We start from the raw sequence: 144,179 nt of genomic DNA, 5'->3' as shown, positions 1-144,179 counted from the left end.
TGCAGGTATGATCAAAAGTAAACTGCTCACAGCTTATAGAATATTTATTAATATTTGATCTATTATGATAGATTTATTATAATATGATCTATTAAAGTAGATTTATTATAATATAATCTATATTAATATTCTAATCTCCCATCCGGGAGGGTTTCTAAGAGAAAGTGCTTATCCATTTAGAAGAAGATAAGGGCAGTCGTTTGGCAGGAAATGGGAAGGTCAAACCATGCAAGGTATCTGTCCAATGCCACCCCCCACCCCCACCCCCACCCCACCCCCTGTGCCAGGGATGCTGGATGCTGTAGGACAGAGCTCCTAGGAGTGGTGTGGCTTGCGCGCTACGGAGGGCAGAGTCCCAGACCACCTCCCCTTGGGCCGCTGTTGTCCCCACAGGCACCTTCAGCCGAGGCAGTGCCTCCACCATCACCCCATTGTCTGAGTGTGTAAGGAGTGGCGGTAAGAAGGAAGACAGGTGAAAAATGGAGTCCTGGACCTTGCCTGAGAACACCAAAATCTACCCGGGGAGCTGAGATTTAGTCACTGCAAAAATAATGAGAGAGAGCTCACAGGCTATCTAGTTTGGTACAGACTGTATCGACGGTTCCAGACTCACCACGGTCAACTATTGATACCCTGACAACACTCTGTACCCACACAACCATGCTGTTTCTCACTTCCGGTGCAGTATTCAATCAGTTACACGAGATATTCAACGCTTTATTATAAATTAGGCTTCGTGTGAGATGGTTTTGCCCAACCGTAGGCTAATGTAGGTATGCTGAGCACTTATGGGGTGGACCAGGATGTTGGGTAGATTAAGTGTATTAAATTCATTTTCGATATTTTCAACTTACAGTGGGTTTATTGGGGCATAACCCCATCCGAAGTCGAGGACCGTCTGTATATGCAATGGCATGGACTGGGTTGATTATGATGAATCTTGGCAGAGGACCTGGAACCTAGTATGTGCTTAGAGCATAACTGAATGCTCTCCCAGAATGGTTTCCCAAAGTGAATGAGGGAAACGTGTGAACAGACATCTTATTTTTTGGTCCTGCTTAACATTGTTCAGAAATCCCAGCCACCGTGAGGTCCAAACCCACTTTCCACAAATTTTTTTTTTTTTCCTTCTTCTGTTTTTACCTCCTTCTCTACTCAGCACTCCCTGCCAATCTGTCTCCCCTTCCTGCCATCTTTCCCACCTCCTTCCTTCCTCCTTCTTTTCTGGTCATTTCTCTCCTCCTATCTTCCTGTTTTGTTTTCCTTCTTTTACCATAGCAATGAAATATGAAATGTTCAATTTGCAACAGGAGATCACCACTAAATAAAAAGACAACTCTCCCTGGCTTGAGAAACAACTTTAATAATCTCTAATGTCTAGTTGCTTTCAATCCTACTATTTTATATGGGCGTAATTTTACACAGTTGCTATCATAAAGTCTATCAAAGCCATGTTTGCTGAGGGCAGAAATTAAAGATGTGTGTGAGCTCTTCTCAGTTTTAATAGCCCACTGTTCACTAACCCAGAGTCAGAGCTGCAATAAACAGACATATTCATTGCAATTGGATGTCAGTGAGCTCTAAAAAGGGGGAAAAAAAAAGAAGCAAAAAAATCATCCACTTTCCAATAACAATGCTACAGGGTAGGAGTGCTCTCAGGAGTCCCTTATCCTCCCCACACAGAACCAACCTGCCAAATTCAGAGTCCCCATAGCTGGATTAAGACCCTCATTCTCTCCTCCCCTCCTCATCCAATAACACGCTAGAAAATGAGCCTGTTTATTTCAAGGTATGGGCTGCTTTATATTATCTATAAGCTATCATTTTGCATAAATGCCAGTTTGGGAATCTGGGATCAGCTGCTTGCAAAATCACTTAGCTCAACTTTGATATTCTTTAGAGAAAAGTTATCTGCTTAGCCAACCAGCCCTTTAAATGGATGCCAACCTATGGGGTTACAAGGTTAAGAAACAAACAAACAAAAATCAACTGCGAGTGAACCAGGAAGCACTTTCATTGTATCTTCAATGAAGAATCAGTGTAGGCCTGGGGATTTTCTCACTGAATCTTCATAATAACTCTGTGGTACAGGTAATATAATTATCCCATTTTACAGAAGAGGGAACTGAGGCTCAGTCTCATGTCAGAGTTACGCATGGTGTTAATGGTGAAATCAGATCCTGGATCCTGAGTCTTGCCTCGTCAGTTTAACTCTAGAGTTTGTATTTCAAACCCTCACATCATGCTGCTTCCTCAGACCTTGCTAGGGGGCCATGTCCTCTGGGAAACCTGACAACCAGGAGACATTAAAATTTCCTCTTGTCTCCTCCTTGAGCATCCCAAACAACCTTCAGTAGAGCCCTCATCCTGGCACTTACCTCTTGTCTCTCACCTGGACCGTGAGCTCTTCAAGTACAGAAAATATGCCATTTTAATGTTTGTAACCCAGACCCCTAGCTCAAGCTTCTTCCTCAGTAGATGTTGTAGGCTGAATGGATGGTCCATGAGACACATCCCTCGTGACCGTGAGGGCTCACACCACGAAGTGTGAGTTCTGACTGGCGCCCACTTGTATTCTCAACCAATATCCAAAACCCACTTTTTAAAGTCATTCCTTCTTTCCACCTCTTTGTCAGACCTTGGCACTCTTTTTCCTAATTGCAACCTCTATACAGGTACCATTTCCCCCTTCGGCCAACACATAAAATGTATGTATTTTCCACTTTGGTTTAAGGTGTTTCTCTTGGAGACCGTGAGCTCTTTTCATTGTTATTCATATTTGTTTGTTAGAGACTATACATTCTAAATTATTTATTTTTTTTAACGAAGGGATTTGGTAATAAATCTTGGCAGAGGACCTGGAACCTAGTAGGTGCTTAGTAAACGAACAAACATAATTATCCTGGAACATCATTTTTTTTGTTTTTTTTTTTAAGATTTATTTATTTATTTTAGAGAGAGAGAGAGCACACGAGCAGGGGGAGGGACAGAGGGAGAGAGAGAAAGAATCCTTGAGCAGACTCCCCACCGAGAGTGAAGCCCAACAGGGAGTTTGATCCCAGGACCCTGAGATCATGACCTGAGCCAAAAATCAAGAGTTGACGCTTAACCGACTGAGCCACCCAGACACCCCTGGAACATCTTTCAACCTAGCACCACACACAATCCGACATTCTGTCAGGATTTGTGCATTCATTCATTCATTCATTCAGTAAATAAATGGCTATTACATTCAAAGTCACATGTTACAGACTGAGAATACAAAGATGAAACAGACAGGAGCTTAGCCTTCAGAAAACATAGGTCTACAAGGAGAAAGAAGGAATGTTCCACCAAAAAGAAATAGAGAATGTGCTCTGACCATTTCCAGCTGAACAGATAGAGAAGACTTCATGGAGAAAAAGGACTTTGCACAAGGCCTTGAGGATGAGTAACATTTAGAAATTTGGCAAAGAAGGAGACAGAAGGGCATTCCAGATGGAGCAAAGAATTTGAGCAAGAGAAGAAAAGTGGGAAAGCCTGGGGCATGTACTTGGAACAGAGCAAAGTTCATTTGCTGGGGCATGGAGTGGAAGAAGAGGCAGGACGAGGAGCAGAGATGGAAACATTTGTGGATGCTGGATGAAAAAGCAATCCTAACAAGGACATGAAGCCCTTGGAAGAGATCCCCTACTTCAAAGAGCTCATCAGTGCCATCTCTGTACCAACCAGTGAAGGCCTCATGGGACCTTTGACCATGGTGTTGGCCACTGTCCACTGTGTAACAGAGTCACCTCCTAGCAGATACTTCTCCCTTTTAGCAGATTTTCACTTTTGGAATTATCACCCACAACATAATCACATTTATAAATGCTTTGGCCCTTCTAGAGCTTGGCACACGCAAGAATCTCAATAGTCGGCACATGATTAGGAGCTCCCATAGCGTGTTGGGAGGACACTGCCCCCAGGTCCTCCCTCCCACCCCACTCCTTCTCCACCACCCACCTCATTACAAGACAGATTCCAGTTTCAATTACCACTGAAATGGTCACTACCCAGGGTCTGTTGTGCAGGCCACAGGGCTGGCTGCTGCACATGTCACATTCTCTGTGAGCTTGAGTAGATGGTTTTGCCTCCCTACGCCTCAGGTCCCTCATCTGCAGGATGGTGGTGGAGGAGAGGGGAGGTTGCTATCACCTGCCTTGCCAGAATATTGGGAGGATGGACAAGGTAATATATATAAAACACTTAACAGTTTCTGGTCTATAAGGGTGCTCAATACATGGTAACTATATACTGTGGAAGTTTAAAAGGTATATGTATTTATTGTATGTATGTATTTACATATATGTATATCCATATACAGACATATAGAGATGCAATGATTTTTCACAGTATCTGAAGAGATTGGGAGGGCACTTTCCTAAAGCAATGAATCCCATAGGATAGTTGAAGCATTTGTTCAAGGTCAAGAATAAATCGATGGGGGAGTGCCTGGCGGGCTCAGTCGGTAGAACATGCAACTCTTGATCTTGGGATCATGAGTTTAAGCTCCACCTTTGGCATAGAGATTACTTTAAAAAATTTAATTAAAAAAAATTGACGGCTTGGGTTAGAACCCAAGGCTCCCTTTTCCTAGGACCAGATTCTTTCCAGCACAGCGTGAGGCCCAAGTACATTTCAAGAGCACCTGTGTATAAGTACAAATGAGAATCAGGAAATGAGCTGAAAGCATCTATGAGCAGAGAAGGGAGGGGAAGGAAACTGTCAACTCTCCTTCAGGTTGCTACTTCTTGATGAAGTATGTCCCCTTGTTACCAACCCTGACATAGAGGCCACTTCATAAGCTGTCCATCATATTCTTCTTTCCTCCTCTGGGCTTTCTTTAAATTCTTGGTACGTTTCCTTCAGAGAGGAAGCCACAATTGAGTTTGCTCTTTCCAGTAAAGGACTGACCCAGCCGAGGTCAGAGCCTTTGAGCCTTGCGGTCTTTGTGCCCCGGCACCCACACCTCCTGGGCTCTCCTCATGTATCCTCGGGGCGCCCCGAAGAGCATCGTGCATCCAGTTTTAACGGCCAACACCCTTAGGTCCAGTCACACAGGACTGGGAGGCAGGGCAAGCAACGAGGACAGAGGATGGGCCAGCAGGCGGCCAAGGAGGAAATGGGCGAACGGGCTGATGCCCTGGAGCAGCCAGGAAGACGCAGAGGCCCACGCCCAAGGTGTGTCTGAAAGGCAGCAAGAGCGGGGTGCCCATGATCCAGGCCAGCGACGCTGCTGACCAACACGGCTCCAGCTGGCTTTCTTCCTTCTTCAGATTCTAACGTTTTGATCAAGAAGAGTGTAAATGGAAAGGCGTGAGTTGGATGTCTCAGAGCACGGAGGCAAATAAACCCAGAAAACGAAGAGAGCCAGAAATTCTCGGCTAGGGCTAGCCGGCTAGCTTAGGTGATGGCGGTCAGAGCTCCGGGAGGGGGCGGCGGCCGCCGGCGGGAGGAGTGGTTTCTCTGCCCAGACAGCTGACCGACAGGTGTCCCTCCCCGCCGTGGGCTCCTGTCCCCCTCCCCCACAGCACTGGGGTGCAAGAAACTGTCAAGAAAAACCCCAAACTCCATATCCAGGAGCTAACAAGATTCAAGCTGAAGAAAATCAGCTCACCGGCTTAAGGGAGTTTTCCTTGAGCTTTTAATAATGGACCGTTTTTTGCTTTGCTTTGCTTTGCTAGACTTTTAACAAAGAATAAGATGTGAGAGAAAGGGACGGGCAAAGTTACCTTGAGACCCTGTATCCAATTTTGCTCCCTGATGCTGCAATGTGAACCCCAGATTCTCAAGAGTCCTTGAAAAACAAAACCAAACAAAACCAGGGAGTCAGACCACCCTTGTGTTTTCTCCTGCTGGTACCCACCAGAGAAGCAGGCAGCAAGGAGGCCCCTCAGCCCCACAAGTAACCCCGCCTCCGCCTCGGCCTCCAGGGGGAGAAAAAGCCAGAGACCCAAATTAAAGTGTTACCTTGCTGGCAAAAGGAGTGTGAAGAACTGCTTTGGCCTTTTCCAGCAACCCCAGTGAGCTCATGTGTTTTCCTTGGGAGGTGTTAAATATTACCAGCGAGAGGGCATTCTGTGGGTATTTAGGTCAAACGCTAGGATTTCTTTCACCCCTTTAGAATTTGAGCCCAAGTCCGGGCATGTTACATTGAGATCATAAAACTGGCACAGCGAACTTTCTGGAAACTTTACATAGTAATCACTAATATTGTTTAAAAAAAAAACAAAAACACAAACCCGTCTGATCTCAGAGAGAGCTGCATTAATCTCTTTTGTCCCCCTGAAATAATCCCTGTGTGAAACTTCCATGGAGCATCAGTAATATGCAGTGGCTTTTCTCTCCCCACTTCCTTACACCCCACTTGCTGTTCAATGGAGGCTGGATCCCTGACTGGTTGCGGATTAACTGACTGGCCAGGTCACTCCCCAGAGAATCATTATTATCTCAGAATTTTGTTTTAAGACAAAGGGAAAGTCATCACTTTTGAGCTTCCTTACCCAGGCAGGTCTCCACAGGCCATTTGGAAACCCTCAGCCTGGCACTAAAAGATGATTTTCAAAGAAGCCAAACTGGAAGAACCAGAGTAGGTGGGTGGTTGCCCCAGGGGGAGGCAGGGGGGTGGGGGGGGTTGCGCTGGGGGTAGGGGGAAATGGGGAAATGTTGGTCAAAGGGTGCAAATTCCCAGCTATAAGCTACAGAAGATCTGGAGATCTGCTGCAAGCATGGTGACTGTAATTAATAGCAGTGCATTATGTACTTGAAAGTTGCTTAGAGAGTAAATCTTAAATGTTGCCACCACAGGGCGCCTGGGTGGCTCAGATGGTTAAACGTCTGCCTTCGGCTCAGGTCATGATCTCAGGGTCCTGGGATAGAGTCCCACATCGGGCTCCCTGCTCCTTGGGAGCCTGCTTCTCCCTCTGCCTTTCTCTCTCGCTCTGTCTCTCACGAATAAATAAGTAAAATCTTTAAAAAAAAAAAAAAAATGTTGCCACCACAGATACACACACACATAGTAATTTCTGAGGGGACGGAGGTGTTAACTAAACTTACTGTGGCAATCATTTTGCAATATATACATGTATCTAATCATCACATTGTATACCTTAAACATAACATATTGTTATGTCAATAATATCTCAATAAAGCTAGAAAAAAGTGAACAAAGAAATAAAGACCAGAATTGAAACAAAGCCTAAGTAAATGATAATTCCTAGGGTTTCTTCCAAGAGGTGCTCAGTGTAGAGAAATCACTATTTTTTAAAGATTTTATTTATTTATCTGACACACAGAGAGAGCACAAGAAGGGGGAGCAGCAGAGGGAGAGGGAGAAGCAGGCTCCCCACTGAGCAGGATCGCAACTCGGGGGCTCGATCCCAGGACCCTGGGATCATGACCTGAGCCGATGACAGACGCTTAACCGACTGAGCCACCCAGGCCTCTGAGAAATCACTTTAAATTGTAGTTAAAATACACAAAGCAGAATGATTCAAGGGGAAACCCATGGTTTCTAGTAAAATATGTTACTAAGCACAGGGGCATTTTACCTGGGAAGTGGCTGAATGCTGAAGGGTGATAGACTGTGTGTGTCTGTGTATGTGTATGTTAGTAGCATGGTGGTGGTGTCAGGGGCCCAAGTGGGATATTCAATATTTTAAGCATCATTTAAAAAAAAAAAAGTCCCTGAGAATGAACCGGTCTGGCAAGAAATTATTAACAGTCTGCTTCATCTTGGAAAGATCAATGAAGTCAACCCTCTCTGTTTCTCCTTTGGTACCACCTGTCACTATACCCTAAGAAGCCGCAGCCCCTGAGAAGGCACTTGAAGGGTCACTCAGGCACCCATCTATTACCCCAACTCTGTGAGGCATTAGGGTTAAGGAAATTCAGTAATCTGGCTCAAGCACGTGTTATACGCAGATGTCGGTAACCTTCATATACACAAGTAACAAACAAGATAAAATGAAAGAAAAGACCTGTTTTATAACAATTTTTAAAAACATAGCAATACCTGTAAATAAACTTAAGAACTATGCAGGATGAATAAAACATTAAAATACTGAAACTAAACTGAATGGAAAACCTGACTAAATGTAGAGGTAGACACAGATAAAAGATACAAATAAAAGATACTAATATCTTTTATTTATTTATTTATTTTTGAGTTTCAGGGGTACAGTTTAGTGATTCATCAGTTGCATATAACACCCAGTGCTCATTCCACCAAGTGCCCTCCTTAATGCCCATCCCCCCACCCACCTCCCCTCCAGCAACCCTCAGTTTGTTTCCTAGAGTTAAGAGTGTCTTATGGTTTGCCTCCCTCTCTGTTTTCATCTTATTTTATTTTTCCTTCCCTTCCCCTATGATCCTCGATTTTGTTTCCTTTTTTTTTTTTCTTTTTAAGATTTTATTTATTTATTTGACAGAGAGAGACACAGCGAGAGCAGGAACACAAGCAGGGGGAGTGGGAGAGGGAGAAGCAGGCTTCCCGCTGAGCAGGGAGCCCGATGTGGGGCTCGATCCCAGGACCCTGGGATCATGACCTGAGCCGAAGGGAGACGCTTAATGACTGAGCCACCCAGGTGCCCCACTCGATTTTGTTTCTTAAATTCCACATATGAGTGAAATCATATGGTATTTGTCTTTCTCTGACTTATTTTGCTTACTCTAATACCCTCTAGTTCCATCCATGTCATTGTAAATAGCAAGATTTCATACTTTCTGATGGCTGAGTAGTATTCCATTGTGTATATATACCACATCTTCTTTATGCATTCATCTGTCAATGGACATCTGGGCTCTTTCCGTATTTTGGCTATTGTGGACATTACTGCTATAAACATTGGGGTTCAGGTGCCCCTTCAAATCACTATGTTTGTATCCTTTGGATAAATACCTAGTAGTGCAATTGCTGGATCACAGGTAACTTTATTTTTACCTTTCTGAGGAACCTCCATACTGTTTTCCAGAGTGGCTGCACCAGTTTGCATTCCCACCAACAGTGTAAGAGGGTTCTCCTTTCTCCACATCCTCGCCAACATCTGTCGTTACCTGACTTGTTAATTTTAGCCATTCTAACAGGTGTGAGGTGGTATCTCATTGTGGTTTTGATTTGTATTTCCCTGAAGAGGCTTACCATGTTCTTTGATAGCTAGACAAAAGAGCATTATTAAACAATCAGTTCCCCACCCTCCCATATCTGTAAATTTAATGCACTCTCAATGAAATACCAAGATTTTTTAAACAAACTGACTCTAGAGCTGATGTGGGGAAAGAAACATGCAGGAATATCCTGGAAATGTTTAAAAGAAATGTAATGAGGAAAGTAAAATACAAGCCTTAGCAGATATTTTGTACGTTCTGAAGCTACATTAACATAAATCATGCAGTACTCATACAATGAATAGACAGATCATGGACTACATGAGGAAATAAAAACCACAAATACATAAGGCAAATTAGTGTATAAAGCTGGGATCTCGGGGCACCTGGGTGGCTCAGTCGTTAAGCGTCTGCCTTCGGCTCAGGTCATGATCCCAGGGTCCTGGGATCGAGCCCCTGCATCGGGCTCCCTGCTCAGTGGGAAGCCTGCTTCTCCCTCTCCCACTCCCCCTGCTTGTGTTCCTGCTCTCGCTGTCTCTCTCTGTCAAATAAATGAAATCTTTAAAATAAATAAATAAATAAAGCTGGGATCTCTAATGAGTGGATTATTTAATGATTATTTGATAGATGGCTTAGGTACAATAAGGTAAATATTTGGGGAAGAAATGAAGCTGGAATCATACTTTACATCTAATATCAGAATAAATTCCCAATGAATCGAAGATTTGCATGTGAACCATAGGACCATAAAGGTACAGAAAGAAATCTAAGAGTTCTTTTGTAACCTCCATTGGGAAAGACCTTTCTAAATGTGACACAAAACTAGAAGCCATAGAATAAAATATTGACAAACCCAATAATATCAAAAAGTCCACATAGTGAAAATCATCATGAACAGAGTTTTAAAAAAAGGCAATCTAGGGGAAAACAATATTTGCAACTTATATGTTAGATTAATGAACCAATAGAAAAATTGGGCAGTTCACCCCAAAAGAAATACATGAACAAAATGTTTTCTCATTATTAATAAAAAAAAAATACAAGTGAAAATTACAATAAGATAATAAGCCCCTTTTCAAAGTTCAAAACTTTCATAACACACTGCAAGGGCTCCCATATATTGCTGGCAGGAGTAGAAACTGATACAACCTTTATGCAGAGTAATTCCTCAAAAACTTTAAAAATTATAAATTTATATGTCCTTTGACCAACCAATTTCACTTCTGGGAATTTATAGGTGTACAAAATGATATACGTACATAGTTATTTAATGCATCGTTGCCTGTTCTTTCAAACAATTGGAAACAACCTAGATATCTATTAATAAGAGAATGGTAAAATAAATGATCATAAATTTATCCAGCCAAATAATATATAGCCATAAACAATAATGAGGGAACTCTTTTTTAAAATTTTTTTTAAAAGATTTTATTTGAGAGAGAGCGAGAGTGAGAGAGAGAGCACGAGTTGGGTGAAAGGCAGAGGGAGAAGCAGATTCCCTCCTTAGCAGGGAACCTGATGCGGGGCTCGATCCTGGGACACTAGGATCATGACCTGAGCCGAAGGCAGATGCTTAACTAACTGAGCCACCCAGGCACTCTGAGGGAGCTCTTTATGCACTAAAATTGGATAATCTTCAGGATATATCATTAGATGAAAAAAGCAAGTATGGGACATTGTGTAGCACATTCTGCCACTTACTGAAAAAATGAGCAAAAAGAATATATAAACGTATTTGGCAATATACTTAGAAAATAACACTGGATGTTATGGAAGTTGTCTTTGGGGAGGAAAAATGGGTGTTTGGGATAGTGGTGGGAGGTAAAATCTTTACCATACACCTTTTTGAACTTTTTAAATTTGAACCAAGTGAATATATCATCTATTTTAAAAAACACCAAATACAAGTTTAAAAGAATTGACAGGATAGAAAGAGCAACATGATAGAAATTAACGGACGTGCCTAAAATGCATAAACATCAATGTACAAGAAGAACTCAGAGTGTGCTCTGAGCAGAGTGACTTTGGTTGTGTGATATGATGGAAAGAGCTTGGAATAGGGAGTTGTCAAAGCGTAATTTCCGAAAATACTAAAAAAACAGGATTCTCTTACAAAATAGAATGAACGCTTGTCAACGATTTTATCTAAATGGTTAACCCATGAGGGCATCAGGGAGATGGAAGCACTGATTTCAAGAGCAGCTGAGAAAGTGGTAGAACACTCAGGGACAGGCACACCAAAATAAGTTTTTTAAAATAAGAGACAAATCTAATTCATGTTCTCCTGGGGAATAAAAGCATCTTTTCTGAAGGACAGAAATCATTTGTATCTCTACAAATAGATACATGTTGGGGGCGCCTGGGTGGCTCAGTTGGTTGGGCGTCTGCCTTCGGCTCAGGTCATGATCCCAGGATCCTGGGATCGAGCCCAACGTCGGGCTCCCTGCTCAGCCGGAAGCCTGCTTCTCCCTCTCCCTCTGCTGCTCTCCCGGCTTGTGCTCTCTCTCTCTAACAAATAAATAAATAAAATCTTTAAAAAAAATAATAGATACACGTTGGACCCATACCTACCAGTTAACATGTAACTTCACAGAGTCTGAGCCCTGAATTCATTTAAATAACAAAATCAAACATCAGTTTCTTCTCCTAGAGACAGAACTAGGAGTTTATTCTCCTAGAGATGGACTAATTTGCTGGGCCCAGTGCAAATGAGAATTCAGGGCCCCTTGTTAAAAAATTATGAAGAATTTCAAGACAGCAACAGTTGAGCATTAAACTGAGTTAGTGGGCTCTCCTAAGTGCAGAGTTCTGGGTGACTGCACAGATTGCAACCCATGAAGCTAACCTTGCCAGGAGAACTAGATAAACCCCCGGAGAGCTTTCAAATAATGCCCCATGATGACACGAGAGGACATGCAGTCACCCTCTTGCTTTATTTTGGGTCATTTTTCATTACAGAGTGGAAAGAACCCCTTCATTGTTATGTGATCTTGGGCAAGTTACTTAATGTCTGTAAAGCTCCCTTACCTCGCTGGTAGATGAGGATTAAAAATAATCCTTGCCAGAGGGGCTGGGGGGAATGGTGAAATGGGTGAAAGGATCAAAAAGTACAAACTTCTGGGGATGTAATATACAGCCTGGTGACTGTAGCTAGTAATTCTGTGTTGTATATTTGAAAGTGCCAAGAGAGTAGATCTTCCAAATTCTCATCACAAGGAAAAGAATTTGTAACTATGTGTGACAATGAATGTTACCTAGACTTCTTGTGGTGATCAATTCCCAGTATATACATATATCGAATCATTATGTTGTACACTTGAAACTAATATATATGTCCATTACATCTCAATTTAAAAATTTCTAGTAGTCACATCAAATGAGATAAAAAAGTGAAATTACTAATACATTTTATTTAACCCAACATATTAAAATATAATTGTGATATGTAAGCAATATTAAAAATTATTAATAAAAAAGCCTTGCCCTATATACTTCTTAGGGTTGTAATGATTTCTAAATAAGACATGCATCTGACGGTTGGATACACTGTAAAGTCCTATACAAGACTATGCAAATATTTAATATCAGAGTGGAGTTTTGGCAGTTCAGTCTGGCAATTCCTTCTGATTCTCTTTCTCATTTTCTTTCTTTTTTTTTTTTTAATTTTGATTGATTGATTGATTAAAGTGTAGTCGGCTCACAAGGTTACCTTAGTTTCAAGTGTATGACACCGTGATTCAACAAGTCTGTATGTTATACTGTGCTCATAAGTGTAGCTTCCATCTGTCCCCATACAACGCGATCACAATACCATTGACTGTAGTCTCTATGCTGTACCTTTCGTCCCCATGATTTATTCATTCCGTAATGGATTCTCTTTTGAGAGTCAATTCTCTTAACTTAGAGAAAGCTTCCTGGATAAAATGACCTTGGATTGCATTATAAGGGGAGGAAGAGAATGGGATGTGGCTGTCGGGAAGTGGGAAGTTGTCCAGACATAAGTGACAGTTTGGACAAAGGCTTGGAGAAAGGAAAGGGTGAGACCATCCCAGGAGACCCCCAAACTGCTAGCTTCACGGCCTGACAGGAGATGAGACCTGACACCCGAAAAATCGTGGTAACTCACCTGGTCTGTGAAATATCAGGGCAGTGACTGTCAAAATTTCCCCAAAACACATCTGAAAGCAGAACAAAGAAAATAACTCTCCAAAAAGACCAGTACAGTTGGGACACTTCTTTCATTTATTTATGGGGGGGACACTTCTTTTAATGCTTGTGTTTATCTTCATAATTTCATGAAAATTTTACATGCTATTCTATCACATACCCAAGGTTATTTTAATATTAAAAACAATAATCCCCCCACCAAAAAAAAAAGTCTTGGGTAAAATTGAATTCCCTCAAGATGTCCCATATTTATTCTGTGGTTCCCATAACCCAGAGGCTTAAGTATCCCAGTCTAAAAGACACTATACTATTAGCCCCTTACTGTAATATTGTTCATGACATCTCGATGATCAAGGCTACTGCCCAGAAGCTTCCACACTTGACTGAGGCCCTTTCGGCACTTCAGGGACCAGAACTCCTTGGATGGGGTCCAAAAGAGGACATGCCTTCTGCATAAGTCTCACTCGGCGGCCACGGTTACATCCAGCCTTCTCTGCAGTCCTTTTTCTTTGCACATACTCCCACCACCCATGAGTCTCCAGCCTTACCCCTTCCTGATCCCCAGAGGGCTAACTGGGTTAAGGGGATTTATGACCACTTGAGTTTTCCCCAAATTCTTTTGCCCCATTTAGTTTTTCTGCTGCATAATTGGGTATGGAGGTGGAGCTATAGGGCAAGGGAGGGGTGCACTGTAGACTCAGAACAGAGCAGTTTCCATGAAAGGGAAGAATAGTCTCTAAAATCTTCCAGTTGCAGACCACCCAGGCTCACTAGCTCCTACCTACTGCACTGAGCCCCTTGAACCATGCACATATTTCTGTTCTCCAGAGCCTCAGCCTCCGGAGCAGAATTATCATTTGTTTATGATTAGGACCAGGCTGCTGAATGCAGAAAGTACACTCGAAAACTCAGATGGCAGCCCTTCCAACTGATCTAACAAGAGCTTCTTGTGTATTTCCTTTTGTTAGCATCTGTGTATGTTGCTCAGAGACTTGGTGATGATTTGAAGGAGCAAAGTTTATGACTGCCTCTGTGTCTAAAAGAGGAATTAGGGTAAACTGATGGTTCTTCCTTGATCGCTTCTTCCCATCCTCAGAGCTTGTTTTTAGTACCAGGGACTGCTGGGTTGCAAAATGGGAGATCAGAGGAGCATGTAAAATATCTTTCCCCATTTGCGTCAAAATGGTGGAGGTTGGGGAGGGAATGGCAGGTGGGGATGGCCTTTGGTGGTTGGTCCACAGCCAGGGCATCACTGTCACTCCTCTACAGAGGGCTCCCTGGCAGGACTTTCACCTTCACCTCCCCGCAGAACTCTTGCCAATCTGAGGATCAGACTCTCGATGTGGCTCTCTTCTCCCTACTCAGAAGGAGGAGGAAAGAAGAGGAGGAGGAGGAGGAGGAGACAGGAGCACTAGGTTCTCACCTACAGGACCAGCCCTGCAGCAAGCAACTGAGATCCATGCTAAGCAGAGATGAGAGTCATTATTTCCTGCTAGACTAACACTTGAGAACCGGAGTCTGGAGTGGAACTTAAGGACACAAATCTCCAGGCCCCATCCCAGAAGGAATGAATCAGCCTTGGGGTGGGGGAGATAGGAATATGTCACATCAAAATCCCCCCCTGTGACTCTCCTGTGTGAGCAGGGGAGGGGACCACTGAACCAGGCCAGCACTTAGTATCAAGTGGCTACACCTGCCGGTCTGAGAAGATTTCAGCTCTAAAAGTTTGGTTCAAGGGTGCCTGCGTGGCTCAGTTGGTTAAGCATCTGCCTTTGGGTCAGGTCATGATCCCAGGGTCCGGTCCCTGCTCAGCAGGGAGTCTGCTTCTCCCCTGCCCTTCCCTCTTCTTGTGCTCCCCCACCCCCGCACTATCTCTCAAATTAAAAAAATAAAAATAAAAGTTTGGTTCAACCTGTTGTTCCACAGTGGACCGCTCCCCCCTCCCCCCCGCACCAACACACACCATAGCCCTACTGTTTGTCCTGATAATGCCGGGAGATCGCAGTACCCTTGATCACCCTGTTTGCTCATTACTTTTTACTATCTGTTAGGAGTCTTGCCCCATGGGGCAGCTCAGGTCCCTCCTGGTGTAGATAACTAATAATCCACATTCAAGCTCATCCCACCAGCGGGTCCCTTCAGTTCCTCAAACTCAACATAAATGCATTTGCTGGGTCCTCCTCTCAAACAGCTCCCTCTCTTGGCTTCTATGTTTCCTTCCAGTCTTAGGATGGTAATTCTTCCTGTCATCCTGGCTTGAAATCAACATTACCATCAACTTCTATCTATCCCTTCCCATATGCCATGCTCCTCTAATCAATCACCACATCTCCTGACTCTCGATTCACAAGTTGCCACTCATCATCTCCTCCTTAGGCATACCGCCTCTGCCCCAGCTCAGCCCTCTCTACCTCTCCCCTGAAGTGCTGAATGCCTTGAAGGTGAACTTTGCATCCCCCGTTGGTCCCAAGGCACTCCACCCACCTCCTTCAACCATTTCCCATCCCACCACCTCCCTTTAAGGGGTTTACAAGTAAATCTGACCCATCTTTGTAAAGTCTATGTTACTCCCCATCAAAAACCTTTAACAGTTTCCTGTGCCTACTGAAAAAACCTGAGACACTTTTTCTATGACTTGGCCCAATGCCACCCTATTGGGCTACCTTCACCCACAAGTTTCTTAAGCTCCCAAACTGTTACCACTTGGCGGATCCCTCAAAATTGCTCCCATTCCTCCTCCCATTCCTCCTCCTCTACCCTTGCCATGTCTTTCCTACTCCTGTATTGAAGTGTTATCCATCCTTCAGGGCCCCAGCTCAAAAGTTACCTTCTTCATGAAGTCTTCCATGATCACTCTAGCCCGATGTGACTTCATGCTTCCCAAGACGAGTATACTTTTATGACATTTTTTTCATGCACTATTCTTACTGACATTATTTGGTTGCATGCCATAGCTCTCTTACTAGACCATTTGTTTCTTTAGGGTATGTTTCTTTGTTCTTCTTAATATCCCCTATTGTGTCTAATCTAATGCTTTGCACACGAAGCAGCTCAAAAACCAAGTGTTGGGGCGCCTGGGTGGCTCAGTCAGTTAAGTGTCTGCCTTCGACTCTGGTCATGTTCCCAGAGTCCTGGGATCGAGCCCCACATCGGGCTCCCTGCTCCTGGGGAGGCTGCTTCTTCCTCTCCTGCTCCCCCTGCTTGTGCTCTCTCTCTCTGTCAAATAAATAAATAAAATCTTAAAAAAAGGGGGCGCCTGGGTGGCTCAGATGGTTAAGCATCTGCCTTCGGCTCAGGTCATGATTCCAGGGTCCTGGGATCGAGCCCCACATCGGGCTCCTGGCTCAGCAGGGAGCCTGCTTCTCCTTCTCCCTCTGCCTCTCTCCCTGCTCATGCTCTCTCTCTGTATCTCTGTGTCTCAAATGAATAAATAAAATCTTTAAAAAAAAATCTTAAAAAAACCCCCAAAAACAAAACAAAACAAAACAAAAAAAACAACTAAGTGTTGACAGACTGAATAAAGGTAGAAATTAATAATGGATTGTGTTAGGCCGAGGAAGGCTGATCGTTGGTACACTCATTATTAAATATTCAGTATTAAATATTGGAATATTTCCATTCTGGTAGTGCATCTTCTGCACTATTTCATGCTGGTAAGTGTCAGCAGCTACTGCTCTAGACTCCTAGTAGCCCCCAGCTTCCCTGAATCCTCCTCTGAGAGCTCTGAATCCCCTGCATGATCCAGCACCTACAGAGGTAATGCTTAACACAGCAGAAGAGTCTCCAGAATGAGTTGATGCCTCCACAGTAATTTTGAAAACCACCCACAGGGAGGAGCAACATGATAATCAAATAGGTCTAACAACATTGACATTTGGACAGGATACTGCACTTGCCTGGGCACAGAAGGAACTAGAAACATAGAGATGATTTCTGCACATCTTAGAATAGGAATGTTCCAGTGCCTAGAAATCATATTAATGTTTGTGTGATGACTAGTGAAGCGGGGTGGGTATTTCCATTAGTATTAATAACAACCAGCATTTGACAAAACACTTTTACTAATCTAATTTTTACAAGAAGTCTTGGAAGCAACTGTTACTACCTCATTCACAAGTGGATAGATAGTAGCCGAGGACCAGATAAATAGCAGTGTGCCCAGGTTTCTACAGTGAGAACACAAGCTGTCTGAGTTCATAGATCTTCTGCACTATTTTGTACTGCTTCTGTATCAGGCAGCAATAATATGGTGCCCCTTGATAGAAAGAAAGAGAGGAAGAAAGAAAGAGGAGAGAAAGAAAGGAAGGGGGAAGGGAGAGAGGGGGGAGAGACGGAGGGAGAAAGGGAAAGAAAGAGAAAGAGAAAGAGGGAAAGAAGGGAGGGAGAGAAGGAGGAAGAAGGAAAGAAAAAAGAAAGAGAGAAAGAGGGGGAAAAACCCAACTAATAAGCAGTAAGCAGGAACATTTTGAGGCCTTCATAGACCTTTTAGAGGCCTCATACCACATTCTATTAAGCATATTAAAATATACCTAATCTTGGGGCTCCTGGGTGGCTCAGTTAGTTAAGAGTCCGACTCTTGATTTCGGCTCAGGCCATGATCTCAGGGTCGTGAGATCGAGCCCTGAGTCAGGCTCTGTGCTGAGCATGGAGCCTGCTTAAGATTCTCTCTCCCTCTTCCTCTGCCCCTCCCCTCCATCTGCTCGCTTTCTCTCTCCCTAAAAATAAAATAAAATATATCCAATCTTTAACTTTTTTAACTGTGAAAATCTTGTGATATTTTTTATAATTTTACTTTTCAAAATTTGGCCTAACAATGATTTCTTGGCAATTAGGAATTCTGCCAATGATGAAAAACTAGCCTGCGGATTGTTCTCGAATAGGTAAAAATCTTGTGATAAGTGTAACAATTAAAGAAAATGGCAAAATAACATCTTCGTAGACTTAGTGAGGTCTATTAACTTTATTTTCACATTTTTCTTTTCGTACTATGAAGCTGGTTACATGTTTTTAGATCTTCAGCATTGTTAGGTCTCCACCACCAGCCCTAGAGACAAACAGCCCTGGTTGAAAGTGTTGGAGGAGGGTCAGCCTGCAAACTTAACCGGGACCCTTGAAGTACCATGGAAATGCCATCGGCCACCTCCTCCCCAAGCCATCTACATATATCTTCATACAAGGTGCAGGCTGTTGCTTCCATGGTGGAGTTAATTTCAAATCCCAAGTGGACCTCTTCCGGAAACCCCTCCCCACTCTGGATTTGGCCAAGCCACTGGGAGATGAGCAGCAGATGGAGAGCTGAGTGACACCAGGTGGGAAGCAGTGCAGCCAGTGGGCTTGAGGCTGGCCAGCTCCCTGCCTCACCCACCCCGGGCCCAGAGAGAGAGGCACAGAGTGCTTACCAGTGAACACTGTTTATTTGGGCCAACCTGAGTGCATTCCTCGCCCAGGGTGCCATCAAAGAGGATGCTAAACAGTCCCCCTTTGCTTTTGGGGTTGCTATGACAACCAGGAATTTGCAAATCAAACCGAACCTGGAGAAGAATTCTGTCTTTGGCCCGAAGAGTTAGTGGTTCCAAATGGTTCTGCTTACAGTTCCTGGTGTCCCCTTTGACATCTGCCAGATGGAAGGATCTCTAAACTGGGATTTTGGAAATGTCCCAATGGAAAGGTTATTTCCAAGCTGGCTGAAGCTGCATTAGAAGGAATGTAGGTGAGATTGAATGAACTTTTTGGCAAGAAAAGCTGGAAAATATTACAGTAGGCCCCAGAGAGAACCTCATTGTTCTCTGGAAAAATCTCTTATATTTGTTTAGCGTTCTGTGGTTTACTAACTACATGCACATAAATTATGTCATTGGATCTTCACATCTGCCTGGTGAAGTAGTCAAAATGGATATTATATTTGACCAAAGACAAGGAAAGTGAGGCTCAGTAAGAACAAGATCTAACAGCTAACAAGCAGGAGAATTGAGATTTGAATCTGGGCTTTCTTATTTGAGATTTAGCAATTTGAATTGTACAATGATCTCCAAAAGATAGACTAGGTCACACCTGATCTGGACAGTTTTGGAATAGTTTTTTTTTTTTTTAAAGGAAGTGCTATTGTAGAGGACTACTTTTTCTTATTGCGGTAAAATACATGTAACATTAAATTTATCATCTTATGGACTCTGAAAAACAAACTGAGGGTTCTAGAGGGGAGGGGGTGGGAGGATGGGTTAGCCTGGTGATGGGTATTGAGGAGGGCACGTTCTGCATGGAGCACTGGATGTTGTGCACAAACGATAAATCATGGAACACTACATCTAAAACTAATGATATAATGTATGGGGATTAACATAACAATAAAAAAATTAAAAAAAATTTATCATATTAGCCATATTTAAGTCTACAGTTCAGTGGCATTAAGTATATTTGGAATGGGACCCCTGGGTGGCTCAGTTGGTTAAGCATCTGCCGCAGTTATGGGAGGGTCAGGTCATGATCTCAGGGTCCTGGGATCCAGCCCCACATCCGGCTCCTTGCTCAGCAGGGAGTCTGCTTCTCCCTCTACCTGCCGCTCCCCCTGCTTGTGCTACTCGCTTTCACACTCCCTCTCTCTGACAAATAAAATAAATAAATAAGGCCACACTATGTCCTTCATATAAGTGGAATCATACAGCATTTGTCCTTTTGTCACTGGCTTATGTCACTTAGCATAATGTCCTTAAGTTTCATTCATGTTGTAGCATGTGACAGAATTTCCTTCCTTTTAAAGGCCAACTAATATTCCACTGAGTGTGTACGCCACGTTTTGTTGATGGATTCATCTGCCGGTGAACACTTGGGTCACGTGGGTTGTTTCCACCTTTTGGCTACTGTGAATGATGCTGCTATGAACATGGGTGTGCAAATACCTTTTTGGGTCCCTGCCTTCAATTCTTTTGAGACTATATCCAGACGTGAAATCCCTGGGCCATATGGTAATTCTATGTTTAATTTATTTGAGGAATCATCATACTGTTTTCCACAGCAACTGCACTGTTTTATATCCCCACCTAGAGTCCACAGGGGTCTGGATCTCTCCACATTCCCATCATCACTTGTTATTTCCTGTTTTTTGTTTGTGTGTGTTTTATGTGAGTGTGTAGATGGATGATTTTTAAACACGCGGTTATCCAGGTCAGTTTTTTTCAGAGGGGTTAAAGAATGATCCTAGGGAAACCAGGTTAGCTTCTACTTGACACGCCAGCCCTAAGCCCAGCCAGGAATCTCACGAAAGCATTCAGTGGTCACCAGGGAAAGCACTCGAAATACTTGGGCACATCCATGACTTGCTCTTAGGGATAATGAACCAACTCAAAGCACAGAGCCTCCTCGTAGGAATTTCATGTACCTTCACTGTGCATGAAAATTCATTATATGATGTATTTATATTGGATAAAGCACCACCCTCCCATAACTGGAGGGTCTGTGTGAGTGCACACACAGGCGAGGGTGGGCATCTCCATGGATAAAGATGGAGGTGCAGAGTTCCAAGAAGGCTGATATGACCAAGGGGATCAGCAGGCTCATCTTCCAAACGACTCTAGAATCTTAAGACTTCACTTCATGTCTGTGAGCTTCCTTCTTTATTGTTTATCCACCCCAGCCTCTTCGGAGGCATGAGTTAGATTGTATCTTTAAAGGACTTTGAAGAAAGTGCTCTGTGAGTACAAGATGTAATATCTGATTATGTACAGAGTTATACTTTTTCCACCTGGCAAGAACTGTTGGATTCCCTATAATGTGGTTCAGAATAGTGGGGAAGATCGGGGCTGGTGAGTTTTGGACTGGGAACCATGTCTGATTCTTCCAACCTTGGATGTTCAAGTTATATCTACCGCAAATGCCATCTTCTCCATGAAGCAGTCCCTGATGACTACACAGGACAAAATAATAGTTTCCTCCTTTTAAATTTTACAGCATTTATTTTGGATAAAGCACCCCCCTCCCATAACTGGAGGGTCTGTGTGAGTGCACACACAGGCGAGGGTGGGCATCTCCATGGATAAAGATGGAGGTGCAGAGTTCCAAGAAGGCTGATATGACCAAGGGGATCAGCAGGCTCATTTTCCAAACGATTCTAGAATCTTAAGACCTCACTTCATGTCTGCAAGCTTCCTTCTAATATTTTACAGCACTTCACTTATGTCTGTCTCAGGCCAAAGGCTACATTTTATCCTAGGCTCCTAGTTATTTAAGACCACATTAGGGGTACCTGGCTGGCTCAGTTGGTAGAGCATGCCAACCCTGATCTCCGGATTATGTTTGAACCCCATGTTGGGTGTAGAGATTACTTAAAAGAAAAAAAAAGAACACATTATACATTCCCCCTTGAAACTGGATAGCCCTTAGAGGCAAAATCCATTTCTAGGTTGCACATAGTATAAAGCAAATGTTTACCAAAAACTCCCTCGCAATCTTCTCTTACGCCTGACATATTGGTCAGAGCTGTGTTACATGGGCTTTCCTGGAAGTGTTTTGACTTTTTAGCCTCTTTAGCTGAGGTGTGTTGAGAATGGGGCTGGGTGATCCAGTGAACCTGTCTTTGTGCTCCACACATCCTCGGGGAAGTCAAGGGGAGAAACCTCACCCTGAGTCCTGTGTCTGGGTTCTGCTTCCTCTGTGGGCCCCGCTGTATCGATCATGGGTTCACATTAAATACTCCTGGATCGATTGATGCTCTACCCCAACTGGGAAACAGGGGGCACAGAGAAGAATGACCAACTCAAATTAGGTCACTTCAATTCCTACCGTTGACACTCTTAATAATATTTACCTCACATTCATCAAGAACTTAAGAGTTTACAAAGCACCAGCGAGCGGTCCTATTTTCTTCAGACAAAAAACTAAGGCTCAGGTTAAATAATTTGCTGGAGGTAACTCAGGAAAGCCAAGTCGGCTACAATCCTGGTCTCCTGACGTCACTCCTCAGGCTCTGTCCACTACTCTCCACTGCCTCTCAGAGGGCTGTTTCCGGCCACAGCTGTCCTATTCCTCACCCCTGCTCCTCGAAACAGTATAGTCAGGAGAGATGCCAGACAAAGCAAGAGGCTGCGAGACAGTGACGTGTGTCATGGGCTTGTGGGTGTGTGGCCGTTGGGAAGGTGGGCGATGTTTCTCCTCGCCGCCTGTCCCCTCAGCCTGGCCACCACAGACATCAGTCTTGCCACTGAACAGCTGTTCACAGCTGCGAACAGCCCTCAGCATCTCATCCCACAAAAATATGAGTTCCCCACAGGACACGGGGGGCATATTCAGGTTTCGCATATCTCGTCCTCACTTTCACACTGTGGTTTTGACCTCGTCCATTTCTAGAAGAAAAAGAAAGAAAAAAAGTCCCAGCTCTTCCCTGAGCCCTATCACACCTGTTCCTGCCATCAGACACCATGGGTGTTTCTGTTCTCATTCCTGACCTTTTAGGAAGAGGCTGTACAGTAATCTTCCACACTGCCGGAAAGAGAACAGGGCTGGTCGCTAGGCAACTGGCCTCAAGCTTGGCTCTGCCTCTAACTTGAGTGTGACCCTGAGATAGCGCATCCCTGGGCTGGGGCTAAGTCGGCAAAATGGGGAATTTACCAAAAGGAACTCTACGGACCCATCCAGCTTGATAGTGGAGACAGCAGCGGCATGGAGGGGAGCTAATGCAGGCTTTCAGGCTGGAGCACGTCTTTGAGGCCTGAATGAACGAAAAGGGCATGAGAGCTCACGCGAGGTGGGGACAGGAAGTCACCATTCCCCAGCTGGAAAGATATGAATTATTTCTGTCTTCTGGTTCGGCAGTTTGCATTCTCTGCTACGTGCTTGCATGTCACAGAGGGAAACATGCTGCTGGGGTTCTCAGAAAAATCACCTACGTCTCTGATTGGCCGCAGAATGAAGCCAGACATGGGTCTGGTCACCCATGGGATCGTAGCAGGCCTGAATGAGACAACGGTCTAGGACTCAGACTAAGGCTCTTAATATCTTGCATGCCACCACCTAGCTGTGTAGCCCTAGATGAGCGGCTGTTCCTCTCTGAGCTTGTGTCCTTTTCATAAAATAAACCAGTTAGAGGGGATGCTCTAATACTGCTTTAGAGCCAACGTTCTGAAATTTAGTGCTTAATCTTATTCCTCTCTCATCTGTTTCTCTATGACGGTTTGCCTCGTGGGTAATTCTGAGTATTATTAACCAGAGAAAAACCTTCTGATTTTTTTAAAGGTTATTTTATTTTATTTTTTAAAAAATATTTTATGTATTTATTTGTCAGAGAGAGAGAGAGACCACAAGCAGGGGAAGCGGCAGGCAGAGGGAGAAGCAGGTAGAGGCAAAGAGAGAAGCAGGCTCTCCACCGAACAAGGAGCCCGATGCAGTACTCAAACTCAGGACCCTGGGATCATGACCTGAGCCAAAGGCAGACAGACGCTTAACCGACCGAGCCACCCAGGTGTCCCAAAACTTTCTAGTTTTCATCTCAACTCAGAGATGGGAAATGAGGTGAGGAAGGAAGAAAGCTACAAATACTTTTACTACCCCTTTTGTTGTGTGGTTCTAAGGAAATGCAAGACTTCACCCTTAAAGGAAAGAGATGCTATCTTCCCGATGCTGAGAGGTGAAAGGGGCACCAGTAGATCCAGTTACAACGTAGGCTGGAGTCGGGGCACTTACTGTTGCATTAATTAAGGGAGAACAGAGAAGGGAACTTTTTCTGGGCACTAATGGGCTCTGTGCTAGGTGCTTTCTCATACAGCCTCATGATCTTCTGAACAACCACAAGAGAAATCTTACAGATGAAATAAGATAGGCTGAGAGAGGTTAAGAAGCTTGCCCAAGCTGGGCACAGTAAGGAGAGTAGTGAGAATTCGAAATCAGCCTGTCTTCGGGCACCTGGCTAGCTTAGTCTGTAGTCTTGATCTCAGGGTTACAAGTTCGAGCCCCATGTTGGGTGTAGAGATTACTTAAAAATAAAATCTTAAAAAAAAAAAAAAATCAGCCTGTCTTCCTCCAAAGTCTGAACTGCCTCTCTGAGGGTGTGACTTCAGCAGGAATTGAAAGTAAGATGTCGGAAGGATCTGGGAAACCCCAGATCTAGCTGACCTCAGGGAAAAAGAGGGCACAGAGTACAAAGACTGTGACTCTAAATCCTTAGGCTCAGCAGCCACATTATCCTGTGTTTCATCTTGGCTCTTGATTCTCCCACTGGCCCCCTCAAAATCCCAAAGGGGTCAAGGTACAGGCCTGTGCATCCTGCCTCCTTAGCTGGCCATACAGATCAAAGTTGGGGACTGTCTGCTCATGGTGTGGGATGGAGCAGGGCCCAGCATTCAGCACCTCTGCCCCACTCCCGGGCCCTCTATGGGGAGAAGAGGGGCTTTCTCTACCTTTGTGAGAACTTATTCCTTAGCCTCCACCAGCTCATGGGGTTCCCCAGGCACAGCCTCAGGTCTGACCCCAAAAGCCAGCTGGGGCCTCGCACTGTCCAGCCATAAAAAGAACCAGCACACTGAATAGCCAGGTCAAGAAGTATCCTTGCGAGACAGGAAAGAACATAGAAAGATAACCTTGTTTTAGTAGAAAAAGGAAATGAGACAGAAGTTGGCTCCTTCTTACTTCAGGGAATGGAATCCTATGAACTCAACTTATTTTGTTGGAACAAACACTTACTGAGCTTGTGCTACACTGTGGAAGGAGCTTTCTTCGAAATCTCCTTTCTCCCTCAGAACAGTGTTAGGAAAAGAGGAAAGGAAGGCTCTATGAAGTCAGGTGACCTGCTCAAAGCCACTAAGAACCAAAACTTTTTGCCTCCTAGCCCAGAATACAGCAATTATACCACAGCTGCCTTCTCCTAAATGCTGTCCCGAGCCTGTATCTTCATCCGAGAGAACTGGGCACAGGTGGATACTGGAGCTCGAAGGGACGAAAAGATGCGTAGTTCCTGGTTCTCAGGCGTCCCGAGAGAAGAGGCAGCAGCACAGATCTCCCTCTTCCTCACTGTGCCCCCCTCCCCCTCTGTTAGGGGGCTTCCCCTGGGAGGTCTTCCTTGACATCTCCTACACTAGGCACAGGGTCCTGCTATCAGCTCCATGAACTTGCCCGTTCAGAGTACTTCTCACCGCACTGCGTGACTGGTTCTTTGTTATCCAGCTTCCTTAACTCACCATAAGCATCTGGAGGGCAAAGACAACTTTTGCTTGTGCTCAGCACATAGTAGGTATTTAATAAAGATTTACTGAATTAAATTTTTTGAAGTTCTTATTTCTTTATTTGAGAGAGAGAGAGAAGAAGTGAGCATGAGTTGGGGGAGAAGCAGAGGCAGAGGGAGAAACCAACTCCCCGCTGAGCAGGGAACCCAACACAGGGCTCCATCCCAGGACCCAGAGATCATGATTTGAGCGGAAGGCAGACACTTAACCGACTGAGCCACCCAGGTGCCTGAATTATTGATTGAAAGAAAAAATAGAAAAAATAGATGGATGGGTGGATGGAGAGATGGATGGATGGATGGATGAGTGGATGGGTAGATGCATAAATGATGGTCTACCATCCCCTTAAAGTTACCATGTCTCAAATGTATCTTTCCCTTCCTGACAAGTTAACTTACTTGACTTCCCTAGTTTGTTAGTAGTACCATCAAAAGATAGTGAGGGGGGCGCCTGGGTGGCTCAGACGGTTCAGCGTCTGCCTTGCGCTCAGGTCATGATCTCAGGGTCCTGGGATCAAGCCCCTGCGTCGGGCTCCCTGCTCAGCTTCTCCCTCTTCCTCTGCAGCTCCCCCTGCTTGTGCTCTCATCTCTCTCAAATAAATAATAAATAAAAATCTTTAAAAAGCAAAAGGTAGTGAGGTATAAGGGCTTTCAATTTTCTGACTTTACATCCTGCCTCAGTCACTTACTAGCCATGGAACAATAAGCAATTGATTTACTCTCCCTAAACCTTAGTTTCCTCATTGTTATATGGTATTGTGAGGCTTATTGATGATGTTTCTAAGCCCTGGAATATACTAGGAGGTCAATGAACAAATGTTATTAATCTTAGCATATATAACAATATATGAAATCACTTATAATTATCTTTGGTGCCTCTTTTGTTTTCCACCTCCTCTCCTACCCACAATGACCCACAATGACCGTCGGCTATGACCTGTGTAATCTTTCTTCCAAATATCTCCCATGTTTGTTTCACCACCCTCCTGTCTTCTCCCCATGTGATGCAACAGGTTCTAACCAATTTCTCTGCTTCACGTTTTTTGTTTAATGTTTCCTGCACCCTGTGGTGGCTCTAAAATTCCTGTACAAAAGAGGTGTAGGGTGGCGCTCTTGGATCCCCATAGAGTGGGGGCGGGGAGGGATAAGGCACTTGTCTTGAAGCTGCATGTGCATACCACTTTAGAAAACATTGAGGGGCACCTGGGTGGCTCAGTTGGTTAAGCATCTGCCTTAGGCTCAGATCATGATCCCAGGGTCCTGGGATGGAGCCCTGCTTCTGGCTCCCTGCTCAGCGGGGAGTCTGCTTCTCCTGCTCCCTCTTCTACCCTGCCTCCCCGCTTGCTTGTGCTCTCTCTCTCAAATAAATAAATAAAATCTAAAAAAAAAAAAAGGAAGAGGAAAATATTGAGAAAATGTTAACTGTCATCCTTAAAGCATGGGGGGAGGGAGTCTAATGGATATGAAAGGGGTGCTAAAACCTTCCATCCTTGGCCAAACATTGGGGTCACCTCTGGGCAAAAACTGCCAATTTATGTTTCCTAAAATATGGTTCTCATCAAAGTCCCCCTTGCTAAAATTTTTTCAAGGAATCTGTAGAAGCTGCAGAATAGTTTCCAGAATCTTCTGCCTCACATTCAGGACTCCACCATTTTTGCCTCAGGCTAACTGTTCTGGGGCATTTTTCCTCAACACCAATTTTTCATTTCATGTACTTCATCTCAGTCGATGCCCCCTGAATACACCAAACTGTTTCTATTTCTACGTCATTGTCCAGAAATGCCCACCAATGGTCCTCCCCAGGTCCTCTCACCTAATGAGATTCTTCTATTCACCCCCCAAGGTTTGACTCAAGCCTTGTTCTCCCAAGGAAACTTCACAACCATCCAGCCTACAGCGCTCCCTCCTTCCTGAGAATTCGCAGTGTTTCTTACTGTCAGGATAATTTACTCGGGCACTTAACTACATAACTTTCTTGTATTGTTGTTGCAACATTTCACATGTTGATGTTTTCTCTCCCACTGGATGGAGAGGTCCATTTAGGGTAAGGACTGCCACATACCTCTTTGGAGTCCCATGGCACCCAGCCCGGTCACTGTGGGACATAGTGTAGGTAGGCAATGGGCTGCTGAGTTATGAGCCATCCCGAGGCACTCTCCTCTTTGGGCCCACAGATGCAGGATAATAGAAAAGAGGCTTCAGAGAGAGGGACAGTCATCTTCGGGGATGCAAAGACTCTTTCCAAGGAACATATGCCAAATATCTACTGTTTCTAAGACTCTGGACCTGGGAAAACCAAGTGTTTATGACCTAATCTAAGCCTAGTCAACCCACTTCCTATGCTGATGACTAACGACTTGGAATGAAGCCTTGTTACCTTCAGCTTGAGCAATGTAGGTTTAAACACACGCCTGCTTACACCCACATGCATCTGTCCTCCTTTGCATACCAGCCCTCAAGCAATAAATGGTGTCTCCCGGTTCAGAAGAAAGTCCACAGTGCTGAGGGGATTAAAGATGGGGCTTTAAAACTTTTGCAAAAATATCTCCTTTAAAAAGAAAGAAAAAGGAGGGGTCTGGGTGAAGAGTATCAAAGAAGTCTTTGTACTATTCTTGCAACTTTTCTGTAAGTCTGAATTATGCAAAATACTTAATAAAATTTTAAAGCAGAAATAACAAAAAGTCACCTTCCCTATATATTTTCCCTCCCACCTTCCTCAGCCTTTAAGAAGAATAAACATTTTCTCAACACATTCACATATGAATTATAGTTGTGAATATTTTGATTTCCCCTATTAGACAAGAAGTGTGAAATGGAAAATGAAAATACTCAGAGCTTTAAAATCTTTTATAATATAAAAAATAATATTTTATAATATTAAATTAGAATATTAATAGTACAAGAGAGGTGTTTTTATCTTATTTTATTTATTTACTTGAGAGAGTGAGGGCACGAGAGAGAAAGCACTAGCTGAGTGAGGGAGAGGGAGAAGTAGACTCCCCGCTGAGCAGGGAGCCAGACCAGGGGCTCCATCCCAGGACCCCGGGATCATGACCTGAGCTGAGGGCAGACGCTTAACCGACTGAGCCTGAAGAGGGGGGGTTTACTATTTTGTGACCTGCAGCAAGATATTAATCTCTTAAGTTATGGTTTCCTCATCTTTAAAATGGAACTAAAAATGCCTTAGCATTGTTATAAGAATTAAATGCACAGATAAACGTTAATTAATATAATTCCTAATCTATAGTTGGTGCCCTGACATTAGTTCCAAATATTAAAAAAAAATGTCAATAACCAAGCCTCTATTCACTTTGTGTCCTCACCACCTAAAAAAAGCACCTGGCTCAGAGTAGATGCATAATAAATAGTTACTGAAGAAGGGGGGATGCAATGAATAAATGTTGGAATTCTAAAGCAACCTACAGCTGATCCCAAAGCCCCTTCAACAGCCCCTGCTTTTGCTATCCCTTCTGAGTGACCTTGTGAGAGTCCCATACCTCTGTTTTCCTCATCTATGAAATGGGTTGGTTTTCATTAAAACCAGAAAGACTAGAGAGGGCGATACAGCTGCTGGGATCGAAGACCCCTAGAAAGAGGACTGGAAAAAAGGGGGCAAATGTATGATCAGGCAGCCGGCCAGGCCTACAGGGGTTCTTCTCTCCTACAGCAACCCCACTCCTCACAGCACTGGCCCCAGCTCCCAATTACAGACACGGGTGAGGCCTAAGGTGAACCGTTCCCCATGGCTGAAGGAAAAGCCACAGCGCTAGGGATATCCAGAGTCTGGGAACCAGTGAGTGCAGGTCCAGGATTTCTCAGAGGCCAGGACACGTGTGCACTGCATGAGCCCCAGGCAGTGGAGACCTGAGCGTCGCTACTACTGCCCTTTCCTTCTCTAGTCCCCGCCTGCCCCGGCTTCAGGGTTCTCAAGGGCAGACCCCAGAGTCCCACCCCGGAGCGCTCGGACGCCCCCCTCCCCTTGGCCTTAGGCCCCTGGAGGGCCTAGAGGCCAGGTCCCTGGAGCCCCAGAGCGCGGGCCGAGGGAATTCCATGCCTTCTGCCTTGTTCTGAAAGGGAGTGATGCATATTTTGGCCAGCACCACGTGCAGTGCAGTTTGCTCCAGTGCTTCCTAGCGGACCGCTTCCACTGAGTTCCGGGCCCCCACTCCCCGGGGGTGAAGGCTAGCTTAGCTCTGCCCGGATCTGGATCTGAGGATGGGCTGCTCTACTGACGGCAGAAGGAGAAAGAGCGAGCGCGAAAGGCCAAGGGCAGGCCAGGCAAACGGTGGCTGGGACGCCAGAACAGGCAGCGGAACCAGGAGAGCAACAAGCAGCCGGCTGCTAGGCTGTCTTAGCTGTCCCCTCCACGCCTAATCGTCCTCCTGGTCAGCCTGCGGTTTCCTCTGACAGAACCAGACAGGGAGCGCAGAGGAGAGGGGAGAAGGCGCGAGGGAAGGAAGGAGAGGAGGGAGGAGGTGAGAGAGGGGAGGCCAGAAGAATGTAAATGGGAGAGAAATGGGGAGAGAGAGGAGATGGGGGCGAGAGGGAGGGCAGATCCGTGAGAGAAGTGGAAGCAGAGGGGGTGAGCGGGGGTTGGGGGGGGCGAGGAAAGGAGATGCAGGAGAGAAGTGGAGAGAGGGACAAAGTGGGAACCGAGACGGAGAAGCCCGGCAAGGCCTCTCTCGGCCCTCCGCTCGTGGCCGCGGGGTCGCCGCTCCTCCGCTCCAGCCGGTGCGGCCCGGCCCCCTGCCCTCCCGGCCCGCCGGCCCCGGCGGCGGGCCCAGCGCTGCGAGGGCGGGCGCGGGCGGGGGCGCCGGGGGGTGGGGGCGAGGGAGGGGCTGCCGGTGGGAGGCGACCATGTGGTTCCAGCTCACTCTTTCCCCCCCACCCTCTTTCTTCACTTCTTTTTCTTTCCAAACAGGGAAAAGTGTTCCGCGAAGCGGTACCGTCTTTCCGCCTGGCTCTTCCCTCCGCGACCCTGGTCCCCGCTCCCGTCCGGGCGCGAGCTGCCGGGCGAGCGCTGGAAGCCCCCTCTGCGCCGGGGGGCGCGGGGACCGGGCGCGGGGACGGGGCGCGGGGACGGAGCGCGGGGCGGGCGCCCGCGCCGGCACATGGCCGCAGCCGCCCCGCGCGCACCCCGAGGCGCCGCGCCCAGCTCGTCCAAGGTCCGTCGGCTGCGCCCGGCCGCCCCGGAGCCCAGCAGCGGCTGAGCGGGGAAGTGCCCGCGCCCGGTCATCGGGATGAGCCGCCTCCTCCTCCTCCTCTGGCTAGGTGAGTGCTCGCGAGCGCGGGAGACCCACCGGGCGGCCCCGGCGCACGCAGCCCCGCGGCCTCGCCGACCCGGGCTCCGAACGCTGGTCCCCGCAGCCCCTGGGGAGAGCCGGCGGCTCGGTGCCTGCTCGGCGCTCCGGAGGCGCACATCTGGCAGCCGAGGCCCGCCCAGTCGGCCATCGAAAATGCCTCACACATCTGGGCCCGGGAGCAGGCTGGGGGCTGGGGGGGTTTGCTGGTGGAGTTTGGCCGTGAACCGTCTGAGGTGGAGGGGTTTGCGATGGGGGGTGGCTGGTGTTTAGTTTCGGGAGTATCGGGGAGGGGGGGAACGGGAGAATTGGGGGAGGCAGGAAGGTTTCTTCAGGAATTTTTGTGCCAGGTTCCTGAGGGTGGGGGGAGCTTTTTTGTTTCAAACAGGCGCCTCGAGGGCTCAGATTAGAAACAGATGTGTCGGAGGGGAAGCGCGAGGGAATGGAGGAAGAGACGGAGGAGACAGAAAGGTGGAGAGGGAAAAGGCCAGAGCGCAGGCAGGACCGGGGACCGGGGGAAATGACCCAGGGAGGGCAAGAAGAGGGAGAAGCGGAAGGGGTTGGGAGCTCGAGAGAAAAGAGGAAAACGGGAATATGAAGCAGAAGCGCAAGACTGAGGGAGATTGAGCAGCGGAGTGTCAGGAAGACAGAAAAAAAAAAAAAAAAATGGAGTGGAAGAGAAGGACTGGGAGAAACAGGTTCTGGGGCGAAGAGAAGAGCTCTCGAGGTGTCCACCAGGGTGTCACCCAGGCGGGACTCCTGAAAGCCCAGAGGCCCTGGGGCACATTCTCACTTGGGCTGGAAGCAAGCAGGTTTGCAGGACAGGGCAGGACAGGAGCGTCAAGGATGTGGGCGGACGAGAGCCGGCAGGAAGACCAGCAGTGTCTGAGGCGCCAGGGGCCCGGGAAGGCAGGCAGGAGAGCCAAAGAAAAGCCATGATATGCACCAGGGCAGCGTGGGGGCTCCCTGGGGACAGGATGAAAAGTTAGCCAGGGTTCAGAAGACCAAAGAGCCAGTTGGGTGTAGTTAGAGTGAATACTGCCCAGAACACCAGACCTCCTGAGAACTAGTCCTGGTTTTGGACTGACCAGCTGGGTGATCTTGGACAACTCAGTCCCCGGGGCTTCGCTTTCCTTAGCTCCAACGCAAGCAAATTAGACGGTTCCTAAATCCCTTGTAGCTCTGACAGCCTGAAACACCAGGGGTGTGACAGGGCCTGATGTCTAGAAAACTCCCCCACACCAAAGTGAAGAAGCCCTAAAAAGCTACCCTGATGTGGATTTCTAGAGCTTTCTCTCGCTTTTGTTTTTAAACCTACAACCTGACTAGGCCACAAGCGTGTCTTTTCTAGGCCAGCCTCGGGTCGGTAATCACCCAGGTAGAGGAATAAAAAAGGTGCATTAGCCTGAAGTGTTGGCTCATACTGGCCAAGTATTGCAATCCTGCTCCTATGCACAGCTGGTGTAGCCGGATGGCACCTTTGTCACCCTTACTGGCCTCTGCCCCTAAGCTGTGGATCACCAGATGTTCACTAGACTCGAACTTCAGAGCCCCCTTACCAAAAACACCTGGAATTCTTTAAATACTTAACGCTGAGCACTTGATATGAACTGTCTTGTTAACGCATTTACCCTTCACGCCGATCCTATGGGCTACACACTGTTATTTTCCCCGTTTTACAGCTGAAGAAGTCAAGGTGTAAAGAGGTCAGATAACTTGCTCGAGGCCATAAGCTCATAATTAACAGAGATGGGATTTGAATGTAGGTTGTTTGTCTTGAGAGGCTGCTCCCTAACCCACCCTGTGTACAACCTCCTGTCACTAGAGAAGGACTTAAAATGTTCTTCGTAGTGAAATCCAGTTTAGCCCTCTTCCTGAAGGGTGACGTGTCAGGGTGAACTTGCCCTCAAGGGGGTTCACCGGGGAAGGAGGGGTGTGCGGGAGGGATAGAAAACTAAGCTGAGCGTGTTTGAACCCCGGCTCTCTACAAGCACCATTGGGGCACAGTTCATAGTGGAAAGTGAAAAGTGACTTTTGTCCCGCACGGTCAGTTGAAATCAAGTGGCTGACCTTGATAATAGTCATCCTCTTAGTTCTTGAGAAAGAGGAACTGAAAATAGGCATCAAAAGATGTCACTGATTCACGGTCCCTTCTTTACTGAGTGCCGATTATGTGTGACCATTCCTTTGGTGAGAAAACAATCTGTTCGGCTGATAGTCTCTTTATCGTAGAAGCTGGCTCTCATGATTTCTTTGTTGGTTCTGTCCTTATAAAATGAGTGCAAACGAAAGGGCGCGTGGAAGAGAAAACGTAGACTACAGACTTAACATTCTGCACAGCTGGATATCTGTCATTCACACCTACTGTTCAGCTTTTGCCACGTCTGTGTTCTTTGTCAGACATACTCAGACTCCTGACACCCCAGTTCAAGTAAAAAGTCACAGAGTTGATGAGCTGAAGGGTCCGGACGAGGGACAAGGCAGGAGACCCGAGGTGATGTTGGTGATCCAGAGACCAGCCACTGAAGGGACCCCTCTCTGCCTGACATTCCTTCATGGGTCAGAAGCCCCTAGGGAGGCACTCCTGTGGGCTGGATGAACCTTATTTGCTAAGTGGTTTTGAGCCATGGTATGCGTGGCACTCTAGCAAAGCCAGAAAGAAAACCCTCAGAGTTGCCTGAATCCTAAAATCTTCTACTGGTCCCTTAAAGGAACAGTTCCAGGGCTGCTGCTGATCACAGCTGGCGTGATTTCTGGCCTCTTCTAGAGAATGCACAGTACTGAAGGGGAATTGGGAGGGCTGAGAATTCATAATCTGAGCAGGGGTGGACCAGTTGACTTCATGCTTTCTGGACTTGCCAGTGAGTGAAATCAAATGCCGCACCTCTCTAATGTAAATGAACAAGTAATGCTCTGAGCTCCATGGAGGACAGAGAGGGGATACTTCATGGGCTCCCCCAGCCCCAGCCCCTCCTCTGGCCACTGCCTCCCCCTCCCTCATGCTTAGGTCCTCGTTATTCCACCTTAAATTCTCACTTGGACTCCTATAATGGTTGCCGTATTGGTCTCCTGCCTGAACGCTCTTCTCCACCCTACACATTACTACCAGAGTGACCTCGTGAGGCAGCTGGTATAATGCAAAGAATTTGGACTTAGGAATCTGGCAAACTTCCTGGGTTCTTGTTCTGACTTTCTTGTCCCTAAAACAGAGGTAAGGAGATCTTTAATTCAAAATTTCTATAATTCTATGACCTTAGTCCCTTCCTTCAAAAACCTTTGGAAATCACCATTGCTTATAACATCGAGTACAAACACTTCATTCTCAGGTTAAAGATGTTATACAGTGTCAATCACAACTCCTCTCCTCCCAGCGCAGACGACCCTGCAGGGAATCGGGATTCTTTCCTGTGCCCTAAACATGCTCCATGCTTCTTTCTGTTTCTATGCTTTTGTTTATGATAATCCCTCCACCAAAGACGCTCTCTTACTCTCTGCCCCTGAAGATCAAAATCGTGTTCACCTTCCAGATCTCACCCCAAATACCACTTCCTTCATATGCCCATCCACGATTTCCCCCAACCAAGTTAGAATCACAGTAGTCTTTCTGTTATGTGGTTTTGCGTGATGGTGATCCGAATGCTCATCTTGTGGCCCAGTGAGAGCCTAAGCTCCATGCAGACAGGGTGCTGTCTTATTCAACTGTGTACCACTTTCAGTACCTTTCGTAGACTCAAAGCTGTGGACCATTTGTTAAGATAATCAGATTTTTGAAACATGTGGAACACTTAAGTTCAAGAGAGGTGAAGGATGGGGGGGATTATTACTCTGTGGAATGACACAATTGTGAGGAGCCTAGTTTTTTGTTTTTTGTTTTTTTAAGATTTATTTATTTATTTGAGAGAGAGAGAGAGAGCACAAGCGGGAGGGAGAGAGACTCGAAAGCAGACTCTGTGCTGAGCATGGAGCCCAATGCAGGGCTTGATCTCATGACCCTGAGATATCAACCTGAGCTGAAACCAAGAATTGGACATTTAACTGACTGCGCCACCCAGGCGCTCCATGAGGAGCCCAGTTTCAACTCAACTTGCTTTTGGGCTTTCTTGTCCATTAATGCAAATAGGACCAGTACCATTTAAAAAAAATTATACACAGAACATTACATGGACAGGGATCAGATAATATATCTGTTACACAAACTTATTTTGTTTTGGCAAGTTCATTAATACCAGATTCAAAATAGACTTTTCATTGAAAGTTCTGCCAGGATGGGGAAGGAGCTTTGTTTCCCAGGAAATGAGTTTGAGGAAGGCTTGACTGCACAGTCCATTGGTCTGTAGTTCAATGACACGTCTCAGTAGGATTCCATGCCCTGCCTTCATCTTCCCACATTAATGGTGATGGTCATAATAATGATACATTCCCAGTAGGCTCATGTCTTGTCTCATCCTATTTTTGTCTTGTACTCAGCTCGGCAGTATACACATGAGTGTATTTCATGAATGTACCTAATGGTAATGAACTAGACAGGCATTTTTAAAAGATGGAGTCAAAGATTGTCAGAACTGGGGGAAAGCTAAGAGACCATCTAAAAATCAAAGGTTCTTAAAATTTGGAATCACAGACCCCAATGAGAATCTAATGAAAACCATGAAACCACTTCTTAGAAAAAGACACATATATGTTGAACTTTGTCTAGAACTTCTAGGGACCTCCTGATGCCCTTCCTACCCAAGTAAATCCTTGATCTAAACATACCCCCCCTTTTTTTCCTACCCCCATTTTTATGATGAAGAAGGAACCTAAGTTCAGAGGGACTTGGCTAAAGTTAAACAGCTAGCTTCGTAGAAGGGCCATGACTAGAACCCTTATTCCATAATCTGTCCTTTCACACATTCTTGAAATAGAAAAAGTCTCTTCTTCCTTTTCAGCCCATGTAGTTGAGCTCTAAGATCACAATTGCTCTTCAGATCCTTCAGTTAAATGAGCTAAATGTTGAATAATTGGCATTGGTTTTTATGTTGAGAAACTGTCTGAAAAATAGGGCAGATGTCGTAACATTTCAATTTAGCCATCTTAAGTGGAAATCCTGGAAACTTCTACAGTGCCTTGTAGAATGTCTGTTACATTCAGGAAAAGGGGATTATGCCCAAAGTCCCAAAGGGGTGTGTGTGCAAGGAACAGAATGGTAAACCAATAGCTCTAGCTCCTTCATAATTTTGCTAGGTTATTCTGGGAAAGTCATACCACTCTGAGCCTCAATCTCTTTCATTTCTTTTTCTGTAAAATGAGATTATTAGACTGAGGTTATCTCTCTGTTTCCTTACACCGCTAACATTTTCTGATTTTTTTTTAATTCTGAGAATTTGCTGGTTGGTTTAGATGGGGTTGTGCTTAGGAATACATGGGTGTTGCCGTGATTATCTCATTTTTTCCAGGCACCGTTCACTCATGGCAATTGGTTGCATATGATTATAAATCTAGAAGGGCCAGCTACCTAATGTGAAGAGAGCAGTAGTGAAACTATATTGTATGTAGCACTGTTCGCCAGGGGGCATCACTGAAGGTCAGGGTGGATGATCAGAGACCTATACCCCAGAAGTTTAGTAACTGAAATATTCACCTAAAGGACCTCATCCTAAGCAGAGTTAACTACATAACAGGCCCAAGCATGGACACCTGGGTAGACTTCTGTGTAGAGGGCCTAATGTGTGTGAAACTATTTGCAAGTGTTAAGCATTTCCCTCAGTTGTTAAAATTAAGGCATAATTCACATATAACAAAGTGTACCTATTAAGTGTGCCGTTTAATGGGTTCCTTGCATGGTTTTGAATTTGTGGTTGGGTTTTGAAATATGAATTGTGTATTATTAGGTTACTTGTCATACCTGAGAGGGGATTATATGGGTAAGATTATTATGACGGTCGAATTCATGTCTAACATTTGTGCAAGGTTTAACAATTTGCAAAGCATATTAACATACTTTACCTCATCCTTAAATCACCCTTTGAGGGTAAATGTCAATTATTATGCCATTTTTCAGATAAATAAACTGAGGCTTAGAGAAATCAAGTAAGTTTCTCAAGGTTACCCTGTTAGTAAACAGTTGAGCCAGGACACCATCCCAGCACTTAAGATTCCAAAGACCATTTGCTTTTCATTTCCCCGGAGGGACACAGTTCTGAAATCAAGGCTTCTGTGTTACCAAGAAGCAGAGGCTTTGTTTATAGGATGCCAAACGATAAATTCCACAGTGGAAAACTCAGTGAGAACATTTATCCCCCACCTACCCCTTCCCCTACCCCATTCAAATGGTTAATCTTATTTGTTTGGGTTGATGACTATTGTTTATGGTTTAGAATTCCTGCATATATCTTACAGGGATTACTAGCTCTTCTGATTAATCAGAAGACTCTTGTAGTACTCGAGGTTATTGTGGAGACCTTGCCCTGCTGTGGGGTCAGATTCATGAGCTATTCTTATTAGCACATAGTCCTGAGACTGTGGGTGATGAAGGTGTATGATTGGGTATGACTTGCCCTATATGTTGCTTTTCTAGTTAAATTCCTGTTTTCAGCAGTTTTCACTTCTTTGCCGCCCACCTCCCCCCCCCCCGAAAAAAATACGGAGTTTACAAAAAAAAAAAAAAATTTTTTTTAGTTATCTGAACTTCCTAGCTGTCTGGATTCTGGAAAAATAAAAGTTTATTTCCTTTGGCACCATATAGACCGAAGTGGGAAAGAATGCTGAAGTCAAACAACCTTTATTTTGTTAGTGACAGTCAGGGGGATCGCTGTGTGTCTAGCATCAGCCAGAGTCTGGTGGTGATAAGATTGAAGGCTGCTTCGTTTCAGTAGAAAGCAGGAGAGAAAGCCATTTCCTTCCTGCCCACGGGGCAGAGAAAAGGGGCAACAACCATCTTCAGAATGGTTCCCCAGTCAGTGCGGAATATGGGAGGTTTTTCTGAAGTGAAGCAGCAAGGGGGATCTGGAGAGTTCAGGTCGGGAAGGCGACAGGGGAGGAGAAAGGACAGGAGCCAGAGGAACAGGAAGGTATAGAAACAGCAGAGAACGAGAAGCTAAGCTAAGGCACTGATGTCTTGGTGTTTACGGAGCAGCTTCTCTGAGCCCGTGCTGCTTCGTGGGTGATGGCAGCCGCTCGCTGGCCTCCCTTACACGTGTACACAACTTCTACCTCATCCACAGACTCTCACGAAACGGTTGTAGAAGGGAGGTGCATTGTCTGGTTCAGGCCCCGTCCTAGGCTCCAAGATTCCCGTTAATGCGAAAGGCACAATTTCCACCATCTAAGAACTCAGCCCAGTGGGGGCGACATACGCCTGAACAGGGAATTACAGAGAGATGAAAGTGCTAGCTAGCATCGAGGAAAGTACCAGGATTTCTAGGAGTCCCAAGGAGGAAGGAACTTAATTATGAGCTATCTTGTGGAAATAGGGTATTTCTTCTCTGTAGGTCTTCAGGGACTGGGCCTGATGTTCCTCTGTCCCTCACAGCACTTGCACATCATGAGGCTGGTGCTAAACAAACAGCTGGTGGGTTGATGGATCACCCCCATCAGCATCAGAAAGGATATTTAAGCGGTGTGTGTCCTTGGCATTCAGCCAGGTGCTTCCTGGAGGGACTGAACCTCCCGTTGTCCTTGCCTTTTGAAAATTATGGGCTCATTCTTCATCACAGCCTGCCAGCTACATAGCTACCTCTACTTCTTCATCCCTCAGGGGATGTTAAAAAAAGAAAAAGAGAAATAAATATATAGATGAATTTGGATCTCTTAATTAAGAATGGCGGTCTGCTCACCCAGGGTTGTCATTGGTATTTGTCCACATGGAAAGCAAATGGGATCAAGCCAAAAAGGACTTTTCTGTTCCAAAAGAAATCCATTGTATCGAACAGAGACTCGGCCCCTGCCATAGTCTTCCTTTTCTTGGTGGGAGGGCGGGGAAATCAAATCTCGGAGGGGGAAATTGCTTTGTGACTTCATTGTTTAAATTTAGGCTTGGGTTTGTCGGGATGGCTCAGACTTGGAGCAATGAGCCTCTAACCCAGCCTCTGTCACTTCTCATTACTTCCAGTGACAGTTCCTATTATTTCCAATCACTCTTCCAGGGAAGAGTGGGGGAGGCAGAGAAGGCTTCCGTGTGGACCAGCAATGCAGCAACTTCTGTAAGAGCCAGGCCCCGGGGTCCTCAGACCCCCCACTTCGGGATCGCATGACCTTCACCTTCCCACCCCTACTTTTCCCCCCAGTCCCTACCTCTAATAACAACGTCATAGGTTTGTCATGACAATTAAATGAGGTAATGCATGTAAAGAACCTCGGCGCTCTGCTGGGTACAAAGTAAACAAATGGCTGTGGTCGTGACCGTGAGTGTCCTTGCTGGGAGAGGGTCAGCCCACGGGGATGGGGGCGACGTGGGCATATTCTGCCTGAAGTCAGCGGACGCCAGGTCAGCGAGGCCGGCCTTTAGAGCTTGGCCACGGCTGCTCTTCCACCCTGTAGACAAATCCCTAGATGTCCTTCGGGGAACGTTGCCCAGCTCCGGGACCCCAAGAGGTGCACAGACTCCATCTGTGCCCCAAATGACTGCCTGCATCTACTCTGGGAGAGGAACATTTTGTGTCACTTGGCCCTGGGCAAGAGGTGCCCTTCCTTACCCCACTGGGCAGAGTGTCTGCGGGCTGCGGGGACGGTATCTCGGCGTGCCCTCTTTGCCCAGGCCCTGCCCTCCCTGCTGCACGCTCCCGAATGCCTGTGCCCTCTCGGGCTGCCCCGGCTGGGCCAACACGGCATGCCTCATTTCTGCTCTCGGTGTCAAGTCATGTTTTATTGAGCATCTGCTATGTCCTCGGCATTGTGCTAGGGACTTCTGTACAAGTAATTTCTTATATCCTCACAACAGCCTGTGAGGCCCGAATTATCCCCATTTTACAGGTCAGAAAGGTGAGACTTAAGAGGTTAGGTGTTCTGGCATGCGTTCCGTCTGTCTCCTGCTTCTGCCCTGATCAGGGGAAGACGGGAGTGAAGAGACAGGCGAGTAGCGTCCGTGTTGCGATGCACAGATGGAAGGTCGCTTGGGGACCACCAAGGTGCGCCCGGTATTTGAGGATGTGGCCTTAGAAGGAGGTGTGAGTCCCTGCCTTCTCCCCTTTTCAGGCAGTCATTTGTCCCAACCAAAATTAGACTGCAGTGCACCCAACGCCCACAGGCAAGACGTGTTGAGTTATATTTCCTTTTTAAATTTGGGAGGACAGGAAAACCTCAAGGTGAGAAGGAAAATGTCTGTTTTTTCCACTGACCTGAACAGCAGAGACTGTGACATCCCTCTTCATTAAACAGGGCGAAGCCGAGTGTCCCAGATTTCTGCAGACCTAGAATTCCCACTCAGAATGATCCCTGGGCCAGGCAGGTAGAGTCTGGGTTACCAGCCGAGGCCTGCTCTCCATCTGCTTCCCTCTGGTGGAGTTCCATCCCCCGGGCTGCTCCAGCCAATAGCCAAGTGCAGCCGGCTCCCCCGCTTCCCCTCTCTGCCCCGCAAAGGAGGAGAGACGGAAACGGGGCCACCTCTCCACAGCCACCCTCTCTGCTCCACTGCCTCTCACTCCCCGTTCCCGGAGTCCTGCAGCTTGCCAGGCCCTGAGGAATCCAGCGACAGCCCCTCACATGCCCGCCACCTTAGCCTGACCTTCCCCTTGCTCTTTCTCTCTCTGGGCCCAATATGCCCTGCTCTCAGATCTGGCACTTAATGGCAGAGAGACACAGAGAGAGACACGCATGCAGAGAGAGAGAGGCAGTTATAGAGAGATGAGACAGAGGGAGAGACAGAGACACAGAGACAGAGACATGGAAAGACAGAGACAAAAAGAAGACAGGAACAGAAAGATGGACAGAGAGACAGATACACACACACACACACACACACACACACACACAGACAGAGAGAGAAAGAAGACAGATTGAGAAACACACACAGAGACAGAGCGAGACAGGGACAAACACCCAGAGAGAAAGATACAGAGGGAGAAGAAGACAACACAAGTGTGAACTCTGTAAAGCTCATCTTTGGTGTGCACCTCTTTTCCTTTCTGTCCCCCATCCCACGTCTCCAAATTCACACCCACACCCTCTGCAAAGAAGTCCTCCTGAAAGGTTCTGCTCTCCACGGACCCCAAGTGAATGGCGGCTGTGTCCCAGTCTGCCCTCAGGCCTCGCACCTTGCTCGTCAGCACCTCCATGCTGTTGGCCACACATTTCCCTTTGCCCGGCTGCCTCTTCACCCCTTCCCCCTGATTGGCGCCCACCTCCCCTTCAAGACCACAGGCTCCACCATGGTCTCATCCGCGAAGGCCCCCCTGACGGTCCCGGGCAGAAAGTGCGTCTCATCCGTCTGCACTCCCGTGGCACCTCGTTGCTCCCATTGGAGTAGGTACGCCACGTCGTACAGTAGTCTGGGTTCTCCATCGGTGCCGTGGGATTGCGAGCAGGGGACAGGATTATACTGTCTGCGATACCAAGCCCAGCGGCTGGCACTCAGTCGATACTTGGAAAATGGATGAATGAGCGAACAAACTTGGGAATGAAAAAGTTAATGAATGTAAAATGTAAGCTTATAAAAGTAAAGATGTGACCTCTTCCTAGAGTATCTTTAATGAAGATTCTTTATCATCAAAAAGACCCCAACGAGGAAAGGGTCATCTTAGGCATGGATCAGAAGATGGTGGATATATTTGCAGGTAGAGCGGCCTGTCCAGCCTGCCTCCCACCCCCTGGAGAGGGCGACCACACTTAGCTGCTCCCTGAAAGGACCTACACCCTCTCCTTGGAAGGGGATGGTCAGAGCTGTGCGGTGAGCAGGTCCATAGGTGGGAGGTGGCGAGACACCCCCAAAACCCTCTGCTGTACATCTGGTGGTGGGGAGCCTGTAGTCATTCAGGCCTTTTCCACTTTGGTGATTTATTTTCCATGTACTGTAATAATTTGGGGAATATGTGGCTTTTCCTTCCAGCATAATCTGAACTTTTAGCTTCATTAGCGGAGAAGGCCAACCCAGCCATGCTGGCCGACTCATTCCCTGGCCCTTTTTAGGCCCTCTGGGGGTGAATGGCTCTTTCCTGGGTACATAGAGTTAAAAGTCTTCTTTCCTTTCTCCTGTCGTGGCGGATTTACCCTGCACACCACTGACTACTGCAGTATCACTGAGGCAGGGCGCGCAGGAGAGACCCAAGTCAGTTAATGACGACAGAAAGCACTGGTGGGATTTAAAGATTTTCAATAAAATTATTTTATTTTATTTTATTTTCCCTCTTCGTTATTTTTATTTTATTTTATTTCCAGGCTTAGCGCTTATGCATATATTAGCTCTCCATGACAGCATCGTGAGGCAGATATGGTCAGCCTCTATTTTATAGAAAAGGATCGGAGGGGGGCGCCTGGGTGGCTCAGTTTATTAAGTGTCTGCCTTCGTTCGGCTCAGGTCACGATCTCAGGGTCCTGGGACCAAGTCCTGAGTCGGGCTCCTTGCTCAGCGGGGAGTCTGCTTCTCCCTCTGCCTGCCGCTCGCCCTGCTTGTGCTCTCTTTCTCTCTATGATAAATAAATAAAAATCTTAAAAAAAAAAGGATCAGAGGTTAAGAAAATTTCCCTAGTTAGTAGCAGAACCAGAACAAGAAGCCAGTTCTCCTGGCCCCCAAATCACTGCTCGTCCCACTCCTCCGCAGGACCAGGAGCTCCCTTACGAGTGGCAGCAGCATCCCACAGCACTCAGCAGGACTCTTCACTGCCCCCACCCCGTCCCCTGTGGTCCCATGGCCACCACAGCTCACCTAACATGCGTGCACTCGATGAAAAATTGTTGCCAGATAATAGCTACTCTCTATTCTGGGAAGGCTTGAGACTTAAGATGTACGGTGGCTAGCCATCCTGATTTGCCCAGGACTGAGGGGTTTCTCAGGCACAGAACATAGGACTTCCAGTGCTAAAACCATGACGGTCCCAAGAAGACCATTCTACTAGTCAACCAAGTTGCTACTCGGAGGGGTTTCTCAGCCACAGAACATAGGACTTTCAGTGCTAAAACCATGCTGGTCCCAAGAAGACCATTCTACTGGTCAACCATCTTGCTACTCAGAGTGTGGTCCTCAGACAAGCAGCAGTGTTCTCACAGGGAGCTGGTTGAGACAGGCAGGATCTCAGGCCCCTGAGGTTCTCAACCAGACCCTGGAGGACCTATACAAGATCCCCACAGAACATAAGAAACATCTAAGAAGCTATAGAGCAGGACCTAAGGCACCTTTGACAGGAGCTGGGGAAATGGAAGATTCGCACCTGAATTATCTGCCCTGGGAAAAGATGTGCATTGACACACGAGACGTAGGCTTATAGGCTGAGGAAGAAAGGAGTCCGGGGTCCCATGTGTGACCCAGTTGGGGTGAAAGGCTGGAGAGTGTCTTGAAGCTGTATGGGCATGACGGGATTCATGGCTAAGCTCTTCTGGCTGTGAAATGGTGATGTTCTTACAAAGGCTCTGAAGTTTCCGGGATTCGCCCTCCCTTGGACTGGGGAGAGGCTAGCGCCGTCAGGAGCAGGCAGCGCATTAACCAGAGTGCACGCGTGGGCAGCAGGCTATGCTCGTGGGGCCGGGGACTCAGACCCACGAAATAAAGGCACAGGGGCACGGCATATATGAGAGCCACGTGTGGCAAACAGCGGGCTCTCGGGACTGAGTCATTGGAGGAATAAGGAGACTGCAAAAGCGGTATTCACAACCTGTGTGTTTGTCTTTCTGTTGGGTGCCTGGCTCCTTGTCACCAGAGCTGAACCCAGCCTTGCAAACAAGAAGCGATCGAGTCTGTACTCCAGGAGAGGAGGCGGTTTGCCAGATCCTCTTCGGTCTCAACAGCTTCTCTAGACCTTGGCTTTTCTCAAAGTAAACCTGAGTCAAAGCCATGGTTCAAGTCCTTCGCGTGGTGGTGGTGGTGGTGGTGGTCGTGTGTTATTTTCTGTAATCCTTGTGCTCTCGAACTGGACTGTCAGATGTTAAAATCACAGGCACCGGGCAAGGGAGGAAAAGACATTTGTCTTTCTGGGCTGGCAGAGCGGCCTCAGACTAAAAAGAAGCATAACCCACACTTGTCAACTTTCTCTCTATTCCAAGTCACACGCCCAGTAGAGACTCCGAAATAAGCGCAGCCCCAGGGACGGAGTGACAGGCAGGCCTGGGGAGATGAATGTGTGCAGCCGTTCAGTTAGAGCTGTTTCAGACAAAGCTGATTTCTGCTGTGATGTGAATCCCACCCTGACACCAAGAAAGCAAACCATCACTTCTCTTATAATAGGGAGAGATGTCTCTGACCTGGGTTGGTTGGTTGTGTAACAATTTCTTCTGTGTGTGTGTTGTTTTCCCTGGGATCTCGAAGGGTTCGGTTGTGGGTGGATTTTAAAGAAGATACAGATTTCCAGTATGGAGCAACCCTTGTGTGCTTGCTTCCGTGGGTGGAGATGGACCAGTACATGACCCAAGACCCTGCTCATCAAGGTCTGATGGGGGAGGACCAGACTGACAAGAGGAGAAAGGAATGGTGAAAGATGTTAGGCAGAATGTAATGAAATGCCAAACTGTTAATGTTTGGTACAGACCGGAAGTGAAGAGGAGTTTTGGAAAAGGAGAGTCATTAAGGGGTGAGGTCTTACTTCAGCCAACAGTGGAACAAGGATGTGTACAATGTGGGGTGAATACATGTGACTTGAAGACATTGCCTCTGGGAGCCTCGGGGGGGCCTTGGGGAGGGGGCAGGAGGCCGGACAGGCAGAGCCTGGAGCAGAGGAGCGGGGGAAAGGACATGTGATGGGGGGGCAGAGACCCACATAAAATAGTTGTTCTGTCTGACTCTGGAAATAACACACATTCTTAGTTTACAGGCCAATTTGGGGGCCTGCCTCGGGTGGTTGAGAAGTGACCTTGAGCAGCCCACTCTCTGGGCCTTGGTTTTCACCCTGCAAAGGGGGGAGAGATTTCTGGGTCCTTCCAGCTCTGCAGACGGAGGGGTCTGCGGCATTCCTTTGTGGGAAGCTGCAGCCCCAAGCGATTCCTGTTGTTCTTACCTGCGCCCCTCAGCCCCCAGGCTCCCCACTGCTTCTCGGGCTGGGCCCTCGCTGCTTTCCCTTGCACTAGAATAGACCCCACACAGTCTGACCCTGCCCAGGCCTCTGTCCCCAAGATGCCAAACTCACTGCAGGCTCAAGGTCTTTACATTTGTTCTTCCCTCCTCCAGGGATGCTCTTTCCCCTGATTTTTGCAAGGCTGGCTCCTTGCCTTCTAGGTTTCAGGGCAAATACCGCCCCAAGTGAGGCTTTTCCTGAGCCCCACCCACCCTCCCTGGTCTAACCAGAGCTCTGCCTGCTCACTGTCACATTACCCGGTTATATTTGCTCTGTAACATTTATCACAGTCTGAAATATTCTTTTTACCTCCGTTCATGCACTTAGCTCTTGTTCATTTCTACAAGAGTCTGGGCTTTGCCTGTGTCATTGACTCCTGTTTCCTCCGTGCTCAGAACAGAGCTAGATGCTCAGTACAGGTGTGATGAACAAACACGTGTGCTCTTTCCTGTATGGCATGCCTAGCAACAGAGAAAGTTTATAGATGCTGTAAGTCATCTGTGAGCTCCTATTATGTGCAAAGATCATCGCATGTTATTGTATTTAATCCCCTTAGCCACTCTACCGAGTAGGAACTATGAGGATTCCATTTCACAGAGGAGAACATGGAACCCTACAGAGGTTAAGCTCTTGCTGAAGGTTGCGGAGCTAGCGAGCCATGAAGTTAGGGTTTGGCCCCGGGTAGTTTGACTATAAAGCTGGTGCCATAAATTGAGTACTATTCAAGTCTTCTAAGCCAGTGTTTCTCAGACTTTCAGGTGCTTATTACTCACTTGGGGATCTTGTTAAAATGCAACTCTGCTTCAGTAGATCTGGTGGTGGGGGGCGGGGAGTGGTGGGCTCAGATTCTGTTTCCCAGTTCCCAGCCAGCTCTGCTGGTCTGTGGAAAATACTGCTCACGAAGGAAGGGAGAGATGGAGGGAGAGAAACTGAGGCTTACAGAGGTTAGGCGGCTTTCCTTAGATCATATGGATAGTTAATAGCAGAGCTGGGACTCCAGCCCTGTGTCCCCACTGCTAGCCCCAGGCTCGTCCAGCAGCTCACCAGCCCCAGGGATCTGGAAGCCTGTGCACATCTTCAAAGACTGGTTTGCAGGACTACATCCTCCTGAATTAGAGATTGCGAAGAGCGTGCATGCTGCTGTCCGCTGCCCCAGCTGATCACGGCCAGCTTGGTTGCTGCCGGCCTTCCCATGATAGGCCATGACAGTTCTTGCTTTGAGAGACAAGAGTGGTTCCCCCAGAATCTCCAAACCTCCCCCTAACACACGCAGCCTCGAGGTGTGATCTCCAGCACACCCACTACCACTCACTCTGCCTCACGGGAAAAAATGTGCCCGTTGCTTGGATTTAGCATGTTTCCTCAGGCTGCTATAGGGTTTGCCATGATAGCCGCTTTTAGAAGGGACATCAGCTGATTACTGCAGCCTCCACCCACCCCCACCCTTCCCTGTTCCTTTCCTCCTGACGCACAAGATTAAATGAAAACCTGTTGAAAACTTTTGTATCTGTCTGTTCCAGCTTCCACCCAGCAGAAATCCCTTTCTGGAAGATGAGCATCTGTCCTTCATTGGAGAGAACAACAGGAAGCTCAGTACTTACAAATGCTTCCACTCTGAGCTAGCGCTTAGCACTGGGAAGGACTTCTCCTCTGTGATGGAGGCAGCCTTCCCGGAAACTGCCCCCAACCGAGGCTACAAAGATTAATAACGGCCACAGTGGCCTTGCAAGTAAAGGGCCCTCCACTTTATAAAGTGATATTTTAAAAGCATTCATCTGTGATGGGCATTGTGCTAGACATTTTCATATACGTGTCACCTCACACACTGCACTACTCACAACCACACCCTGAAGTACGTAGTGTCAATCCCTACTTGACAGATACAGAAAATGTGGGGACGCCTGGGTGGCTCAGTCGGTTAAGTGTCTGCCTTCGGCTCGGGTCACGATCCCAGGGTCCTGGGATTGAGTCCTGCATCAGGTTCCTTGCTCAGCGGGGAGCCTGCTTCTCTCTCTACCTGCCACTCCCCTTGCTTGTGCTTGCTCTCTTTCTGTCAAATAAGTAAGTAAAATCTTAAAAAAAAATCAGAAAAAAACCCCAAAACCAAATACAGAAACTGCAGCTCAGAGGAAGGGGTTTAAGTGACTGGTCCCAAGACACACAGCCAATAAGCTGCAGAGACAATATCCTTTCTACTGTATTATAGCCACACATCTTTCTCCTACCCGAAAGCCCTGTGAATAGCTGAAGGAGGTCTTTTCATGTATGTCTCCCCTCCTGCTCTGCTCTTTCTGAAACAAACCCTCCAGTTTCCTTGAACTGTTCCCCCTAGTTATTATAATAGTAGGGCTAAACATAATTAACCGAAGTCATGACATGTGTCAGGCACCCAATATGTAGACTGAATTAATCTCCATAAGAGCCCAAAGATCTCTCTATTTTATAGATGTACGAGATGCCGAAACCCGGAAAAGTAATTTGTTCAATGTCACTCAGTAAGTGACAGCAAGCTAGGATTTGAGCCTGGGTCTTCTAGGCTGTGAAAATGATGGAGAAGGCTGGGGTGAAGGGATGGAATGAGGACAGTGGGAATCCGAGTGGGAAATGATGCAAATTTGGCTGTTCTCCCATCCTAACTATCTGTATTGTGTTGGCACGCTTGGCCTCCCCTACAGACTAACTTAGCGCTAAACAGGGCCCTTCAGGGAAGCCTGATCTGGCAGGAGAGTGGGGTCTGGAGGTATTGAGGGCGTTGGTCTAGGGAGGTTTTGTTTTGAAGATTTTATTTATTTGAGAGAGAGCAAGGGGAGGGACAGAGGGAGAGGGAGAGAGAGAATCTCAAGCAGACTCCACGCTGAGCACAGAGCCTGCCTTGGGGTTGATCCCACGACCCTGAGATCATGATCTGAGCTGAAATCAAGAGTCAGACACTCAACCGACTGAGCCACCCAGGCGCCCCTCTGGGGAGGTTATTTGACATCAATCCTAAGTACTTAAAAAACCCCAGCCTCAATTATTGAGATACACCAAACATACAATAAACAGCTCATATTTAAAGTCTACAGTTTATTATGTTTTGGCATATGTATATGCCCATGAAACCATCACCATAATCAAGATATTTTAAATATATGTTGTAAATCCAAAAGGCTGGCAGCCCTAGTAATGAATTTTTGAGGTTCTGATCTTCAGGGGGGTGGGCAGTAGATGAAAGCCATTTGAGCGATCCTAGAGCAAGCCTCTGTCTTTGCATTCAGAGCCCTTCCCTGGAAATCGCTCCTTTGGGGTGTTTTGCTCCCTTTGATGCAGTGTGTATTGGGGGTGGGCGTTCAGGAGGCAAGGACAAGATGAAAACCCATCTTCAGTCCCTAGGAAGCCTTGGGGAAGGTGTTGACCCAGATGGTCCAGATGGGGTAGGACCCTTCAGCCTCTTAGACCTCCTGATTTATTTTGATCCAGAGCCCACATTTCCAGCCCTGTTTGGCTTCCCTAGATTCCCACGTACCTTCCATTTGGGTTCAAGCAAAAACTAGCCATCAAGTTCTTGGGGCTGAAGATAGAACCCAGTGGGACTGGTCTTCCAGCTCAGGCCTCAAATTTCAGCGTTCTCAATTCAGCAAGAATGAGATGTCCCACCAGAACCTCCAAGAGGAGACCCAGAAGACAGGAGCCATGGGGTCAGTGTCCACCTCCCATCTTCCCCGCCCTTGTCCTTGCCTCCTGAACCCCCATCCCCAGTACACAGTGCATCAAAAGAGCAAAGCCCCCCAAAGTAGTGAGGATTTCCAGGGAAGGGTTCTGAACGCAAACACTGAGGATGGCTGAAATGGCTTGAATACTATCTTTACCCTAAGATTGTCCTCATTCCCCCACAGTTGGAGTAATCTCTGTCTGCTCTAGACTGCCATGAACTTTCCATTTTGTCAGCAAGCACCTTCTACCCTTTGAAATATGATTGTTCACACACATCTTCTTTCACTGTAAGCTCTCTGAAAGCACGATCCTGGTTTGATCCTTCTTCGTATCCCCTGCTGTATCTCACCCATGGTACGCAACCATACTTGCTGAACAAATGAATGAATGACCCACCTGTCCTAAACTTCCAGGAACAGCTATGTTGCTCTGTAAAGGGAGGACTCAGAGCTGAACGTACGTTACACCAGATGTCACATGTGAAGTATTACACCCACAATGGTTGATTCTCACTCGTGTGATTTAAATAGAGCCAAGGAGATACATGCACTGTCTTCTTTACATACTCTGTTAATTCTAAGCGAAGGCGAGGCTTGAGAAAGCTGGCTAGGCTCATAGAGGGAAATCAATTGCTGTGACCAGGGAGGCTATCTCTCAAGCGAGACAAAGCTCCTGCCTCCAGTGGTTCCAGCAGGTGCAAAGGAGTCAGAAGAACAGGTAGTAGAAGGGGAGAGAATAGTTTGGAGGAATGGGGTGTAGGTCTCAGCAACTGGGGCCCCGTTTGCTCAATCTCGACCTTGGAAAGAACTCTACAGGGCTGGGGTGCTCATGGGCCACCAGTCTAATTCCTTGTCCAGAGATCTCCATTCCTTATAGACAGATATGGAAAGGTGGTTAAGTTTCCTTCAGGTCACTTGAAAAGGAATTCATTGACAGATTAGACAAAATTTGATTTGAAAGTATAGGCATGCCGGGTTCCTGGGTGGCTCATCATTAAGCGTCTGCCTTTGGCTCAAGTCATGATCCCAGGGTGCTGGGATCGAGCCCCGCATCAGGCTCCCTGCTTAGCGGGGAGCCTGCTTCTCCCTCTCCTGCTCTCCCTGCTTGTGCTCTCTCTGTCAAATAAATAAATAAAATCTTAAAAAAGAAAAGAAAGCATAAGCATGCCTAAATCAGTGTTTCTCAGACTTTTAGATTTCAGGGACCAAAATAAATTTGGAGAAGACATTGGGGCCCACTTTTCAAATACGGCTGACTACAGATATGAAACAAAAATATGAACTACCATCATGCTGTTAAAATTGTTCCTAAAAAGAAATGGCATTTCAACAACAACAAGAATAACAAAAAGACAAAATGACAGCCATACAAGAACAACTCTTTCTACAACAACTAACATGTCCTGAGTGCTAACTATATGCTGGGTGCCATTCTAACTATTTTATTATTACTTCGTTTTATACCATACATGTTGCATCATTTATATTTTTTCTTCCCTATGAAGCTCTGAAAATTTCATATGGACCCTTGGTGCTCATTTATACCCTAGATTTAGAAAAATCACCAGATGAAGGGCGCCTGGCTGGCTCACTCAGAGGAGCGTGCGACTCTTGATCTCGGGGTCGCGGGTACAAGCCCCACACTGGGTATAGAGATTACTTAAATAAATAAATTTTAAAAAAGGGGGGGGGAAGAAAAAAGAAAATCACCAGATGAGAAAACTTCTTGAGGCAACTCAACAGCGAAAGGAGTCAAAACTTCTGTGAATTTTGAAGTTTGCTCCTGCTGCAGAGGCCAGGACTTGATCCTTCAGAGTAGCTCTGGATGCAGGATCCAGACGAGAAACATCTTCCTCTGAAGTTTCTTTGATATGTGGGACCCGAGTTTTGGTTCCAGTTGCAGCTGAGACTCACAAGCTTGCAGCCTTTATCGACAAATGCAATGGCCCAAGTAAATCACAATCCAGCCAAAGCTAAAGTGCTTCCAACTACATTTGTGGGTCAGGAAAGATGGAGGAAATGCTACCACTTTTGCAAGATAGAGCCTCCACCACCCCCCACCCCTTTTCCTGCCTGAACTTTCAAAAGCTTAATATCCCACTATCATGTTTCACAATGAACACAAACCAGATGGCTTAGGCCAGGGGAAGGAATGCTGGGTTGAGTAACAGGGTATGAATTAAATAACCCTAAACAACCATTAAAAAAAACCCCAAAAAACCAACCCTAAGTGTTTTCCTAATTTCTAGATTAAAGGAAATCCATGGGGCCTGAAATAGAAAGAGAATAAAAACCACGTTAGGATGCTGCCTCTAGACAGAAGGGCCTTCTTCAGAAAATGAACGGGCCAGCAAGGTCATCCACTGCAAAATCTCCCCAGAGACCAAACACATCTCCAAAAGAAGGAAGCAAGTGGGAGACTCTGTTATTTATTTTTCCAAAGCTTAATATAAAATCAGTTGAAGGAGACCCCGTGTCAGGCCTAGATGAGAAATAGTACATTTCAGGAGATAGCGCTTTAGTATCCAGGTGGGAGAGGTGCCAGATTCAGGATAGAATGTGCTTTAAGTCCAGATGATCTTTGCTTGTGTTGCCCCTTCCTCTGAACCATCTCGTTTCCCTGAATAGGAAAGAAGGCCGTAGTTGGCACCTCCTATTACATGTGGAAAGAATTTTCAAACTCCTTCCTACTCCCAGAGAACTGGATTTGGAGGGCAATATGAGGAAGCGTATTGTAGTAAGAAAAGCAATGAAGTAGGTGTAAGAAGAGCTTACTCTGAAGGTAAGTCCTGGCCTCTCAGTCAGGTAGAGAGCTTAAGGTTCACAGAAGTTTAGACTCATAGAGCTGGAATTTAAAAAATTGATGGGTAGGTGGGGAGCCTTTGGAGAGCTCCATTTTTCTATTGCTTATGTCACTTACCACTGCAAAATGAGGACACAACTCCCATTTCACAAAGGAGGAAGGCAGGGCTCTTAGAGTCGGAGAAACTTGGCCAAAGTCACAACCCTGTATATATCTTGTTGCAAAGCCTGTGCTCTTTTCCCCTAACCACACCAATTCTCCAGATGAGATCATATACGTTAAAATGTTTGTAACGAGCCAGGCCCTGTGCAATCATTCCCTTGTGGTTATTAGGCACAGACTTCCATCTGGCGTGCACAGAGACTTGTCAGCTCACATCTGCATGTGTCCATGAATATATTCATATAAGACTGCTTTACAAACATAAGCAAGTTTGTGGTCTGACTAGCATAAGAATACTTCAGCAATAACAGGACAGAACCAGGGAGTCTCCCAGAAATCCAGGCTATGCCGTGGCTTCAGCCATAGGAAAAGCAGGCCTGGATCATGAACAGTTGCTTATGCTCTGACTCATGCCGGCACTGATCTTCCGAGCATTGGTGACATGTGGCTCACTTTGGAATAATCCTGGACCTGCCGTCCTATCCCAGAAATGAGTTCTTTCTAAGAGGTTAAGGCAAACCATATCTGCTCTCACTGATCATTACTCTGGGAAATCTGGGAAAAGAGAGTGTTGGCTTTGAGGAAATGCTAAAGAGGAGAGAGAGGCTCCTGGTCTGTGCCCAAGGGTGCAAGGGGTAACGTGTTCTGCCCCCTGGAAAGGTGTCATCAAAACGGTGAAGAGGAAGACTGTGGCCCCTTCAGTTGGTCCCTCCGAGAAGGCTCCTCCATCATTAGTGGGGATAAAATCAGCACAAACCATTTTAAAGAACAGTTTAGAGGGGCGCCTGGGTGGCTCAGTTGGTTAAGCATCAGATTCTTGATCTCGGCTCAGGTCATGGTCTCAGGATCGTGAGTGAGGTCGCCCCCATGTCAGGCTCTGCCCTGAGCCTGGAGCCTGCTTGAGATTCCCTCCCTCTCCCTCTGTCACCCCCTCCCTGCTCGCACTCACTCTCTCCCTCTCTCTCTGTCTAAAAAAAGAACAGTTTAGAAGTCTGCTTCAGGAATTAAAAACACTCACATCCTTGGCCCAATAATGCCATCATCGGGAACCTATGCTAAAGATAATCAGATAGAATGTATGTTTATGTACAAAAATGTTTACTGCAGGGGCGCCTGGGTGGCTCAGTCGGTGAAGCGTCTGCCTTTGGCTCATGTCATGATCCCACGTCAGGCTCCCAGCTCAGTGGGGAGACTGCTTCTCCTTCTCCCTCTGCTGCTCCCCCTGCTTGTGCGCTCTCTCTCTCTCTCTCTCTCTGTCAAATAAATAAATAAAATCTTTAAAAAATTTTTCTTAAAGAAATTTAAAAAAATGTTTACTGCAGTAAAAACACAGGCACACACCAAATGTCCCCAAATAGGATAATGGCTAAGTGAATTATGCATCATTAATCTATACAGTTGAATATAATGCTGTTAGCAAAACATAACAAAGATTTTCATGACTTGGATAATGCTTTTGCTATTGTGTTGAGTAATGAAAGTGATGAAAGCGCTACAGAACTATACATATAGAACAATCACTGCTTTGTGTGTGTGTAAATGCACAGAAAAAGGACTGGAAGGAAATTTTACTGGTGATAGTTCTTTTCTTCCATTATTTTTGTCCTTATTTGCCAGGTTTGTCATAATAAGTAGGTGTAAGTTTTATTTATTTATTATTTTTCTTAAACAAGATTGGCCATGTTATTTTTTTTAAGATTTTATTTATTTATTTGATAGAGAAAGAGAGAGAGAGAGAGCACAAGCAGGGGGAGTGGGAGAGGGAGAAGCAGGCTCCCCGCTGAGCAGGGAGCCTGATGTGGGACTCGATCCCAGGACCCTGGGATCATGACCTGAGCCGAAGGCAGACGCTTCACCGACTGAGCCACCCAGGCGCCCCAGTAGGTGTAAGTTTTATTTTCTAAACGTTACTTTAAAAATGGCTTAAATAAGTGTCACTCCTCCTTAACTGGCTTTCTCTCTTGCCTGAATAAGCCCAGCAGACTCCCAGCCGCCCTTCCTCCTCTCGTCCCACTCCCTTCCCAGCCCAGCCTGTACTGTCTCCAGGGTTCCCCTCTGGGACTCGAAGCTGACCAGGGTTAATGCCCTTGGCTTAACACGGGCTTCGGCGGCCTGTTGCCTCTAGACTGGAAGACAGGGTTCAAACTCCTTCGTGTGGTTTGCTGTTTCCCAGGAGGCAGACCCTTTCAGATCTTCTGGTCTACATGCCCAGTCTTCCCTCTGCTTAGAACACCCTTTGGCCTCCTTTTTCACCCGGGGAATGTCTTACTTGGCTTTGATGGCCAGGCTCAGAGGTGAGCTTGTTGCTGTTGGCTCTTCTCCCGAAGACTTGGTCCATAGCGCCATTTTGGCAAATATCACTTGTTGTAATAAATGTGTCTTCTGTCTCTTGCTCCCTCCCCCTGCCTCTCTCCCCACGTAAGACCATATGATTGTGAGAATGGAGTTTGTCTTGGGATGCTTGCTGCCTGGCACAGAGTAGGTGCCCAGGGATGAAGAGATAAAGGAACTGGTAGGTGAGCTGCGACAGAGGAGGCAGCGGGGGTTCTCATGCCAAGGAGGTAGTCTATAAGATGGCTGCGGACCGACCTTCCTTCCTACAAGCAGCAAGAAAAAGCAGGCTTCCTTGCAGCAAAACAGATTTCAGTTAGCCAAAAGGAGGAACTTGCACAGGTTGTTATTACTGGAATAGGTGAGTGACTGGGGGCGGGGGGGTTGGAGGGAGGTGATGCCTTCTGAATAGGGTAAAAACCTCCCTGTCTGAGAGGTGTTGGGCACCGCCCTTCTTGGAGCCTGGAAGGTAGACAGGTGACCACAGCCACACCTGGGTTTCAGTGCATTGTCCAAGGAAACAGGGTCGGAAGCTCTGCTTTCTCCCAGAGCCCACTGTGATTCTGCTATAGGCCTGGGCAGGTTTCCATGTCAGCTGGACTTCCAAACCCAGATCTGCAATTTGAACCTAAGGCCCTGCAGACAAAGAAGACTGTGTTAAGAGTAGGGCCAATTGCTCCCCACGCCCAGCAGGGCTCTTGGCTCCACAGCACTCATTAGCATCTGAAGTTCACATAAATATATATGAGGCCTGCGGGTTCCCCTGGGATTCCCGGAGGCCCCTCACAGCCAAAGCGGAATCTCTCCCTCTTTGCACCTCCTCCTGGACCTTCCGAGCCCAGCTGCCTCCAGGGAGCCCAGTGTGTGAGGCTATTCCCCAGCAGGGGCCCGACAGCTCATTTTCAGGGTGCAAAAATAGACACTTGGTCCTTTGGGGGACCAGCTCTGTTCTGCCCCTCCCCTCCTTATGTAGGGCCAAGGTCTCTGAAGACCAGGGATTTCCCCACAGCCCTCTCACATGCCCTGATCCTGGAGACTCGAGGGAGAGTGAACCCGATACATGAATGCAGCGTAGCCCTTGCAAAGCCCAGATTAGATGCTGCAAAACTCAGGACTGAGGGAGGTGAGGAGACTCAGGGCTTTTTGTTCCTAAAGGCCTCCTTATCTAATGGGATACACAAAATAGAGAAGAAAAAAAAGTAGAAACCTGAGACAGCACCAACCTCAGAGAAATATAAGTGAGAACATAAGTAGTAGCATATGAACCCTGTAAATTCCACAGAGGGGGCGGGACCAGAAGGCAGTGCTGCCGGATCTAATCTCAGAGGGCTTCTTGGAGGAGGTGAATTTTGACCGGGAAAGGGTGGAGTTAGGAAGGGTGCTGACTATTGGGCAGAGACAGCTGGCTGGCTGCCCTGTCCCTCTCCCAGAGGCACTGCAGCACAACTGAAACGTTAGGGAGGAAAACAGCCCCAGGGGTCCTCAGACTCCCAACAACAGCCCTGTCCTATGTAACTAGCCAGCTACCACAGTTGTTTCCAAGACTGGAGGGAAAGGACTTTCAGAGAAAAGCCACAAAACGAAGCCAGTTGAATCCCGATGTGCATGGGGAGAACCTGGTGTGGGTGGCTGTCCTTTGGTGTTTCTGGCTGAAGCTGGAATACCCTGGCCTCAGCTTTGGGGTGCGATGCCACAGCACATGGGGAAGCCCATGTATCACTTAGTGGACGTGAGGAGGGCAGAGGCTGAAGTGGAAAGAGGAACTGATGGTGGTAGATTTCCAAGTGCTGATAGCATGTTCAGCTCAGGTTCTTTGGGAGAAGTTTCTCCAGTCCCAATTCCTTTGCCCACCTTGGCAGGCTGGTGTCCTTAGTCAGTTGAAGAACAGGCATTCTGCTCTCTGAAGCATCCTTCACCCCACGTAATCCGTCTTACCTGGGGCCTGGTAAGAGAGCCCGAGCTCTTCAAGCCCAAGTTCCTTCTGAAGGAACGTCATCATCCTCCCCGATCTGCAACAGCTTTCTGTTAGACAGGGAAGGAGGCAGATTTCTCAGCCAGGGAGGTGCTCCCCCTCTCCCTGAGATTGGCAATTCCAAGTCACAGCAGATTATATTGGAAGGATCCTTAGAGATCATTGATGTCAACTCATACTACAAGCCCAGAAGGAGAAGGGGGTGGGGACTTATTCAGAGTTGGGACTGTAATCCTTGGTAAGAGCGATGCAGAATAATCTCTCCAACGAAACCATCCTGGCTGCACATATTCTTTCTGACTCCATAGCCATGAAACCTTGAGTAAGTCTTTGAACTCCTCTGAGCGCCTGTTTCCTCAGCTGCCAAAAGCCAAAAGAGAAAGAAAGAAAAGCAGACAGATACCTCTTCGTAGGATGTTCTCTAAGATCTAGAAGATTATTGATAATAATAGCTATCGCTTATTGAGTACTATGTGCCAAGGGCCATGCGAGACGCTATGTCCACATTATGTGGCATGCAGTCATGTTTGCTGTAATTATTACTACATGCAGACCCCAAGAGTTAACACTGCTCATGGACATGTCTCACTTTTGGCAGCAGACTTCTGAGATGATAAAACTCCTATGGCCCCCGGTTTCTAGAAATCAGGAAGACCTATACTCGGGGAAGCAATCCACGTTCAGGCTGAGCAGTGACTTGCTGACCTGCGCTCCCGCACCGAGGAAAGGTCACCAGCCTTCTCGTCCAAATGCAGCCTGCTCTCTCATGTTTAAACAAGGCCAAGGAGGCAGGCAGGCAGCCCGGGGTTGGGGAGGAAGAAACAAGGGCTGTTTGGGATTCCATGTAGACTCTGGGCTATTGAAGCTGTCAGGCTGATACACAAGCTCTGTCAGGCTTATAGCTCTTGGCATTCTGGCCGCTTCCCCCTGATGACCATTTATAGTCAATTCCCCTGAAGAGGGTGTAGCCCTGGGGTTGGACGAAAGTGATGAAGCTGGAGGAGAGGTACCTGGCCGAGGGGAGGCTGGCGGTAACTACTAGAAACCTCCCTACCTCCAGGGGAGGGGGGTGGGAGGATGGGTTAGCCTGGTGATGGGTATTGAGGAGGGCACGTTCTGCATGGAGCACTGGGTGTTATGCACAAACAATGAATCATGGAACACTATATCTAAAACTAATGATGTAATGTATGGGGATTAACATAACAATAAAAAAATTTAAATAAAAAAAAAAAGAAAGAAACCTCCCTACCTCCAAACACCACAGATGTCCCAGAGCTTGGGCTCAATGGCTCCCCCTTCAGGCTTGCGAGGTAAGAACAAGCCAGGACCAAAGGGAGGTTGGATGGTGGAATGAATGGAAAGATCGACGGGGCCTCAAATCAAGAGTATTTAGTGGAGTTTTAATGTAATGTAGGGAATTCAGTCCCTATGCCCCTGAATTTTTCTTTTATTTTCCCTTGAGATCTAATTTAAGACCTTTTTCTGCAAATTGGAAGCAGCAAACCTTTAACAGAGCTTGGAAAAGGGAAACGGCTTGACAGCGTCCATAGTCCAGTCTGGTTGTTGACCAGGTTCTGCCCTTGGCATCATTGTGATTTCCGTGGTCTCTGTGTGGGGAGAGGGCATAGATTCCACGGGTCCTAGGAAGACCTCAAGCTCTCTTAGTGCCTAGGAGGAGGAAAGATTAAAGGAGGATCTGGCACCCATCCTGCAGACCTGGGGTTGGGTAAAAAGAGCACTGCCCCCAAAGTCAGCTGGAGGAATTGCTAGGAAGTCAGGAATCTGCAGATAAGGATGTGAAGAGAGGCTTGCTGCAACTGAGGCCACAGGAAAACAGTCCTTTGAGGTGGTCACGTGGGCCTGCATACACCCACAGGAATACAGAATATGTCCCTGTTAACCGTGAGAGGGATATGGGGGGGGGGCGTGGAGGGAGAGGCAGGATGGGCAGAGGCAGGGATGGACAGGAGCATGGATGGTATTGTGTTAGGTTCTAGACACTGGGTTAGGAGCTTTATACACACTATTTTGGCTTTTAATGTTCATAATCTTGGGAGGTTAGTTCCATTCTTATTTTACAGATGAAGAGGCTCATGGAAGCCAAGTAAATTCCTTGAGGTTTCAGACTTAGCAGTGATGGAGCTGGGATTAAAACCTACTTTGTCAGGCTGTTTTTAGCAGCTTGTACCAAGATCAGTTCCTTGTTTAGGCGACTCCCATGCGGGCAGGGGCCGTTGTAGGTCCTCAGGAGGCCAGATTCCAGACCAGAGGGTATTGCTGTAGATTTAAGGATCCTTCTATCAGGCTGGTATAACCGGAGAAGCCGTCTCCAGCTTGAAGAGGTGTCTGTTTTCCTTAGGAAAACAGCCTGGTCCCTGCACAGAGTGGAATGACACTGTCAAAACCTCATTTTTCTGTTTCATTTTTCTAGAACTTTGTAGAGATTACGACTCTTCAGTTATGACATCCTTTCTTCCTTGGCCAAATGAAACCATACTTGATTATATTACACAATTCTTTGGTTAGTTTCAATCCTGGGGATTCTGAGGCCCCTTTTACTAGCTTTAGGAGTTTATGATCACATTTTAAAAACCTTTTAGTGCAAACTACAAGTTCATTCATTCGTCCAAATTTATTGAGCACTTAAATATATGCCTGATGGTGGGTTCACTTCTGGGAACAGGAGAATGATGAAACTTGTCTCTTCCTAGGGGAGGCAGATGCATAAACAAATACAATATAATATGTGCCCAGACAGCTGGGAACAGCACCATATAGATTGTTACTCTCACTCCATTAGTTTTTCATCCACTGAAACAAAAACCAAAAACCAAAACAAAACAAAAACCCCGAGTTTATTGTAAGGCCCAATATTAAGTACTGGGAAGCTTTAGGAGTCTGCTGGGGCAGATAAATGAATAGATAGATAGACTATATGGTACAAAGGAGATAAAAATTTACAATAAATAAGGGCGGGTTTTTGGTAGGCATATGATTACTGATTTGCATAGAAGTAAATTATTTAGTACTTTATCTGGAACAGAGCAAGGACTTGATAAATGGTAATATATGTGGTTAGTATCATCACTATTATTATTTTTAGCAAACATTTGGTGAATCAATTTGGATTTTTTTCCTATAAAACTTATAAAATCTGGGTGATAATTGTCATTTTTCCATTTTTCAGAGAAAACTGTACACAATATGATTTAAGTGGCTGCCCCAGACAATTCGAATTTGGAGTAAAGATACAAAAATGAGAGCGAACACTCTGGCTCCCAACATATCCCTCTTGCTAAGGGGCCCTGAACCCACGAGCTGGCCATCCATCAGTCTGGTCTTTTCCACCTCAACATAAACTTACTCTGACTCTACCCCCAACCTCTTATGATCTAATCCTCAAAACATCTGACTTAGACTCTCCTTTAGACTACCTTCAGTAAGCTGCCAGGTCCAAGGAACCAATGCGTCTCTAACTTACTGTGTATACCGATCTCCCCTGGCTCTTGTTAAAATGCAGATTCTGACTCACTGGGGGTGTGGGTGGGGCCTAAGGTCCTGCATTTCTAATAAGCTCCCAGCTGCTGCTGCTGGTCCCAGGACCACACTTTGGGTAGCAAGCTGTCTGTCATAACTCCAAAGCCTCTCTTTCAACTATTTCCTTATGCAACCCCCGCCCCGCCGCCCCCAGCTCAGGCCATCCTTAATCCTCTTCAGATGAGCCCCAGGCATCTCCCTGCCTCTACTCCCTACTTCCACCCCATCCTACATGCTTTTGCTAAATTCAGCTTCCTAAAAGGTAACTTCCTTCATGTTATTCCCCTGCCCTAACACCTCCAGAGACTCCCCACTGACCGGCAAACTAGACGCAAATTTCTCCGACTGAAGTTAAGACCCTCTAAGATGGGGCATCTGGGTGGCTCAGTCAGTTAAACGTCTGCCTTCAGCTTGGGTCATAATTCCAGGGTCCTGGGATCCAGCCCCGAGTCGGGCTCCGTGCCCGGCAGGGAGCCTACTTCTCCCGCTCCTCCCTGCTCATGCCCTCGCGCGCTCTCAAAAATGAGATCTTAAAAAAAAAAAAAAAAAGACCGTAAGATTTAGCCTCAGCTTTTTCGGTGTGAGAAATCTCATGATTCCCATGGATTTATCCTACCCATGATCACCATTACTTCTTGCCTTGGGGACTTTGTGGATACTCTTCCTTCCACTGATGCTCCTTCTTGCTCCCGAGTGTGGCCCTCATCTCAGCACCCAAGCCCTCTCCTACCCTCAAGCCCTGGGCACCCTCTTCCACATCTGGAAACCATCTCAAACCTGCATAGCTCTTTGCACAAATATGGTTATTTGTGTGCATCTTCCCTTGTGCGCTCCTTCATCTGTCTGCAACCCCATAGCATCTCTTGCAGGGCCTGGCTCCCAGCAAGCCCTCAGTGAATTCACCTAGATGCCTGAGAGATCTATTTCTCAGTTCTTTTAATGGGACTCTATTCTATTTGCATTATTTATGTTCCTGTGTTAGATGTGTTTTAACATAGTAAGCTACCTCAAATCCTTTTTGGAAATTGGGGAGTTATAAATCATAAATAATCAGCTGCAAGAGTAGACACTCAGGAAACATTTGTTAAATGAATAAATGGATGCTTTCTTCAGGGCAGAGTAAAGAGCAAGTTACTGGCTGCCCTTCCCACTCCTTCCTGCCTCTGGCCCTTTTGCCCCTCTGTCCCCTGAAGGTCCTCCTGCAGCTCTTTGGGGTCCTGCTCAACTTCAAGATGCAGGGGGAGCTCCAGCCCCTCCTGGAACTGCCCGCCCCAAGACAAGCTGTTCTGTGGCCTCCAGCAGCATTCATGACTCATATCATCCACTAGACTGTGAACCCCTTTATGTCATGGGTCTCTGCCCCCCCTCCCCCCACATCCCTCAGGTTGCAGCAGCACAATGGCCGCCAGGTCCGGCCTCACCTATTTCTCGCTGGGAAGCTTTGGAACCTTTGAGGAGCCCAAACACGCATGTCCCACCCCAGGCCTGTTGAATCAGATGGTTCTCAAACTTGAGCGTGGGTGTGAGTCATAAGCACCTGAGGGCTTGTTAAACCCCAGAGCCCCGCCCCCCCCCCCCCCAGAGACTACGGATGGGACTAAGAATTTGCATTTGTAACAGGTTCCCAGATGATGTTGACGCTGTTTGAAAATGGCTCTTGGAGGTGAGGTCAAGCTGTTCTGCTTGTAAAGAAGAAAAATCACAGTGTGCTCAGGCAGGCACTGTAGAAGCTTGATAAATACTTAATGGATTAAATTATTTGCTTCATCTATCTTAGCTCTACCTCCCCAAATAGATTATAAGTAACTTGCAGCTAGAGATCAAGTGTTAGAGGACTTCTCTGGCAAATTCCATCCGGCAGAGCCCAGGGCTGGGCATTGAGTCGGCATACAGTGCATACCTTTGGATGAGTAACAGCTTTTCCTACCCCTTGTGTTGCGTATCTGTTGTGGTCTCGGAATTTCCCTTCTACAGTCAATGTGCATGTGAGGACATCATTAAAACAGGCAGAGAAGGGGCGCCTGGGGGGCTCAGTCGGTTAAGCGGCTGCCTTTGGCTCAGGTCATGATCCCAGGGTCCTGGGATCGAGCCCCTCGAGCTCCGTGAGCCTGCTTCTCCCTCTCCCTCTGCCACTCCCCCCTGCTTGTGCTCTCTTACTCTTGCTCTCTCTCAAATAAATAAAATCTAAAAAAAAAATTATTTTAAAAAATAAAATGTGCAGAGAAGCCATGTAGCAATACATGCTCCTAAGGACTATCCTTCCCCAAATGTCAGTATTTATTTACCTTCTCAGGAAAAAAATAATTAAGTTCATGAGGGTATAGCTGGATTATTGAAAGAAATCCTTATTACCAGCATTTGTTTTATGCTTTGCAGAACGTTTCATAGCTTGTTTAGGAAAATAAGATCATCATCATCATTAGGCAGGAGGTCTTAATAACAAACAAACATGGTAGATGTAATATGAAAATGGATGAATTCCTCGTTTTTTTCCTTTTGGACTAGAAATTGGAAATAATTTTTTGTGAGAGAGAGCGTGCACATGTGTGGGGGTGGGGAGGGGCAGAGGGAGAGGGAGTGAGAGAATCCCCATCTCAAGCAGACTCCCCGCTGAGTGCGGAGCCTGATTCTGGGCTTGATCCCAGGACCCTGAGATCATGACCTGAGCTGAAACCAAGAGTTGGATGCTTAACTGACTGTGCCACCCAGACACCCCAAAAGGAATTTTTTAAAGCAACAATTATTAATCAACTGAGAGTATTTGCAGAGAATTATGGAAAACACTTATTCGTCCTTGTAGACTCAGGGCATCCTCACCATCATGTGGGTGTTCCCACACCTTACCCGGGCCCAGGGTGCTGCCTTCCCTGCCCCTCTCCCCGTGTGCTCCCCCCACCCCGGCACAGCTTGGCGTCTCCACCATAACAGCACTTAACCTCACTGCCTTCCAACGGTCGGTTGACCATTTTCTATTTTGTTAAGCGTGAGATAGTTGAGATTGAAGCAGTAAAGCTAATATAAATTATAACCCACGCAGCACACAGATTTTCGACCTTTGTTGACTCCATCCAGCAAGCTCCGTATTCTGATGCTCCCTCGTTCAGATGTTAGGCGTACTCCGATGATTCCCACACCTGCTGGGAGGGCCTCATTTGTAGCCTGCAGCACTGGGAGCCCAAGCAGACACTAGGAGCCACTAGGGCCCTTTTCACCCACTGGGTCTGTTTCTGCCTCCTCCTTCCCCTCATGCCCGGGCTCGCCCGGGGTGGGGCCAGCAGCTGTCTTCACAGTGGCCTGCAGGTAATCGTGCAGGAGCGCGTTCTGGAAGGTTCACAGCCCGATATTTATCTTCTCACTGTAAGTAGCTGTTAAATAGCTCCCAGGAGACAATGGGGTAATTTTGCTGAGCTTTCCAGACACCGCAAAAATAACACACACATATCCATATTTAAGCACATTTGTATCTTTAATGCTTTGACAGATCATTGGTCTTTCCCACACTTTCTAAAGGTCTTAGAGCCAAGCCTGGATAGGAACTACTTCACGAACTTCTTGAGAAAAATTCTGTCTTTTATATTTGAAACCCCCAGTACCCAGCACAACTCCTGGCACATCAAGGGGGCTAAAGAATTAGATACAGGAGGGGTCCCTGGGCGGCTCAGTAGGTTATTAAACATCCGACTCATGATTTTAGCTCAGGTCGTGATCTCAGGGTCTTGAGATCAAGTCCCGCGGTAGGCTCTGTTCAGTGGGGAGTCTGCTTGAGATTCTCAATCCCTCTTCCTCTACCCCCCCAAATAAATAAATCTTAAAAAAAAAAAAAAGAATTAGATACAGAATAGCAATAGTCATGGCTAATAGTCACTGAATATTTTCTCTGGGCCATACTGAGAAGCCCTTTATGGGACAATATTATTTAATCCTCATAACCACCTGTGACCTAGGCACTAGTAAGAACCATACTCAGTAAATGAAAACACCCCAGGGCTCAGCGGGGTGAAGTAACTTGCCCAAGCCCTTCAGCCAGAAGTGATAAGGCTGATTTTAAATCCAGGTCCATCTTGTTCCAGAGCCCTCTATTTACCACAGCACGATATAAGGTTAACAGTTGAATAAACCTTGATCTTAGAGACTGTAAATATTTGGGTAGTCTACTGGTTTTGTGATTTATTGCAAAACTAAAATAATATACCCAACAGCATAACATATGAAGAAATGGGGTGCCTGGGTGGCTCAGTCGTTAAGCGTCTGCTTTCAGCTCAGGTCATGATCCTGGGATCGAGCCCCACATCGGGCTCCCTGCTCGGTGGGAGGCCTGCTTCTCCCTCTCCCATTCCCCCTGCTTGTGTTCCCTCTCTCGCTGTGTCTCTCTCTGTCAAATAATAAAATTAAAAAAAAAATTATAAAAAAACAAACAAAAAATATGAAGAAATAACGAGCAGTGCCTTTTAATGAGTGAGACGGTGGGGTCCACGTGGGTTCATGGGCCCACCCAAAAGCGGCAGGCCATGGCAGCACTGTCCCTGGAGTCCCCCAGTCTGATTTCTAGCAGTGGAGACTGGCACTCAGGCCTTCCACGGTGCCTAAATTCTCTACTATTTTCTTGCTCTTAAATAGCTCTCTCCAGGACAGAGGCATTTTATCAAGATTACAGCATTGTGTTATCTGGGTGTGCTGAGAGTTAGCTAGCTAACTCATTAAGGGGGATTGCTTACTCTGATAGATGGGATGGCAGGCTATAATTGGAAGGGCACTTTGAGGCTGAGAAGCAGCACGTGACTTGCCTAAGATCCCAGGGTAGGTCGGAGGCGGACGCTATTAGAACCCCAGTCACCTAACCATACCATCCAGGGCACTTCCCCTTAACCATCTTCCTACCCTGATGAAGGCTGGCTGGCCATCAGAATTTAAGCAAAGCAGTGTAGAGTACTTTTCAGGGGAGGTGGGTGGTGGTGAGTGATCTGTGTAGCCGAACCTGAGGGTTTTGTGCAGACGGGACCACATAGGAAGGAGCGGGAAAAAATTCAGGTAATAAATGATTGCAGAAAGGGGCACGGTCTGTGCTGAGTCCGCCCCTAAGTCTGGTGCCTTAGGAGAAGACAGTGGTTCCCCACTCTCCTCTGGAGGGCACCCTGGAGGCACTTAGAACAACCAGCACTTAAGCTTGAAGGCCAGAGCTCCTCCAGTCCCTGCTGGGTCCTTTACCTGCACCTCACTTACACCTGGGCAAGGCACTGAGCCTCTGCGCCTTCATTTTGTCTTTATTCGTGAAATAAATAACTTGTCCTGGTGATTTCGAAGATATTCTAGCTCTGACGTTCTAGGGTTCTCCTGAACTGGGGTTATTTAAGGTTAGGCCCCATGTTCTAAACCCTCTCAGAACATTCCGCAACTGTGACCATCACCTCTCCAAGTTCTTCTGCCTTTCGTTTTGGAATGCAGAGCCAGCTGATAAATTGGTCCCAGGTATTTTACCTCCATGATTCCTCCATTCTCCCAGGACTAAATGTACCCCTCAACTCTTAAGGGGTGCCTGGGTGGCTCGGTTGGTTAAGCGTCTGCCTTTGGCTCCGATCACGATCCCGGGGTCCAGGGATGGAGCCCCACCCACATCGGACTCCCTGCTCAGTGGGGAGTCTGCTTCTCCCTCTCTCTCTGCTCCTCCCCCTGCTTGTGCTCTCTCTCTCTCTCTCAAGTAAATGAATAAAATCTTAAAAAATTATATAAATAACTTAAGGGGGCACCTGGGTGGCTCAGTTGGTTAAGCAGCTGCCTTCGGCACAGGTCATGATCCCAGGGTCCTGGGATCGAGCCCCACATTGGGCTCTTTGCTCAGCAGGGAGCCTGCTTCTCCCCTGCCTGCCGTTCCCCCTGCTTGTGCTTGTTCTCTGTCTCTCTCTCTCTCTAGCTCTCTCTGTGTCAAATAAATAAAATCTTTAAAAATAAATAAATAAATAAATAACTTAAACTCCGGGATAAAATATCCACCTTTGCAAGGCCCCAGCTGCGTGGAAAGCACAAATGGCAAGACCCTCAAGCTCCTAAATGTAGGCTGATAAGTATCACAGAACAGGCCATTGCTCACGTGGCTTCCATGGAGGGCTGTCCCACTAGCCGAGATGCCTAAAAGTTCTAGAGCTGTTTAGTCAGGCTTTAGGATAGGGACCTAGTTCTGTGTCTTCAAGTTTGCTTCCAGTTACAAAGAGAAACTAAGTTCTCACGGACAAGTAGAAGTCAAGTCAGCACAGGGGGCAAGGAGATCATATTCGACAGCACCTGTGTGGAGCAGGGGGTGACAGAGGGCATGGTTCAGCCCACGCTCTGTCTTGCCACAGAGCAGGAGAGCTGAGAAGTGTGAGGGCTCCATATTCATCCTGGGGAAGGCCATCAGCCCACTTTTTGGCCATGATGGGTGTCTAATCCATTGGGATTCTCTGAAAGGGAACCGAAAAGAACCAGAGGAAGAAAAGCCAAAGAATTAGGAATTTACTCAGCCTAGAGGTGGAAAGAATAGTGTCTGGGAGCAAGTTAAGTGGGCCAATTGTTTAAAAACAAATGCTTCGTAAATGTTGTTCTGCTCAGTGTCTGGTTTGTTGGCCCCTTCCCTGTTAGTCCATAGTCAATTTCCTTTTGAATGTTCCAGCCTGCCTCTGCTTTATTAAAGGGCATGAAAACGGGTTTTGTGCTTTCCATACCTGGGCCAAAATCTTCTGTGGGGGAGGTAAATCTTTGGGGATTTAAGTGATCCGAGCAAGAGGACTCAAAGGAGAAGCTGACAGGAGAAAAAAGGAACTTCAGAGAGAAAGATCAGATAAAAGTTTTGAGTTGCGCCTTCCTCCATAAAGAGAAAGTAGCTGAAACTCTTATTTGTTCAACCCCCGGAGGTTGTTCTGTGCCTGGAGAGAGAGAAGGGCTCAGTGTTCCAGACGATGGGCAGGCTTGAATGTCAGGGCTTGGTGCGACCCGCGCCCTGAAGCCTGGGAGCTCCATCAGCAGAAGTCCAGGGAGAGGCTTTCATGTCAATTACATTTAATGTCATTGCTCTGTACTCTCTCAGCCAGATGCGTTTCATCGCAAGAGATTTCATTTCCTAGAGAAAAACCTTTAGAAAAAAGAACAAATGTCCTCAATGAACTTCCTTTGAGGGCAGTCTTTATCAGCCCACTGGCTGAAATGCTTTCCCAACATGCTTTCCCTCCAGGCATCTCTTACACAACCTCTGGGCTCAACGTCCCTTATGGGGCCCTACGGAGGATGTGTGATAGGCGCCATGGCCCTGAGTTTTAGTAATTTACGGCCTGCTTGGGCTGTATGATAACACCACATGAAAAGACATGGGGGAAATATGGAGCCAAATGAGAAAAAAAAATGACAAGGGACTTGGCAAGTATTTTCCCAAGTTGAGCTTTGGGGAAAATCAAAAGTGGCTGCCCTTCTGGGTGATTTTAGTCTGCTGGGGCTGCCATAACAGAGTACCGCGGATTGGGTGACTTCTTTAAACAACAGAAATGAACTTTTTTGCGGTTCTGGAAATTAGAAATCCAAGATCAAGGAAGGTGTCAGCAGGGGTGTGGTTGGTTGTCTTATCTAGGTGTCTTCCCATGGTCTTCCTTCTGCACCTGTTTGTATCCTAATCTCCTCTGCAAAGACATCAAGCAGATTGGACTAGGACCCACCTTAATGGTCTCACTGTAATTCAATTCCTCTTTAAAGACCTTATCTCCAAATACCTTCACATTCTGAGGTACTGAGGGTTAGGATTCCAACATCTGTGTTTGGGCGGGGCGGGGGACGTAATTCAGCCCCTACAGGGGGTGTTGAGAAGAGGAAACAATTCACACCCATTGAAAAGTGATGTAATCTATCCATATGGCTGCGGTGTTACCTACCAGGTGTGCGGTACTGTGGGAAGGAGCTCAGGAGAGGGAGAAATTGCCATGAGCCAGCGTGCTTGGAAGAAGTCTGGCCTGAGGAGCAGAAATTGAACTAGCTAAAAAGGAAAGGAAGGTAAGATTTGGATGAGGGTGGAGTGTGGATGAACAGGAGAGGAGGAGAGCACATTCCCAGCAGAAGGGATAGCCTGGAAGATGGTGCAGATGGGGCGCTAAAGAGACATGCTCAGGGGATGTGCACTAGACCAATCTTGTAAGATTGGAGCGTTCATTTTGGGGGACAGGAGGAGAGAAGAGCCTGAGACAGCAGGCTGCCAGTGGAGAGTGGGGGATGGGCTGCAGATAGACTTTCTGTCCGGTCCAGGGCCTTTAAGCCGGCTAGTAAAATGGTAACAAGAATAACATCCATATTGCTGCTTACGACCCTTAAGATTTTTCATGAACATTATCCCATTTCTTTGCCATGAATATGTAACGAAATCAGCAGGGCATCGTCATAACCATTCTATAAATTTGGAGATTCAGGTGGAGGGAGTTTAATTGCTTGACCAGACGTAAGGGCCGTGATCAGAATTCACTCCAGGTGAATTAATCCGACAGGCCTGCAAAGAATGCGTTTGCAGAGCGAGGAGCAGGGGGCCGGGAGTTATTAGAACAGGAGTGCAGTGGTGAAAGCCTGAATTAGAGGAGTGGTACTAGAACTGGAACAGTTTAGGGGCGCCTGGGTGGCTCAGTCAGTTAAGCGTCTGCCTTTGACTCAGGTCATGATCCCAGGATCCTGGGATCGAGCCCCGCATCGAGCTCCTTGCTTGGCGGGAAGCCTGCTTCTTCCTCTCCCACTCCCTCTGCTTGTGTTCCCTCTCTCGCTGTGTGTCTCTCTGTCAAATAAAAAAAACAAAAAACAAACAAAAAAAACATAGGAAAAATGAAGACACCAGGAAATAAGCAAAAATGCATCTGGGAAGGGTACCACACTTGGTTCTCATCAGATTTCCGTATCTCAGCATGAATTAATTTATGAGATTCTTTCCTGGCTTTGGAAGTAGGAACAGGGAGGACATAAGTACAGCTATGTTCCCCTATGCCCCCGACAAACATTCAGTATATTGTACTGGAACTGTGTGTGCATATATCTGTCTCCCCCACCCAGACTAGAAGTTCCCCCAGGAAAGTGACAGTCTTTTCTTCATCTTTGTATAGCCAATACCCAGTAAAATTCTTCAGTGGTAAGAAGCTCAATAAACATCTTTTGAATGAATGAGAGAGAGTGAACAAGTAGGACGCCATGCCAGTAGAGGGGAGGAAAAGAGCATAAAAAGCAGAGGTGAAGGACCTTGAGGACAAGTGTCAGAGACTTCACAGGGGTCCCCAGGACAGCCTCATATATAGTCAGGTAAATCCAGCCTACAAGAGAGCTCTACAAGGCCAAAGAAACTTCACGTAAGTGGCTTTGACCCCAGATCACTGCAGGCAGCTGTGGACTTTATGCAGAATTAATAAACTTTATTGTGAAGAATTATATAGTGGATTTTTATAAAGCTTATGGACTTTATCATACAGAATTGCTGGGGAAATGGCATTGATGACATAAAATAACTTATTTCATAGAATAGGTTTCTAGGCAGAAATGAGTGGTTTCTTCTCTGTAGCCTTACCTGTTTGTGCTCCAGAGGTCCATTCCCCTAAGCTCCTGGGTACTCTCCCGTCCTGCTTCCCGCTGCCATCCCTATCCTGCGTCTCTGCCTGGCACATGGAAGGGCCCCCTCTTGAATGGACAAGTCTGGCTATAGAAGAAAGAGGATGAGATAAGATGGAAGGACCCAAATACATCAGAGCGACTTATTCTCTTCTCACCGTGTTTATCAAGAAGCCTGCATGGGCTAGGATCACTTGACCTGCTGTCCTTTTGTTCCCCTGGGATATAACTATAATCGAGGGCTCTGAAGTCAGTTTGTTTCAATAAGTAGGTCTTGTGAAAAATACCAAGATGGGTACCAAGCAGCCCCTGCCTTCCAGGAATTTATTCTCTCCATGGAAGAACAGTGTGTTCCTGGTTAGCGTTGAATTTCTCCCATGCCCTTTCTACACTGAGCAAATCCCATTCTCATGCGTGCAGTGGAAGTGCTAAGATTTTTAGACATTAGTATATGTGCTGCAAAAGCAAGCACTAAAATTTCCAGAAGTTACCACCTTCTCATCAAGGCTCCGTGGGCTCTTCAGAGCCCCGAGTTGTGGCCTATTCTTCCCAGCCATCTCTTCGGGTCATCATCTAGAACCTGCCTCTGATATCTGGCCCATCCCTCACCACATCCTAGCTCATTTCCCCTTGCTTGAGCACATGCGTTGATTATAGGGGAAATAGACTATAACCCTTGCCTTGCAAAACAGTGAACAAAGGCTCTGTGAGGGTACAGCCCTGATAGGGTGGAAGTGGCCCTTAACATGCCACTGATGTTTCAGGGAGAAGCCAAGACATCAGGCGGACACCCTAGATCTCAGCCTCTATGGAATATAACAGCAGGAGTAGGTTAGTGAGGGAGAAGTCTTGCTAATTTAAAAAATGTTTAGTACTGACCAGATCCGGGGTTATGCACTTAATTGGCTCTCTGCACTGAGTATGAGGGCAGAAGATTGGGGGCAGGGAGGTTGGCATTCAGACTTGGAGTTCTTCAATGCATGATCTGTCCATCTCTTAGAAGGTCTGAATTCTTGGGGTAAAGATCCCCACTGTCCAAGGAAATAATCCTAGGCATCAATACTTCCCACTCACAAGCTAAGTCAAGAGACAATGTGTGTCTGTTATGTGACTGGTAGGAATTAGAACAGGAACCAATGTATTTTATGAACAGGTAAATTTAGGGTGATCCTGTGATGGGGCTAAATTTTCTCCCCTTTCTCTTGCCAGTGGCAGGCCCATCCTTGCACGCTAAGCTTCAAGCTGCTAGAACTTCAGACCACTGATGCTCTGTCCATTTTTATTTAGATTCCATCCAAATGCCTTTGTGCAGAGTTCATGCAAACCTGCAACCGCATGGCGTAGTGGAAACAGCATGGTGTAGTGGAAATAGCATAAGCTCTGAGGTCAGAACGCCCTGGATCAAATGCTGGCTTTGAAAGCTACCTAAAAGCTCTGCAACCCTAGACATAAGAGCAAACACTTATGTAGCACTCAAAACATACCAGGTACTATTCTATGTGTCCTACAGATTATATTAATTCATTTAATTCTCACCACTGACTCGTGAGGTTGTAGTATTATTCCTTTATAGGTGGAGACACTGAGATACGGAAAGATGAAGTAACTAGCTTCTGGGTAAGCTTCAGACCCAAGATTTGAGTGTACACAGTCTGTTTGAGACTCAGTGTCCCCAACCACTATACTGCTCCCTATTAGGCAAATTACCTTACCCCCATTCATTTCTTTAACAACCATTTCCTGAGCACCTCTGTGTACCAGCAGTGCACAAGGTTCTGAAGATACAGTGAGGAAGGATACGACCCTGACCCTTCAGGCACCACTGACAGTCTAGTAGGGGAGATGTCATAACACAGAGCGCTAGGTTGGAGGTGTGCAGACAGTGCTCAGGGAATGGGAAGGAAGGGCAATCAAAAGAGGCTTGCTGAAGGAAGAGACCCCTAAGTCTCAAGGAACCAATGGAAGGTAGACCAGGGGGCCATAGATAAGATAAAAGGGTAGGGAAGGGTGCTCTAGGTGGAGGAAGTCATGAGTGCAAAGACTGAGGTATAACAAACAGCTCACATGCAGAATAAGAAGCAGTTCAGTGTAGCATGGGAGTGGAACAGTTACAAGGGATGAGGTTGGTGCACCAAGAAAAGTCAGATCTCCAAGGGTCTTTCTGCCATGTAGAATTTGAAATTGAATTTGAAAAAAAAATTTAATTTTTAAAAAGATTTTATTTATTATTTGAGAGAGCGAGAGAGCATGAGCAGGGGGAGGGGCAAAAGGAGAGGGAGAAGCAGGCTCCCGACATGGGGCTCGATCCCAGGACCCTGCAATTATGACCTGAGCTGAAAGCAGACGTTTAACCGACTGAGCCAGCCAAAAAATGCCCCCCAAAATGGCATTTTAGAAAACAGGTAGTGAACGAATCAGAAAGTATACAACTAAAAGCGAGGTATCCATTTTGCAGGTAACACAGCCCAGGTCCACATGACAGACCTACCACATGGCAGCGAGGATGGAGAGGGGTCGGAGTCAAAGGCATTTGGGAAGCAGAACCCACAGAACCGGGGTGGGCTGAATGCAAAGCAAAAGAGGAGACAGGGGCCCAGTGTGACTCTGGTTCTGGCTGAGGAAGGAGGGGATGGTACCATTCAGTCAGATAAGGAACACAGAAGGCATGATGCTGAGTTGGGAGCCCTTTGAGTTTGAAGTGCCTGTGAGACATCCAAGGAGAGCTACTTTCGCTGGATCTGCTGGATTTAGGGGAAGAGGTCTAGGTGGTAGGGCTAGATTAGGAAATTATCAGCATTTAGGTACATGGAAGACTTGAGGGTGATGAAAAGATTAGGGGCGTGGAGAGAGATAAAAGGGAGCTGAAGAGGGAAGCTGGGGTAGCACCAATATTTACAGGACCTACCTATGAGGAAGCAGAACCAATGATGGAAGCTGGAAAGGAGGAAACCCTAGAGAAGGGGGTATCACACAAGCTAAGGGCAGTTTTAAGAATGATGACACGTCATAGAGCCAAGGGGGTCAACTTCTTGTCTACACATCTAACTCACCACCAAGACGGTCACCTGAGAACAGGGTTGTGCCTGATTCAGCTCTGTCCTCCCCCAACAGCAGGCACTTCATATAAGAGGATTAAGGAAATAATAAGAACCAACATTTATTGAGTGTATACTTGTGACACTAAACATTTTGCATGGAGGATCTCATTTAATCTTTGCAACCACGTTATTAGGAATGATCTTTTATTATTTATTTATTTATTTATTTATTAAGATTTTATATATTTATTTGACAGAGAGAGACACAGTGAGAGAGGGAACACAAGCAGGGGGAGGGGGAGAGGGAGTAGCAGGCTCCCCGCCGAGCAGGGAGCCCAATGCGGGGCTCGATCCCAGGACCCTGGGATCATGACCTGAGCTGAAGGCAGACGCTTAATGACTGAGCTACCCAGACACCTCAGGAATGATCTTTTTTTTTTTTAAATGGAATATTATCAGCCTTAAAAAGAAAGAAAAGGCTGCAATATGGGACAAATGGATAAACCTCGAGGACATTATACTAAGTGAAAATAAGCCAGCCACAGAAGGATAAATACTGCATGATTCTACTTATATGAGCCATCTAAACCAATCATATTCATAGAATCTGAGTAGAGTGGTGGTTGCCAAAGCCTGGGGAGAAGGGGAAATGGGAGTTGCTGGTCAACAGCATAATTTCAAAAATTAAAAAACAATAAAGAGTGGGTACCTGGGTGGCTCAGTAGATTTAGCATCAGCCTTCAGCTTGGGTCATGGTCCCAGGGTCCTGGGATCAAGTCCTGCATTAGGCTCCTTGCTCAGCGGGGACCTTGCTTTTTTTTCCCTCTGCCTGCTGCCCTCCCCCACCCCCACCCCCTGCTTGTGCTCTCTCTCTCTCTCCCCCTCTGGAAAAAAAAAGAGTTGCTCTTTAATTTTAGGGTCACATTTCAACTTTTGAGATCATATGAGTACCCGTAAGGGGAGTGCCTAGACAATCGGATCTTCCTTATCCCACCCCTAACAACCTGATCCAAGGTCCAACCTGAAGAACTTTGACTAGATCAACTTAATTCTCTCTTTCTGGCTCTACCGAAGATAGTAGCCCATCTTCTGGGCCACAGTGGAGAGGAGAAAATTTGTGTGAATAAGTACTACTATTGAAGTCTCTGTGTACACTCATGCAAAATCAAAGAAGTGATACAACACAGTCCCTGTCTTAAAAACACATTCCCTATGCTTTGGGGGGTGAGCTCTGCACACTGCAAATGATGAGTATGAGACAGTGTGAGCCACCTCATGAAAAATTATTTAAATTAACTCTAATTAATTTTGTATGCTGAAGTGATGAATGGCAATACAGGGTAAATGCCTCAGCAGTGCACATATGGAAGAGCCCACTGTGAGCCAGAATCTGGTTAACTTGAGCCAGGCTTAGAAAGAGCCCCTGGAGAGTAGTGGTTCTCAAATGGGGGAAACATCTGGCAATGTCTGAAGACACTGCTGATTGTTGCAACTTGAGGGGGGAGAGAGGGTTAGAGAGTGGGTGCCACTAGGGCCTAGGGCACAGAGGCCAGAGATGCTGCCCTACATCCTATAAGGCTCAGGACAGCTCCCGCAACAGAGAATTATCTGGCCCCAAATGTCAACAGTGCTGAAAAGTTGAAAAACGTTGAAACCAAACCAAAGTTGAGAAACTCTGATCTAGAGGCGTCAGAGAGGAAGCCTTGAGCAAAGGCTGGGGGAGGTGGGATGGCCGTGTAGTGAAGTAGCAGATGGTGGAATCATAGAGACACCAAGCTACCCCCCCATACCCTAAACTAGAGGGTTCTCTCTCCCAACTCATGACAACCCATCTTCTCACATACAGCTGACCAGCCACAACGGATGTAAGAATCACAAAGTTAAAATCTTAAAATGTTAACCATGGAAAGGGTGCTTAGAGACCCAGCGTAACCCCTCAGGATTACAGATGTGGACGCTGGGCCAGAAAGAGAGGGAAGTGAGGTCCTGCCCCAGCTCTGGAACCCAAGCCCCTAACGCACAGCCCAGTCCTCCCTGTGTTTTGTTTCTGATATCTAGGAATCCAGTAACCTTTTGAACATCTCTTATCCGGTGTGGATGAGTTGAAAACTGTTCCGCAGCTCAGAGGTTTGCCAGGTATTTCTGTAAAGGATCAGACAGTAAATAGTTTAGGCTTCATAGGCCGTGCAATTTCCGTCACAAATACTCAGCCCTGCTGCTGTAGTGTGAAATCAGCCACGGGCGAGGCGGACCCGCGTGAGTGTAGCTCTATGTTCCAATAAAATTGATTTATGGACACTGAATTTAAATTTCATATAATTCTCATGTGACAAAGAACATTCTTCTTTTATTGTGTTTCTGCCACTTAAAAGTGTAAAAACCATTCTTAATATTTAGTTCTCGGCCATACGAAAGGTGGGGGGGGGGGTGGGGCAAGGACAGGAAAAGTGTTGCTAGATTTGGCCCATAGGTCAAAACTGCTGATACTTATAGCAAATCCCTCTAGCTTGCTTTTTTTTTTTTTTTCTTCACCTTTTATAATTATAAATCCCATTTGGGAACTGAAGGTAGCTCCCTATATTCTAGCATGGAAAAACTTCCAAAACCTAGTGAAAATAAAGTGAAAACCATATGTACAATAGAATCCAGTTCTGTTCAAGGTAAAACAAAGTTTTCTATGTCTGTGTGTAGACATGCACGTATGTATAATGACACAGAGGAAAATTTAGAGAATATTCATGAAATCGATACCAGGAATTATGTGGGGGAGGGGAGGAAGATTGAGGAGAATGGGTCAAGAGAGCCCTTGAAGTGTTCCTATTTTTTTTATAAGGAGAGTATATTTATGTATTAGTCCTGTAATTCTTTAAAATTTTAAATTTAAAAAGGGTTAATGTGTATGTCACACTAGGGTTAATGCGCATCTTACACTAGTTTGATAAATTTGTCCCCGACATCCCCCCAAAATCCAGCCCTTCCTTGCTGTTTTACCTAAGGGAGTTGGGGAACCTCCCACAAGTAGAGAGAGGCTCTAGGCCTTGGGGGTTTTCTGGTCATTTTCTGCTATTTTGGGGTGGGGAGGTGAGGAATGCCCTTACACTAAATTAAGTGGGGGGGGGGCGCCAAGAAAAGAGAGAAATTAAAACAACCACAGTAGTGCTCTTTCTGCGGGGACACTGGCGGTCCAGGGTCGTTGGAGGATCTGACTTTGGAAGCCAGAGGGAGAAGGGAGCCGGAGAAGGCTGCACAGCCTGGGCCCCTGGGGCTCTGGGGGGGTCTTGGCGCTCTCTCTCTCTCTCTCTGCAACCCTGCAGCCCATCAGCCCATGTGGTTGCAATCACGAAGCTGAAGCCGGGCGCCTTCCGCCCTGCAGAAGCCCAGAAGCTTGGGTGGCCCTGTGACTTCTTTGTTAGCGAGGAGCTGGGTCCCATGGGGGTGGCGGCCTTCCCCTTTCTATGACATTCCGGAAATTGTGCAGCAGCCCCAGGCCACGAGCTCCGGGAGCGGGGGCTGCCTGGGGCTGCTCCGGGTCCCTGGGGAGAAGTAACCCTGAGACCTCCGGGCCAGCGCAGGCCAAAGCAAACAGCGAGCACATGTCCCCAGCGCAGCCTCTGGTGAGATTTCATTCTTCGGGAGATGGTCATCTCCCCCCTGGGACCCCGCAGGCAACACCAGTCTTTTCTCCTCTCACTCCCTCTGCCCCTCCCTGCTTGGAACCGGTTTCCTCTGAATGTGATACCACAGTTGTGAACTTTCCATGTGGGGTTTGAAGGGTCAAGTCCACATTCCCAGTGTGGAAGGTTAATTTGCTTTTCTAGTAAAGAAGGGTTGCATGGACTAGAGGACTCCGGGAACTGGACAGGGGAGGTTTACTTATCCAGTTTGGAAGGTGGACAAATCCTGTTTGTCGGTGTAGGCTGCTGGCTACTTCTAAAACCCAGGGCTGTTAGCCGCCCATAAGTAAGATTCCACTTAGGGCAAGTCATTAGTTAAAGTTACACTTTGGGCCCCACATTTCTGAAGTATTGCTTCAAAGGAACAATCTGGGTTCCAGCCATGAAATGTTGCACGGGAAATACAAGTCTGTGGGCAATCTTCTTACTTCAGGCAACCCAATACTCCTGGAAAATACTCCTATCTCTGACAGACACCACATTTGGGATTTTTTTCCACCATTCGATCATCTTGTGGTATAACTGTCTCTCCTTGGCTTGACCATTCATACCTATCGTTTGTAGACTCTGCAAATCAGGGTTGCCATTTTCACAGAACTACCTTACTTTTTTGGACCGTCTGCATGAACGTCGCAACGATGTTTGGCAACTTTCTTGAGTATTTTGCTATTCAACTCGTTTTTTTTTAAAGTAGGCTCCACGCCCTGTGTGGGGCTTGCATTCACGACTCTGAGATCAAGAGTCCCATGCTCCACCGACCAAGGCAGCCAGGCATCCCGTATCTTGTTATTCTTGAGGTGAATAAGGAAAGGGGGAAATTTCACAGGATCAAAACCAGTTCATTTATTTATTGCCGCTTTCAGATTTATTGCAGCTGGCTTCCACGATCCAAGACCCTCCTTGCAGTTCATTTGTCAAACACTGTGAACAGAGCGGTGGTGCTGGAGTGTGAATGTGAACACAGGACACCCTCACTTACAAACTCCTCTGGCTCCCCGTTGCCCATGCATCAAGAATACATTCTGATCTCCTTATATGTCATGCACGCTTTTCCTGGTCTGGCCCTATCCTACTTTTCCAGCTCATTTCCAGTCCTTAGGTCCTGTCAATTCTCTACTGAAGTCCCTGGAAATGTTTCATCTTTCCCTGAACATTTCTCCAGGTCATCCCAACAAGTCTGGAATGCCTTCGTGTGCGATTAGAACGTCATAGCACAGAGAAATAGGAAACATTGTGGTAACAGCTTCTTAGGAAATAGATTTCTCCACGTCTACCCTCCAAACAGCTTCCCCTGTTCCACATGTAAGTGGGATCGTACAGTAATTGTCTTTGACAATTCCCCAAAGTAATCGTTCGTTTGCTGAGTCCCTATATAAGGGCCTCTGCCCACTTCCCAGCCTGAGTCCTGTGTGGGACTGAATCAGCCTGGAGGAAGTTATAAATCCTGTCTTTCTGAGTTTACTCAGAAAGGTGCTATTTGCACCAGCAGAGGCCCCGGCTCTGCCGTATTTATGGTTAGCTCTGCTCCTTCCTGAGAGGTTTCTGATAAACACGTCCTCCCTCTTGCTAGGATTATTACTTTCTTTCCACTTTTGTACTCCTCATTATATCAGCTAAGTTGTCTTTCATACTTCATGCTTTAAAACAAGCCCTGCGGGGCACCTGGGTGGCTCAATCGGTTGAGTGTGTGTCTTCAGCTCAGGTCATGATCCCAGGGTCTTGGGATCGGCCCCCATATTGGGCTCCTTGCTCAGCTCTCCTGCCTGCCGCTCCCCCTGCTTGTGCTCTCTCTCTCTCTCTCTGTCAAATAAATACATAAAATCTTAAAAAACAAAACAAACAAACAAATAACAAGACTTCCTGTGATTAATCCTTACAATAGCCCTGTGAAATACGGACTATTATTAGGCAATTTATGGATAATTAAACTAGTTTTAGTAAAGTTAAGGATCTTATTGAGGCCACATTGTAAATGGCAGCATGAGAACTCCATTCTGACCCAAGCCCATTTTGGTGACCATTCTCCACACTGTTTTTAAACCTACTATTTTAAGAGTTTGAGGGAGTAAGTTTGGGGCTTATTTTGTTGTTATTGTCTGTTTGTTTTGTTTTGTTTGGGCTCCCAATCTTAAGTACATAAAATTAAGCTAAGAGGAGTTAACTATTCCTTCCAAGACTCAAAATATTCTTTTCCGTATTTGTTGTCTAACCTCTGTGGCTACCAGAAAATCGATCTATTTTTCTTTCTCTTTCTTCTTTCTTTCTTTCTTTCTTTCTTTCTTTCTTTCTTTCTTTCTTTCCTTCCTTCCTTCCTTCCTTCTTTCTTTCTCTCTCTTTTTCTTTCTTTGTCTCTCTCTCTTTCTTTCTTTCTTTTTTTTTGAAGATTGTATTCATTTATTTGAGAGAGAGAGAGCAGAAGAGTAAGGAGAAGCAGGGAGCCCAATGGACCTTGGGATCATGACCTAAGCCAAATGCAGCCGCTTAACCAACTGAGCCACTCAGGCGCCCCACCAGAAAATATATCTTAATAGAACTGACAGGGCAAGTGAAATTTCTGTACCCTTTATATCTGAGGGAGGAGAGCAAAGAACTAGAACTGAATGGTTGAACTATTTGCAGAGAGGAAAAACAATCATCTAGATCCTATTTTGGAATGATGTATATTATTTTTGATATCCATTTGAGGAAGAAAAACAAAGATTTTGGAGGTCTTAGCACATTTTTTCAGCTGGATAGGAGTATCATATGCACATGGATACCGTGATGGTGTTTTAGAAGCAATTTTTTTTTTTTAGATTTTATTATTTATTTGAGAGAGAGAGAGCATGGGGGAGAGGGCAGAGGGAGAGGGACAAGCAGACTCCCCGCTGAGCAGGGAGCCCGACTACAACTACATGGGGCTCGATCCCAGGACCCTGAGATCATGACCTGAGCCAAAAGCAGCCGCTTAACCGACTGAGCCACCCGGGCACCCCTAGAAGCAACTTTCAACCAAGTTTTAGATTTGTGGACTGTTTTCTGACCCATGAACTACTTTTCTCTCCCCCCAAATTTTCCATAGTTCAACCCCCATCACTTAGAATGCTTGCTCTCCATTTCTCTGCTATTGCGGAGGACACGGGAATGATGCTGGTCACACTTGTTGCCTGCCAGGGAAGGTGGGCTCACTTCTGTCTGGCTGAGAGTATCACTTAGGGGCTTTCATCTGGTGTAAAAGGAAGTGTGCTGACCTGGTCCTTCTCCCTCCTGATCTGCCCAGACACCATCCAGCCACACCATTTTTCTTCTTAACGCTCACTGCTCCAATTGCAAGGAAGTTTTTCTTCCTTTTTAACTTTGCCAAAGCTTTCCAGAGGGCAGGACCAAGCTCCTGAGCCTCGATGCCCTGGGGCCGCTTCCCAGCACCTCTGAGCCTGTTCTGAGGGATGCTGGTGGCTGGGAACTGACCTTTGTCACAAAAGGGCCAGTCCCAGGCCTCCTGGGGGCACTTACCCCTGTGGGTTCCCCTGCTCAGGACCCAGAGTTTCACATTTCTGGAAGGTAGTATTCTCTACCCCCACCTCTAACTTTCCTTACCTCCCTCTTGAATACTTGTACTTTCTCACCGTCTGCATTCCTAGGAAGGGAGTGTCCCAGCCAATCCTGCCTCAGCAGGCTCGCTCTGCTCTTTTCTGAGTTGGGCAGCGTCCTCTCCTCTCTGCGGCTTAGTGGTTTCGAATGCGAAACAGAGAGGAAGATGAAATTCAATCCTTAGTTCTCTAAATTATATTTCTTTCTCTAGTATTTTGGGCCTGGAGCTTCCATGGAGGAAAAATGTGTGTTTTGGTAAAAAGGAAGGGGTGGGAGGGTTAGATGTAAAAGTGACACATAGGTTCTGGAAAAAACAGTGCCCTGGGAGTCAGAAGGCCCGAGTTCCTGTCCCAGTTTTGCCATTAACTTGCCTCCGTGTGACTTGACACTCAGTTCCCCAGCCCGTCAGGTCACGCGGCTAGATGAGAGGTCGTGAGGACAATGGTTAAGACCATAAACTCCTTCCTCTCAAGGACTGGCTGGCTGTTGTGTTTAGGAATTTATTTGATTTCTCCAAGCCTCAGTTTAATCATCTATAAAATTGGAATAAAAATTGTACCTATTTTATAGGGTGGTTGTAAGGATTAAAAAAAGACAGTGTCCACAGAGCCCTTTGCAAGTGCTCAATAAAATTAACGATTAGCATAGAAGTTCCACAGGGTTCTTCCCACATCTATATATTTTATGACTCGGTTTTTAAAAAGGTCATTGATGATTCTAGTTATTTTTCACCTTTTAACTGGTAGTTCTGTTTCAGTTTTGGTTTTGTGCTTTTTAATAAGCTCCCTTTCTTCCAAGTGTGCTGAGAATTTTTTTTTTTTTAAGATTTTATTTTTAAGTAATCTCTACACCCAACGTGGGGCTCGAACGTACAACCCCGAGATCAAGAGTCCCATGCTCTACTGACTGAGACAGCCAGGCACCCGAATAATTTTTTTTTTTTAAACATGAATGGATCTTGAATTTATGTTCTTCTTGATCTCCTGAAATGATATTGCTTCTCTCCTTTTCTGTAATTGCAATATTTAAAAAAAAAATTTTTTTTAAAGATTTTATTTATTTATTTGTCAGAGAGAGAGAGAGAGAGAGAGAGCGCATGCGCACGCGCACAAGCAGGGGAAGGGGCAGGCAGAGGGAGAAGCAGGCTCCCTGCTGAGCAAGGACACCCCCCCCCCCCCAAAGAGGGACTCAATCCCAGGACCCTGGGATCATGACCTGAACTGAAGACAGATGCTTAACCGACTTAGCCACCCAGGTGTCCCTACAATGATTTTTTAAATGTTAAACCAATCTTACATTCTGAGGATAAAAGCTACTTGGTCTGATGCATTATTTTTTGTATTTATTACTTGATTTGATTCTGTTGAGGGATGATTGCATCTATGTTCATGAGATCACACGGTCTGTGATTTTGTGTGTGTGTGTGTGTGTGTGTGTGTGTGTGTGTGTATGATATCTTTATCTGGGTTTTGGGATCAGAGTAATACTGATAAAATGTGGTGGGAAGTGTTCCTTCTCTGTTTTCTGAAAGACTGTGTAGAATTGCTGTCATTTCTCTAGAAGGTTTATCTCTGTTTTTTGTTTTGTTTTGTTTAAGATTTTAGTTTTAAGTAATCTCTACATCCAATGTGGGGCTCGAACTTACAACCCCGAGGTCAGGAGTCCCAGGCTCCACTGCCTGAGCCAGCCAGGGGCCCCTATCTCTGTTTTTTTTTTTTTTTTTTTTTTTAATATTTATTTATTTGACAGAGAGACACAGTGAGAGAGGGAACACAAGCAGCGGGAGTGGGAGAGGGAGAAGCAGGCTCCCCACTGAGCGGGGAACCCGACGCGGGGCTCGATCCCAGGACCCTGGGATCATGACCTGAGCAGAAGGCAGACGCTTAACGACTGAGCCACCCAGGTGCCCCCCTATCTCTGGTTTTTAAATGTGGAAGAGACTGCCCCCTCAAACCCCAATTCCCTGTCCAAGAAGTCTTATTTACCAATATGGAAAAGAAGACATTATCTCAAAAGGTGGAAGAGTCTAACAATACAATTCAAAAAGGGCTTCAACTTAATAAGTTAAGGAAAGGTTTAAAAGGGAAGAAGAATTTTACTGTAATCAAACAATATAACTGCATAGGATATTAAGAGATCAAATATATTTAATGATGGAATTACATGTTTATAGCTTCCCATAATTTTCCTTTATAACACCACATTTACAGATTTGATGTGATTAGTTAATCATATTAATTTATCACATTAAATATTAAAAAATACTTACAATTAAGTATTTTTCTTTTATTCTTGTGAATCTGCTTCACACAATTATAAGCTTCATTAGAGGAGAGACTAATTCTGTTTTCCTTACTATTATCTTCATAAACCTGGCTCAATTAGAAAGCTGGTAAATATTTAATTAATGAATGCATAGATAATGAAAAAACTCATTAATGCTTTCAGACGAGCTTCCCAGAGAAGTTGTATGTCCTTCTGAAAAACTAATTAGTTCAGCTGACATTCACTGAAGGCCTATTTGGTGACGAGCATGGTACAACTACAAAGATGGATAGAAAAAAATGCACCCGCCTGGGGAGCTTAATGTCCAGGAGGAAAAGATGAGCATATACATAGGCACAAGACAATATAAAAACTATCATGGAAGTGTCTACTGAGGGACACAGATAAAAGAAATTCATGCTGCTCGAGAAAAGTGACATACTTGGGCTGGTTCCTACAAAGAGGGGGACGGGTTGTCCAGGCAGGGAAGGTGAGACGGGAAAGAACACGAACAACGCTTTGTGGCTTGTGGACAGGAATGTGTTCTGTCCTGTACAAGCCCCCACCCCAGCTCAGAGCCTAGTGGGTGCTCAGTATGTGCTCAGGAATTGTCTGCTGAAGGCATGCCCGCTCCTGCTGCAGGAGGGGGTGTAGGAAGTGGGGCAAAGTGGCCCAGGACACATCCTGCAGAACCTTGAATGCTCCCAAGGGAGTTTCCATTTGATCCTGGAAACCAAGGTGAGGCCCCTGGAGGCGGTTAAGTAGGGCAGTGCTTTGCAAACTTTCCCCCCAAGTGTGCTAAAGGCAGAGGAGCGTGCCCCTGTGTTTCTGGGGACTTGGGAACACAGCCCAGGACAACCTGCCACAAGGGCATTTCATTGAAGTCTTGCTTTCGCTTTAAAACTACAGATGAATTTTGAGTTCTACTCATATTCTTTTAAAAATTACAGGCCCTGGGGCACCTGGGTGGCTCAGCATCTGCCTTCGGCTCAGGTCATGATCTCAGGGTCCTGGGGTCAAGCCCCACATGGGCTCCCTGCTCACTGGGGAGCCTGCTTCTCCCTCTCCCTCTGGCTGTTGCCCGCCCCCGCTTGTGCTCTCTCTCTGTGTCAAATAAATCTTTAAAAAAAAATGAAAGAAAAGAAAAAATATAGGCCCTTGTTTTCAATGACTTACCATGACCCTCCCAGAAAATACTGATTACATGATTATTCTACAGCTCTTTGTGGCCCTGTCATACTGGCCATGACCCCCGGGGAGATGAGCATATTTTTTGAGAAGTACAAAATAGGGAGAACACTCATTTTGCTCACTGCTATATCCCCCACATGTCAGCCTCTGACACTTAGCAGGTGCTCAGTAAGTGTTTATTAAATGAATGAATGATGGCCATGAAATGACACGATCTGACCAGATACTCTAAAAAGTGGCATGGACAGGGGCGCCTGGGTGGCTCCATCTGTTAAGCGTCTGCCTTTAGCTCAGGACATGATCCTGGGTTCCTGGGATCGAGTCCTGCATTGGGCTCCATGCTCAGCGGGGAGCCTGCTTCTCCCTCTCCCTCTGTTCCTCCCCCCACCTTGTGCTCTCTCTCAAATAAATAAATAAATAATCTTTTAAAAATATAAATAAATAAATAAATAAATAAAAAGTGATGTGGACAGATGGCTGTTAGATTATTTCAGAGACATAGCCCGGGCGTATTGGCACTTCAGGCCTCTGCTTCCACACAGGCCTGTGTGCCGAATGGAATAGAGCCACGTCCCTTTCTGTCTCCATTCACTCACCTGCGACACTACAGCCCCCCAAAAGCATGGAAATTTAAGAAAGTTTGGGGGTGGGGGTGGCAAAAATAAGTCTCCACCTGCCTCTGAATTAATCGCAAAGAATGGGTAACCAGTGAGCTGGGAAAATGGTACATAAAAACAGAGACAGTTGTTAAACTAAAAATAACAACAACAACAAAGTAGAGCTGTTCTCTAGAGGCCAATTCAAATAGTATTTTTCTAGAAGCTTCCCTCTCATAAATCTCACCTCAGATGACCCACGCCTTCCTCTCTGGCCCTCTCCTCTTTCCCTTGCCGTCCAACCCTGAGTGATGAATTCACTCCTGCTCGAACATTCTCATTCCTGCCGCTCTGGCGTGGCCAAGTTCTGCTCACCCTGTCACCCATCCCACCTACTGAAATGCTCTGACCGCTCAGACTGGAAGTCTGATTTCCTTCACTGATTTTCGTCACGCATGGAGTGCCGTCTCCTCTGAGCTCCTGTGGCTTTTGGGGTGGTGCCAATTCTGTGCTGTCTTATAATATTCTTTGATTCTTTCATATACCTTAGCACGGTATTGAGTGCTCCAGAGGGCAGAAACCAGGGCTCCCACGTTAATCCTACCCTCAGGTCTTCCACAGAATTCCTGTGCAAGGCTGGGACATGGGACATGGTCACGTGGCTGGCTCACTGGCTGTCACGGAAGTTTGCCTGCGTGTCTCACGTAGCTCCTCACGGGGCGCACCACCAACTTCTCACTAACACGAATCTTCAGATCTCTGCTGGCGTTCTGTAGAGTTCATGCCCCCAGAAAGGTCACAGCAGGAGGCCAATGCGACATGCCCAGAAGAGCTGATTCCAGGACTAAAAACCACAGTGGCTTTTAAAGACCACAGAGAAAACAAAAGATTTCAACAAATATTTTTCCTAAGAAGGCCTTGGTCTCTGGTAGGGTTTCCAAGTTGCAAACACAGCAAAAGAGATGAGGGTAGAGAGGGAGGAACTCTGCTGGGCAGAACGGGGCTTCATTTATGCCAGGCATGATGGCTTTGTCCCTAGGATTTCTGTACTTCTTTTGTCCCTAGGATTTCTGTACTTCTTTGTCCCTAGGATTTGTCCCTAGGATTTCTGTACTTCTTTAATGTGTCCTGAGAACCTTGATTTGTTGTTCCCCAATCTGACCAAAATAGCTTAAATATGACATGCCTGGTGAACAGGAGGGAAAGAAGGTAGGAGGGAGGGAAAGAAGGAGGGAGGGAGGGAAGGAAGGAAGGGTGGATGGAAGGAAGGAAGGAAGGAAGGAAGGAAGGGCGGGAGGGAGGGAGGAAGGCAAGACATTAACAAAATTCCCACACACTTTTTCTTTGTGGGTTTCCTAAGTCAAAATTAGGAAAATGGCTGACAATTTCCTCTTTCCAGATGAGACTTGCTTTCACATTTTTCTGTACCCTGCTCTCAGGTAAGGTCCTGTGGAGAAATGTCAGAATCTGCTGGGAAACAGCAGCTTCCATCTCTTTTCTATTATGCTGAGCAAAGGGTGTTACAGCAGAAATGCGTTCCGACAGGAGTGTGACCACCGTGTCCTAAAGCACATCCCAAGTACAAGGATAAGCAGTTCTGTTCTGGAAGGATCGTCCCAGTGGACACAGGGTTAGACAGCAGGGTCACAGCTGAGGGACACAACCCTGCAAAGATGCCTATCTGTTGAACAGAGGAAGAGGAAGGGTAAAAAAACTACAGATACTATCAAGTCTTTAGTCTCAAAAATGGTGTAGAGAAAATGTCTACAGTATCGAAGAAATTACCTGCTCCCACCCAAATCACTTACTGCGAATTTAGGTAACATGGTAGATTGAACACAGGTGCTTTTCTCTGTTTGCTCCCCAAATCCCATTAAGATGAGAGTAAAGGAGCGGCGCCTGGGTGGCTCAGTCATTAAGCGTCTGCCTCCAGTTCAGGTCACGATCCCAGGGTCCCGGGATCGAGCCCCACGTCGGGCTCCCTGCTCCGCAGGAAGCCTGCTTCTCCCTCTCCCACTCCCCCTGCTTGTGTTCCCTCTCTCGCTGTGTCTCTCTGTCAAATAAATAAATAAATAAAATCTTAAAAAAAAAAATGAAAGTAAAGGAATAAAATGGATGTCAATCCACAAGGACAGGAGAACAGGGGAGGAAATAAAGGTGAAAGAAATGTTGGCCAATGTTTGGATGAAAGGAAGCAGATGGAGGAGAGACCACTGACTTACCAAATTCTCTGGGACCTTTCAAGTTTAACATATGCAAAGAAAGACTTTTTTTTAAGGAAAGAAAACCCTTTGATGACAATTCATAGGTGTTAGCTTTGGGCCACGTTCTGAATGCCAGCTGCTTAAATTTGCTGTATTTGTTTCTTCTTTTTTTCTTAAGACTTTTTTTTTTCTTTTTTAGCATTTTATTTTTAACTAGTCTCTATGCCTGGGGCGCCTGGGTGGCCCAGTTGGTTAAGCCTCTGTCTTTGGCTCAGGTCATGATCCCAGGGCTTGGGATCGAGCCTCACGTAGGGCTCCCTGCTCAGCGGGGAGTCTGCTTCTCCCTCTCCCTCTGCTGCTCTCTCTCTCCATCAAATAAATAAATAAAATCGTTAAAAAAAAAAGTAATCTCTATGCCTAACGCCTAACATGGGGCTTGCTGTATTTGTTTCATTGTTTATTCTCTTTTTCTCATGGTGCCCATGCAATTCAGCTGTCTCCTTGCATAACATGGGGCATCTGTGACTTGAACTAATAGCAGTTCTCACTCAGAACAGACGCAGGGAGCTGTGACTGTGTGTGCCTGCTCGTGGTGTGCTGGCGACCCTAGCAGAAGGTGGGCGTTATCTAATTAGCTGCTGTGTGCAAACGTCTGTTTTTTTCAAGGTGGAACCTCAAGAGTGATCTTGTTCTTATATCTCATCTCAAAAAATGAATAATATATTTTTTTTCCCAAAGGATGGTATATACCAGGTTAAAGATAGAGTATTATAAATCTAGTAAAGCTGAGACCCCCCATTGCTTATGGAGGGCGAGCCAGTTCATGGAAAGGCCTAAGAACTAGAAGCTATACAGACAGCAAAATGTGGAGCTAAGGCATGTTCTTAAAGCTGGGGGAGTCAGGTGAAAATCTATTTTAAAAAGATCTAAGTTTCTGGGCACCTGGGTGGTTCAGTGGGTTGAGGGTCTTACTCTTGATTTTGGCTCAGGTCATGATCTCAGAGTCCTGGGATCGAGCCCCGCCTCGGGCTCCTTGCTCAGCAAGGAGTCAGCTGGAGATTCTCTCCCTCTGCTCCTCCTCTCCCCCACCCCCCACCGACATTCTCTCTCTCAAATAAATAAATCTTTAAAAAAAAATCTAAGTTTCAGGGTGCCTGGCTGGCTCAGTTGGAAGAGCTTGTAGTTTCGAGCCCCATGTTGGGTGTAGAGATTATTTTAAAAAATAATAAATAAACAAACTATAAAAGAAAGAACTAGGTTTTGGGGCACCTGGGTGGCTCAGTCGGTTAAGCATCCGACTCTTGGTTTAGGCTCAGGTCATGATCTCAGGGTCATGAGATAGAGCCTCGTAGTGGGCTCTGTGCTTAGCTCAGAGTCTGTTCGTCCCTCTCCCTTTGTCCCTCTCCCTGCTCTCTCTCTCATAAATAAATAAAATCCTAAAAAAAAAAAAAAGAAAAAGAACTAAGTTTCTCTTTCTGTACCTTCCACAGAAAGCCCTGGCTCCTCCCCCATCCCACAGGAGAAGGGATTTTGGAGAAGCTGATTCAGAGACCCCAGGTACAGCAAGGAGCATAGGGCCAACTGTAAACCCAGGGGCTCCCCCAAGTTAGTGTCTTCTCTCTGAGACTGTTTGATTTGCATCTCAAATTGGACTCCCCAGCCCCTTTACTCACCCAGCTCAGATATCCTTGGCAGCCACTGCCCACCTCCCACCGACAGATGGGTGATTTAAGAATTCTTCTCTGGAGAAATAGAACAGCTTCAGAGAAAAAGCCTACAGACACTGACATTTGAGAAGGCCACGGTGAAAAAAATCCTACAATGAAATCCGCTGTGCAAAAAAAAACGTGCTCCCTCACAGCACTTTGGTATCTCTCTCTCCAACATGAGCCATTTGCAAAAAGTAAGAGGAAGACAAATAGAAACAGACTATGCAAGGAACCCTGTGATTAATATCCTCAGAGACATAAGGGAAGAAATTGTAAGATGTTTTGCAAAAGGAACAGATTGATAGCAATAATAGCAGTATTTATTGAATATTTACTATGTACCAGGCATATATGAAAGCTAACTTAACCATCATAGCATCCTTTAATCTGCATTTAATGCTCATGAGTTGGATACATTTCTCCCCCATTTTATACATGAGACAACTGAAGCACAAGGAGGGTAAGGAAATTATCAAAGGTTATACACCTAGAAAGGAGTGTCTACCAAATATACTGAATCCCTGATTTTTTTTTAACATTTTTATTTATTTATTTGACAGAGAGAGACACAGCGAGAGAGGGAACACAAGCAGGGGGAGTGGGAGAGGGAGAAGCAGGCTTCCCGCAGAACAGGGAGCCCGACGTGGGGCTCGATCCCAGGACCCTGGGATCGTGACCTGAACTGAAGGCAGACGCTTAACCACTGAGCCACCCAGGCGCCCCTGAATCCCTGATTTTAACAGCTACCTTATAATGCCCCCCAAGAGAGCCTTTGAAAAAAAATGCTTGGAATAACTCAATCAAAAAACATGAGAAAAAGGTAAGAAAACTAGAGGATCAATCCAGGAGGTCCAACATCTGATATATATGTATATACAAACAAGAAGAAAAGGAGAAAAGGAAACAGAAGGAATTATTTTTAAGTAGTGTAATAACATTTCCTGACATTTAAATGAAATCGGTCTTCAGACTAACTAGCCTAACCATAAGTGAATGGGAAAAGAGACTTACAAACAAAAACCCATGTTAGCAAAATCTCACAACTCTGGTGATGAAAATAAGACCCCAAAAATTTCCAGAGAGAAAAAAAGAGGTCACTTACAAAAGATTGGAATTAAAAAAGGCATCCGATTTCTCAACAGTAACTTTGGAAGCTGAAAGTCAATGGAGCAATGCCTTCTGAAATTTGAATCAGAATTCTATCCAACCTAACATTCTATACCCAGCTGAACCATGAATCAAGTGTGAGGCACAGAATGCACATGAACTGATAGCAAGTGTTACCTGTAGGAGGGAAACTGAGGGCCAGGTGTGGGCAAGAGACTTACTTTGCACTGTATGCCTACTTGTTCTGTTTGTTTACCATATGCTTATATAACATTCTTCAAATAAGTTTTTTAAAGCTTTTTAAGTGATCCGAATCATTAACTGGATTTGGGAGCCACCCATCTCAAATTAGAAAGCACTGGGGTGATGTCTTCTTCTTCACTAGTCCTCTCCCGCAAGCATGAGTACACCTGGTGTGGAGGCAGGAAGAAAGGGAACTCAACCAGAACCTGTTTGTGCTGCTGATGCAAAGATCATCTGGAAGACAATCCTCTGGCAAGCCAAAGCCAAGACTCATCATTAGGCCATTTGAATAAACACATGAGTGAATGAATGAATAAATGAGCATGAAGCAGCCATTTGAGTCATTTGGGTGTGGGTGTGTAACAGGAAGAGAGCAAAGTTAGGGGAAATTACTCGGCATTACGAATCCTCCCTTGCAGAGACCTGATGTTCTCCAGGGATATATCCTGGGTGTAGGAAGCCAAATTGCAATTCTGGATCTATTCTTGCCACCTTAATGTGAGAAGCTGAAGTCTGCTTTAGCTGATTTATCTGCATACCATCATTAAGTAGCATACAAATCAAGGTCCAGATTTTTAATTGCCATTATCTATCTCCGGGAGAAGAGAAACTCTGAGATGTTTCCGGTGAAGCATGAACTATGCCTGATTATAATTCCGCTCACACACTTGATGTAAGAAGCATATTAAAGCCCTCTGCAGTCCTTAAGAGCGTATCTAATACCCTAGTTATTTTTAAGCCCTTTAAAAAGAGTTGGTGTTAAATGAATAGTATGATGAGTATGGTCAACTTTTTATGAACGTATTAGTAAGAATATATTCCAAGCACTTTACCTGAATGATCACAGGTAGATAGCATTGGCCTCTTGGAGAAAGATTACAATATTCTTTAATGTTGGTTACAAGCACCATACGGGGAATTACTGTCTTTCACATTCTACCTGCCCTAATCTAGAAGACAATTCCTCCACACACACACACACACCAAGATCAGGATGGCACAATTTTTATAAAAATTTCTCCATGACATATTCCAGGAAAATGTATTATCAGAGTGATAATGAAGATTATAGTTTACCTTCTTTGTAGAGCATAGGAGGTCTGATGTCAGACTCTTTGAGTTGAAATTTTGGCTGTATCAATTATTAGCTCTGAAATCTTAGCAAATTATTAGGATTTACTCTGTAAAATGAGGCAAAACCCTGCCTCATAGGGCTAAATGATTAAGTGAATGTGTATGCACATTCATTATATATACATACATATATATTCTGCTATAGCATACAGTAACTGGCATGTAGTTTTTTTGTTTTTTAAAGATTATTTAAGAGAGAGAGAGCTTGTGCGAGTTGGGGGAGGGACAGAGGGAGAGAATCTTTAAGCAGACTCCCTGCTGAGCACAGAGCCTGACATGGGGCTCGATCTCAGGACCCATGAGAACATGACCTGAGCCAAAACCAAAACTCGAACTCTTAACCAACTGAGCCACCCAGGTGCCCCCAGTACTGGCATATGGTAAGCACTCAATAAATGCTAGATATTAATATTATAAAATGTTTTTATAATTTTCATAGTACTTTTAGATAAACTAACACTAAACTATAGTTCCCACTTATTCTGTATAACAAAACTCAAAATACAGATGGGAAAGAATTGTGAAACCTGAAAAGTGTTATGCAAATATAAAAGTGATAAGATCAAGCTTATTATTACACTTCCATAAAACAGAATGAAAAATTCATGCCATCAACCTACTCTTGAGGGATGTTGTGATTACCAAAAAATTAGTGAATTCTTAAAGCATTTTTAAATCTATACGACAGTGGTTATCATTCTGAGTGGAGAGGCAGAGGAAGTTATTGTGTAAGTTTTAAAGCTTTTTTGGGACACCTGGGTGGCTAGGTCGGTTGAGCTAGGTTCGGCTCAGATCATGATCCCAGCGTCCTGGGATTGAGTCCCGGATCGGGTTCCTTGCTCAGCGGGGAGCCTGTTTCTCCCTCTGCCTGCTTTGCCTGCCACTCTCCCTGCTTGTGCTCTCTCTCTCTGACAAATAAATAAATAAAATCTCTAAAAAAAAAAAAGTTTCAACTGGGGCGCCTGGGTGGCTCAGTCGTTAAGCATCTGCCTTTGGCTCAGGTTGTGATCCCAGGGTCCTGAGATCGAGTCCCACATTGGGCTCCCTGCTCGGTGGGAAGCCTGCTTCTCCCTCTCCCACCCCCCACCCAGCTTGTGTTCCCTCTCTTGCTGTCTCTCTCTCTGTCAAATAAATAAAATCTTTAAAAAAAAAAAAAGTTTCAACTAAATATTTCTTAAAAAAAAAAAAGCTTTTTTGAAGTGGGATAGGTTGCCTCTAAGATTGTCCCTAATGATTTGTCCTCATAGCTCCTTCTCCGTGAATGTGGGCTGGAATTATTTGGTCACTTATAACAAATAGAATATGGCAACAGATGTCTCCTCTGAGTTCCCATCTTAGGCACTTTCCTGTGCTCCCTTTTGGATCACTCACCCTGAGAGAAGCCAGCTGCCATGTGGTGACGAAGCCCTGTGGAGAGGCCCATGTGGTGACTGAGACCTGCTAACAACCACATTGTAAATTTACAAGTGGATTCGCTGTACCTCAGTTGAGCTTTCAGATAAGACCACAGTCCCGTCCAACAGTTTAATTCCACCTCCTGAGAAACCCTGTGCCAGAGCTACCCAGCTGAGCTGTGCCTGGATTCCTGACTCACAGAAACTCTGAGATAAGATATGTTGGTGGTTTTGAGCTGCTAAGTTTTGGAACAGTTTGTTATGCACCAATAGATAATTAGTAAAAAGTATAAATACATAAAATGCACAATCACAAGTGTACAGCTTGATGAATTTCACAAAATGAACATGTCCAAACAGGCACCCAAATCAAGATATAAAACATAGTCAGAACATTAGAAGCCTTCCCATGTTCCCTTCTGATCATTATCTCTTCCTCCAAGAGTAACAACTCTCTGGAATTCCAAAAGCATAGATGAATTTTTTTGTTTTGTTTTTGTACCTTATATAAATAGAATCATATGTATGTACTCTTTTGTGTACTTTCTTTTGATCAGCATTATATTCCTAGGATTTCCTAGGAATATCTAGTTTTTTTAAAAGCATACTCTAAAATGCCATTGCTTAATCGTAGTATTTAATATGTTCCAAATAATAGTAGAGTGTGAGTTTATATGCAAAAAATGGGAGCATAAGTAAAGATTAAGAAGCATTTCTATATGTCATCAAGAGTAGAAGAACTTTGAGGGAACTCACAAGAATACTAGCATAACACCAGATCAATGGAATTTTTGTTAAATATATGTACTGGGATGCAGTATTATATACCATTAAGGGTATGGATGTTAGAGTTAAAATGGCTGGATTTGAACTGTGGCACCACTCTTTACTAATTCTGTGATCTTGGGCAAATTAATCTCTCTGTGTCTCAGTGTCTTGTCTGTAGAATGAGGGTAATAATAGTGCTTACCCTACAGGATTGTTAAGAAGATTAAAAATGGAGATGAATATGGGGACACCCAGTGGCTGAGTCAGTTAAGCATCCAACTCTTGATCTCAGCTCAGATCTTGATCTCAGCTCAGATCTTGATCTCAGGGTCATGAGTTCAAGCCCTACATTGGGCTCCATGCTAGGCATGGAGCTTATTTTAAAAAAAAAGAAAAAGGGAAATGAATATAAATCAAGTAGCACAATGCTTTGCACATAACAGGCATTCAGAAATTGTTAGCTATTGTTAATAAATGTTTCTATACAGGAGTTTTAAAATATATTGGATGGCAAATGTCTATTATCATTTTTCTCATGTAGGAAGTGATTTCCCTGTGAGTAGAAAATACAGCTTCCTTGATTCTTGTTGTTTGTTTTGTGAACCTTGAAAATAAAATAGCCAGTTAGTTTATCGGCAAAATGTGTTTATCAAGGAATAGCAGAGGAATCACAATTTGGGACATGCAAACCATGGTGAACCACAGGTAAGTCCACAGAACAAGGTGAGGAGTGTTCTTTTACAGTGGAAAGAGGGAAGTTGGGAGGAGCTGTTTGAAAGGAAAGTCCATTGCACAAGAGTGAGAATTCCGGATTGTGGCGACTTCTCATTGGCTGAGTTGTGGTGGTTCTCATTGGCTGGGGTTGTTGCTGGGCAAAGAGAAAACCTTCCTTCCTCCTGCTGGATTAGGTAAAGTAAGCTTCGAGGAGTGGTACCTGCATGAGCATGTCCACTTTAGAACTTTCCAACTCTACTTTGAATGAATTTTTTTCTTTATTCATTTTCAAAGTATCATGGCTCAACTCTCTAACCCTAGAAGAGGTAAAGAGATCTTCTCTTTGAAGATCATCTTCTCTTTGTTATTAGTTTTTATAGGGTGGTAGATGGGATAGATAAAGGATGGATTGATGCTTTAATTCATCAGTGGATTTTTATCAGCATGATCTCAATTCTCCATTGTCACGTATCCCTAAAAACTGACAATTGCACTCTCAGTAGTAAGTCTGTGTCTATTTTTAATTTCCCCTCTGCCGAAGGTAATAAAAGATTTAGATTTAGAAAGAGACTTAGCATTTGGAATGAGACAGAGGCTATAAATAGACATGTCAATGAACTAGGTTAGTGAGGCATCAGCGCCTCAGAATCAAAGGCACACCTTCTTGTCTGATCTGTGTATAGACACAGGCATGCTTGTAGCTTCTCTGCGCAGGTATGTGTGTGTTTTCCTGCCTATGTGAACATGAATACATGTATGGAAAATGTACTAGCACATTCCTGAGAACAGAATTCTGAGGGATAACTGAGCAGCGGGATGATTGATCCCTGTGGACCACGTCAGTATCCTTTCCCTGACAATTATTACTAAAGATATCAGGATAAAACATTACTGTTACATAGTCAACCCCCAGTCTGTAGGGCTTTGACACAGCTCACATGCCATTTACATTAGATTACTGACCATTCTGTGGGAACTTGTCAAGACCAAGGGTCCAAGGTGATGTTCCAATCTGTCAAGTACTGAGGTCAGCCTAAGCAGTCAGGCTGCCATTTCCAATCTTTGGAATGCCATCCCCTCATTTGTAACTGCCCAAATTCCAATCTGTTTTTCAAGGCCCAGGTGAAATACTTCCTCTTCTATGAAGCCATCCCTGGTCACCTTGGTGATCTTCCTCTTCTGAATCCCCTTACCACTTCCTGACCCTCACGTTGATCTTGATCACACGCTGCCTTAAACTGGGCTTGTTGAATGCCTGTTTGTTTCTCTATTATTGCGATCTCTTCATAGACAAAAGACAATGTTGCTGATCTTTGTTTCCAGCAGGACCTACTATGGTAGCAGGAATGCCACTCGTATTCATTGAACAAAAGAGCACTCCTAGTTACTCCCCTGTGGGTGCCAACTATTTTGTCCATGTTCCTTTTTGTGGCACCAGAATCTGAAGCATTGACGACAAGGTGTTTTAAGACATTCTAGGGAAGTCAGTATCCCTGATTATCCTATGATACAGAAGTCAGTATCCCTAAGTATCTCATGATACACAATAATAAAAAATTTGATACTGACAGAAGTGTCAATGTCTTGGAACAGTGTTGCTGTGATTTCAGATTCTCAATGATAATAAGAGAATATGAACCATTTCATACGTTTCAGCAGATGAGTTTTAAATATGAAATTGTCCAGAAGGCAAGACAGTGACCTTCTGTAGGCCTTCCCAAGCTTGAGATTGTAGATTCCATATAACCAGAACATCCCAGGACTTTGTAATTCTGTAAGTGACTGGCCTAGAACCAAGACTAAAAATCAAGACTGAAAGGACCTGGAGGATTCTTTTGCTGATTCCTCAGTCCCTCTAAGGCATCTGTGATGGATTTTTGTTCCTTCCTTTTGTCTTTTTTTTATTGACTGTCTACTAAGACAAATCTTCACAGCACCTGAGTAATTGATTTGATTCATAATAAATTCTGCAATTAAAATGAGGCTTTTGGTCTCAGAGTAAACATCCATTTCACTTGGAAAAAGTGAAAACAGTGAATTTAAGCTATTAAAATAGTGTTATGTTTCTATTGCCTTGGTAAAGTTCCTCTCAAATGTCTGACCGTATTTTCCGATTTCTGTTGCCCTTGAAAATTAAATGTGGGTCGTTTGAAATTTAGCATATAATCACAAATGGCAACAAAATGCTTATCAAGCTTAAATCCAAGGTCATCTATAATTCTTTGTCAATAATAATCCTTCTTACTAATATAAGAACTGCTTTAAAGATAAGGCATGGCTAATCCTCAATAAGTAAATTCTGCCCCCTTGTGGATTAAAACATCCACAGATAGGAAAGAAGTGCTGTAACTGCTTGGGTTAGTTCCTTTTACTTTTAAAAAGCACTTCAACAATCTTTAAAAAGCAATGTTAACAATGAAACAGAATGAGATCATTTGTATCAATTCTGTAAGAGCTGACTGACAGTGACAAAACACATTGACAGATAATAGTGTACATTTGTATCTAAATAATTTGCATCCCATTCAACTAGGACAGTGCCTTGAATATTAAGATATTAATATTTCATACAATATTATAGTTAGAAAGGACTTTAAATATTGATTCATCATCCACGTATAAGGATCCCTTTTACAGCTCCTGACATATCCCCCGCGTGAATGACCCCAGTAATGGAAAATTCACTAAATGATACAGCTCATTCTCTTATCAGGCAGGACTGTTAGAAAGTCTATCAACAGGGACGCCTGGGTGGCTCAGTCAGTTAATTGTCTGCCTTTGGCTCAGGTCGTGATCCCAGGGTCCTGGGATCGAGTCCCGCATCGGGCTCCTTGCTCGGCGGGGAGCCTGCTTCTCCCTCTGCCTCTGCCGCTCCCACCTGCTTGTCACTGCTCCTCTCAGCATGCAGCATCTCTGATGCTTCGGATGTGCTCCTTTGGCTAGTTCCAAATAGGACGGAACTGCAACACTCCATATTTGGGACCTCAGGCCTCTGTTAACGCAGCCCAGACTCTTGTTGGTTTTTTCAGCACCCGTATCACACTGGTGGTTAATATAAATCTTGTAGAGCCCCAGGTCCTCCAAAGCTCCCCACTCTGTGCTTTATAGCTGTAACTTCTAACGTTTGTTTGTATTAAACATCATCTCACTTTTGGCTCAGGATCCCCGCTAGCAAGATAACTATATATCTTAAGTGTGTGCAATCAGACCAGCTCTGCTACCCAGCTCTGTGCCATGCACATTTAATCCGTGTGGTCTCTGTGTTCCCCACCAGCCAATTTCAAGGCAAAGGCAATGATCTTTGGTGTGGGAAAGAGACTCGAATAAAAACTGGAGATGGGCTCACGTCCCCACAGTGCCACCCATCAGCCGTGTGAACTTGTCATGACCAAGGGTCCAAGGTGATGTTCCAATCTGTCAAGTACTGAGGTCAGCCTAAGCAGTCAGGCTGCCATTTCTAATCTTTGGAATGCCATCCCCTCATTTATAACTGCCCAAATTCCAATCTGTTTTTCAAGGCCCAGGTGAAATACTTCCTCTTCTATGAAGCCATCCCTGATCACCTTGGTGATCTTCCTCTTCTGAATCCCCTTACCACTTCTGTGTGGTCCTCAAGTCTCTCTTCTCTAAAACAGAGGTGATGACATTCACTCACTATGTAGTCATGGGCTTACATGAGATAATGCATTTGAGTGAGCTGAGCTAAACAAACCTAAGGCATTATTAATCAGTAGGTTTCACATGGTTTGAGCGAGGAGAGATGGTGACCAACTTTGCATTCCCACTGCTGTACCAGGGGAAGATCTCAATACAGTTTTTTTGATGTGGATGAATACACAGGATGTATGTACCAGACCGTTTTCACAGAGGGGGAGGGGAGGTGACTTGATAGTTTGTAATCAGTCTGGGTTTAGTCTGAAGACCTCTTCAGCGGTCTTCTACAGTGCAAGGCTCTTTCTTGTCCTCCTCCCCTGTCCTCCCACCTCTAGCTCCCCTGTTTCCTCGCCTCCCTCCCTCACCCCTCCCCCACTCCCTTTTCCTCTTTCCCCCTTCTCTAAAACCAACAGACTGGGGAGGGGAGGAAGCCTAATATCTGGGCCCCTGACCGAAGCCCACCTCTCAGGCTGCCACCTCGGTCCTTGCACACCCACACCACCAAATTTAGGGACTCCAGGAACAAATTACTCACCTCTGGGGGGGAACAAGAAGGCACCACGCCGATTCTCAGATGTCTGAAATCCCACTGATAACCTGCAAGCTTTGCTGCGTTAGCTGTAGGCTGTCTCTAAATATCAAATACAGGTTTGTATTTGAGAAGACATTAGAACATTCATTGCTTAATAGCTCACAGTGAATGTGGTTATCCTTTTCCGAAGATCTCAAAAAGGGAGCTGGCCCTCGAGATTCTGGGTATGGGGTTGAAAAAGCAAAATATACAGAAGAGAAACTTCTAGAACTAGAGAAACTTCCCTAGTTAACAGTGAGGGAACTTGAAAGAGGGGACAGAAGAAGACAGTGCTGCCTTCTGTTCAAGTTGTCCCTCCACCACCTCAGGTCCGTACAGGAAAAGCACTTGTCTGTCTTTCCAGAACTTGTTCAATCCCACTTATCATCAGAGTCTTCCTCAGCCACTCTTGTCAGAAATGATCTTCTAGGGGCGCCTGGCTGGCTCGGTCGGTAGAGCACGCAACGCTTGATCTCGGGGTTATAAGTTTGAGCCCCACGTGGGGTGTAGAGATTACTTCAAAATAAAAAATCTTTTTTTTTAAAAAATGACCTTCCATACAACATTGTTAACTTTCTTAGGTGTGGTGGTATGTTCTGGTTATGTAGAAGAAGGCCCTTAGTTTTAGGGGGTCCTTGCTGAAACATTTAGAGGTCAAATGTCATGTTATCTGTAACTTACTTTTAACCAGTGCAGCAAAAACTAGAGAGAGAGAGACAAAGCAAATATGGCCAAATATTAACGGTTATCAAGCAAAATGACTTCCAAACTCCTCACCCTCCTGCTTCACCTCCTCAGCATGCTCTTCTGGTTTTCCTTGTTTTTGGAAGTATAGTATGTACAATTATGAGCAATAATAATTACTGTGTAGTGAGTGGGTCCTGTATCCCGGGCGTCAGTGTCACACAATCTACGTACATCATATATAATCTTACAACAGTCTTTCCCGGCTGATGTTTTTCTTCTCATTTCACAGGGAAGAAAAAAAGACCCAGAGTGGTCAGGAAATTAATTGGACTAACAGGCACTACTTAAATCTCTGTTGATCTGACTCCAAAGTTCATGCTCCTTCTATTACATTATGCCATCTCTTGAATTGCAGATTGTGTTCCAGAAACCGTCAGGAAGGCACATGCCTCTGGCACGCGCACACACACACACACACACACACACGTACACACACACACACACACACGCACATGCACGCATGTACCCACACACACCACCCCTACAGAATTTTATGTACGTCATTTGTCTAGAAATCAAGAGGCCTTTGGGTGAGTCACTTCTCTCTAAGCCTCAGTTTCTTGATCTGTAAAATGAGAGAAGTTGATTTAAAAATATCCAAAGTCTGGGGCGCCTGGGTGGCTCAGTCAGTTAAGCGTCCGACTCTTGGTTTTGGCTCAGGTCATGGTCTTGCAGTCGTGGGATTAAGCCCCATGTCAGGCTCTGTGCTCAGCGTGGAGTCTGCCTCAGACTCTCTCTCCCTCTCCTTTCTCACTCTCAAATAAATAAATAAAATCTTTTTTAAATTTATTTTTGAGAGAGAGAGAGAGCACATGCACAAGCAGGGGGGAGGGGCAGAGGGAGAAGCAGACTCCTGGCTGAGCAGGGAGCCCGATGCAGGACTCGATCCCAAGACCCTGGGATCATGACCTGAGCTGAAGGCAGACGCTTAACTGACAGCCACCCAGGTGCCCAATAAATAAAATCTTTAAAAAAAATAAAAATATCCAAAGTCCTTTTTATTTTTCTGACGGACATTCAATGATTTTGATTCTCATGAGGCTTTCTAGATATGTAAAGGAAAACACAAGAAAATTCTCTTCCCATTTAGGTAGGTGAGCACGGGGAGCCTGCTTCTCCCTCTCCCTCTGCTGCTCCCCCTGCTTGTGCTCTCTGTCTCTGTCAAATAAATAAATAAAATCTTTAAAAAAAATAAAAATAAAAATTTACTATTATCGGGGTACCTGGCTGGCTCAGTTGGTAAAGCATGTGACTCTTGATCTCAAGAGTTGTGAGTTCAAGCCCCACATTGGGTGTAGAGATTACTTAAAAATAAAATCAGGCCGCCTGGGTGGCTCACTTGGTTAAGTGTCTGCCTTCAGCTCAGGTCATGATCTCAGGATCCTAGGATCGAGCCCCGCATCGGGCTCCCTGCTCAGCGGGGAGCCTGCTTCTCCCTCTCTGGCTCCCCTTGCCTGTATTCTCTCTCTCTCTGTCAAATAAATAAATAAAGTCTTTAAAAATAAGTAAATAAAATCTTTAAAAAATAAATAAAATAAAATGTACAATTATCTTCTCAATAGCCTCATCTTCAAAATATGTGTCTTATTTCCCTCAGTTATATAAAAGTATACATGCTGAAAAACAAAAAGTTACCCCTGCCCATCTCATTGAAGGTCTTAAAGGCTCAAGAAAAGCTTTAGTAAATTTAAATGTCCTTTAGAGAATAAAATCTTGAACTCAGCTGAGAAAATGATGATCTCATCTGAGAAAATAAAACAACCCTTCTTCTAGTAGAGAAAAGCAAGGGAAGGGAACTGACATTTTAGCGGGGAGATTCCTATGTGCAATCACTGTGCTGGGTGCCTTAGTCAGTGTCCCCTTTAATTCCCATTTTGCAGATGAGAACGGTAAGGCTCAGGGAGGGTAATTCTCCCAAGGTCAGGCTCTCAAAGGGCCTGTGTTACGTGCCTGGGTTGTATTAGAAGCCTTCCCTCAGGGAGAGCTGGAGGCTTCCATGACTGAATCTTGCACACGCACACAGAGGTTGTTTGCACCACTGCTATCTTCCAGCACCTTCCCCCACCATCAAGTGCAGGGCGCATCTCAGACGCCCCGTGGAGAGTTCCACCGACCCTTGAATTGTGTGGATGCACTTACACGTGGATTTCTTTTTTTTTTTTTAATTTTTTTATTGTTATGTTAATCCCCATACATTACATCATTAGTTTTAGATATAGTGTTCCATGATTCATTGTTTGTGCATAACACCCAGTGCTCCATGCAGAACGTGCCCTCCTCAATACCCATCACCAGGCTAACCCATCCTCCCACCCCCTCCCCTCACTTACACGTGGATTTCTTATAGTACAGTACTGTACATGTGTTTTCTCTTTCCTATGATTTTCTTAATATTTTCTTTTCTCTACCTGACTTTATTATAAGAATACAGTATACAATGTACATAACATACAGAATACATGCTAATTGACTGTTTATGTTATTGGTAAAGTTTCCCATCCACAGTAGGCTCCTAGTAGTTAAGTTTTGGAGGAGTCAAGAGTTATATGTAGATTTTGGACTGCGAGGAGGGCGGTGCCAATAACCCTGCATTGTTCAAGGATCAGCTGTATTTCCTTACTTGCAGTTCTGTTAATGTTTCAATTCTCTGAGCTGTAATTTCCTCCTAAGTTAAATTTTGATGATCTCTTATGGTCTTTCTTAACAAAGATGAACGCTTTAATTCCTGGGAGCCCACGGCTAGCTCTTCCCACTCACCCACCAGACAGCGGATACATGTGCTTGGCAGCCCCCTTACCCTTTGCCAAGCCTGAGAATTCTATACAGAGCCCAGGTCCCTGTCTGCTTAGGTTACAGAACACAGGTGTGTGGTGGGGAAAAAAAGCACAGAAGGAGAAATCTGAGAAATTTGCAGGGATCCCAGTGACCCCCTGAAGTCTGGGGAGCTGAGGTTCAGGGAAGACTAGAGGTGCATGCACTCTGATCTTGAGTTTCCCTGCCTTGGTAAAGTCATTTGTATTCACTAGGCGGCCCCCTCCCCGCACTGCCGTATTTAATTCTGGCTACAGTATAAATAGAACTTGGCACTCTGGCAAAGCACACCACCCACCACTGTGTTCCTTCCCTTTTGGGACATCAACTAAATCTGAGCCTTTGATTCCCTCTAGTGGCTCAAATTGGCAACTTTCATAGCTGCGTCTTTGCATTTATTTATTTAATGTATAACGCCTACTGTATGCACCAAATTGGTGCTGGGTTCTCTAGCTTCGCCAGGGGCATGGGATGCTGGTTTCATTTGATCATTGTATCCAGTGGAAAGAGAGCAGGGGTAGAAACCATAGCTCCTTCTTCGAAGCTTAGCTTAGTGCAATGCAAACTGGCTAATCTCCCTGCTGTCCTATAGCTGCTTTATGGGGACTGAGGGAGGATGGGTTTTATATGGGTTATGCCTTAAAGGAGTTGTAGGACCTCAGGGCAACTCCTTTCTCCCTGAGCCTCAGTTTGCTCATGGGTGAAACGAGTACATGGGTTAAATTTAAGTCCATCCAACAACTGTTTTTTGAGCACCTGCAGTGTGAGGGGCCCTGGGTTGAGAGCTTTGGGAATGTAGTGGTGAATTGGTACCTAATCTCAAGGAGCTTACAGGCTAATGGGAGAACCACATGTCCAGGAAGCCACATAAGACATAGGGCAGAAGCAGCATAGCATGGCTGTTGGAGTATGAGCTTTGCAGTGAGACAGATCTGGGGTTGAGCCTCTGATCTGTCCTTTCCTAGCTGTGTGATCTTGAGCAAATTGCTAAGCTCCTCTTTCGGTTTCATCCATAGATTTGGATAATCACCGTTTCTTCATAGGGTTGAGTAATCAATGTACAGCCAAACCATATGACATACTCCCTAAATGGTGGCCACTCTCATTGAGTTTCAAGTTTCCAACAGAAATAACAGAAACCTTATTGGGAATGTCAGTAAGACCCTATGAGGGGCTTATCCTGTTGGTTCTGAAGGCCCTTTCTTATGCCCCACAGATCTCTGTGGTCTCCTTTGTTTGCCATGGAGCTTGGGAATCCACCTGCTGCTTCTCTTAGGGTGGATGCCTCTGAGGGTCCAACCCTGCAGTGTCAACCCAATCTGCCCCCCTGTTTAGAGGGAACTACAGTCTGCCCTGCTCCCTTCTTCCTCCTTTCAGGCCCTTTTCCTTTCTACAGATTTACTGCTAATCTATCTTGGGAAATGAACAGGGAATAAGAAAGGTAGCTTATATGCTTCTGTGAGCCATGATCCTTGATCTTTAGTGCTTAAAACCCTCTGAAGTGGCAGAGTGAGTGCTCCTCAGGAGAGAGGACTTCACCAGCAACCCTGACACTTGGGGCTGTTCCAACTTGGAGGTTGTATGATTCTGTTACCTTGTGAACGTAGCATTGGAACATTGTGAATGGCTTTTCATGCTGAGCTCCTTTATCATGTGCAAGGAGACAAAGGAGGATCTTAGAGCACATCTTAATGCCAGACACATCATACCTAGAATCCAGGTGAGGTTATTTAACATGGTGGATTTCATAGTCCACGGTGTCTGAAATGAATAGGAAGGAGAGAAGGTGAGTGAGCCTGGGGCCTAGGGTTGCTGACAAGATACCATTCCTGGAACAAGATGAAAATTAGAGGTAAAGAAAGACAAAAGTGGAACTGAAATCCTGTTGGCCAAAGGGATACTGGATGGGTGGAGGGACGGGATCCAAATGTAGTAACTTGGAATTTCACTTTGGATAGGAAGGGTTGCTTCATATTTTGAAGCCACATGGGATGAGACTATAGAGACTGGAAGACAGAAGTTGGGGGAACAGAGGATGAGTGTCCCTAAGAGAAGCAGGAACTGCCTATAAGATCCCACTCGTTCCCTGAGGCATCCTGCACTTACCTGTCAGTCTGTGGGGGTAGCCTGTCTCTAAGGTGGCTCAAGGGGTGAAGTGATATCTGGAGCCTGTTCTGGGGAGGATGCCAACCCCTGCCTTTCCTTTGGTTTTCTGTCCTTTTGCAAGCCGGTGCCGGTAAAGGAGAGAAAGTTAAAAAAAAAACACAATTGTTGACCTGAGTAATTTCATCATCCACAAAAACGCAAAAAGGTAGGAAAGACAGACATTGCTAAGAGTATAATTCGGGGGGCTAAAGAAGATAATGATGAATTCAGTTAAAGGAGGAGCCAGTGGGAGGTTCCAGAACTTCTGGTACCTCTGGTCTAGGATTCTTCCAACTCCTTGATTTGCCCCTTGCCCACAGGAACACCCAGTAATTATTTGTTGTAATATTTGCTTCCCACACATAGCTGTGCGTTTCTACATTACTCATTAGAGGCTCTCCTCTTCCAGTTTCCTACTATGTTGGAACCTTGGGGACTCACACCGAGATCAAGAGAGTGGCAGAAGAAAAGGTCACTTTGCCCTGTCACCATCAACTGGGGCTTCCAGAAAAAGACACCCTGGATATCGAATGGCTGCTCACCGATAATGAAGGGAACCAAAAAGTGGTAAGTATACAATTGGCCAGAGCCCTCCCCCCAGCCCCACCCCCTGCTCTTCCCCTCATCCTCCCACAGTTGTCTTTCCTCAGTCCTCCAGTTTTCTGTAGGGTCGGAAAGGGTTAGAATTGCTCTTTCATCTGGCTTATAGTTGAAAGACTCTAGAGACAAAAATTATAAATAAGGAATGGTATTTGGGTCTTAAAGATAAGAGATTCTGTGTTCTTTGGGCAAGCAAGAAAGCCACCTATCATTTACCCAAGGAGGGAATCTGTGCTATTAGTGTCTTTCCCAAGAAGGGAGCTAAGATGCAGTAGCTTGATTCCCAAGCCTAGTGGCCAGAACCCCAGATCTATACTCGGAAGCCTGTTCCTCTTCCTCCTCTGAGACCATTACCACCTGCCCATGTTTAAGCTTTGCACAAAATCATGACGTTCAAGCTCTGAGATCATGTAATATGACAAACAACATATGATGCAGGACATGACTGAAAATGTTTATCACATATATAATTGGCCAGCAAAAGAATTGGTACTGGTTCTGGGACTGGAAAATGAAGGAGCTGGCCCTGCGTCTTCTGTGCTCAGGATGCTGAGGTCCATTGATGCTTATGGGCTTTTGGGCAGAACTCGTAGCGCTTTGCTCCTGATGATCCACAGGGCTGGTCTCTGTTGAGAGTGAGAAGTAAGTAGCTACTACATTATCCTGTCTGCCTTGGCTGCATTCAGCTTTCCTCAAACTGGGTTTTCTAGCATACTTCTTCTCATTCCATTTACCCACTGACTTATTTTTAAAAATCTTTTGGTTGAGGGGCGCCTGGCCGGCTTAGCTGGTGGAGCATGCAACTCTTGATCTCAGGGTTGTGAGTTCGAGCCCCATGTTGGGTGTAGAGATTGCTTAAAAAATAAAATATCTAAAAACAAAAGAAGACAGCATTTTTGGTGGAAAGTTTTGTGATTTTAAAAAGTCACATAAAATAAGCCAGGGAAACTGACTTTAGACTTTTCTTCCTTTTCAGAACTTTACCTCTTGCCCTACTAAAAAGTGAAAGGTTGTCTTTTCTTCTTCTCTGTCCATACCCCTGATCTCATAAGATGGTTTGTGCTGGAAGAAGCTAAAGTTTTCACTAAAGTAAAACCCAGGATCATTGTTGGATTCCAGCTCCTATGTCACTTTGTCATTCTGATACTGCTTGTCATTTTGTTCTCATAGTTTGTCATCCTGAGACTCTCTGTTCTCCGTAGAGCAAGGTCACCTTAAACTGAGCATACTTATTCCGGCAAATTCTTAGTCAGTCGTAGACACGATACTCTCTGTTCTGAATAAAGTAAATAAGAGCTGTGTTCCTCTCACAAAAATTTAAAAAGAATGACTGCACTCATCTAACTTTCACGCAAGTGTTTTCATTTAAACTAAAGAAAAAAAAGAGCTGCTTGTTTATGTAGCAAAGTGAATATAAGGCTTAAAAGTTTATTGCTGACTAAAGCAGACCACTAACATGGCTTTAAGCAGCCACAGTTCCCTACTTGTCTTTAATTAACACTCCAAAGTAAGGATCGCGAATTATTCGGTCATTCAGAGCACATGGATTTATTTAGCAAATACTGTATGCCAAGCTAGGCACTGGGATACAATAGTGAAGAAGATATCAAAGTCCCCACCTTCCTGGAGTTTACAGTGCAAACCCATTCAGTAATTAAAAAAAAAAACCAAAAACCAAAAAACAAAACCAAACTTTTTTTTTTTTAAGTAGAGAGCTCTAAACATTAAGCTATGTTCCAGGTTCCAGTCTGTTTAGCACATAATATCTCATTTAACTTAATCCTCATAACTAGGGTTATTAGTCTCATTTTTCACATAAGGAACTCCATACAGCGTGTGCCCAGACACAACACACAAAGTGAGAAAGGGGCTTAAGGTCACCCATTTTGCCGTTTGAAATGAGGCACTGTGATGTCAGTACCGGGGCTGTTAATTACCAGCTATGTTACCTTCATAAATAATTTGAAATTATAATCCGTGTTGTGTAGGAAATAAGGAGAATGTGGGAAGAAAATTATTCCAGACAGAAACAATTGTGCCAAGGCCCTGATGCTGGAAAAAGCTTGGCACTATTGCAAGTTCTAAAAGATCAAAAATCAATTTATTTTATTTATTTATTTTTATTTTTTAAATTAATTAATTAATTTATTATCTATTTATTTATTTATCAGAGAGAGAGAGAGCACAAGCAGGGGGAGCTGCAGGCAGAGGCAGAGGGAGAAGCAGACTCCCCGCTGAGCAGGGGAGCATGACGTGGGGCTCGATCCCAGGACCCTGGGATCATGACCTGAGCTGAAGGCAGTCACTTAACCAACTGAACCACCCAGGGGTCCCTCAAAAATCGATTTAGGTTAAATTGAGTCACTACTGGATTCCCACTATCCACATACTCAGTCACAAAGGAGGTAGTTGAAGAGATAAAAGGGTGAAGAGACATCTTGAGAACTAAGTGACAGAGATCATGATGGAGATAAGCAGAGTGTTCTAGATGAATTTAAAGGAGGCGCCATTGGCCAAAAGTAGTTGGAGAAGGGGAAAGGTCAAGGGCAGCTCCTATAAGAAATCACAGCTGATCGGGGTGCCTGGGTGGCTCAGTCGTTAAGCGTCTGCCTTCGGCTCAGGTCATGATCCCAGGGTCCTGGGATTGAGCCCCGCATTGGGGTCCCTGCTCGGCGGGAGGCCTGCTTCTCCCTCTCCCACTCCCCCCTCTTGTGTTCCCTCTCTCGCTGTGTCTCTCTCTGTCAAATAAATAAATAAAATCTTTAAAAAAAAAAAAAAAGAAAGAAATCACAGCTGATCTGAGTGCTGATAGAAATTTCCTCATTGCCCCGAGGAAATCACAAGAGTGTAGACACAAAGGCTGGAAAGTTCTGGGAAATCATGAGCAGCGAGCATAGGTGGAGTACAAAATGTGAGCTTACAGCGGTTGCAGGACCAGAACATGAAAGGTCTTGTATCACAGGTTAGGGAGCTCAGATACTTTCGTATATTGTCATGGAGTTCTTGAAGGATTTTAGGAGCGACAGGGACATAGATACATCTTAGGCGATCACTCCAGCCCTGTGCAATGGCACACTGATTTAAAGGAGCCTTGAGTAGAAGCAAGACCAGCTGAACAATTTCAGATTATACAATAGGGGCTTACACTATATTCATGGGTAGCTGGAATATCAAGATGGGCGTAATACACAAATTTAGTGGGTAAATTTGCCACCATGTTGGGAATGAGTGAGGGTGAGAGAGAAAATACGGGGCGGGGGGGGGGGGGCGCCTGGGTGGCTCAGTTGGTTAAGCATCTGCCTTTGACTCAGGTCATGATCCCAGGGTCCTGGGATAGAACCCCATGTCGTGCTCCTGCTCAGTGGGGAGCCTGCTTCTCCCTCTCCTGCTCCCCCTGCTTGTGTTCTCTGTCTCTCTGTCAAATAAATAAATAAATAAATCTTAAAAAAAAAAAAAAGAAAAGAAAATACAGGAGGGGCTGGACTGGATGTGGTGCCTAAGATAGGCTAGCCAATGACCTGGACACCGAGGTTAGCCTTGCATTTCAATCCAAGCGGAATTGGCTCCCTCACTTTTGTCTAGGAGGCTCAAATATGCAGGAACATTTTTGGGCAGGTAGGCAGGTTTGGGGAATATTTGAATCTCAGCCTAGGTAGATAACATGTCCTCTAGAACTCTGAAGATTTCCTCCAGGTTCTAGGGACGGAAACATAGTTAATTTCCAAAGTCTGAGTGAACATCTCCTCCAGGGTCAGTCACAAACACACAACTGAGACTTTCCCCTCTATTTTTTGGATGGAGAAATTAGGGCAGAGATGTTCTCATTCCCATGTCAAACCCCTCTGGCCACCTCCTTTCTCCCTTTCCCCCTTTGATATTGAGGAAGAAAACTCCTGATCAAGGGGTTGAGCTTCCGACTCTTGATTTTGGCTCAGGTCATGATCTCAGGGTTCCTGGGATTGAGCCTCGCATCAGGCTCCATGCTGAGAGTCTGCTGGAGAGGCTCTGTCTCCCTCTCCCTCTGCCCTTCCCCCTGCTCACATTCTGAATGAATGAATGAATAAATAAATAAAATCTTAAAAAAGAAAGAAAGAAGAAAAGAAGGAAAGAAAAAGAAAGAAAAGAAAAATCTTGGATCAAAAACAGAGAGAGAAGCCTACATCTATTTCTGTTCGAGGCAGGTGCATGATTGCTAGGCAGGGCCTGACACAGCAGAGCACCTGCCAGAAAGCTGAGCTGCTCCATCTGCCCCATAAAGTCTTAACAAATTGTCCCGCCTCCTCCTCTCTTTTCTCTTTAAAACTGCGTTGTTCACAGGTCCACCAGGAACATCACGAGGCACATGGCCCCACAACAGCTGCAATTCATGTGCTTCATTTTTTGTTTGTTTGCAAAAGGATTACATTTATGTTCACTGTTCTCCCATCACCACCCCCACCCTGCCGAGCAAGGGCTTAGTCTCAGCTCTATATTTCCTAGAATTAAAACCACAACTAAGACAAAGAGACACACACGTACCTGATATTCAATGTGCCTCTGAAAAAAACTGAGCCAAATCGCAAGGCTGGAACTGAGCCCAACCTGTGTCCTAAATGGGTGTGAAATGCTCATATTAGGGAATGGTTATTTAATTACAGTAAGATTATTTTGGGGTTGTACAATGTCTGCTTTCCAAAGATGTTAAATACTTACCTTAGTTGTCTCCCCACCCCCCTTTTTTTTCCCATTAAATAATGGGACAAGAGTTGGGGGAAAGGGGAGAAAAGCACTTGGGAGTCAGCCCTACCTATATGTACTAAGTGCTGTGGTGGGGATATGTCCAAAGGGCTGAGGCTCGCAGGAGGAAGTCAATGATTCTATCCAGGAAAGGCTCTAATACACAGAAGGTAGGCCTTGAGCTTGATCTTGAGGTCTGTGTAGGTGTTGTTTAAGCCAAAGTAAGAGAGGCATTTCAAAAGGAGAGAAGACTGCATGATCCAAGGCAAAGACACATCAGAGGGTGTTGTTCAGAATCAAGGGACATCGAGCTTGGGGACGTAGCTATTCAGAGATGCGAGGACAGGGACCAAAGATGAGGCATAGTCCAGGCTGCACTGGCCTTAGGCGCCACCTTCAGAGAGCTGAACTTTAGTCCACAGTGTGCACAAGAGATGGAAAACAGATGGAGGCTTTCAGCTAGGGGGGCTTTGCTATACAAATGAACGGAATGACTAATGTTCTCTGGGTACTGGGATGGACAAGCTTGGAAACCTTAGGGGCTTTCGTGAACCCAGAACCAGCCTAATAAAAGTGATCGTGAGTGCTTACTATCTCATTCCCGCAAAAACCCGATGAAGTAGCTTACTCCCATTTTACAGTCGAGGAACTTAAGGTTTAGAAAGGTAAATTAACCAACCGTAGGTGCAGAGCTGTAAGTGGAGGGGCTCCCATTTGAATGTAAACCAGTTGATCTCCCTGCTGGCTCACTCTCAATCACTGTGCCCTGGTGCAGTGTTTTTTCAAAATCAGGACCCAGTAGTGGATTCTAAGCGAGCAGACTGTTTTTTTTTTTTTTTTTTTAAACACAGACTGGAAAATATCAGTGTATTGCACATATACTATTTGATGAAACTTACGCTTCAGTTGTCTATGTGCACTCTACGTGCATGCTGGGTCACAGAGGAAAATGTATTTCTTGATGTAAGTCTGTTCAAAGTTTGAAAGCTCCTACTCCAGTAGACTTAAATCAGCCAGAGTCTACTGTGGACCACACCTACTAAGTCTCTCCAAAGTCAAATGTGACTTTCCCAAAGTATTTCCTGATGTTAGTCCAAATATTAACATGAACAAGAAAAAAATCCCCTAGACCTGAAAGGTTCACCAACTTCCCAAAGCCCACAAAACCCCCAAATTCCTAAAAATTACCCAGCTCTTGGGGTGCCCGGCTGGTTCAGTCAGTAGAGCATGCGACTCTTGATCTCTGGGGTCATGAGTTTGAGCCCCATGTGTGGCATAGAGTTTACTTGAGATAAAAATTTAAGACATTTAAAAACAAATACCCAGCTCTTAATGGATTTCTAGGTTTAGAATCTCTTCATTCTTCCTAGGAAGCACAGACTCACTTGCTTGTGGTGATTATGCACCTACCAGGTAATATGAAAAAGTCAGAAAGAAAGTAACATGAATCGAGTACCTGTGAGGCTTCCCCACCTCACTTGTCCTACCTCCAAACATCAGCCCGCTTTCCGTCTTAAGAGGAGGTAAGCTCTAAAGCTTCCAGTTTTTTTCCTGTTGCTAATATATTTCCTCCTCTCCCTATTGTCCCATATTGTCCCACTGAGTTGCCATTTCTATGGCCTTCCACCACCCCAAGAAACTTACCCTCTCTATGCAACGCAACAGGATGTGGGGCCAAGAACACCCTGCAAACATTTAAAACAGACAAGTACCATATCAGAAGGGCTGCGACCTGGCTCTTCCGGGTCTGAGTCTCCTAAAGCATAGAGTTTTCATTGGATGCTAGGAACCCTATCAAATTATTTGCAAAATAATATGTACTTTTTTTTTCCTGGGTCAGAGTTCATAGGTTTTATCTGATTGGGAGAAAAACAAAAAGCAGTGAGGTAGGACAAAGAAATTCCTCAAACATGGTGCTGGCTAATGTGATGTGATGTGGGGTCCGGGAGCAAGCGGTCAAGAAAGAATTCTTGGGGCTCCATGCTGGGCTTGGAGCCTACTTAAAAAAAGAGAGAATTCTTGCGATGTTTTCGGTGCAAAAAGATTTTTATTAAAGCACGGGGACTGGACCCAGGGGCAGAAAGAGCTGCCTTGGGGCGCCTGGGTGGCTCAGTCGGCTAAGGCGACTGCCTTCGGCTCGGGTTGTGATCTCAGGGTCCTGGAATCGAGCCCCGCATCCAACTCCCTGCTCTATGGGAAACCTGCTTCTCCTTCTCCCTCTGCCTGCTGCTCCCCCTGCTTGTGCTCTCTCTCCCTCCCTCCCTCTCTCTCTCAAATTAATAAATGAATTCTTAAAAAAAAAAATTCTAGATTTTGAGGAGCAATTGACTATACTTTTACATTGGGAGGGGGCAGAGATGAAGGAAGTTTCCAAAAGGATTTTCATATGTTAAGAAAGACTTACAGGTCCTGGAGGTCTGGCTGTTGTCAAGCTAAGGTTGCCTTTTGCCAAGGCATTACCATTAAGACCGTTGGGAGTCCTGGAGGAAGGTCATACTCTGCATGCCTCAAGTATTTGTCAATGGGCTGCAAGTTGTAAGGAGATTTAATTTTATCTACATTTCTTTTGCCTTTGTTCTCCTGATCCCTGGCCGCACCCTGGAAACAGGAGGTTGTTTGCATTTTAAGGGATAAGAATAGGCAAGAAACCTCTCCCGGGCCCTAGGAACTCCTTTCCGGGATGCCCAGGCTCTATGGGAAATGTAGTTATGAATCAGTGAACACAGGAGGCTCCAAAAGAATGACCCCACTGGAGCAGGATAAACTGCAGCTGCCCCAGTTTCAGATTAGGATCTATGTTCCCACCTCATCGAAGGCCCTCTCTAAAGAATGTATTAAACGAGAGAATGCCCTTATGTCTAAGTCTAAGCAGTTTGTTGGGGAGACTCACTTCCTTAATCTCCTTAATCTTTCCATGAACTTTTCACTGCCGTGTTTTTTTTTTCTCTTTAATGCAAGGGTTTAATACTTGTAAAGCATTTAGAACAGTACCTCGAACAAAATAAATACCATGTATGTGTTTGTTAAATAAAAACAAAACTCCCCGGCCGAAAGTATTGCATTGTGTTGATGGATTTTCCTTTCTAGGCCTAATGCATATTTTCCTAAGGCCAGAGCCAAGGGCTGTGCTTCGCCCAGAGTAGTCACGAAATGGTCAGTGAGCAAAGGAATGATGTCCTTTCACAGATTTCTGCTCTTAAAATTCTTACTATAAGCCTGTGAGGTCGGTAGCTAAGAATTGTCCTAATTTTCTTTTTTCTTTTTTAAAAGATTTTATTTATTTGACAGAGAGATAGCACAAGTAGGCAGAGTGGCAGGGAGAGGGAGAAGCAGACTCCCCGCTGAGCAGGGAGCCCGATGCAGGGCTCGATCCCAGGATTCTGGGATCATGACCTGAGCCGAAGGCAGAAGCTTAACCGAGTGAGCCACTCAGGCGCCCCCTAATTTTCTTTTAATGCGTGAGGAAAATTAGACCTTAAACTTGGCTCCAGAGAACCTTTTAGACTTTGAAGGCCCTTGTTCAAAACGGATTTCAGAGCTAGGATCTAAACCCCAAATTTCTAAAGCTAAATCCCTTGCTTTCCCTTTGTCCCCTCCCCTATAATTTACAGCTTCTATTGAAAAGAATGCAGACATTCAAGACAGAACTTTTGTCTGGGAGTAAACACTGGACCTTTGACTGAAATCGTGCATTTCCTGTACTTTCCAGAATATTCCTCTGCATGAAGATGATGTTCTGAGGGACCTCCCTTCGTGTCTTGGGGGTGAGGGGCAAGTGTTCAGGTTGGGGTAGGAAGAGATCCTCAATTGGTAGGATAATGAGTAATCAGACCTATTCAAGACTGCTCCCCCTGCCCCCACCCTCCTACTGTCTCCCCCTGAGGCGGGTGGTTTCAGGGTACAACTCACTGAGTCTTTATGAAAGAGAGGGTAGGAGGAAGACGAGTTGTCATCCAGGGGTAAGGCTTGAAATGTGAGCAAAGGTGGGACTTGAATAGTCAGCTAAACAGATGACAGTCATCAATTTCACTCTGAGGTTGGTGCTATTGTAATGAGTTCTAATCTTTGTGTTTAGACATCCACTATTTGGAGACCCTCATTTCCCCCTCCTTTTCTTAATCCTATATTCGTGCCATCAGGGATCTTACCCAATCTCGTGTCTTTAAATAATCATCCACAAGCTTAGAATTCCCAAAAGTGTATTTCCAGGCCTCCCTCCTGAATATCCAACGCATTTATATGCAACTGCTTTACCCCATGCCTCCTTTGGGTGTCTGAAGAGGTAATCTCAAACGTAGGAAGTCCAAAACTAAGCTCCTGATCCACCTCACCCTGCACACTCCGACTTCAAACCTCCTCCGCTCCATCTTCTCTCTTGGTTGATAGCTGTTCTCTCTTTTCATAGGCTCACGCCCAAACTGGAGAGTGGCCCTGAACTCCTCTCTTTCCCTCATGCCACAAATACACATTTTTTAAAAGATTATTTATTTGACAGAGAGAGAGAGAACGAGAACAAGCGGGGGGAGGGGGTGCAGAGGGCGAGGGAAAAGCAGATTCCCCGCTGAGCAGGGAGCCCAACCCAGGGCTGGATCCCAGGACCCTGGGATCATGACCTGAGCTAAAGGCAGATGCTTAAGGGGCGCCTGGGTGGCTCAGTCGTTAAGCGTCTGCCTCCGGCTCAGGTCATGATCCCAGGGTCCTGGGATCGAGCCCCACATCAGGCTCCCTGCTCCGCGGGAAGCCTGCTTCTCCCTCTCCCACTCCCCCAGCTTGTGTTCCCTCTCTCGCTGTGTCTCTCTCTGTCAAAAAATAAATAAAAATCTTTAAAAAAATAAATAAATAAAGGCAGATGCTTAACCGACTGAGCCACCCTGGCACCCCAACTCTAGTAGACTCTTGACTGGTTTTTCTGTTTCCATTCTTGGCCTCCTACAGCCTATTCTCAAAACAAATCATATCATGATACTCTTCTACTCAGAATCCTATAATAGCCCCCCACTTCCCGCAGAGTGAAAGCCATCATCTTTACAATGGCCCAGAGGCCCTGCAGTATCTGACCCCACTGCCTGACCTCATTTACTATTCTCCTGGCTTACTCCAGCGACCTGGCCTCTTTGATGTTCCTCAGACATGCCAAGGCATGCTTCCACTTTAGGGTCTCTGCCTTTGCTCTTTTCTTTGCTTGGAACTCTCTTTCCCCAAGGCTAGTTCGGCGTCTCCTTCAAGACATGCTCTCATGTCTCCTTCCAGTGAGGTCTACTTCGACCACCTTATTTAAATTGCAGTCTGTCCCCCTGGCTGACAACCCCCCTTCCCTGCTCTATTATTTTCATAGTATTGTCTAATGTACCATACAATGTTCTTCCATGTCTGTTTGCTGCCACCAGAATGCATGCTCCCCAAGGGTTGGGATTTTCACGTGCTCTATTCACTGATATCTCCCAAGCATTACAACTGATGCTGCTGGCAAATTGTGGAGGCTCAAAATTTGTTGAATAAATGACTGTGCTCTTGGATCTCTTTAGCTTAACATTCAAATCCGGCTTTTGCTCCCATTTCTACCTCTGGATGGATGTGGATAGATCACTCCTCTTCTTCCTACCCTCTCTTCTCTTTCCTAAATATTCTCTAACTGGTCATGCTTACCAATTTGCTGTAAAATGTCTTTGAAGAGTTCATCTTAGCCTTTAGGAGCAGCTGGTGATGCTGTCCCAGTGAAGCCAGCTCCCATTTCCCTGGCACCCCTCATCCCAGTCAGAAGGAAACACTCCCCCATGCTCTTCTCAGTAGTCCTGCAGGAATTCTAATCTAGAGACCCAGAGAGTTGAACTGTGAAACCACCTGCTGAGGGAGGGGGCAGTAGGGGAGTGGGGGCAGAGGAGAGCAGCCTTCAAGGAATCTAATTCCCCTTACTGTCATGCCAATCATACTAATAGAGGATCTCTCTCTACCCCAGCCTGAACACTTGCCCCCAACTCCCACATACAGTATACCATAGGGAGGTCCCTCCCAAACATCGTCTTCATGCTTAGACTCCAAATTTTCAGATGAATTATGGTCTAATTTTCCTCACATATTAATTTCCACAGAAATAGAAATTAACTTATGGAATGCCCATAGTGATGTCCCTGTTTCCATATCCATAGCATGGGGGTGGTTCCTGTTTATAGAGATGCAAATGAATTTTGTCCAAAGGAGACTACAAATCTTTGTCCGATTCTCATTTGAACCTGTTGCAAAATCTTTCTGATTCCATCATTTATTAATGAGTTAAATAAAATCTTTGACACATGCTTATTTTCTATGTATATGAAAGTCGTAATTTTAGCTTTTTTTTTTTTTTTAAGTTGTCTTTTAAAACTGTAGGAGAGGGGGAAAAATATCTTTTCCCCTTTCTTCTCCTAGGTTTTCCAGCTGGGGCACTATAAATTAGACCAATAAAAGACAGATATTTGTTGGTTTGTTTGTTTTCTCTCTTTAAAAAAAATTTTTTTTAATTTTTACTGAGATATACTTGACATATAACATTTTATTAGTTTCAGGTGTACAACAAAGGGACAGGTTAATAGGAGAAAAACAAAACAAAGTTTATTAACTTCTGTGTACCATGTATGTAACGTGTGGGACTAAGTACCCACAGATGAGTAACTCCAAGGGGTGGCTAGAATTTGGGCTATACACCTAACTTAGTAGGGAAAAGGGAAGATGAGGGAGGACACTTAGGGAAAAGCAAATGACTTTTGAGGAAGATAAATGGGCCCTTAGAAGAACAGATGGGAGATATGCTAGCTTGTGATCTTGTCTGTCTGGGTGTGGTGCCGGTTTCTGGTCTCCTAGAAGAGATTAGAGTTGTTCTCGGGAGGGGATTTATGACACTTAAATTCTTTTGGGAGGCTCTGCTTTTAGGTCAAGGGACTTCAAGAACTCAAATGCCTTTAGCATTTGAAATTCTTATGCACATGCAAAATGGCATATTCTGGGGTGGCATGTCCTGGCCCTCAACACTTCCATAGAACAATTTTCTTTGTATTGGTATCATCTCTAGCACAGTGCTAAGCACAGAGTATGTTTTCAGTAAATGGATATTCAATAAAGGATTGCAGAGTTGCATTATAGCCTAGCCAGAGACAATTAAGGACAACAGACATATATAAAACCAGAACGCCCCAAGGATCTCCTGGACAACACCAGCATTATAGGAAGGGGATCTAGCAACCTATGAGCCCAAGTCTTTCACCATTTCTCCTCACATAAAAATGCTGCAAAGAGATGCTGTGGGTGAGAAGGAAAAAAAAAAAGCCATTAGTCTGAGTGAAGGGAAGGTTTCATGAGAAGTTAACATTGATTTTGGGTTCGAAAGAATGAAAGGGAGTTCTTTTTGTCTTAAGATTTATTTATTTGAGAGGGAGAGGGAGAAAAAGAGAGAATGAGTGGGGAGAGGGGCAGAGGGAGAGAATCTCAAGCAGACTCCCCATGAGCACAGAGCCCAACGTGGAGCTCTCTCTCATGACCCTGAGATCATGACCTGAGCCGAAATCAAGAGTTGGATGCTTAACCGACTGAGCCACCCAGGTGCCCCAAAAGAATGAATAAGAATTCTTCATGTGGAGAGATGGAGAAAAGAGAGTTTCTCCATGGAAAAATGCAGTGGGCAGAGGCATTGAGTACAAGAAAGCATGGGTGATACTAAAGAAAGGGAGACAACGTTATCTGATGGTACCCAGATATGGTAGGTGGATAAAAGGAAATGAGACTGGGAAGGTAATGCAGAGGTCACTGTGAGAACTATAGACTGAATCTGGTCATCATTTGGAGGTGGTAGGGAGCCACTGAAGGGTTTTGAGCTGGAAAAGAACTGATGTGAGTTTTACATTAGTGTTAACTTGGCATCCACTTACATCGTTATGTAAAGTGGATTGGAGAGGGCAGAAATACACAGCAGTGGGGCAGCTGAAAATATGAAACCAGAGCTCAAAACTATGTCAGGATAGAGATAAGGATATGAGAATTATCACAGTAGCAGGGCTGGTTGAAATGAGCGGGCAAAGTCGAATACCGAAAATGTCTTAAGTTTATTATCAGCGACAGTGTCTACCTTTACTTTTCTCTTACTCTCTTCTCCCCCATACTCCCCCCACCGAAGACTGTGAGGTCCCCAGGGTAGGAGCTGTGTCTTATTCCTGCTCGTTTTCGGGCACCGTACCCTGGCATCAAGCTCAATAAATAATTTGCTGATGAAAAAGAGCATGCAGGGAAAGGAAAAAACACATTTCTCAGAAAGGTGGTGAGGGCAAAAAGGATGATACTGAAGAGTTTTGATATAATGGAAAGAGAACTGATGGACATTTTATTGGATGGCTTCACATCTTTTCAGGAAAGCATTTGATGTATTGCAGGGCACCACGTGATTGAGGATGGGCTTGCCAGAAATGTGCACGGGAGACTCCCATATGCTTGTGTGTCTGTTTTTAGTGCCCTTCTGTGTATCTGGAGTGCTCCCTGCAGCCCTCTTCTCCCTGACTCTATTATCTCTCATTTAGTATGCTTATCTCTCAAAGCCTAACTCAAATGCCTCCAACTTTTCTGGGACATTCTCTCTGATACTATTTCAAGTTAATTAATCCTTTTTCTATGTCTATACTTCTCTCCTTGTTAATCCCATTAGATTATAAATTACTTGAAGACAGGAAGAGGGTTTTACTCATCTGTATAGCCTCCCCCTGACCTGATGGGAAGCAGTCATCCCATAAATGTTTGCTGACATTTGAAATCAAATGAGTTTAAGAATATGCTGAATGGCAGAAAGGGCAAAGCTGAAGTTATATAGCTTGAAGTCTTGTGGACCAGAACAGCGTGGTTTTTGTTACTAACAGGAGTGAGGTGATGGACAGACAGAACCAGGGAAGGATTCAAGAACTTCAGGCTATGATGCAGGCAGATGAAATTTCACTAAAACTCAAGATGATGATGATGATGATGATGATTTTTAAGTAGGCTCCACACCCAACGAGGGGCTTGAACGCACAACCCCAAGATCAAGAGTCACATGCTCTACCCATTGAGCCAGCCAGGCGCCCCAGGATTTTTGGTGTTGTTGTTGTTGTTAGAGAAATCCAAACTTTGATGTCCCTACCTGGAAAAACAAAGACACAAAGACATGATGCTCATGTGTATTTTATGGTAGGAAGGGATGTAATTTTTTCCCAACTGACTTCCTCTTACTAATCGGCAGTGAAGCCCCCCAAAAGGAAAGCCAAACAATGAAGTCCTCTGTATCAAACTTGAATTTTAAGCACTGACTTCTCCTCTTTAACTCCTCCAGTCCCCTTGCCTGGACTCTAAACTTTTGTAAGAACAAAACAGATTGATTTTATATTGTCACTTTTTTGCCTTCGTTTCCAAACTTTCTGGAAGAGCACTTAATGAGCAGTGAAATGAATGCAGATGGCCACAGGAAGTGGGAGAGAGGTAATGGGTATACCAGGATCATGAACTAAACGGTCTTAGATGGTTATTTTCAAATCCAGTTCTGCTACTTGTCTGCAATGGGGATAATGGCTACAGGATTCCCCTCTTATCTGTGCGGAATATGTTCCCAAATCCCCCCTGGATGCCTGAAACCATGAATAGTGCCACATCCTATATATACCATGTTGTCTCTCCCTCTCTCAAAATCTTACTGTACCATACCCCCCCTTCTTCTTGTGATGATGTGAGATGATACAGTGCCTCTGTGATACGTGTTAGGCTACAATTGGCCTTCTGACAATATGGCAGAAGGAGGATCATCTGCTTCTGGACCTCAGGTACTGAAACCATGGGAAGTGAAACCACAGAGAAGGGGAGGAACTACTTAACTTGCAAAAACACTATGTGGGAAATTAACTAGATGTAAAAGTGCTGAGCAAAAGGAGTGTAGTGTATTTTGAATAGCTCACATGCAGGTGGTGGGAAATTAGAAAGTCAGAAAGGGTATGTGGGGGAGGGGCGCCTGGGTGGCTCAGTCTGTTGAGCGTCTGACTTTTGATTTCGGCTCAGGTTATGATCTCAAGGTGGTGGGATTGAGCCCCGTGTTGGGCTCTGCACTGGGCTGGGTGTAGAGCCTGCTTGCTCTCTCTCTCTCAAAAAAAAAGGGGGGGGAGGGGTATGCAGGGAAAAGGTGAGTCTCCTCTCCATCATTTTCAACTAAATCTCCTCACAGCCAACTCTTGATACCCTTATATGCATTTATTGTGCATTCCCTTCCTTCCTTGACTTAGCTGTGTGAACTTGATTGAACATGTAATTCAAATGTAAAATCCCTTACCTGTGAGATGAAATGGTTCTCAGCGTTTAATGAAACAGTTACTACTTTGTAATTAAAATGCTACACAAATAAGAGGTATTATCTTGGGAAGGAGAAGCAAGGCCTAGACAAACATATGGTACTTTTAACTTCATTTAGAACAGAGGTCTCTTGACCCTTAGAAATCAGCCCTGGGCTTGACTACTTTGTTCCATTAGGAGTATCCCCTTTCCTCATCTGGACATCAGCAAAAGATGAAGGCCGAGATCCCCATTGCCTGACTCTGGCTTGGTCTGTCCCACAGGTGATCACTTACTCCAGCCGTCATGTCTACAGTAACTTGACTGAGGAGCAGAAGGGCCGAGTGGCCTTTGCTTCCAATTTCCTGGCAGGAGATGCTTCCCTGCAGATTGAGCCCCTGAAGCCCAGTGATGAGGGCCGCTACAGCTGCAAAGTGAAGAATTCAGGGCGCTATGTGTGGAGCCATGTCATCTTAAAAGTCTTAGGTAAGCTAGAGTGTCAAGGTAAACGCCACCATCTTATTAATAAGGTCTCTGTGAGGAATAGCCAAATGCCCCATGGTGGTACATAACCTTTTGTCTGATACCCTGTATTATACATTCAGAGATCACCTAGTCCAGTTCCCTGGGAAGAAGTATGTTCTCTATTTTAGACATAATAAAAGAAGAAAGAACAATCACAATTTTCCATGGGAACCCACTTACAAAATTTAAATATCCTCTAATGTTTAAATGGTATTCTTATATTTACCTTACATCTCTCAGATACGATTCAACTCCATTTCTGGTTTCTGGCAGCAAAAGCTACGAAGTTCTGTTTAACTGCTTCCAAGTTAATGGACTTCTAGCCCTGTTTCAGTATTAGTAAAATCACACTCAGCTTTCCTAAAACTTCCAATTAAGTAACAGTGTCTTCTTTGAGAAATGATGAGGGAGTTTCTCGGGCAGCCTCTGAAAACTACAACAGCACCACTGGAAGCAGCTGGAATTGGGTGTATGTGTGTGCGGGGGATGGAGGTGGGTGTATTTCTGGGGGTGCTGTAAAGCATGGTTGCATAGCAAAAGGCTACTGAATCCCCACTCAAAAGTGGACCGTGACAGATGGCTAGAGAAACAGCTCAACAGGACGTAGTTCTTCCACAGAATCTGGTGTTTGGCGATCTTTGAAGCTTTTTCTTTTTGCCAGTGAGACCATCAAAGCCCAAATGCGAGTTGGAAGGAGAGCTGACAGAAGGAAGTGACGTGACCCTGCAGTGTGAGTCAGCCTCTGGCACGAAGCCCATCATGTATTACTGGCAGCGAATCCGGGAGAAGGAGGGAGAGGATGAACATCTCCCTCCCAAGTCCAGGATTGGTAAGTCATCTTTCCGCCAGTCTGCTGAGACAACAGAATGGTACTCTAGCCATGAATTCTAAATCTGGTTTTGTCAGCAACTCACCATGTGACCTTGAACACATTGCCGAACCTCTTTGAGCTTCTATTTTTCATCCGTCAACCCGGACAGGAAAAAAAAAAAAAAATCCGTCTTTTCTTTCCTAAAATGGCACATAAAAGCGGCAAAAGAAATGAGGGAGAGATGTACCGCAGATCCATGATACCTAATTACCGTATTGACTATCCCTTACACAGTTCCCAGGCTTTTGTAACCCTTGAGGATGTGCAACTTCAAAGAATGTTCACCTTTCTTTCCACATTCCAAAAAAATCTATCATCTCTTCCTTAGCAAACTGTATTAGAGCATCTTAGGTCAATGATGCAATGAGGTGAACAGTAAACAGAGACCCTGTTACACTAAGAGGATTACAGTCGTTCCTTCTGCTTGTGTGTAGACTACAATAACCCTGGACGTGTTCTGCTACACAATCTCACCATGGCGTCCTCTGGGCTCTACCAATGCACAGCGGGCAATGAGGCTGGGAAGGAGAGCTGTGTGGTGCGAGTGACTGTACAGTGTAAGTATCCAAGGGGCTTGTTCCTGCGTCTGCATTGTGGTTCCGTGTAAAACACTTCTAATCACAAGAGGAAGGTCAAAGTAAGAACCTTTATTTCCAGAAGGACATGGCTGTTGCTAAAATAAATTCAGCACTTGCGATGACCCTTCCAATCTTGGAGCTCACTCTCTGTTTAGGAACCTGTGTGAATTTGTCAGCTTCCTAAAGAAATTTATTCTGTCCAGGAGAGGACCAAATGGAGATTTCCTTTATAAATGTAAATTTCCCTTACAAAAGGGTATCTTCTACTTCGTTTTTAGAACTTCTCCTGTGTCTGCTGTTTCTCAGAGATGATCAGCTGAAGGGGGCACCTGCTGGCTTAGTCAGTAGAGGATAGACTCTTGATCTCAGGGTCGTGAGTTCAAGCCCCACACTGGGTGTGGAGCCTACTTCAAAAAAATCAGCTTAAAATAGTCCTAATGCCAAAGAGGCATATTTTGGGGTGGCATGATCTGCTACCTTTCAATATCAAAGGGGTTAGTCATACACCAAGGGTAAATGGGAAACTCAAGAAAACAGAAAGATCTGGAAATACTCACCTTGTCCGGGGCTTATGTTTTGCTTGTTTGTTTAAGTAAATGCTGTTCCCAAGGTGGGGCTCAAACTCACAACCCCAGGATCAAGAGTCCTTGAGATTATGAGTCACATGCTCCACCTACTAAGCCAACCAGGCATCCCAGGGCTTATGTTTTTTTAAGTTCGTGTATTTCCTAGCTTATGTTTGGTTTTACCTCTGCTTTTGTTTCTGAGAAAATAGATGTACAAAGCATCGGCATGGTTGCAGGAGCAGTGACGGGCATGGTGGCTGGAGCTCTGCTGATTTTCCTCTTGGTATGGCTGCTGATCCGGAGGAAAGACAAAGAGAGATACGAGGAAGAAGAAAGACCTAATGAAATTCGGTAAACCTCCCTTCAAAATCCCTTCTACTAGACTTCCTTTCCAGAGCTAACTCTATAGTGACCAGCCAACATAAAAGTCCCATTTCCTCTTCCTATTTTATTTTTTAAAGATTTTTTATTTATTGGAGAGAGACACAGCAGGAGCTGGGGGGGGGGGAGGGGAGGGGGGGGGGGGGGTGGTGGGGCAGAGGCAGAGGGATAGGCAGACTCACTCCTCAGCTGGGAGCCCAACTTGAGGCTTAATCCCAGGACCCTAATATATCATGACCTGAGCTGAAGCAGATGCTTAACTGACTGAGCCACCCAGGTGCCCCTCCCATTTCCTCTTAACTATGAATCTGTTAAAAGGATTATTCTGGTTAGGTAGGGAGTTCCAGCCTAGGGACAGAAGGTCTGTTTTATCTTGCCTTTATTGTGAAACTATCTATCCTCAACTGAGAATGAAAAGATCAACTTTAGGTTACTTCTGATTCACTTGCACTTATGAAGGGCCTACAATCAAGAATGGGCATAACCTATGGGCCATGAAAGGGTAGGGATACCTGGGTGGGCTCAGTCAGTTACTCTTGATCTCAGCATTGTGAGTTCAAGCCCCACGTTGGGCTCCACGCTGGGTGTGGAGCTTACTTAAAAAAAAATAAAAGGATTGGGCAACCCCCTGGGGTCCCCTCCCTCCTTGGGAGCTTTGTACTATCACTTTGCAATCCTCAATAAACCTCGCTTTGCTGCCCACCAAAAAACAAACAAACAAATAAATAAGGGTTTATGTAGACAAACCCCAAATCAATCTCAGTGGTAAGTGCCTACTCTCCCAGCGTAAGAGAGTTGACTTCAGGGCTAACAAAACATCCGTTTGCCTAAGCCAACCATGAAGTCTCAGGGACTGGGGAAGCGCCCATTCCCCTAAATGGCTGCCTTCCAGTGGTATCTTGTGAAGTTTACAGCTTGAGGAATTTATTGGGAAACCTCAGACGGAAGCAACCATAGCGGGCGCCATCACGGTCTTGTCAGTATTAAAGTTTACCTTTGCTGTTTTTTCTCTTCAGGGAGGATGCGGAAGCCCCCAAAGCCCGCCTCGTGAAACCCAGTTCCTCCTCCTCAGGCTCTCGGAGCTCACGCTCCGGTTCTTCCTCCACGCGCTCCACAGCAAATAGTGCCTCACGCAGCCAGCGGACACTGTCGACCGAAGCGGCGCCCCAGCCAGGGCTGGCCACCCATGCCTACAGCCTAGTGGGGCCGGAGGGGAGGGCTTCGGAACCAAAGAAGGTCCACCACGCTACCCTGACCAAAGCAGAACCACACCCAGCATGATCCCCAGCCAGAGCAGAGCCTTCCGAACCGTCTGAATTAGAGTGGACTTGACTCCCATGCTTTCCTAGGAGTCAGGATCTTAGGACTCTTCTAGTCACTGAAGCTCAGTCACCAGCCACACGACCCCCCCGAACCAGATGACGGGCCGTTTCAGTAGCAGTGAGCATTGCATGGAACCGATTCAAATGAGCACTTTCTTTCTATGACACCAAACAGGAAAAAGGATGTAAACTGATCATCTCCCAAAAGGCATCTCATGGTGCCTTGAGACCAGAGTGGGGAAAAGCGGGGGTCCAAATCTGTGTGTGTGTTGACCAGGACCTGTGGTGGAAAAGGCTGGGGAAAGGGGAACTGAACACACTTAAAACTTCTCACCTGAGATGTTTTGTATCAATACTTCGGCTCAACGTTGTCAAGAAGAAATGAGATGTTGTTCATAAATTTTCTATGCGTTTCTGCAAACCTACTGGATTGTTGTGATTATTCAGAGTCAAGTGGAACCCACAGCCTTATATTTCACCTAGCTGCACCGTGTACTGGGCATATTGCTTCTGAGAAATTTCAAAAAAGGAAATACATTTCTTCTGACCTGACTTCATTTACCATAAGGTTTGGATATTAATTTTACAAGGAGTTGAACTAGTGGGAGGTGAAGAATGATTTGAGTTTCTCCCCCTCTATCCACTACTAATCTCCCACTTCTATCAAACCATAAGAGAACTAAGAAAGGAATTCAAAATGTGTGACAGGGGACTGTGAAAAACTTTCCATCTTAATGATATTCAGAGGGTCACTGACAGATATCAGAAATATATACTGGAACAGTTATGGACTGTCCCTCAAATCAGACGTCTCTGAGGACTTCCCTGCTGGATATCTGGAGCAAAAAAACATTCACTGTGTGTCATTTGACAATCTTCTTAGAAGTCGAGAAAGAGAGCTCTTTCAGAGATGCTAAAAGATCATCTGACATATCATTGCATTCTCTTCTGAGAACATATGAAATCAGAATTTCAAGACTGACTAAACGAGAAAGGGAGCTTAGATAGATCAATTTTCTCTTAATATATTGAGGAGTGGTATAAGGAAGTTTACTATTACACCAAACTTGGAGCTTCCTCCATTTCTTTCATTTTAGGAGAAGGGTGTGAACCTGGGACTTTTGATAATTCTAGGCCTTAAATTATCAAAAAGATCAGGGATTGCCAGTGTTTCCTAATGGCATTGCAAGTATGTCATAATCATTCCCTCCTGAGAGGCTGACACAGAGAGAAATTCAGTAATTTCCCAGCCTCTGAGGAAGTCCAGGTCTGGAAGGAAAGGGAATTATATTTAGGGAAGGGATGGTGAGGATAACTCATGGGTGGCAGGACAGGGCTGGATTAGTGACTGCTAACATTCTAACTGTCACCATCTTGGAAACAATGAACAGAAATGATTCACCAGGATAACCATCAAAGAGTTGATTCATGGAAGAAAGGTGTGTGAGAAATAAAAAGAAAAGCACAGCCTCCAATACAAGAACTTGCCTTTTTAATAGTGTTGACTATTCTGTGAGTCAAATTCATCCTATGGCAAGAATGGTAGATCTGAAATAGCCCTGCAAGGACCTTAGGACAAATGTCAACAGATCACCATTGGTAGTGCAAAATATTTATGATTAAAAGAGAAAGTCATGCTGAATCTGGAGATGAAAGCATTGTTTCTAAAATGGGAATCAGATGCTTGAAGAGAAAAGGCAGATCTGGGATTTGGCCCCATTTCTCTGGTTTTTCATTTCTACATTTAATTCTCACAAAACAGTCCTCATATAGTGCAAATGCATTTCCCTCTAAGGTTCTTTAAGAAGAAGAAGAAGAAAAAAGAAAGAAATTGGGGTTTATCCTTGGGTGAAAACTGTAATCTGAGGTTTGTCTTCCTCTTAAAAAAAGCTGGGAAATAAGAGACATTGAGGAAGTAATGTAAAGAATGTCTGCTATTAATTTAAGAAGGCTGGCATACTTGGAATGCTTCTTATACTGCCTCACTGTAAGATAGAAACCCCTTCCATACTCTTTTTTATTCTTCTAGTAGTGTGGTAACCTATCACCTCTGCTATGAAATTCTGAGAATTCCCATTCCTAGAGTACCTGAGCCAAACAAGTACATTCTGGAGGCTGCAGCTCTGCCATCACAAGCAATTTGCTCTTATCATTATTTACACCTTTGAACCTAATGTTTCCTGTATATGCCTTTGAAAGCAGGAATCAGTCCCCTTTGCATGATGTGGAGATTTAGGTTATTTAAACATGTTAGTTACTAAAAGACTAAAATACCAGTTGAATATCCAGATTTGGGGTATCTATTCCCACTGGAAATCTACAAGAAAATTCACAAAACACGTAACTACCTAAAGTCTGAGAAATTCTAAGGAATTGAAAATTCTGAGCGATAAGGGTGAAGTTTTAGCAATGAGAGTACACTTCTCTTAGAGTCAGGTTTTTGGGTTCAGATATGGCAAGCTCCGGGCTTAAGATGAAGTTCTGAGACACTACTGGCTTCAAACCATATTCCACTAACTTTAAGTCAAATAAATTTGATCCTTTAATATGAAACAGACAAAAAGGCAAGGTAGCTAAAAAGTAGAAGGAAGAAATGTTTGTGGGAAGAAGATACTGATGGAATGATGTGAATGTTTGGAGAATAACCATTTCAATAAAATATATAAACCAAACTCAAATTTGGAAAATAATGAAGTTGATGCCCTTGTTGTTACACTGTATAAAAATAATTTCAGAATTGCTGTTGCAAAAAGACATATAATTTTGCTTCATTTCTGGTATTAAGCTGTTTATATTTTAACTTCTAAGTTGCCTTGTAATTGAGACTGTATTTGATCACAAAAAACAAATATTTATTACAGATGTATCTGTATTAGCAATTAAAAAATAAATAAGTAAAGGTAATACCGTAGAAGCTAAAGGTCATATAACCTTCCCTGGAAATTTGTTCATTAGCTTGCTGCCAAAAAAAGAACAGAAGAACTCAGTTTGAATATGATCTATTATTTATTAATTTCAGTGACAAATATATCAAGTACTAGTTTCTCACAAAGCAAGATACTTAGTAGTACTGGAGATACCAAGTTATGACAGAGATCCTGCTCTTAACGACTTCATCAAAATAAATATTTACGAAGCAAATATTTTATACCAAGGTGAAGTGCCAACAGAACTATACATTAAGGGATTCAAACAAATCTCAAAAGAAGTAAACACTGAGAGATTTAAATAAATCTGAAAAAAAAAAAAACTTCACAAAATTAAATGAGGTAATACATGCAAAGCACTTATAACAGTGCTTGGTATGTAACAGGGACTCCAATATGTTCATCATGAACCCCATCCCCCAGTCAGAAACCCTAGGCTTCAGACTTCTTCACTGCAGTCCCTATGCCCCCAAACTTTAATTTTCCATCCTGAATGTGTCTGAAACCTTGTGTATTTCAAGAAGTGGAGACAGGACATTCATCTTACTGAGCTTTAAAAACATAAAGTCTGAATCATTCTATTTAATAAGAGCATAGTCCAAGTTCTACAATGTATTTTGAGTGACAGGAGACACATTATTGACTCTCCTTTCTTTAATCACTGCTGTTAGGTGGGATACTCCAAGCCACTGAATCTGGGCCCTTGTTTCATTTTCCAATGCTTCAATAATTAAAATGTTGCAGGTAGTCCAGAGGTTAAAAGCTGCAAAATGTAGGGTATAGTTCAGAGACTGTACTTGATAGGTTGAGTGGGAAAAGGAAGATTGTAGATACCAAAGAAAATTGAAAGGAGCCTCCCACAGCACACATCTTCCTCTTTCTGGAGTTGTGTAGTTACATGTGTTTCTAGAAAGGAAATTATACCATAGTGTAACAAAAAAACAGACCAAGGATTTTGGAATCAAAAGCGCTAGCTTCCATTCTACCTCAGCCAGCTGTAAATCCTACAAATAACATCTCTGAACCTCATTTTTCTCCTAATACCATGATGTATAATATATATCTCAGAAAACTGTTTTGATGATTATGTGATATAACAAATGAAAGCCCTTTGTACGCTGTAAAAGCATCATATAAAATTAATTTCTTGGGAGATGGGGAGAAATTTAAGTATATGCCTCCACGTGCTCAAGCCTAACATTGCGCCCCCCCCCCCCCCCGCAAAGGCAAATGTGAAAAAAAATTCTTCCTTCATATGTTTGAATCTGTCTCTAGGCCTTACTGGCTTTGACAAGGACAAAGTGTCCTCTTCTGACAGCCTTTTTGGAGGCACTGTCTGGAAGGCCTTTCTAATTCCAGCCACACCACTATGTTAGGTAGTTTTAAAAAGAATCTTTTCATTTATCTGCCCATTTATTAAGCAAGAATATCTGCTGCCCTGCCTGTTTGCAAGAACACCCTGGAAAACATTTCAAGGAACTGACAAAGGCTCTTAGAATGACAAGGCCCAAATACCTGCCACCAAGCACAATTTAATTCTAAGTACTATTGTTTTGTGGACTGATTAGTAATGTTTTCAAGATGCCTCTGAACAATCTCTCGTTTAGCTTTTTTATAAGTCAAGGAAGGAAAAATAATACATCATGTTACTAAAAATAAAAGAGGCTCTAGAAAGTCTAAATCAAGGACACGGGACTACCGGAACGCAGGTTCCTAATGCCTGATTCTCCTACACGGAAAAAACTCACTAGCTTTTCTTTTCTTTAACAGATAACTGAAAGTGAGGGATTTGGGTGAGGGGAGAGGGAGAGCCAAGAAGCCGAACCTGTTTTGGCGGGAGGCGGGGAGTGGCGGAGTCTGGACTCAGGGAAGCGGGTTTGGACCTTTATTTCGCTGAGGGTTCAGGCACAGGATCCGGCCCAGGTGGTTCTGAGAGGCCGGACCCCCTCCAACCTCTGCCTCGAGGGCTGCCGGCCTTCACCTGCACGGTGACTGAAAATTCTGGGGGTCGGCCTGGCTAACCTGTCCCACCCCGCTTGAGCTCGGTCCCTCCAGCCCCAGATCTGTGTACCCCCGGGCAAGTCACCCTAGCAGCGCCCAGCGGTCGGTACCCACCCCCCCGGGTCCTAGTGTTCAGTCCTAGCCCAAAGCCACAGTAGGTAGGAAACGTGGGAACATGGAATCCGGGAGGGCCTAGAGGATCCTATACAACGCCGAAGTGGGGGTTGGGGGAAACAGAATGAGGACTGGGTGGGGAGGGGCGCAACAACCTTCGCGGCCATTTTGTCCTCGCTCTACTTCCGTCTTCCCTCCCGGGCTGCGGGCTCCGGACCCCTCCCTTCGGGCCCTGCTCTCGTCCTCCCCTGGTTCCGCGTGGATCCAGATAGCGGCCAGTGCTGCTGTCATTGGCTAGTTCCAAATTTGCCCGCCCCTCTTCCTCCTCCTCCTTCCGTCCCCTCCCGCCCGCGCTCACTGGGAGCGCCTGCGCAGAAGCGGACGCTCCTTTGACACCGTTTCCCCCCCCCCCCCCCACGGGCCTGGGGTGACTGAGGACTCCCGCGCGCGGGCTCTCTCGGCTCCACCCTCCCTTTCCCCGGGGCCGTTCGGAGAGCGGGGGCGAGAATGAAAGTTCCAGAACGCTGCGGTGAGTGCGTCATCGCGAGGCGGGGTGGAATGGGGGCGGGAGTGGGCGAGGCCCGAGGGGTAGAGCCGGCTTAGTCATTGGGGCTCGTAGAGGTGGCCGCGCGCCCATTGGCCGAAGAAGCCATGATGGGCAGCCGGCAGGGGTGGACCCCTTCTGGAAGGTTCTGAGGCAGGGTATAAGAGACAGGGTGGCGGGCGGAAACCGGTCTCATTGAACGCTGGGCTAAATCACCAGACGGCTGATTTTTTCTCAAGCCGGGCCGGGCCCACACAGAAGGTAAGGTCTCTGTCTTGTAGTCTCGTGGTGGTTCCTCAGGAACGTGCACCCCGCGCCCGGGCTGAGCGGGTTTGCGGCACTTTGGAGGCTTTTGGGCATTCACGTAGGAGGGGGGCCGTGAGTCCCCTGCTCAGGGGATCCCTTCTCCCTGGGAGGCGGCGGACCTGGGTTGCGGCCGGGCGGGAAAGCCGGGGCGTGGGCTGTAGGCCGTGATGGCCGCCGCGGAGCCAGGGCGGCGCCCGCAGGGAAGGCTGGGCGAGGGCCGCATCCGCGCTCGGGGGGGCGGAAGTCCGGCGCCCTGGAGCGACCTTCCCTAGATCCTCAGAGCAGGAAGCCGCCTTTGGCACGCGCCCAACGCGGGGGAGGGGGACTCTTGAGCACGGAATACGGGCCGCACTGTGTTGCCTGTCGGAGGGCAGGTCGCGGGGAGGAGGGAGAGTGGAGGTCGGGCTCCGGGCTCGAGACCACGTGCTCGGTACTGTCGCAGATCCTCCGGACAGGTGCTTCCTTCGGTCTGGGTTGGGCCCAGCTGCGGTTGGCACTGAACGTTGACTGCAGAATTTCTTGATCTGGCCCTTACGCGTGGTTTTCACACAAGGGCAGTTTTTGGGGGGAGGCGGTAAGTGAAATCTTGGCAGAAGTGCCTCGTACCTGATGGCCTAGGTTTCACAGTAAACGTTTCTAAGCGTTTAATTGCCTTTTCAAACCATGGGCTTTTTAAAATTTTCCAGCAACCATGTCTAAGGGACCTGCAGTTGGCATTGATCTTGGCACCACCTACTCTTGCGTGGGTGTCTTCCAGCACGGGAAAGTGGAAATAATTGCCAATGATCAGGGAAACCGAACCACCCCAAGTTACGTCGCCTTCACGGACACCGAACGATTGATCGGTGATGCTGCGAAGAATCAAGTTGCGATGAACCCCACCAACACAGTTTTTGGTAAGCCGTTAATACAGGCAGTATGCTGTGAGTTCAAGTGGTTTAGACTGCGTGTAATTTGAGTCGGAAGTTTATGGAATATAAGGCAGCCATGAAAGCCCGGAAAAAAGGGAAAGCTGATTTTTAAAATTTATTAGTGGGCATTTTATAGCTCCATGCTAAAGAAAGCTGAGGTAATTCTAAAATTAGGGAATTTGAATAATTGCCAGAAAATGTAAGTCCATTTACTATTGAGTTTGCTTCTGAGATCAGACTGAGTTTGCTAGGCCTCTTGGCATTTGAGTAATGGAGGACCAGGGTTGTTCTGGGTAGATGGCATGTTAACCTTTGCATTTGATTACCCATTAGATGCCAAACGCCTGATTGGACGTAGATTTGATGATGCTGTTGTCCAATCTGATATGAAGCATTGGCCTTTTATGGTGGTGAATGATGCTGGCAGGCCCAAGGTCCAAGTAGAATACAAGGGAGAGACAAAAAGTTTCTATCCAGAGGAGGTGTCCTCTATGGTTTTGACGAAGATGAAGGAAATCGCAGAGGCCTACCTTGGGAAGGTGAGTAGTGTGCAGCCCTACAGGGAGGTAGTTGGAGGTTGCAATATTATGCACCAGATTTCCTAATAAATGGAATTCATGGGGTCTTGACTGATCAGGTGGTCTTTTTAAAGAATGGTTGTCTTAAGTGCATGCAGAGGCAATGTGATCATGGGACTGATAGTTCTAGGAATGGACTACAAAAACAGTATTTGTGTTTCTAGACTGTTACCAATGCAGTTGTCACGGTACCTGCATACTTCAATGACTCTCAGCGTCAGGCTACCAAAGATGCTGGAACTATTGCTGGTCTCAATGTACTTCGAATCATCAACGAGCCAACTGCTGCTGCTATTGCTTATGGCTTAGACAAGAAGGTATGTACCATTTGTAAAGCATAGGATTCATTTTACCACAGATTGGAGCCAGTGGAGAATGGATAAGGAGTAATTACCTTGTACTTTAATTGCAGGTTGGTGCTGAAAGGAATGTGCTGATCTTTGACTTAGGAGGTGGCACTTTTGATGTGTCAATCCTTACTATTGAAGATGGGATCTTTGAGGTTAAATCCACAGCTGGAGACACCCACTTAGGTGGAGAAGACTTTGACAACAGGATGGTCAACCATTTTATTGCAGAGTTCAAGCGCAAACATAAGAAGGACATCAGTGAAAACAAGAGGGCAGTTCGTCGTCTCCGTACTGCTTGTGAACGTGCTAAGCGTACACTTTCTTCCAGCACGCAGGCCAGTATTGAGATTGATTCTCTATACGAAGGAATCGACTTCTATACCTCTATTACTCGTGCCCGGTTTGAAGAATTAAATGCTGATCTGTTCCGTGGCACCCTGGACCCTGTAGAGAAAGCCCTTCGGGATGCCAAACTAGACAAGTCTCAGATCCACGATATTGTCCTGGTGGGTGGTTCTACCCGTATCCCCAAGATTCAGAAACTTCTACAAGATTTCTTCAACGGGAAAGAACTGAATAAGAGCATCAACCCTGATGAGGCTGTTGCTTACGGTGCAGGTAATAATCCCTCTATCCTAGTTAAACAGTTCTAACAGATGGCCCTTCAGGCCCCAGGCTGACTCGCTGTGATGATTGATTCCTTAAACATTCGTAGTTTCCACCAAAAGCTTAGCTGATGATGGCCCAACTTCCTTGGATGTCTGAGCGATTGACATTTGTTAGTGAGGTAATGAGGTGGTTGGGATTTTTTTCTAAACCAATTGTCTTCACTTTAGCTGTCCAGGCAGCCATCCTTTCTGGAGACAAATCTGAAAATGTTCAAGATTTGCTGCTGTTGGATGTCACTCCACTTTCTCTTGGCATTGAAACTGCTGGAGGAGTCATGACTGTTCTCATCAAGCGTAATACTACCATTCCTACCAAACAGACACAAACCTTCACTACCTACTCTGACAACCAGCCTGGTGTGCTTATTCAGGTATGTTTTATATTGTATTGGTATTGTTTTGGCTGTACTTGGTCCTGTGAAACTTTGGGAAGACTTGTCCCGCTATGATGATTTGACTTCAACCATTCGTAGTTTCCACCAGAAGTCTTGTGTTGGCCAATTCCTTCCTTGGATGTCTGAGCGATCCGTCTTTCCTAATGGACTTTTCCACAAATCTAGAAACTGGGGCAGTAATCTCTGCCCATTCTTAGTAATTTTTATTTCCTACCAAGGTGTATGAAGGTGAGCGTGCCATGACCAAGGATAACAACCTACTTGGCAAGTTCGAACTCACAGGCATACCTCCTGCCCCTCGTGGCGTTCCTCAGATTGAAGTCACTTTTGATATTGATGCTAATGGTATCCTCAATGTCTCTGCTGTGGATAAGAGCACAGGAAAAGAGAACAAGATTACTATCACTAATGACAAGGGTAAGTTAACAGCACAACTTTGAGTTAATTTTGATATTTTGTCTTAAGAGGGTTTGGGTCATAAGGATCATATTTTTCAAATACTTCAACTGCCCAAGGGTATTTTAGCCAAGAAGTCATTTCCTGGAATGCAGCTTTAACGGGTTACAAATGTTGCAGGGTAACTTTGAAGGTTCAGTTTTAGTAAAAACTGGTTAACTTCACAGGCCGCCTGAGCAAGGAAGACATTGAGCGCATGGTCCAGGAAGCTGAGAAGTACAAAGCTGAAGATGAGAAACAGCGAGACAAGGTGTCTTCCAAGAATTCACTTGAGTCTTATGCATTCAACATGAAAGCAACTGTTGAAGATGAAAAACTTCAGGGCAAGATCAATGATGAGGACAAACAGAAGATTCTTGACAAGTGCAATGAAATCATCAATTGGCTTGATAAGAACCAGGTTTGTAATCTCTATAGTAGGAGAGTGGGTGCGGGTGGTTATAGGGCTTTAGCAAAAGGTTAGATGGGCCTTAAAAATATAGGTCACGATGATGAATGGTCCAAACATTCGCGGTTTCCACCAGAATTGCAGATGTTGGCAACTAGCTTCCTTCCTTGGATGTCTGAGTGACCCAAGATTTCATGGGTAGTGAAGACCTGAATGTGATATGCTTCTGTGTCTAGTCTTAACAGATTGTGCCAGACATTGTTTCCTTTGAGGAACTTGTAGTAAAAAATTTTTTTTCTTTTCAGACTGCAGAGAAGGAAGAATTTGAACACCAGCAGAAAGAGCTGGAGAAAGTCTGCAATCCTATCATTACCAAACTGTACCAGAGTGCAGGGGGCATGCCAGGAGGAATGCCTGGAGGCTTCCCTGGTGGTGGAGCTCCTCCCTCTGGTGGTGCCTCCTCTGGACCCACCATCGAAGAGGTTGATTAAGCCAACCTGAGAATAGGTCTAGCATTGTTCCACACAAAATATTCGAAGGACCCAAATTTGTAGCAAATTCCATGGCAGTTTTAATGTTGAGCTGCTATAGTAAATAAACTGGGCATTCTTTATACTTGAATATGGAATACGTGCACAGGGAAAGGAAATAAACATTGCACTTTATAAGCACTGTATTGTTAAGTGGAAAATGCAATGTCTTAAATAAAACTGTATTTAATTGGCACCATACAATTGTCTGACTCCATGTATACAAGGGCAGCAGGCAGCATTTGGTATTTGGGGGCTGTGGATATTCTTTTGGCCTGGTGGTGAATCACCGAAAACAGTATTTGGATTGTCCAATAGAGCAGTTTCACCAAATGCCTCTGGTCAGATTATGAATCTGTATAAAGAGTGGTTTGGGTTTATGATTAGATGGGTTCATGATCACTACATACTACAGTAAAATGAAATTTGAGCTGCAGATAGGCTTTCCAGTGCTGGGGGAGCTGTTGCAGGGGAGGAAGCAATTGGAAAAGGGGGAATCTCATGTTTGCTTCGTGTAGCTTGCTAACAATCTGGTTATCCGTTTGAGGGTTACTTAAGTTTGGGGATGGCCAATTGGAACAGTGGAATAGCCAGTCAATGGAAGAAGTTTAAGCATGTGGAACTGACCAAGGACAGATGCAGCATATTCCTTATAAAGCCTTACATGTTCTCCAGAGGGAGATTGATCCTTTTTCTCAGCTTGGTCAGGGCTGGGTGGTAACTTGGGGAATTAGCTGCAAACTTGAGGTGGGTGGGGTTTACCATAGAGTCAACTGAAAAGGAAAGGCCTGGAATATGCCAATTCTGATTTCATGTGACTTAGGCTAACCCTCAAAAGGACTTCAAAGCTTTCAGTACAATTTTGCTTTGACAAATTTGTACGGGATTGCCTTTAGGTAAGTGGTTTTAGAGCAAAGCCCCACATTGTTGGCTTTGTGATGGGTGTGTTAGTAAACGTGTTGAGAACTTAGCTTTGACAGTAAATGGTGATGGGCTACATGCCAGAAGTACTCGACCTTGGAATTTGAGTCCCATAGAAGTCACGTGCATGTGTCATTTGGTCGTGATGGGCCTCAGTCCTCAAGCCTGAAGCAAAATGCGTTAAAGGTGATTGTTAATATGTGGGTTAAAGGTGATAAATAGGGGCGCCTGGGTGGCTCAGTTGGTTAAGCGACTGCCTTTGGCTCAGGTCATGATCCTGGAGTCCCTGGATCGAGTCCCGCATCGGGCTCCCTGCTCGGCAGGGAGTCTGCTTCTCCCTCTGACCCTCCCCCCTCTCATATGCTCTCTCTCATTCTCTTTCTCTCTCAAATAAAATCTTCAAAAAAAAAAGTGATAAATATGGCGACAAGGCTTGGTGGTGCTATGCTTCTGCCCCCTGGTGGTCAATTAGAAGAAATGAGTCCTGGCATGGGGCAAGATTTTAATTATATACTCTGAGGGGAAGAGCCCAAACCTTGATGTCTACTCAACGTTTACCTGTCTTACGGAACTGTTGGTTCCTGGGTGACCTGGGTATTACACACTTTCTTTGGATTTGATAAGATTATTTTGCAGTAACTGCAATATTTAAGAGCATTAGGCAAGGTCTGTAAGAATAGCCAAGACCTGATTCATATAGAGGTCATTAATTTTCTTCTAAATTGTTAACTACATAGACTTTGTAATTTAGGAGTGTATCCATGTAATGCTCGGAGTCTCCAGAGATTTATGGTACCATACATGATTTATATTTGTTTTCCCTTTTTCAAGGGTCACAAATGAAATTTAAAAAGAGCAATGCATGATCTTTGGGAAAGGCCCAGGCTTCATGTATATAACTGGCATGTCCTTCCCACTTTTTATTTTATCTGACCTGGGTTTTAGTAGTTGTTAATACATACATCCTTTATGAACTGGAGCTAACAATTTGAGACTAGGCTCAAAAGAAGTACAGTAATTTTTTTTGTTGTTCTTCTGAAATCATGGGGTCTTGGTAAGAAAATTGTGGGGATCAAATGTGATTAGTGAAAAACAGCACAAGACAAAGCCCAACCAAAGTTGATAGGTTCTAGCTATTGCAAGTTGAACTTCCAAGTTAAAGTTCTATCCGTGAATTCCGTTAGTGAAACAAATTGGGATTTGAAAAATGGTGGGTTCTCTTATGCAAATGAAAGAGGTTGGGCCTGTATACTAAAAAAATAATGGGGCTTTGGGAAGAAGGAAATTAACTACTTGATAGATTTTTTTTTAAAAAAGCTAATCTGAAGGTTGTGTTTACAGTTGACACAGGTTCAGAGTTGAGTTGATCTCAAATTGCACAGGAGAGGGGTTCCAGATCCTCAAATTTTGCAGGCTTTACTCCAAAACCTGTGTTTTTGCACCGTTGCAGTGTGAATTAACACTAGCTCAACACAGCATCTGGGATTCACACTTGCTGGAAGGGATATTTTCTTTTTTAAAAGATTTTATTTGAGAGCACAAGCATGGGGAACCCGGGGGAGGGGGAAGGGGCAGGCTCCCCACTGAGCAGGGGCTCGATCCCAGGACCCTGGGATCATGACCTGAGCCAAAGGCAGATGCTTAACCAACTGAGCCACCCAGGCACCCCTGGAAGGAATATTTTCTTAAAGTTTTGTAATCTTGCTCCTCAACACATGCAGTTTTATGTACTTAGTAACTTGGTCTCGATATTCATCTGGTAGTTCCTCGTTTGAGTTCATGGTGAATTTTTTTTTTTTTTTTTTTGCCTTTTACATGTGGCAGTCTAAGCAACACGGGCATTTAAGGAGCTCAGTGACTCAAATCAACTTTTGTTTTTGTGTTTAATTAGGTTCCTGCTGTGAGATAAGCTTGGTTTGTTGGGGGGGGGGTAGATAAAAAAACTGGTAAAAATGTGCTTTGGCCTTCTATACGTAGAATAACAGGAGGTTGGCCTACACAAGATCAATTGGTAACTACGAAGTGATTTTACAAAGTATAAATGGCATGCTTGTGGGAAGACCCTGGCAAGAAGTACCAGAAGTTGTTAGAGCACGCTTAGAAGAAGATGCAGAGATAGCAGTATTGATCACTTACCGTTCAGTTTAGAGTTAACAGATGGCTTCCACTTCTCAATTCTTTTAACAACCTTCCACGGGAAGGATGGCTGGATGGTCAGCTACGCACGTGTAAATCTACCTGGGGTGGCAAAGGCAATTTTTAATTCCGGGGAATTATTGAGGAGGTTGTGGTTATAAGCAGAAATGTGGTGCTTGATGGCTGGCTCATAATTTTGCACAGGGCTCCACTGGATTGGGGAGAGGGAGCAAAAAAAGCCAACGGTCTGTCTCTGTGTGCAGCTTTTTAAGAATTATTGCTGGTTTCAGCTAAATGTATTTAGCAATAGCTTGAGTTTAATCAACAGTAATTGTTGCACTTGTTAAACTATTAAGGGAGTAATTTTAATCTGCAAAGCCACAGCAGTACGTTTACTCACAATATTACTATTTATGTACTTAAAATGTAATACAAAGAAATGGAGCGATCATAAAATACCTGCAAATAATCCTTTGCTCAAACAGTATTTATGCAGTACCTATAATTTTCCAGGTCCTATACTTTCATAGGAAAAACAGCCTTTTGGATTCTGGTAAGGTGGAGTGATTGGTGGAACATAAATAGGAAAAAGTTGAGAATTTTCATTTTTGGGGTCTGCATCTGGCGGTAAGGACCTCTTTTTCCACTAGATGGCAGTAGCTATTTAGAAAACAACTCCAAACGCAGCTGAGGAAAGCCACTGAAAGGCGTTCACTAAAGTCTGTGCTTTTTGGTTTCACAGATTGCCTAACCTGGAAACAAGTGTTGAGGAAGGAAGTCAGCCCCGAATATTCACGTTCATGTCCCAGGTAGAGCATTCCCAGCCGCCAGTTGAGCAAGGTTGGCCTGGTTGGGGTTATGGCTTTGAGTAGAGATCTCAGGGTACTTGGGGCTTGGAGGTGGTGGGGAGATAAAGAGCTTTGAAACATGGCGGGGGGGAAGGTAAATCTTAGTGGTTAGAATTTCTTTCCTGATACACTCTTTCTAATTTAAGCCCCTGTGTTATTTCCTTCACCTCTGAACTTCTACTTCTGAGATTCAACCATATTTGTATGAAATGCTTGAATTTCTCCCCCCTCAAACTCAAACCCAAGAATGCAAGAATATTCACACACTCCTGTATTTCCAGTGTTTGGCACATTATAAGCATATAATATTTATCAAGTAAAAGAATGAAAAGGAGTGAAGCAGGCACCCAAGCGGTTGGTGGTAGAGTGTACTCTCTTTGGGTTTTATAAGGGGTTGGTCATGGTCATGGCTGTGGAGTGGTGAGAGGCTGGCTGGCTGAGCTCAGATCCCTCCACAGATCTTTGCTACGGTTGCTCCTTGCAGAATTGGGGAGCCAAGATTAAAGTTGCGTGAGAGGAGGGAATGAGCAAGCCGGGAATAGCTCTAGCCAAATTAAAGTTGACGGTGACAACTGTCAAAACCTTTGGCCTAACGGACCCCCGATGTCTTTAGACTGCCTCCGAAATCTGGCCAGTATGTGGAGTGAGTGGGGTGAGGGGAGGCAGCGCAGCTAGTCTTTGCAATACAGAGGACAGCCAGACAGCCTGGCCTGGAGGGTATGGGGCCTGTCCTAAGAAGCTGGGCCACGGTTCAGGGCATTCAGAGGATGCAGCCAGCCCCAGAGCTCTAAGAAAAAAGGCTGCAAATCTTCTTGACTTGGACTAGGCAAGGGTTTCTTAGATACGACACCAAAACCATAGGCAACAAAAGAAAAAGACATACCAGATTTCCTAAAAATTAAGAACTTAGGTAAAGGATACCATCAAGGAAGTGAAGAAGGACAACACACAGAACTGGAGAAAGCATTTGCAAACCATGTATCTAATAAAGGACTGGTATCCAGAATATCTTAAAAATATATTTAAAAAAACATTTTTTACAGTGGACAAAAGATCTGAAAAGCCATTTCTCCTCCAAAGAAGATCTACAAATAGCCAATAAGCACATGGAAAGATGCCCAGCATCCTTAGCCATCAGTGAAATGCAGCTCAAAATCACAATGAGATAGAACTTCATACCCCACTAGGATGTCGGTCATTAAAAAAAACAAGTTGGTGGGGCACCTGGGTGGCTCAGTTGGTTAAGCGACTGCCTTCGGCTCAGGTCATGATCCTGGAGTCCCTGGATCGAGTCCCGCATCGGGCTCCCTGCTCGGCGGGGAGTCTGCTTCTCCCTCTGACCCTCCCGACCCTCCCCCCTCTCATGTGCTCTCTCTCTCAGTCTCTCTCTCTCAAATAAATAAATAAAATCTTTAAAAAAAAAAACAAGTTGGCAAGGATGTGGAGGAACTGGAACCCTCCTACACTCCTGGTGTAAATATAAAATAGTACAGCCACTGTGGAAAATAGTTAGCAGTTCTCGAAGAGCTAAGCAGAATATGCAGAGTTACTCTAAATAGGTAATGGGGCTTTGTTTCGGGATGATGAATCATTCTAAATTGTAATGGTTACCCGATGCTGTGAATATACGAAAAATACTGAATTGTATACTTTAAAGGGATGAATTGTGTTGTATGTCTTAATAAAGCAGTTTTATGATTTTTTTTAAGTCAGAAAAGGAAAGAGGCTATAGAGCTGGCGTCCCCAGTGGTTGGGGAGGAAGGGAGAGACACGTTACGTAGTGTGACATGATTACCACAGAAGGATCAGCTATCACCTCCATCACCTTACATTAATTACCATTTCCTTTTCCTGGTGAGAACACTTGAGATTTACTCTCTTAGCAACTTTCAGGAATCAACATACTGCTGTTAATGCTCACCATGCTGTCCCTGAGATGCCCAGAACTTCTTTATCCTATGAGCTGGAAGTTTGAAGCCTTTGACCAACCTGTCCCCACCCGTGCTGTTGTTTTCAGAGGTCTGCACTTCCGACGCAGTGGACTCTTGGTCCAAGTAGATACAGGTTTCACACCCCGGGGGTGAGAAAATTAGATTGGACTGGAAAGAAAGCAGGTGGCAAGTAATCATCTGAAAACTGGAAATATTCACCAGGAACCTTTTTATTTGCTTATTGATTGTCAGGTTTCTGTCTGAGACCCCTCTGCCGTTGACTAGGTGTGTGACCTTAAGCAAACTATTCTCTCTTAAAACTGAGTATCTCATGAAATGGGGATTATAATAGTCAACTAATGGGGCGCCTGGGTGGCTCAGTCAGTTAAGAGTCTGCCTTCAGCTCAGGTCATGATCCCAGAGTTTTGGGATCGAGTCCCATATGGGGCTCCTTGCTCAGCAGGGAGTCTGCTTCTCCCTCTGCCTGCCGTTTCCCCCTCCTTGTGCATGCTCTCTCCCTCTCTCTCTCTCTCTCTGACAAATAAATCTTAAAAAAAAAAAAAGGTCAACTATTAGGTTTGTTATGCGGATTAAATGAGCCAGGATATGTGAAGTATTTAGCTCTCTGCCTGGCTCCTAGAATAAGTGCTCAATAAGAGCTATTATTATTAACTATTAGTTATATAAGCCATAATTATTAACATTTCCTGAGGCTGCCATAACAAGGGACCAAAAACTGTGTGGCTTAAACCAGAAATATATTGTCTCACAGTTCTGGAGGCCAGCAGTCTGAAGTCAAGTTGTTGGCAGGGCCATGCTCTCTGAATGCATCAGGGAAGGAACTGTTCTGGGCCTCTCTCTTAGCTTCTGATGGCCTCACATGTTCCTGGGCTTAGAGGTCACCACTCCGATCACGTGGCTGTCTTCTCCCTGCATGTGTCCACTTTGACCTCCCTCTGTGCATGTCTCTGTCCAAATTTCTGCTTTCCACTAAGATGCCAGTCCTACTAGAGTAGGGCCCTCCCTAATGACCTCATTTTAACGTGATCACCTCTGTAAAGACCCTATTTCCAAATAAGGTCACATTCTGAGGTAGTGGGGATTAAGATTTGTTACCCTTAAAAATAAAGCTGTGTCTTATTTTACCAGCAAAATGGGTTTATTTGAGAATAACAGACTGGCCATGTAGGACAAGCAAGCTCAGGCAAAACCGTAGGCAAGGCCCACAAACAAAGGGGAGGCACTTTATTTTACAGAGGAGAAGGAGGAAGTTGGGAGGAGTTGTTTTGAACGAAAATCCACTGGAGAAAAGCAAGAAAGAGGTCAGGGTGATGAGGGTTTCTCCCTGGCTGAGTTGCATGGATCTGCCGTCTCTTGTAGGAGATGCGGTGTGTCTCTTTCCCTGTTGGGGCCTGTAATTGATGGTTCTTTCCTGTTGACTTTTCTTCTGATGGGGTCTGGAACTGACAATTCTTCTTATAATTGACATTGAGTGGTCCAGGCTGCCCCTTCCAGCCTCCCTTCCTGGCATCCTGAGTCCACTTCCTTGAGATTTCCCTTTATTAATTTTCATAGACTTCACTAGATTTTCTTTTTTTTTTTTTTTGCAGGGTTGGGGGACAGGGAACACAGTTCAACCTGTAACAGTTACATTCCCTGTGATCACAGAAGAGGAATCCTCTTCCCAGCTTTTGCCTACAAATAGAAAACCCTCCACAAAAATCCAAAAACTTGCCTTTCGTGGGACCAACAAAAAGGCGTTTTCATGAGTCTCCTTCTCTGAAGCAGATCCCACCGTAGGCCGCCAGCTGTGGGCAGTGTTCCCTTTACTGGCCCATCATCCCTCCAGATTCCCAAACAATGCCTAATTCTATTATTGCTTGTGATTTCCCCGTGGGCAGCAGTTTATTTCTGTCATCAAGTCTCTGATGAAATCTTTAGCCATGAAATGTTTAGTCCAATCCCAACAAATCGTGTGTACTGTTAACACGGCACAGGCAGCCGGCGGCCTGCATTACGTGGTAATTTGGAAGCGAGAGAAGTGATAATATAGGGCCGGGCTTCTTTTGTGAGCTCGCATTAATGCTAGAGCTGGTGATGTCAATTGACAGCCCATTGATTTGGGCTAATAGTGCCTGGAGGGGGCAGAATTGGGGCGAGGTAGGAAATAAAGGATATCGACGGTCAGTCGCCAGGATCCCGGCAGCTTTTAATCTATTATTGCCCCTCCTTTAATGCAACTTCTGTGTCAACTGCATTTACTTCCCCCAGCCCTGCATGCTGTGCTGAACTGTGAAGCCAGTGGGGCGCCACCCCCAGAGTGGTCCAAAGTTCCCCGGTATTGATTCTTTGATGCTCTGGGGTGCGAATTATAATTATTTCATTAAGCCCTTTAATGGGTATCAACTATGAACCTTCCCCAGCCCAGGCTGGGGTGGCCAGGGCGAGGTCCACATCATTAATCTGTGTTCATCTCGTTGCCACCAATTGTCGTCCCCTCGACCCTTTTTTTCCCTCTTATTATCATGTCTATGGTTTTAGTGGGAAGCAGGTCGATCTACTCTCAGAGAGGAGCTGGGAAGGGGAGTTGGCTGATTTGGGGAGGCCGGAGGGGAGGCCACAGTTGAGCACATTGCAGTGTTGACTGTTCACACCAAGGGACTAGCTAATCATGCTGTCAGATCTGCTCTGCCCACTTCTAGTTTGCCTGCACAGGGAGGTGATGAACACTGCCTCCAGACAAAGCAAGAGATCTTGCAGCTGCTTCCTTGTGTGGCTTTGAGTCCTACTGTAGCTCAGGAATATGCCACACCCTCACTTAAAGTCCGTCGTCAACCTTACTAGGGTGCTGTGGGTATAAAGGTGGACAAAATCCTGCCTTGTGTCCTCGGGGAGCTTCAACTCCAGTAAAGGATCTAGCAGAGGGATCAATAAGCAAACAGACAGCAAGACAGTAATGAGTGTTGAGTAAGGGCAGAGTACAGGGAGTTATGGCACCCCAGGGAAGGGGCCTTGACCCAGGCTTGGGGGTCAAGGAGGGCTTCCTGGAGGAACAAATCCTACACCGAACCTGAAGAATGAGTACGATAGTCCTAGGAAGGAGGAAGGGCATACCAGTCAGTGGGAACAGCATATTTAAAAGAGGCCTGAAGTGAAAGAGAGAAGGCACGTGAAATTTTGGGGACCTTCCCTAGTTGAGTAAAGCCAACACTTTGTATGAGGTGGGGAGAAGTCCCTCCCCCCACCCGGCTTCTTGTCTTTACCCACCTGCCATTGCTGATTAAACTCATCAGGAGCCTCAGGAAAGGTTGGGGTCCCTGCTAGTATTTCCCGTCATTGTATCAGAGGCTTTCTTGTTTCTACCATACTTTTCTTAAGGCCAAAAGTGAGTTTTCTTTCAGGTTCTCCACTTGTTTGGTTCATGTATGGTTTTAAAACATGTCTGCAATTTTTTTTTTTTTCTGGCAACTTTTTTTGACACTCCTTAATGAGGGTAGGGAGTCTAATTCCTCTTCCCTTGACTATGGGCTGCCTTTGGAGATTGACTTCCAAAAGATAGAATGCAGAGAAAGTAACTCTGGATAATCTCCAAGTCTAGATTTCATGCTGCTTTCACATGATTCTCTGGACACTCACTGTAGGAATCTTCCGCTGCCCATAGGAAGCCCTGCCCCCGTGAGGCGCATAAGTGGAAATGCCACATAGAAAGAGGAGCCCCAGCTGTTGAGTGGTCCTAGTCTGTGCCCCAGACATGGGAGTGACAAAGGTTGAAGATGAACTAGCCCTAGCCCTCAACTGACTACATCTTCATTCAGAAAGACTTGAGTGAGAATTGGTCAGCTGAGCCCAGTCAGTCCTCAGGTTCATAACCAAAGTAAATGAGTGTCATTGTTTTAATCTACTGTTGTCAGGGTGATTTGTTACACAGCGATAGATAACTGGAACAGTTAGATTTGATTAAGTGTGTGTTTGATTAAGTTTGATTACTATAGCTTTATAGTTAGTCTTAAAATCAGGTTATGAGTCCCCCAACTTTATTCTTTTTCAGGTTTGTTTTGACTCTTCTAGATCTTTTCCTTTTCCGTGTACATTTTAAAAATCAACTCAATTTCTACCATAAATATAGCCTGCTTGAATTATAATTGGGATTTTAATGACTCTAAGGATTAAATTGGGTAAACCTGACATCTTAATATTGAGCACCAATCTAAGAATATGGTATATCTCTCCACTTGTTTAAGTCTTTTTTTTTTAAGGTAGGCTCCATGCTCAGTGCAGAGCCCTGTGGGGGGCTTGAACTCACAACCGTGAGATCGAGACCTGAGCTGAGATTAAGAGTCAAAAGCTTAACTGAGCCACCCAGGTGCCCCTAATTTAAGTCTTTTTAAATTTCTCTCAGCAGTGTTTTGTAGTTTAGAAGGAAGAAATCTTCCATCTTCTGTTAAATTTTCCTAATTACGTTTTTATGCTATTGTAAATAGAACTGTTCTAAAATTTCATTTCCCAACTAATTGCTCCTACTTTGTAGGAAAATAACTGAACTAAAATATAACTATGTATTGTGAGATCTTGCTGAATTCACTTATTAATTCTATAATGGTTTTGTGGAGCTCTTTAATATTTTTTCCAGAAACAATCCTGTTAATCTGTGAGGAAAGATGGTTTATTTCTTCCTTTCCAGTCTGGACACCTTTTACTTCTTTTTCTTTCCTTATTGCTTTGGCTAGGACTCCAGTAAAATGGTGAGTAGAATGACATTAAGAGCAGACATCCTTGCCTTGTTTCTGATCTTAGGAAGAAAGCATTTAGCATTTCACCATTAAGTGTGGTGTTAAGTTTGGATTTTTCATAGATATTTTTAATCAACTGGGTTTTGGTATTATGCTTATATGAAGGGTAAGTTTGTTGAGCATGGTGATCTGTCCATGACAAAACTGCTGGCAGAGACCAGGATGGAGAAAGAGGGCTAATGCAAGTAAACATATATGCTCACCATGCCTGGAACGGAAGTAACAAGAAGTGTTGCAAGATATGGCTTCCAGAAATAGCCCAGAAAGAATGGAGAAAGGTAGAGTCAAGACAGAAGAACATCCTCAGGACAGGACTTGTGGGCTTAGAATGGCTTCTTTTTTCCACTCTACCTGGTAATCTATTCACTTTTCCTTTTCTTTCTTTCTTTCTTTCTTTCTTTCTTTCTTTCTTTCTTTCTTTCTTTCTTTCATTCTTTCTTTCTTTCTTTCTCTCTCTCTCTCTTTCTTTCTTTCAGATTTTAGTTATTTATTTGAGAGAGAGAAAGAGAGAGAGCACACACCAGCAGGGGGGAGGGGCAGAAGGAGGGAGAGAAGCAGGCTCCCCTCTGAGCAGGGAGCCCAATGCAGAACTTGATCCCAGGACCCTGGGATCATGTCCTGAGCCAAAGGCAGATGCGTAACCAACTGAGCCACCCAGGCACCCTATTTACTTTTCAAAAGCCAGCTGAAATATTCCCTTTCTGGAATTCTCCTAGGCAAGGTTGGTGACTTCCCCAGTCAGCATTCCCTATATGCTTTGCACCTTTAGTATAGCCTTTTTCACACATTTTGGAGATGTTTGCATGCCTGGCTGTCTTCCCCCTGGACAGGGAGATCTTCTGAGGTGGGGACTGTGGCTTCTTCATTTTCATATATTCCCTCCTGTAGGCCCTGCCTCTCTGCGAATCATGGGGCAGAGTCAGAGCTCT

At 45.3% G+C, this 144,179-nt stretch overlaps 2 protein-coding genes and 1 non-coding gene across 3 annotated transcripts; all 3 read left to right on the top strand.

Annotated features, from left to right (window-relative positions):
• Nucleotides 1–30,648: 30,648 nt before the first annotated feature.
• Nucleotides 30,649–125,303, top strand: CLMP (CXADR like membrane protein). The gene is given in 8 exon segments (XM_032428098.1): nucleotides 30,649–30,769; nucleotides 103,002–103,159; nucleotides 118,498–118,699; nucleotides 119,400–119,567; nucleotides 120,044–120,166; nucleotides 120,963–121,104; nucleotides 122,151–122,395; nucleotides 122,398–125,303. Coding segments are annotated over 8 exon segments (1,122 nt in total). The 5' UTR covers nucleotides 30,649–30,738; the 3' UTR covers nucleotides 122,451–125,303.
• Nucleotides 125,304–128,026: 2,723 nt separating this feature from the next.
• Nucleotides 128,027–132,825, top strand: HSPA8 (heat shock protein family A (Hsp70) member 8). Its single transcript, XM_032427948.1, has 9 exons — nucleotides 128,027–128,303; nucleotides 129,035–129,244; nucleotides 129,593–129,798; nucleotides 130,002–130,154; nucleotides 130,250–130,805; nucleotides 131,024–131,226; nucleotides 131,469–131,667; nucleotides 131,874–132,106; nucleotides 132,400–132,825. Exons 2-9 carry the CDS (start codon nucleotides 129,040–129,042, stop codon nucleotides 132,583–132,585), a joined length of 1,941 nt encoding a protein of 646 aa, XP_032283839.1. The 5' UTR covers nucleotides 128,027–128,303; nucleotides 129,035–129,039; the 3' UTR covers nucleotides 132,586–132,825.
• On the top strand, nucleotides 130,869–130,956 carry LOC116647059. The gene has a single exon (XR_004302269.1). It is a non-coding gene; the product is annotated as a small nucleolar RNA SNORD14 (small nucleolar RNA).
• Nucleotides 132,826–144,179: the final 11,354 nt, after the last annotated feature.

The sequence above is a fragment of the Phoca vitulina genome, unplaced genomic scaffold (assembly GCF_004348235.1).
Source record: "Phoca vitulina isolate PV1807 unplaced genomic scaffold, GSC_HSeal_1.0 scaffold38, whole genome shotgun sequence".
NCBI classification, from domain to species: Eukaryota; Metazoa; Chordata; class Mammalia; order Carnivora; family Phocidae; genus Phoca; species Phoca vitulina.
The sequence above is the reverse complement of the archived record's forward strand: the minus strand, read 5'-3'. Positions and strand labels throughout refer to the sequence as shown.

Coding starts and splice junctions, on each gene's coding strand:
- HSPA8 (XM_032427948.1), top strand. CDS start 129,040: ATGTCTAAGGGACCTGCAGTTGGCATTGATCTTGGCACCACCTACTCT. Junction 130,806..131,023: donor GGCTGTTGCTTACGGTGCAG/GTAATAATCCCT, acceptor TCTTCACTTTAG/CTGTCCAGGCAGCCATCCTT. Junction 131,668..131,873: donor TACTATCACTAATGACAAGG/GTAAGTTAACAG, acceptor TTAACTTCACAG/GCCGCCTGAGCAAGGAAGAC.